Genomic DNA, 140,234 nt, shown 5'->3' with positions numbered 1-140,234 from the left:
TGGAGCCATCATCTCAACCCCACATCTCCTGCAAGGGTTCATTGCCATAGTTTTGCTGTAACTCCCCCTTCTGACCAGTGTGTCCAGGGGATTGATCTGGTGGTACTCCGTAGATGTTCGCTGACATAAATGCACTCGCGCTATAAGAGGAATATTTACCAATAGCATATTTTTAATATCACATGATCACCCCCCCAGCAACTTATCTTAGGACTGAATGATCCCATCCTGGTAAGATATGCTATTAACAAGAAAAGCCCATATGGGAAGTGAAGTCCATCCCACTGCATTAGTGCCTCAGTGGGAGGGGCTGACGTGGCCCAGTGCAGAATAAACAAATGCTTCCTGGACCTGGAGCCTGTGGGCTTTCACCTACCTCCTCTTCTGCTGTCCTGCAGGCCCCAGCGTCTGCCCTAAGAGCTGTTGCAAGTAACACTTTGACGTTCCCCAGGGGGGCATTGGAGGCCACAGGTCTGATGACATGTAATGTTATCTTATCTGCCTCTGCACATTCCATATGTTAGGATCACATGTCTTACTGACCACCTTTAAGTGATGCTTAATGTAAATTTAATTTTTTTTTAAATCCGTAGTTGTCTTCCAGTATCCATCTGCCTTGTGCATCTTGCATGGTTATTAATTAGCTGTTAAATATTATTCCACCTATTGGATTAAAATTTTATGTATTACCTTCTTTTTAATTGCTCCTTTCCCCCCCACTGTTAGTGCTGTAAGGTAATGGGGGTAGAGGTATTGTTGGTGGTATAGGATGAAGGGGGGTGTAGCTGGTGTAGAATATTGCTGGAAATTTAAACTGGAACGCTCCCTGAAGTTGTAATTCCGACTTGCGAACTCAGAGGAATCGACACAACCCTGAGCTCAGAATTCAAGATGGCTGTGCGCTTTACAACAGAAGTTAAAGCTGTGGTTTTATACTGTTTAGTAGCACTTGCGTCTTATTTGTGGCTCATTAAATTGCTTGTACACTCAATACTGTCCAACCACTATCTGTGGATGTGGTGTTATGCAAAATCTCACGTAATGTGTTGTCATCCACGGATTTTGCTAACAATTAACCAGGCTAGAACTGGGGCTCATTTCATTAGGTAGGATTTCTTGCTGACAACTTGTTGGATTTAAGGTAGTCTGGGCTAAATGTAAATGAATGACAATGTAAATTTAAATTGGGTTAAATTAAATCTGACAAGTTATTCAGGCAAGCAAGAAATCTTGCTTTTTGAAGCAGGTCCCTGGACTGCTAAAAGGCGTTCGGACTTTCTGTACTGGAACACCGTTAACTTGTGTGTGACGTCATTCCCAGTTCCGAATTCTGACCTTCGAGGTAAATGGAACGTAGTTTAACTATAGGCTGATTTATACCTCTGTGTCGATTTGGGCTTTTGTTCCAGTCCCGGAGGGCAATTTGCGACTCCTGGAATCATCCTGGCTTAATGGCCAGTGTCACTGGCTCCAGTGTGCCAGTGGAGGGTTTGGACCGCTCTTGTTACAGTAGGAGAGAGGCCATTTTTGGTTTTAAGACTGTTTGCTGCTGTTTTGTAAAGTGAGAACCAAATGATATTTTCCCCTATTACAATCAGGAACCTGCATTGGGTTCTACTGGTGGTTCTAGGGTTAAAAAACAAAAGGTGACTGTATACTTTACACAATGTCCGGAGTAACACATGCACATGGCAAATAAACACATTGTAATAAAGGAGATGACTGGTCTTTTAACATGGAAGTTGCTGTTTTTAACAGCCACAACTTGCCTAATACTAGCTGAGGCACAGACAGGAAAGCCAAAAAGTTGCATGACATTTTACACGCTAACAAAATGGATGCATTCCATGGCAAGCATTACATAGTTACGGCATTTACTATTGACAGCATGAATACACAAATGCAGACACATTCATTTACACTATTTACAGACAGGTGGGGTGCAGAGCATCCAGGTAACTGCATAATTAGTCCTTCTGACCAACCCTGCCATGTCACATTATGTCAGCCAATTCATCTGGGTGCGATCAAAGTTCACAGCTGGGACGTTGCACAGGTGGTCCGTCGAACGGTGATCGGCACAGTGATTACAGCCCATCTGACGTTTTATTTTTAAAGTGATGTTGATTTTGTTTGAAGTATATGGCCACTTTAAGGGTAGACTAGAGCAGTGTTTTTCAACCTGTCCCCGGGGATCCCTAGACTGTCCACGTTTATGCTCTCTCACAGTTGGTCCCCAAGGACTGGTTTGTGAAACACTGGACGAGGGGATCAGTCCTTAGTTGCTGTAGTGCTGATTAGAGGTCGACCTCTAGTGCTGATCTTGCGTCACAACATACTAATGCCATCAGACGGCAATGTGCAGGCCAGCCTGATTTCGCTTCAGTAGAAGTGTTCAGTCCAGTGGGCTGCAGGGGTGTTCCGCTTGTGCTCGTGCCCGTTTTAGGTTGTGTGTTCCCGCACAGCTGGGCCCATTCCTCTGCTCTTCTTGGCACGTCGAGCCGCTCTGTGTGGCCCCAGGGGTCTCCAATCACCCTCAGTATGTTGATCAGCTTGGAGGCTTGGGGTTCAGCCCTCATGCTTGTCCCGACAGGGTGGTCAAACTGCATGTCGAAGCCTCGCCCCTCCCTCACAGCCGGCCTCTTTGACGTGTCTGTTGATTTTTCAGAGATATCTACAGAGATATCAGTTTAAATGATGAGGATTCATTCATATTGTATTCAAATCAAATGTTAGCAGGATATCTGCTGTTACTTCCCATCTGTGTGTAACTGTAATGCCATAAAAGGCCTTTGATTTAGCCTAATTAAATTAGTGTTGAATTTAAGTAACAATATTTAAGCCTTTAATAGTCCTTGATGCATCAGTCTTTTTATTAATTTATCTAGTTATACTAGACAACATTTATTTTTGTTAGTTTTAAAAAGGTAAGTTAAAGAAGTAGCTGTTCATGCAAGTCCCTGAGTAACAGATTCTTGGTATCTTAAGCCAGCCTAATTAATCAAGTTCCGCTAGATGGGAGACCTGTGGGCTCAGTGTGCCGAAAAGGCCCAGGAATGGCAAATGATGTACTGGGGGCCACAGCAGACGAAAGCCAAGAGTCTGAAAAGGCTGTACAAGGCTGTTGTGTTAACATGTTTAGGGAGACTTTTCCTGAGAGTCCTGAGAGGTTTGGCTAATGGAAAACATCCCAGACAGCCGCTACTGTGTGTTAATGGAGTTCCAGCTCTCTTGGCAGCCTGATTTATAGGGAGAATACCGGAGTACTGGTGTTAAGCCGCAAATCGATACAGCACTGAAGTGGAGCTTACCGCCTTGGCGCTGCAGGGGTCATCCCTATCCTCCCTGCTTCATTCTCACGTTTCTGACACAAACAGGGCTTAATAAATTGCTCTTTATCTGGACATTGTTTCTGACTGGACATTGTTTCTGATCCTTAGTGGTGGGAGGCCGCTACGACCTCATCTCTTTGTAGGTGGGTCTCCCTTGCTCTGCTGGACATCCACATCCTGCCCGTGGCTGCAGGTAGTAACACTGGTCCCTGTGTCCATCCTGTGTAGATTGAGGAATCTTAGCAGTGGAGGGATTTAAATGGTCCACTCTGTGAGAACAGGGTGTGGCATCCTGTTTGTTTATGGAGATACGGCTCAGGATGGAGTGACTGAGTGGTGGAACTGGTGGGTTGGATGGTTCTGCATCTATCCTGTCTGCAATTGTATAATTGTTTTTTTGACCGCCTTCTGCTGGTGATATGGTGTAAATGCTGTTTTATATTGGCATCGCAGAAGATTATTCCTTTTGGGGTCCTTTTAGGTTCCTATGCTTTGTTCCTCTCTTAAGCTCTGTGATTGTGCCTCCTCCCTCCCCCTGGGGCTTTTCCCTGTGCTCTGCTCCTCTCTTGAGCTGTGTTATTGGTCTGCTTTGTTACCCCCACCATGCCCCCTCCACCAGGACATAGCCGGGCAGTTCTTAAGGATGCTCCACACAGCTCTGTGCTGGAAGTGATTACCCAGCAGTTCATTATGTGCTTCAGCGGGGGGAGGAGTGGCCCCCGCTGCCTTTTAGTGGTCAGCCCCCACCCTGCCCCCTAGTTTCCGGGAAGCTGTGCAGTACCAGTACTCTGCTCCTCTGTCACAGAGAGAGGATTCAGAAACAGATGCTGACAGCCCTGCCTGGGGTGTCAGAGCAGCGTGGGTGGGAGTGGGGGTGGGAGTGGGGGGGGGGGGGGGGAGCGTGCCCCCCAGGTCTGGATGTGTGATTAGTGACCGTTTGCTTTTCTTGCTGGGACCAGACAGGGGATCAGTCTATATATGGTTTCCTCTCTGGTAACGGCCAACCCCCATTATACTTTTGGGGTGTAAAGTGGTTGAAATTTGTTTGGTGGGTCTGTTTTAAACAAAGTTTGAAGAGGGGCTTTGCAGTGTTGGATGGATTGCCTTTGGCAGCCCTCTAAAGTGGGAAAAATAGAGACAAACCTGTTTTGTTTTTTTAAATTTTTATTTTAGGAAATGTCAGATGTAAGACCCAGCTCTTCCTGAGAGTGTGCCTCTCCCCTGGCAGGTTCCCCCCGTGGGTTCTCCGCTAGGTGTGGACGGGCTCCCCCTCGCCACGGCCCCCATGGATACTGGCAGCTGGAGTGGCAGTGAGAGCCCAGCTGAAGACACAGAGCTCCCGGGCGAGCCCGGGGACAAGCCTGGGGACAACGATGCAGAGGGCGTGTGGAGCCCCGACATTGAACAGAGCTTCCAGGAGGCGCTGGCCATCTACCCACCCTGCGGCCGGCGCAAGATCATTCTCTCCGATGAGGGCAAGATGTATGGTGAGAGCGCCCCCTGGGGGCAGGGCACTATGCTGATACCAGATGACAAATTGCACATGGGTGAGCGTCCCATTCCTAAAGCAGGGTGGTGAATGTGTGTTATACCCCCTGCACCTGGTTCTTGGGGGTGTGTGGGGTTGAGGAGGACGTTCTGTACCACAGAGCCGTAGGTTTAATCTCTCAAGGACGGGCTGCGCACACACACACAGACCTGTACTCGTATCTTTGTGGGGACCGTCCATTCATTTCTGTGGGCAAAACCCTAAACCCAACAATGATGACCTTAACCCCTACCCAGCCCTAAGCTTAACCATAAGTAGCCAAACAAAAGACTTTTTTTTTGGCATTTTTAGTTTTTCGATTGCAGTCACAGATTTTTATAAAATTGAAAACGTCAAAATAACACGATTTTATCACATTGCGGGAACATCTGGTTCCCACAATGTAAAGTATATCTGATGCGCGCACACACACACACACACACACACACACACCCCTCACCATGTAATGACTTCCTTTCACACACATTAGGGCTTCCCCGTTGTGGCCAGTGACCTGCCATGCACACTCAATGCCCTTAATGCCCTTAATGCCCCTGCACAGGTACTACCTGACTCCTTCCTTCACCCTGTACAAGATCCTGGCATCTGCAGGAAACAGCAGAGAGAACAGATGGTGGAGCAGCTCCCCCACCCCCCCCCCCCATCAGCTGATGTCATGGAAAAAGGGACTGTTTTGTGTATTGGTGCAGGGGGAGCAGTGTGCATTAACGGTGTGTGTTTGCACCCTCATCGACTTGTTTAGAGGTGTAGGAGTAACACTGCAGCCTTTGTAGCTGGCATCCCCCCCCCCCACACACACACACACACACACACACACACACACACACACACACACACGGTTCTCCCATGATGCCACTTACTCCGCCTGGCTTTAAAAACCATCACTGCCAACCTCACATACAAAGAGCAGAGGCTGCATTCGAACCCTGGAGCTGGGAGGAGGCACCGTGCCGATAGCGGGTCTCATAGTTGTATATAAAGGGTATATAAAACTGGGGCTGAGCAGCGCAACATGTCTGACACCCCTGACTGCCAATTGGATGGAACTCTTACTTTAATCAGTAATCATTTTTGTTTTTTTGTGACAGTATCTGGTGACCGCCCCACCAGGTGAAGGCTAATTCAGTGGGGTGGGGGGGGCATTTAGGGTGATGGGAAGTCTGTTGGGGGATAGAGAGCGGAATCAGCTCCTTAGGATGTGGGGCTGCTGTAATGGCACATCGTCACTTGTAGTACATTTATCATGATGCCTGATTAGCCTCCATGGTCGCCTTCAGGGCTTGCGGTGGGGGGAGGGACACTGGCTCCTGGGGGTGTCTCCATCGCATGGTGTCCTGGATACCCTTCGGCCCCATAGCTGCATGCTGCTAATTAGCGAATGCCTCCATGGCAACTACCTCTGGGCATCAAACAGGCCTGCAATTGCTACGGATGAGCCCGTCGTTCTGTTTACCTGGAGGGCTTTGTTGCTGCTCTTGGTGTGTTTGGGGGATCGATAGCTGGTAGGCATCCTTAAGCTGATGGAGCTGGGGTGGGATTGGATGGAGCCTGTCCGCCTGCCTCCTGTGAGCCTGGGGCTTATGAGGGCAGGCTGTGCTTACTCGATCCCTACCAGCCCCCTTGTTCCGTCTGGGATTGGGATACTAAGCTGGTAACGGTGTTGCCATCAGAAGCTCAAAGTACATAGGTCTTACACCCAGTGCATTTCTGCAGCATCACTGGCTGGATTTCATTGGCTGCCTGGCACAGCATTTAAGTTTTTGTGAACTCGATACCACTCCCCCCACCCTCTTAGCTGGCCAGGGAAACACCTGTCCCAGACCAGCAGATCTTATCAGTGGAACAGGGCGGACCAGAATGGGTCACTCTGGGGGGGCTGGGCGGGTACTGCAGGAAATGGGCCGCTGTGAGTTTGAGCTCATGTCCAGAGATTGCGGCTTTTCCCGAATCTGAGCAGGAATTAATGACTTTGGTTTGTCCCATCAAACTGATCTCTGATGGAGTCTGGAAACCAATGTTATAGTGTAAAGCTTTGTCAGAAAAGACACAAAGTGCTCTGTGTCTTTCAGGCGTTCCCCCACCTCTCCATATACACCAGCCAGACTGGCATTATCAGCCAGATTATAGCGGGGGCTCTTAGGGTTGAGGATAAGGTCAACTGATCTCGGATCAGTACTTTGCTTGTTTCGTCCTCCCTCAGACTTGTTCTGCTGTAAAAGCTCCTGTACCAGCCCCCATGCCCCCCATCAGCTCGCAGCCTGCCTGTGAAGCCCAGTATTGTATCTCTGCAGTATTATCATGCAGATGAGGGCCCCGGCCTCACTGTTGTCAGTTTTGCTTGGTGGGGTAGCCCAGCTATTGTCCAGGCTTGCCAGCTATTCTCGCTCTGGGGGGGGGGGGGGGGGGTAGGAACTTTCTGTCCAGCCCAGAAGGACTCCAATTCAGACACTGTGTCTGTGTTTGTGATGTCAGTACTGGATGTGTGGTACCTGAGGACGTTAAGGCACTGGGGGTGTCATTGCATTTGAATTTTAATGTTCAGATATTACTGCGGGGCTTCCAGCCTTAGTGTCATGCTAGGATGGGTAGGAGGTTACACAACGCGTCAGTGTCGGTTTAATTAGCTCTGCCTCCAATACCTAATATAAAACACAACTCCCCGACATTACATTATTATGATACGTTAAGTTTATAATGTACTGTTTATGAAAACTGAGCAGTGATGCATTAAGGAATGAGTATCAATGTGTCCTTGAAAGTAAACGGTCTCCTCCAGGTTGACTGGTAGTACTTTAGCACCCTGGTTGTTTCCTCGGTTAGGGACTCACTTTTACACTGACCTAGGTCTGGATCAGCTGTCACACTAGGGGTGACGCTTAGACAGAGTTACTGCTTCCTTAGGGGTGGTTTGAGAAATGCAGTGAGAGAGAGAGAGAGAGAGAGAGAGAGACTGATTTCACAGAAGCTCTTAGCTGGGTCACATGACACTTAACTGTGCATCTGCTGAGAGCTGGAGGGATTCTCTGGAAGTGTGTGTTCATGCGACGTAACATGGAGTCAGATTGTAAACATCAAGGCATTGTGTTCTCCTCAGTGCCCATGTCCTGTTGCCCATAGAGTAGATCTGACATCTTCGTGATTGACTGAAACCCTCTGCCCCTGCCCACTCATGTGATTTAGCCCACCCCCTGCACACTCCTCCCAGCACAGTGTAGCTGAAGGCCTAGGATGAATGAGTGGGCTACACCAGAGCAGTCCCCGACATACAGCAACTTAAAACACAACTGTACAGTACAGCAAGCTCCTTCAAAATACTGCAGTCAGGTGTGCTGATGTTGCCTTTCCTCTAAGGGGTATAGTCTGGATTTGATCAGGTTTACTGTGATTACTTAAATGGCATAGGTGAGGAAATGATGGCATGGAGTGAAGCTGAAGACCCAGACCTCTTCAGAGAGACGGGAAGTTTTCTCACTGTCTTAATCCACCAAGAGGAGCATCAGGTTGATTAGTGTGTTAGTGCACCATTTAGAGGTTCTTTCGGTTTAAAGAGAAGAAGGGCTTTTTTTTTTGAGGATTTCAGCTTCTGAATGTAGCACAATGTTGTCACTCGGAACATGCTGGAATGCGCGTGTCTGCCAGTGCGTACTTGCCGAGTCCTGCGGGCGTCTTTGCCGCCTGGTGTAGAGGATGAATGGCAGAGTGCTGAGCATGCTCACTGCAGCCCTGCATGCTCACTGCAGCCCTGCATGCTCACTGCAGCCCTGCATGCTCACTGCAGCCCGCGCCAGTGGGAGCTCTGATCTGGGCGCCAGGCGTCTGCTTCAATGGCCTTATTGTTCCACTGTGTGTACACGGCAAGCCCCAGCCTCATCTGGCACTGATTATAGCACAGGCATGCTGGGTAATATCCTGGGAGGAAACCCCTCCCCCATGTTTGTTTTACCATGGTCACATGATCTCTCTAAACCACAATCCCTGCTAAGGCTGACTGCCTTACACCTGTGGGGAGTAGAGTTGTCAGGTTGGATATATTAGGGGCTGACATCACTGGGTTTTTTGTGTGTGTATGTGTGTGTGGGGGGGTGGGGGTGTGCGTGTGCGCACACGTGTCCATGCTTGTACTCGTACTGGGTGGGGTGTGTGGTAATGAGTGTCCAAGTGCTTGTGGGGCACATAAAAGGAGCTGAAGAAGCCTGAAAAACTGCCCATCCCCCTCTGGTCTGCACACCTGATCTCATGCCCCCCCCCCTCAGTGTGGAGCAGGTGGACTGTTCCGCCTGGTTGCCACGGTGCTATGACTGCTTAGCTTTGTCAGCCCGGCTCTGTTGTGAGATGAAGGGTCAGAATGTTCCATCCTCTGTGGCCAGATGGGGATGTTGTTTCAGTTTGTGCAAACAGAGTTGGAGGACCTCCATTGTCTTAGTGTTGACCTTATTAACTATTTCTGGCATCTAGGAGTTCCTTGCACTCCCTGGATCATTTTGTGTGCTTGTTTTGTAGGACCCCTAGGGTCACTGTGCAGAGATACGATGATCTGCAGGAAGTTAGCTGGCCAGAGTGGATTTGGCTGCTGCTACCTTGGTTTAGTGTTTGTGGTGACTTGTGTGGAGAATGACTCTGGTTTAAATCACACCCTTAATAGTGCTGCTTCAATGACTATGTTTTTTTTTTTAAAATTAAGAATTCAGCAGGCCCCCCTGTGCCCCTGACCAGGATACGTGATTAGAGGAGGGATGGATGGATGGATGGCTTCTGCAGAGTGTTGCATTAAAGTCTCTTATTAGTTATGTAAATGTGATGAGGGGATAATATACCTATTGATATGTGATGTCTTCTGGCCTGGTCATGTTCCCGCAGTTTCCCACACCTCCTCTGACAGGGGACTAGAGGTCTGTGCCTTGGATTCTCAGACTCGCTTGCACTGGGGGAAGGGGGTGTTTCCTGGTTTTGATCCTTCATAATGACAAGTTTTTTGTTTGTTTTTTTCCCTCCACATTTTACATATTATATTCCTGGTTTGTGTATTAGGTTTTGTTATGCAGACCCACACTTTGTAACAGATCCTTATCTGCATATTGTAAACAAACATGTAAAATAATCCAAAATATAACATCAAAACAATCATAATGAACCAACTGCCATCCAAACCCCATGTTATGTCCTGCCGATTATTGCATATCTGTAGCAATAGATCTCTATAGCCATGATTGTTTTTAACCCGGTCAGAATTTCCTGCTGAAACCACCTTAACTGCTATGGGGAGACTCTTTTGCTGTGGCTCTGGTAGTACGCACAAACCCGGTTGATTGTCTCAGACGAGTTGGCACATTGGATGTATGTGCAGCAACACTTTGGTATAGGCCTATCAGAACCGCAATTAGTGTAATGTTTTCCGTGTTGAATGTCTACTTGAGTTCCGCCCATGTCAATAACTGTATTCGTTTCATTGTGCGTACAGAGCCGAAATGATGTACTGAAAGAGTACACAACAAATTCATGTAGTTACAGCCCCAGGGTTGACTGATCTAGGTACTCTCTGGAAATTTCCTTCTGTGGGTCATTCCCTTGCAGTGGATAGCAGGTGGCAGGTCAGAGGGGAGACTGGTGGGGGTTTCAAGCACTTCGGACACGTTTGCTACTCGGAGAAGCTCTGTGATGCCAGCCTGGCTATCAGTATCAGATACAAATGATTGACTGACTCTGGTTTCCGTTCTCCTGTTCTGGAAGGTCGCAATGAGTTGATCGCCCGATACATCAAGCTGAGGACAGGCAAGACAAGGACGCGGAAGCAGGTAAGGCCACGTGGCTCAGCCTTGGCATGGCAAGGGGCCGCTTTTATGTCCTCATCATCCAGCACCGTGACGATGTCCGTGTCGTTCTTACATGTTGGTTTTCCTCTGTCTTGTTCTCCCCTCTTGTCCTCCTGCATAAATAAAAACGGAGGTGTCTAGTCACATACAGGTCTTAGTGAAAAAGAAAGTTCGAGAAATCCAGGCCACCATCAAGGTACGTGTGGCCTGCCCACTGGTGGGCCTCCCCCGTTGCCATGGTTACAGGCTCTCTCTCTCTCTCTCTCTCTCTCTCTCTCTCTCTCTCTCTCTGTCTCCCTCACCCCGCTCCACAGGTGTCTAGCCACATTCAGGTTCTTGCCAGAAGGAAATCTCGTGAGTTACATTCCAAGCTGAAGGTATGCACTCCTCTGCTCTTGGGCTCATGGTCGCTAAGCGCTTCACTCTGTCACCCCTCTCTCCCCCAAATTCATTTTCAGCTTTGCTTCTCCTATGTGTCTGCTGGGTACGTTTTTGCTTTGAGCAAAGGGGACTGGATCTACTTTGGTTCTGGGGTTGGATGTGGGTGCTTGAAGGATCCTGTGATCTTCAGAGCTGAACCACAGCTTCTTGTGTGGGGCTGTATCCCGTCCTGCTCATAGGCGTTTAGTGTTCTCTGCCGGACCCCGTTGAGGTCCCGCCACAGCCTCAGAACCTCGGGAAGGGACTCTCCCCCTTTGGTGCTCTCTGCTTGATAGCCTACGGCTGCGTCTGTGTATGGCTCTGCTCAAGGCAAACGGTGTCCAGCGCTGAGCGTGTGGCCGCTTGGCTCTGCCTGTGAGTGGGCTGTGCTGACCCCTCGTGGGGCTCCCTGGCCGGAGATCGCTTTCCATGCCGGCGGTGAGCCAGGGGCCCTCTGCTCTCCCCTCTCTCTCCCTCCTCTCCCCATACTCGGTCTCCTTTGCCACTTCGGTGCCGTTTGGGCTGTCTTCTCTCCGTCCTTTAACTAATCGTTCAGCTGTCGTTGGTCTCTAGCTGCATCTTCTGAGCTCCTAAACAATCACATGCTGGCCAAGTGTGGTGTGTTGCCCCCCCGTGAGCCAAGGTGACCTGGGCTGTGCCTCCCATGCCTGACTGAAGGTGTGCGGCCTGTGTAGTTGCTCGCCTGGCTCCCCCGCCTCTGCTGTGCATGTGTGCTGGGTGGTGTGTGGCGCCCCCCGGTGGTGCGGGTGGTTCTTGTACACGCTGCCACTCCTGTCTGCTTGCTTGGGCCCAGCAAAGCCTTGTAGTGTCACATTTTAGGTCATTTTCTCCCTAGAGGAATAGTCCATATGACTAAACATTAGCACACTGAAAAAGAGAAGTGTGTCTGTAACAGCGTTCATGCCTGCAGAGTGGTGGTGGCCCCCAGCGTCAGGGCTATCAAAGTCCATTCTCCTGTTTAAAATGACCTGATGACTGACTGCCAGGAGCCCTAAGCTTCCCTCTGCACACGTTTCCCCTGAAGGCAAAGCCCGGTGGAGCTCAGCTGCACTTTGTGGGCAGGTCTCCTTCGTGTTCCTGCCATTGTCTACATTGTAAGGAGCCTGCAATGTGGTTTCGTCGCCCGTGTGCGTCGTGCGCATGTAAACGGAGATGCTGCGGTTTCCAGAGGGCAACCGCGTTGTGTGCAGTCTGCAATTACAGTTTATGGGTTGTAAAATGACAGCCAGCCTGTTCTGTTTGCTTTTAGGTGACCAGCATGGTAAGTCCACACTCGTTGTGGCACCCCCCCCACCCCCCCACCGTGCTTTTGCCTTTACCTCTGCCTGGCTGCCCCTTCCTCCATCATGCTAACTCTGATCAGCAGGACTGATCTGTGTGCTCGGCTTCTGGGCTCCCTGGTCATGTCAGGCTACTGCGCGTAAAATGGCAAAAGGGGCCGACTTAAGTTATGGTCATGGTCAGATTAACTGGGTGCTGAAGTCGTCCGAGCTGCTGGTTTTATCTGTTGGCCGTCCTTCACTGCTTGGTCCGCACACACCTGCCCAGCTGGCTCTTTGTGGGATCCTGTATATGTGTACGCAGGCATGCACGCTCTGTGTCTGCATGTGTGTGTGTGGGAATGCATGCTCTGTGTGCGTGCTCACGGTCTGTCTGCACGCTGAGCTTCTTCCCGCTGTGGCAGGACCAGACAGCCAAAGACAAGGCCCTGCAGAGCATGGCCTCCATGTCCTCGGCACAGATCGTCTCCGCCACCACGGTCCACAGCAAGATGGGCCTCCCCCTTGCCCCGCAGGCCTCCTTCCCGACAACCCCTACGGTAAGTGGCCTGACCCAGGCCTATTCACTAGGTGAGGCTGAGAACATTGGTCTCTTATTCGGGATGGCTGAGGAGAGATGTGGGTTTCGTCTGTCAAACGAACACTGGAAGATGGTCGTTTGTAAATAAAGTTTTTGTTTTTTTCTTTTGAACCATTTTGCCAAGTTAACACTACAGAACTCTGGGCTTCTGGCCATCAGTGTGTGGGTTGGACGGATTATATTTTCGTTATCTGCTGACTAAGCTTTTCTCTAGTTTTGGCAGGGCATGGTTACGCCAGGCCTGGCTGGATCGTCACAGGAGTGAGTAGAGTGCTCTGCGTTTGTCCCACCTGTGTGCTCACGCTGACAGGCCTCAGTAACCGACTGGCTGTCTCACTACTGCTTCCCATTTCAGCATCAAGCCATTCACCCAGCAAGACTCCTCAATCCAGGCCCTGCCAGCTACGCCCATTGCAGGTGGGCTATTTGTGTGGTTCTCTCCAGCGATTCACTATCCTTTAAGGAAGAACCCTGTCTGGCTAATTGTATTCCGGCCATTGATTGGTCCACAGACATGTCAGCTCTTATCGGATTGGGTGCTTTTGTGTCGCAGGCTACGAGCCCGCGGTGCCTGCAGCCCCTGCTTGGCAGGGCCGCTCCATCGGCACCTCCAGGCTGCGGCTGGTGGAGTTCTCCGCCTTCATGGAGCAGCAGCAGGACCCGGACTCGGTGGGTAGCTGCGTTTATGACCTTGCACCCTGTCGTGAGGAGGAGGTGACACACCAGCACCTCCTCAGTGTATACACTCAACCCTACACCGATGCCCTCCTGCTTCTTTTGAACTCTTACAGAGTATTTGTGCCAATTGTGTGAGGCACAAAACCCTCTTCATAAGCCATTCCCTTAATGAACATGTTCCCCTTCAGGTTTTTAAATCTCTGTGGTGCCTCATTCTTGTTCCTGGTTCAACCAGGAGTTGGTCCTCCATGCTTCATCTAGCGACTGTTCCTGTTACAGGAGCATTGTTTGTTTCCTCTCCGTTCTCTTAGCGGTACGGAATTGGCCTGCACACGTTTAGTTCAGGGCATCAGAGGTGGTCGGGCAGATACAGCCCGTTCATTGGCTGTTTGTTGAGATGACGGAACGGCGTGTCGGTGGCCTGATTCGCGGCGTCTGTCTTGCTCTTCCAGTACAAGCACCTCTTTGTGCACATCAGCCAGACGAACCACTCGCACAGCGATGCCCTACTGGAATCGGTGGACATACGTGAGATTTACGACAAATTCCCAGAGAAGAAGGGTGGCCTGAAAGAGCTCTTCACCAACGGGCAGCAGAACTCTTTCTTCCTTGTCAAATTCTGGGTGAGTCCCGGTCACGAGGCAGACGCCTGTCGTTGGGGTTTGGCCTGCTCCACGGCTCATGCTGCTTCTGTCCTGCAGGGGCACAAACAGCTGTAGGTGTGATTGTGGTTTTTAATCACCCTGGAGCATGTTGTCAGCATTATCATGGGTGGAGTGCTTGTGATCAGAAAGTCTCTGGTTCACATCCTAGGGTTGGCAGTGATTTCACTGCTCAGCCCTTGAGCAAAGCCCTTAAACTCCAGTTGCTTCAGGAACTGTTTTCTCAGCTCAGTCACACATCACTTTGAATACGAGCGCCTGCTGAATAACATGTAAATGTATTATGTCCAAATAATGTCTTGCAGAGTCCTTCCTGGAAGGTTTTTTTCTTTCCTCTGTTAATTATTCTTTTTTTTTTTTATATATGAAATGTTGCATTGAGGGCCTAGCAGTCACCCTCTTTATACATCCTACTGTCTGTGGCTCCATGTCGTAACATGGTCGCAGTCTTGTCCCTAGGCAGACGGTATTCCAGTCTTCCTTAAACAACTTCCCCCTGTCACCCGCAGGCGGACCTGAACTGCAACGTCCAGGAAGAGGCGGGGGCCTTCTATGGCGTCACCAGCCAGTACGAGAGTCCCGACAACATGACCATCACCTGCTCAACCAAGGTGTGCTCCTTCGGGAAGCAGGTTGTGGAGAAGGTGGAGGTAAGAGGAGCTGCCCTGCTGGCTCCCACGAGGATTTGTCTGGCAGAGGGCTTCATGAATCAGCCTTCATTTTCCCTGTTCTGTACATCCCGCTAAACGTGACTGGTCACACCTAATCACACACTAGTATTGCACCCCTGCACTTACTTTGCTTTACTAATCATTTGCACATCTGTTTTCCCCCCACGCATATTTATTTGTTCTCATTCTTATATTGTACTGTTGTCGGTCCTATTGTCCCCTCCCCTGTAACTGTGGCATAAGAATTTCTCAGTGTTCCTCTGAACACGTTACAATGAAACCTGAAACATGAACTTAATGTTTCTGCTGAGATCCCAGAGCCACACCTGAGACGATGGCTGTGGCCCTTTTGTGTTCCCAAGCACATTATCCTGCTGTCCACCCTGAGATGCCAGAAGGCCTGAGCATCTCCCATTTCTCTCCCCCCCCTCCCCCCAGACGGAGTACTCGCGCTTTGAGAACGGACGCTTTGTCTACAGGATAAGCCGCTCCCCCATGTGTGAATACATGATCAACTTCATCCATAAGCTCAAGCACCTCCCCGAGAAGTACATGATGAATAGTGTTCTGGAGAATTTCACCATTCTACTGGTAAGCCCAGCCGCCCGTCACACCTGCCGGCCCAATCCCCAGCAGCCGCGATGACGGCGTGCCCTCTGCCTCGTGTGCTGCAGGTCGTCTCGAACCGTGAGACGCAGGAGACACTGCTGTGCATCGCCTGTGTGTTTGAGGTGTCCAATAGTGAGCATGGTGCCCAACATCACATCTACCGGCTGGTGAAAGAGTGAGTCATCCTTTGGGGTGGGCCGCCCGCAGCCGAGCTGTACCCAGTACGCCTTGAGCTCACAAGTGGAGCCCCACCCCCTGGCGCGCACATGTATGACAGAGACTGTAAATTGTGGTACAGTTGTGATTTGAGATGGGAGTTGCTGGTCCCATGGTATGTTGCAGTGACATGACCACTGGGCGTTTGGAGAGATGACCTCACCATTCCTGCTCTGTCACCGTATTCATGACAAAATGGAAAGCTTTCTTATGTGGCTTATGTAAAGTTCTTTATCTGTATATATGTATGGTTTTAACTGTGTGTGTTTGTGTATGTGTGTGTCTGAACACAAATGTACATGCACACACATTTCCAAAGAAAATCTTTTGAATCGTGTAAGTATGAATTGTTTATAAACTCTTTAGAAGGCAAATCGTCATGACTTACCTGCCTACGGGGACTTTTTCCAAACTTCCAATCACGACAAACTTACCTGTGATCGACGTGCAACAGCTCTCTCAAAGACTGGAGCACTTGGCTGTCATGCCCTGGAAAGGCGGTGCCTTCTATTTATGCAAGTGCGAGGCTGTCGGGAAAAGTCCCGTAAACTCATCTCAGACTCTGTGACTTCGCTCATGGAGGTCAAGCGAGGTTTTCATGGTGGTCTCTTTCTCCAGAGTGGCCGCATTTCGGCTTTTTGTTGGAGTCCTGTTACAGCGCAAGTCTGTGGCCTCAGCTCTCAAAATCTCTCCATGAACCCTTGACTGTGAGCTCCTTCCCACGTGGGAAGCTTGCCAAAGTGTAATAGTACACAGTGCCTTAGTTTAATACTGACTGGACTGTACTGTACTGAGTGGCACTAAGACCAGATCCCAGGGAGCCGTCTGGGCACTGGGAACACGAAGGCTCATCCGGTGGGGCTCAGGCCTACGTCTGAAGATGGGGACTTTAACACATCACCACCGCGCCCACAACACCAAATATGTACCAGCCTGTGGAGAGCGCCTGCACTGTCAGTGTTAAAGTGCCTTATGTTCATGTGGCTGAGCTGGGAGACGATAGAACATTCCGTAATGGGAGTGAAACGGAGACGGCGGGTCGCCACAGTGCGCTTTAGACACTGATGATACGGCAGGACTGAAGAGGGCTGCAATCAGTCACCACACCCCCCCCACCGAGGAGTCTGCATTCACTGACGAGAGGGAGCCACTCTCAAGTCACTCCTTTTTTTTTTGGGGGGGGGGGGATGAGAAAAAGCCTTAAAAGTTTAAAGACTTGGAGTGGAAAGGGGGTTGGTTGCCTGTAAACCATTTGCAGTGGCTGAGGTTGGACCACTGGGATAGTAAGTGTGTAGTTCCCATTATTTCTTAAATACTGGTACTGTTGCTGACGTAAAAATTTTGTCTTTAAAGAAATGAGAATGAAGAGTATATTTAAAAGCTGCTTTGTATAGGAAAACTTTGTTACTGGTAGTTTTTTTTTTTTTTTTTTAAGTGTTTGAGCCGGGAGTGATGTCAAGTAAAAGACGATCATGTGCATTTTTCTGACTGCATACTGTTCTGTATTTGTTCAGACTTTATGCCTTTGAGAAACTGATAGGTTTTGTAGCTTTCCAGGGATTTCTTTATATGCATAAAATAAAACTACTTCCTTCCTCATCCGTCTCTTTAGCACGAACAGACCCTGTAAGACCTCGCCCTCGCAGGCAGTCACCCACACGGGGCTCAGTTTGCGCATCGCTGTGTCTGTGATTCACCACAGTGCCGCAGGCGCTCGACGGTATTTGGGACTGCGCACGAGGACGCGTTCGAAAGCTACAGATGACACCACACAGCAGAATGAGCGCTGTAGTTCTCTGGGGGGGGGGCAACAGCAGACCACCACCTACACTCCAGTCACTTGTCAACATAATACAGGTGATTTTAATATTTTACTGTCAAACTGAAACCATATGTGAGCCTGTAATGCACTGAAGGGTTTTACTGCAGTTACTGGTACTTATGCCAAACCATTTTGGGGGGGGGGTCTTGCAGATTCCTACAATTTAACTTTAAATGATCTTTTATAGGACCTTGGGCATCTATGATAATTGTTTCACTCAGACTGCCAGAATTAATCAGAAACACTTCCTGCCTGCAAAAGTAAATTATCCCTGAAAAAATCATGTACTGTGATTTGGCTTTTTTTAAATAAAATTTAATAAAAGTGTGGGGGGGGGGGTCTATACATTTGAATGAATGAATGTTATATTTATACAGCACTGTTCAAGGCACCCAGAGTACTTAGAAGCAATGGGGAGCCTCTTCAACCACCACCCCTGTGTAGCCCCCACCTGGATGATGTGACAGCAGCCATTCTGCACCAGTATGCACATCACACAGTAGCTAAGGTGGTGAGGGGGCAATTTGATATAGGGGATGATTAGAGGCCATTTCTGATAGGGCCACAATGGGCAATTTTAGCCAGGACATTAGGGAACCACCCCTATTCTTTCAAAAGATGCCTAGGGATCTTTTATGAGAGTCAGGGCCTCAATTTTATATTTCATACAAAGGACTTGATTTTTATAGCAGTGTCCCCATCACTGTGCACTGGAATCCACACAGACCACAGGATGGGCTAACCTGGCCACAACACCACCTCTTCCAGCAGCAACCCAGCTTTCCTTGGTCTGGCATCCAGGTACTGACCAGGCCCAAACCTGCTTAGCTTCAGATGGATTACCTATGCTAAACTGCAGCTGGTATGTCTCCTGACATTTGTTCCTTTTAACTGAAGTATCTTATCAAATGCAGGAATAAGTAATTTCAGTGTTCAGCCACAAGATGGCAGCTCAGTCTGTCAATACCAATAAACAAACCAAAACAGACCTGCAACGTGTCACAAGTGGGGTGGGGGGTGGGCAGAGACTGCTATTCCAGAATAGAGCTGCACATCTGTACATGAATTTGCTGTAGTCTCCCCCTATTAACTGCATTTCCTGTTATACTTTTGCCAAACTAATCAGACCAACCCAACATGATACAAAAACTGTTCACTCCTAAAGCCTGTGTAGTCGATCTAAAGCCAGTCTGGTACATAATGACCAAAGAAACAGTACAAGTATAACAGGCAGAAAAGGATATAGGTTATGAATGAATGTTACATTTGTATAGTGCTTTTCAACACACCTAGAACGCTTTTCAGAAGCAATGTAAACCCACTTCGACCACCACCCCTGTGTAGCCCCCCACCTGGATGATGTGGCGGCAGCCATTCTGCACCAGTACGCTCACCACACTGCAGCTAAGGTGGTGAAGGGGCAGGAGAGAATTCATCAGACACGGGATAATTAGGTCGTCAGAAGTGATAGGGCCACAGTAAACAATTTTAGCCAGGACATTGGGGTACCAACCCTACTCTTTGCAAGGGTGCCCAGGGATCTTTTATGACCTGAGTCAGGACCTCCGTTTTATGTGTCATCTGAAAGACGGCACCATTTTTACAGCAGAGTGTCTGTCACTGCACTAGGGCACTGTGACCCACTCAGACCACAGGTGGGCTAACCTGGTGGCCACATTAACCTCTTCCAGGAGCAACCCAGCTTTCCTAGTTGGCCTCCGATCTAAGGACTGTCCAGGTTGAAACCTGCTAAGCTGAATCCAGTCAGCACCGGCCCAACCTGGACACTCACCTCTCAGTGACAAAGCCACTCTGTAGGACAGGTGTGATTGTCTCATAAAAAGATTTATTTTTTTTGCCTAAATGTACAAAGGCAAGTTACAGTATTGTATAAAAAAGAAAACTCAAAATGTACACTTTACATAAGAACTCTGATGGGGTTGGTGGGGGTTTTGATGAACCTGAAGAACAAAATGAAACACAGCAACTACAAACAAAAAACCTAAATAACTGTAAACATCTTTATTTCAAGTACCGACTGATACTGAACCACTGTCCACTGGAAATGAACGACACGGGGGAACGGTGGAGGAGGAGGGTGGGGGTGTCACTGCAGGAAGAGCGGGACAGCCCACCCCAACCCGCCCTGCATCCAGCACCATTTAAGATGAGTGCCTCAGCAATGGCCGTGTTGTGGTAAAAGACTGACAGATCAATCCCATGATTGGTAAAAGTAACAGGGGAAAAATACTCAAATAAATTAAAGACTCAAGAGCCCCCCCCCCACCCCCCCACAAAAACCCCTTTAGCCTTTAACCACCTCCATTTAAAAACATCCAGAAGAGCAGAAACCTACAGAAGGTGTTGGAAAGTTAAGCACATGAACTGCTTCAAACCGGAAGCTTCTGTCTTGGGCAGGTGTCTGAACGTCACAAATCCATGAACTGGGCCATCCGGACTTCAAAACTGCAACTTCTTTGAATTTAAGAACATCTTTAAAACAGGTCTGAGAAGTGACTGGACTGGACCACCCCCGCAGGAAGCTAGGCCTGCTTCCTGTCCCTTCCAGCCCCACCTGGTGCAGGTTCCCCCTGACCCCATGGGTTAAGAAGCAAGACCTACAAACCCGAGTTACTGTCTCCCTGGCAGGCAGTATTTTGTAGTCTCCATGGAAACACCTGCTCGCAAATGGACCAAGACCAAGGAGAGCCTCACCCCTCCTGGAGAGGGTCTAAGAACAGACACAGGCACGAACGCCTTGAGGTCCCTCATTTCCCGATGGGGGAATAATCAGGTAGGGGGTTAGTGGTGCAGACCAGGGCTACTGGGACAGGAGGGACACTTCAAATACATCATTAGCTACCGTTTCCATATCATATCAACAATAGTACAAAAAAAGATAAAGGCTAAGAGAAGAAAGGGTAGCAAATTCGTCCGACTGCCTTTTTAAAATAATTCCTCTGTACACTATATACAGAAAGCAGACGGGAACCTCATGGCGTGGACAGGAGGCGTGGCTCGGCGCGGGTTAATGCTTTTCAGTGCTAATTTACACCATGCGGGGGAGGCTGTGTTCTGGGAGAGAATGGGATGCGTTCGACTTGGAGGGAGGGGGACACCCTGAGAAAGACCCCCCCAAAGCTTGCCATGGCGTCCCATCCAGGGACCAAACACGGTCTCCTGAACTGTGAGAGGAATGCACTGCAGCCAGCTCCTCATCCTCGTCCCTGCCCACACTCATCACACCCTGCAGGTAGGAGCCAGAGGCAGATGGCATTCTCATATTCTGCAGCACCCAATAGAAACTAGAAGGGGGCAGGTCACATGACGCACTGGGGGGCCCAGCAGCGTGAGGAGCCTCCCTGCTCTGTTTCTTCAGGGTGATGTTCACGCCCCGGCGGAGATAGATGGAAGGGCTCTGCTGGTGAGCTGTGTTGCCGTGGTTACCTCTGCACCTACATCCACTGGCCCAGTGGGGATGTCTCCCCACCCCTTCTCAGATAGTAGTGTGCTAGAGGCAGCATTAAAACCCTCTCAAATTGTAGTGATTTCATTTCTCTTCAGGGATTTGCTCCCCCCCCTCAAATATTACTGCAAAAGAGAAACTGACTGGATGAAGGTCCTTCAGGTAGCATCTCTTCCGTCTAGCAAGTCCGCCACAGTGCAAAACAGAGCTCTGGGGCCAGCTGCGTGTTGAGAGGGCAGGGCTCGGGGGCCCGGGGGCCCATGCGCAAGCCCATTGGGAGGAGGACAGCCTGCTGAACATCCAGGCGGAAAGCCGAAAAAATAAAAAAATACAAAATGAACACCATTTAACTGATGTCTAAACAAACTCTGCACGCTTCGTCATGTGATCCAGTCACATGACTCCTGTAAGGTTGAGGTAGCCAATCAGGTCTCCCTGTGGAATAAACAAGACATTTCAAAGTACAGTGCGCAACAAGTAATTTAAGGATTTCCAAGGAATAAATAAATGCTGACTTTCTCTGGTAGGTGTGTGTGTTTGCGCGCGTGCCTGTGTGTGTGTGTGTGTGTGTGTGTGCGCGCACATGCGTGCTCCCAGCCAGGGTCTTACCGGTCTCACCTCCTCGCGGGAGGGTACAGGGAGGGTGTGGAGGCTTGCTGACTGGCAACAATGGCTGATGAGGAGAGACCTGTGGGAGTGGGAGTAATGTCATGCCACGGCAGGGTAATCTGGGCAAGCTCACGCCCTCAGACAATCTACATGTCCTGGTGTAGTGACAATGCCCCAGGCTTGGCAGAAAGCGGGTGATTCTAGCTGCTCACCTGTGGCATAGGAGAGGTCGTACTGCCCTGAGAGCAGCGGGTAGCCCAGGTGGTGGTGGTGGGGGTGGGGGGGCATGATGCGCTGGGAGGGGGAGGAGCGCGGCCGCTCCCCATCCCTGTCGCGCTCCGGCACGCCCCCCCGCTCTCGCTCCCGCTCGTGGCCTGCCTTGTCAGCCGCCGTTGGTGACTTGCTCTTGTAGTAACTAGCGTGTTGGTGCAGGATGTCCAGAGCTTTGGCGTCCGGGGCCCCCTTGGCACTCACCGTGGGGCTGCCGCGGGCCTTCTCTCCCTCCTCTGCGGCCGCCACCTTGCCACCGTACGGCGGGAATGAGTAACCTGCCGATAGGTAAGACCCTGTGGGGACCACAAGGCCCAGGAGGGAGGAAAACGGACATCAGCAATAATGGCATGTGGCCTTTGACAGGCGCGTCAGGCGGCAGACACTGTACAAGGGCCAGATACCCATCTTCTTTACAGACTAACTGAAACTGATCTGTTCCTTAACTACATCTGCAACCCTTTCAGTCATTGCTACATCACACCCGCATATACACACACACATTCTGTATTTTGTGTCGGGATATGAGTATATCGGTATATTGATAATTATATCAGCCATGGAGGGTAATAATCTGGGAAACTTTACTTGCATTGAGGATACCCCCTAAATATTAAGTAATTTTGATTCTTTTTGTCCCCACGTTATTAATTCTGGTGGTAGATCACACAGACAGGCTGCCTCCACCAAGAACATGCTTTGTCACCCCCTTGGTGAAAGTACGACTGACCCCCAACCCCCCAATTCCAAAGTCCTGTCTGAAAAGCCCCGCCTCTCACCGGGGTAGTTCTGCATCATGACGGAGGGCATGCCGCGGTAGCCGGGGTGCCCGGGGTCGTAGCCCTGTCCATAGGGGTAGCTGTGCACGTAGGGCATGTAGGACTGGTGCTGTGCCAGCGAGGAGGAGAAGGCCATGTGAGCAGCCGCCCGGGGATCCTTGGCGATGCTCCGGTGCTCTTCTGACGGGGTGGCCACCGAACGAGGGTCAGAGCTCTCCTTACTTTCCTCCTTAGTCATGGCCTCCTTGGGTCGTGGCCGTTCCTCCTTGCCCTTTCTATCCCGCTCCCGCTCCCTCTCCCTCTCCTCCCGCCAGCGTTGCTCCTCTTCCTGCTGCTGCTTCTGAGCCTCAGGGTACTTGCTGGGGTACACGTAGGGCCAGAGGCGTGCCTCCGTCTCCTGAGGAGCAGAGGAGTCAGTCAGCGGCTTTACAGGGACAGCAGGATGTGCGTGACTCAGGCTCTTGGAGCTGGAGCTCTGGTCGCAGCTCAAACCAGCTTTTAATCTCTCAGACACTTCAGTGCACTGCCACTGGAGCTAATGAGCCAAAACTGTCAGATGGTTTCAGCTGAGGCTTTTAAAGAACCAAAGGTTTACTTGCTATCACAGCAGTCTATTTCAGGAGCACAAGTCCAGGTTACATGCTCTGACTCACTGGCTCAATCTGGGTTCAGTCTTCTACTCAGCAAGTCAGTGACTCACAAACCACTTGGCAGCAACTTCCCTAAAGCAGCATTAGAAAATTATTTTCTGGTTTATTCTCAGCCAAACCACTGCTAGCATTATTTGCTTGACAAAAACTGGTTTAGTGGATGAACCCAAACTGGCCCAGGCAGTTCTTCAAACATACAGATATCACTATGATGCACTGAAGTCTCTGCTTTCACACCCTGGGGTCACACACAGCCCAAGGCCAGTGTATCATATTCACAACAGGAAGGCCAACACTCCAACGCAGTTCCACATGTCTATATGGGACCTCAACATCAGTACAAAGGCTGCTAGCATCACATCTTGCTGGTAAAGTGGATGGGTAGTGCTGGGTGAGGCTGAATGATTTCATGAGAATAGTGATGAGGATTATTTCTCTACAGAGGAGGGAGAAAGGTGGATGAGGAGCAGAGAGGGCTATGCTTACCTGTCTGTACCACATGGCGTGGTCCCCTCCCGGCTTGGGCTCCTCCTTGCCGTGGTGCGCCCCTTCGCCCAGCTTTGCCTTCAGACCCTCTGACGGCTGGGCCTGTGCCTTTGCATCCTCGCCTTTCGGGATGATGACGGATTTCACGGCATCCGACGAAGAGTCTTTGGACTTACTGGGGTGGTGGGCCTTGCCAAGGTCCGAGAGACTGGGTGCCTTGGACAGAGTCGGGGGGATGGAGGCCTTCTGCTTCCACTCCTCCTTCATGGAGGCCTCCCGCTCCTTCAGGGCCGCCTCAGTCTTCTTGTCGGCTGCCGCCTGCCGCTGCCGCTCCTCCTGCTGCTGTCGATAGGCCGGGCTGGTGCTCATCAGATGGTTGTGGTAGGCCTGATCAGGGTAGCCGTAAGGAGATACGTAGGCATATTGGTTGTAGTAGAGCGGCTGCATGTAGACGCTGGAGCGCTGCTGGATGACCGAGGGTTGCTGCTGGCTGGGGGCACTCAGCTCGGGCTTCCGCTCATCCTGTGGCTCTGGCTTCACCTTCACCTCCCGAGGCTCCGGCTCCTCTTCCTTCTTGACCTTCACAGGCTGTCCTCCCTCGGTCAGAGGAGCGGCTCCTGCAGCAGCACTGGAGCCCCCCGGGCTGGGGTTGGCGTAGCCAGGGGAGTAGTAGGTATCATAATTGGCATAGTACGGTGAATCCTTGCTGGGAGTCTGAGAGGGGAATAAGGCCTTCTTGGCTCCTTCCCTCACAGCCTGCTCCTCTGACTTGGCCTTCATGGCCTCCATTTTGCTCTCACCGTCCTCCCCGGCATCAGATATATCTGAGTAAGCAGGACTGTTGGTCTTCACGGAGGCGTTGTCAGCGCCGTTCTGAGCGGCGACGTGAAGCGGTGTCAGCGGTTGGCCCATAGTGCTGCTCTCCATGCGACTGGCCACGCCTATAGAAGGGCTAGGAGCGTTGTCGGTGAAGCTGTAGATTTTGTCCGCTTCAGCTTTGATGCTGGCCAGGCGGCTCTGAAGGGGGTCTGAGGAGCCATTAAGGAGTCCCTCACTCTTGGCCCCTGGGTCAGAGGACTCTGAATATGGACTCTTGCCCTCCTCAGGTTTTCCGCCCTTTCCCTGAGGCCTGGGGCTTTCTGCATCTTTGCATGCCTCCTTCTTCCTCTTGTCCTTCTTTTTCTTATCCTTGGAGCTGCCCAGGGCTGGGTTGGCTGTCGATGGGTCACTCATCACAGTGGGCTTGGGCTGAATGGCTTTCAGCTGTGGGCTCTTGGGAATGGCCTGCACAACAGTGGTCATGGCAGGACCAGAGACTGGGCCCCCAGCTGTATAGGGTGTGACTGGAAGAGGGTAGAGTTGCTGGCCGGGCATGGCTGGAGCTATCGGCCGAGCAGATTTTATGCTCTTCTGCGGCAACTTGTCTGATTTGGCACCTCCTGGTTTCCTGGATTTATCCTTGTCGGAAGCCTTCTTGTCATCCATGCCATCATTGCTGGCCTCGTCGGTGAGACACGGCCCATCCTCACAGCCGTCCATGGGCATCGCCCCAGTTTCCTGATCGCCATCTCCAGGCTTCTTCTTGCTTGGCTGTTTGGAGCCAAACTTGCCAGCAGAAGGAGAAGGACTTTGAGCATCAAAGCCTCTGCCTTTAGGGGTGACTGAGCGAGCGGGGGAAAGGCAGCCCTTCTGCAAGATGGAGGCACCATTACAGCCGCCAGGCTCCGGGTGTAACGTCGAGTCCTCCCCGTACTCACTGTCACCGTCCAGATCAAGCTTGACGTCGTCATCATTATGGGCACGTGCCTGGTGGTACTTCAGACCGTTGATGTGCTTGTACTTCTTGTTGCAGTTGGGGTGGGGGCAGTCGATGAGGACAGGCGAGGGGCAGCTCCGGTCTAGTGGGGGTGGCAGGGGCTCTGGCTTGATCGTGGAAACTGGCAGGCCGGGGGGTTGAGCACCACTGCCACTGGAGTTGGTGCGCATTCGCTTGCTGCCCTTGGTGTCTTCCGAGCTTGAGTTGGGTTCCATGTCTGACGGGGGCTTGTTCTTGCGCTTGCTGGCAGAAGACGGGCTAGCCTTGATGTCCTCTGCATTGCTGTTGGGTGGTGTGCGGCCCTCAGAGGAGTTCTGGCTTCCCCGTCTGCCCTTGCTGTTGGAGCCGGCTCGTGTCTTGCTGTTGTTGCTGCCCTTGTTGTCGGAGGAATTGCTGTTCTCATGAACGGGGGTGTTGCTGTTGGGTCTCATGCGCTTGCCTCGACCTCGGCCGTTCCGCATCTCCAAGTCGCTGGTAGGAGACTCGCAGAACCTGAGCAGGAAGATGGAGATAGCTAACTCCCCTGGTCCCCCCCTCACATAGCTAAAAATAAGGGAATTAAACAGACAACCACTCTTAGCTGGGGGGGAGAATCTCTCATAGGACTGCCACCCAGCTTGCTGGGCAATACATGCGGACAGATAAATCTGATCTGCTTTCTGCTCATTAGCTCAAATGGTAAAAAGAACATAATCTGACTGCTAAAGAATAGACAGCATTTATTAAACTACAGTCTGCTCTCAGCAGATACCATCAACCATGTACAAAAAAGGAAGCTCGAGTAACCATGTAAGGTAGGGTTACATATCTATAGTGAATATTCAGTGCCATGTAATTATATTAAGAAATATGAAATCAATGAAGGCAATTATACTTAAATTAGTAAATTAGCATTCCCTCAGTAATGAGATTTGTCTGCTTACCTTGGGGGGGCCCAGTCATGCCTGGTGCAGTCCAGGAGGGTGCCAACATAAGTCTTATTTCTCCAGGTGACGTTCACCACCAACATTCCTACAAGAACAAGGAAGCAGGCTTGAGAATAGAAGTTACCACAACCTGGCTCTGCAGGTACTCAGCAGCACCCCCCCACACTGACTGGCGACACGCAGCACTGAGCATAACGCATCCATGGGGCAAGTGAGAGGGAATCCTGACAGCGTTTTGTTTATCCCCTGAAGAACCATGGCTCAGCCAATCGCCTGCATCTCTACCCACTGCCACTAGGGGGCAATAGACAACAGATGCTGCGGAGGAACAGACGTGTGGGTTCACTAAAGCTGGTCTCAAACAACCAATATTCTGCTAATTGGAGTTAGTCAAAGGAGTGAAGTATGGTCAGGGGTTCCAGGCCAACCAGCTGGGAAACCCTCAACATGTAGAGCAGCGTCTCACAAACAGCCAACCCATGACAGAGCTGTAATCCTATCAGGCATGACGGCAACATAACGATTTTAGCGGATGTGTTTGCATGCGCTTTGCAATTTGGCATGCAGTAAAGGGCAATAAGCCGATAACGAAGGAAATGGAAATCAAATGGTTAACATCACAGACATGCATTCTGGGAGGACTGGATACAAGTACAAGCTCCGTTCCAAGACGGCGGCTGTCACTCCGGAAAGCAGAGGCAAGGCAGCTGAGCTGAAGCTCTAGACCGCGGCATCATTCAGGGTCTCCAGTGAGCACAATGTTGGCAAGATGCTCCTCATTTGGTTTGGATTTTCAAGAAGATGGATCAATAGAAGCAGCCAGCAGCTTTCCAGAATAATTACCATTACATCTGTAAGCAATTTTCATTACAATTGTTAGCAAAATGGCAAATAAGACTAAGAAAGCAGGTCTGTGCCCGATGGGCCAAATCGTGAGACAATTGGATCAGGCTGCCGGCCGTTTCCTGCAGAACCCTAAATACGATTCCCCTGTGGTGAGAGGCTGCCAAACGCAAAGCCATGTTCCCAAGCCCAAGCCGGATTAGGATGAGGTGTAAATACAGGTGTGACAAACACAGGCTGTATCCCCAAAGGTGTGAGACAGTCCCACAATGCGGGCCCAGCGTTGGGGGTGGCCGGAACCCTCACCCGAGCACTGACCCTCAGGTCCAGCTCAGCCCCCCCGAAATAACCGGAGCCAGCAGCGGGTATCACGCGTAACGCTGTAGGAATGCTGGACGGCATCACACTTTACTGGCCCAAGAAACGCTGCTCTCCTGGCCACCCCATCCCAAACATCTGCATGCTCTGCAGTGTGATGCCCCTGGAGCTCACAGGGCTGGTACGCCAGTCCAGGTCTGGTTTGCATTTTGGGTCGGCATGCACAGATGCAGGCAGCAATGCATGCGTACAGATACACAAGCACACATGCAGCTATGTATTTCAAGTGTGACACGTCAGAAGGCTCCTCTAGTACCGTGGTACGTGAGGAGGACGGGCGGATCACACCCTCAGACTAGCATGCATTGCATACCACACTGGCCACCCCAGGGCCAAAATCAGGGTGTAGATAAGGAGACCCATGCGGGGCAGGGTGTGGCTCAGTGGGCTAAGCCTCTGTGTCAGTGATCAGAAGGTCGGCGGTTCAAGCCCAGCCTCGGCATATCTGTGGATCCTTGAGCAAGGCCCTTAACCCCCGCAATGGGGGCTGCCCTTCATGGCCAAACTTAGGGGAGGTGAAAAGAGAATTTCCCAATGGGGAACAATGAAGTATCAATTATTATTATTATACATGGTGCATTGGGATAATGGGTGGGTCTGTTTGCCTAGTTGATCGCAGATTTCATGTCCATCCTAAGCAGAATAGGCGGTGTGGGAAGGACGGCTGCTCAGACCCCCAGCATCACTCACACCTCTATAAGCGTGTGTCTAAGAACAAGAGAATATGTGAACACCAAAGTTAAATATCCCAATGCATTTGATTATCAACACTGCAGAGAAATTAAAATCCTGAGCACCGCACCCCTCCAGCAGCCCTGGCTAGCGAGGGGCTTCCTGCCAACAGCTGTGTGTAGCAACTCACTAATGACACCGAATAACAAAGAAGTCACCAACCCCCCGTGGGTCAAGCAGGACACCAAAGAGCAGCTCCATTAGTTAGGTACAACCACCCCCCGCATGCTCCCACTCCCAGCCCTAAATCGAGGACAAGCCTGCAGAGAATGATCTCTGACCCTTCCCCCACCTGCCAGTCAAAGCACCATGGGCCCTTATGGCCCAAGGGGGACACTGGCAGTCTCAGAGTGCTTCTGTGAAGAGGTAGGGACACCCCCCCCCCCTCTCCAGATAACCCTGAGGTCTGCTGCAGGGCTTGGCGAGTGCGCCTGACTTACTGGGAGAGGAACCAGGGAGGTGATAGAGAATCGCCATGGCGACGGTGCAGCGGTGCAACCACACCCATGTACATGGTCAGAAAAATCCAGCCACTTCACAGGAGCAACATGAACGGGTGAAAAGAGGTAGAAAATGAAACCGGGGGCAACTGTACCTGCGGCATGTGGGGGCTTAGCGGTGCTGCGAAGATTAACTACAGCCCTGCTGGGGTTACAGGAAACTGGCAGTTTGATCTGTATTCCTGTCTGATGCACAGCACCAGGGTAATGATTCCTCCGGCTGACAACGCAGATGCAGCATATCGGAGGCGGAGGGATGCGGATTTCTCTAAATGACAGTGCCGGTCTCTTTCGGAGAGCACTTGGCATACGATAGTGTGAGAGAGTATGAGAAAGGAAGTGAGAGTGTGAGAGAGAGTGTGAGAGAGTGGTTTACACAGCCGTCCGCAGGAATAAGCCTTCTCAAAGCACAGCTATTCAACAAGCGAGCTAACTCTGTCCAGGCAGAGAGGACAGACCCTAGTTAAGGAGTGCCAAGCACACGCCAGCAAGGGAGGAGGGCTGAAGGCTGCTCTCTTGTCCAGCCGGACATGTCAGGCGACCAGCTGCAGCAATGGCTGCCCTCCTGGCCCAGGAGCGGTCTGGGCACAGCCTCAGGGAGCACTGCGAAAACCTGAGAGAATGAACTACACGTGCTGTGAGATGCAGGCTGTTCGTGCACCGGACAATGATGACGTCTGAGGCTGAAGATCACACTGATATTAAAGGGAAGCCGTTACTATGGCCTACTGGTACACGGCAGCGTGACGGCGGGGCAGTGACTGCGTCACTGCAGAGAGCTTCTCACGGTGCTCCACCATATCACGGGTTTTATATCTGTCACAATCTACTAGTGCCGTTAGCTGTTATTAGCATATAATTAGTTGTCAGTGTATGTGTTATTTAATGTGTAGATTACGCTTTCTATATTTCAGTTTACAGAAACCACAGACAACTGTAAATAACTTGTGTATAGTTGCTGAACACAATAGTTAATGAGTAGCATGGGTGTGTATCTGCACATAAATTTCAACTGGATGTCATCATCGCAGGTTCCTACCAGACAACCTGTGCAGGCTATAAAGGGAGTAAAGAGCTGCCTCTAAGCCGTCATCAGTGAGGTCACATGACCTGGGCACCCTCCTCCTCCCCGCTCCCGTGGGCCCTTACCGTCCTCAGTCTCCTGCCACACGATGCCCTCCAGGTTGACGCTGGTGCCCGGCTCACACGGGCCCAGGCACTCCGGCTCGGTGGCCAGGCCCACGTCGGCCGTGTTGACTGCCACGGAGCGCGTGCGCACCATGATCTGCTCACACGGGGAGGCGATGTCGCCGTGGGACACCGGAGCCAGCAGCTGCAGTGGGGGAGGGGCGGGGGTGGAGACCGGAGACTCCATCTGTGGGGAGAAAGGGAGTAGAGAGATCAGGTTAAAGCCTTGCAGATACGAGTCGCTCTGTTTGCGTTCTGGTCGAGCAACGGGAACACACGGACGCAGCCTGAGGCTGTCGATGGATGGACGGAGCAGATCTCACTGCGATCACCCTACACAAAGCAACTCTGCTCCCAGGCACTAATGATGACACAGAGCGTAAGGTAACCCTGCGACAGCTGGCGAGATCCCCCCAACCCTGCTACTAAAGGAGGATGGATCCCACTGCCCCCATCACCCAGCTAAAATAAACTCATAGCCCAACTGACCCGGCTGCATCACACTTTATCCACCATGCGGATACAGTCCTGGTTTGTAGGCAGGTGGAGGACAGCTGCTACAGGTCGATCATATGCTTGTGAATATGATTTTGTGCGTGTGCATGTGTGTGTGTGTTTTTGCATGTCTATGTGCGCGTGTGAGAGTGTGTGAGAGAGAGAGAGAAACATCCAGCCACTTCCACAGCACACAGATGACTGCTGGATTCTTAGCACCCATAAGGTTCATCCACCCTCACAAGGCTGAACCCTGTCGCTCAGGCTTTAACGCCCTCCTCACAGCTGCGGCCTTCCAAACCACACCGTTAGCGTGGATTACGGAGTCGTTTGGGCTGTTAGCTTCCTGGCTAAGGGAAGACGGCATGGCGCCCTTCCTGTGGTGGGCCTGGGGGCAGGGACGTTATGGGAGTGGTGGGGTACACTTCCCGTCTGTGGATTCGAGACTGGAATTAAGCGGTTTGTGTCCGACAGGGAAAAATCCACAGAAATTTTGATTAAGGCGGCAGCCCTTTGCTTCACGCCCAGAGCCGTGCTTCAGATTGGTTCTCTGAAGTCATGACATCTGCCAGGATGGTTTCAGCCGAGCACCAAAGCTCTCCGAGGCAAATCCCGACTGAGAAGATGAAAGGGCGCGGCAGAGCCGGGTGCCGCAGGGCGGCTCAGAGGGGCTGACGCTGGCTGCCCTCTCCTTTCCGCACGAGCAGGCAGGGGGAATACAGCGAATCATTAGGGACCAGTGGCACATGGTGTCATTTTCCACCCATCTTATCCCCCTAATGGCTGCACGTGTTTGTTTTTGGACACCCCCTGCCAAGTTAGCAGCTCTGCTAAGCAGAGCGACGCCGACTGCCTCCTCAAGGAATGAGCAATCCACTCAGTCCGACCTTCACCCTGAGGAGAGCTTTACACCGCGTTGGATCTGCTAAAGTTGGAATAGCGCTGGTCCCTGGAGTGACAAAGGCCCAGGGGTAACTCCCAATGCCTGTTCTCGACGAGCCCGGGGACGCAAACCTAGACAGGACAAGCACGGATGCAGCTGCACACTGCTCCAGTGAAAGACATCTTCAAACAAATGGCTGTTCCTCTGCAGAGCATGTCACTAAATTAGGGCCCAGGGGAATCTGCTGAGGAAGACTCAATGGGCCGATCAAATCTACATGAGGAAGGAAACGCAGAAACCAGGGAGAGAGGGACAATAGGGTGGGGAGGGCCCCAAGGAAATGGTTTAAAAGTCAATGAAGTACAGGTACTGAGCATGCGGGAAACATCCATGCGACACTCAGAGACCGTGCTCAATGTTTACCGCACCCTAAGTCGATCAGAAACCAGCATTTACTGCTCAATCCCATCGGCTGACAGGAGGACAAAACAGCCTTCATCAGAAGGTCTGTCACGCCTATCAAGTACAGGGCAAGGACTTTACGTCACTCAGGTCAATTCTGCGGTTTTACAACATAACATTTCCGGCATTATTACAGCCACCAGCTGCATTGAACTTCAAAACAAATGTACAGCAGTCAGTCACAGAACTTACACCAAAAGTCTGAACTCTGAACTTTAAGCCATCCAATATCAAGCATTTCACTGAGTTTGTACAACACAAATGCCACCACCATAAGCAGAATGTCTCACCCAAAAAGGAAAAAAAATGCCTTTGAAATATCTTCCTCAGATGAGTGAGCACCATTTAACCTTAAATACCACACTCTGATAAGAGGAATAACAAATAATAAAACAAAAGCATGAGCCTACCTTTCCAGTAAGGGCATGGAGAGAACAGAAATGCTACAGGTCTAAACTGCTCCCTTTACAACTGTATACATCATATTCACAAGGTTACCACTGCAGTGTAAGGATTTCCTGTTTAGTGTTACAAACCAGGTTAAAAAAAAAAAAAAAACAGAAAAACGGCTCTGGCAGCTTGAAAACACCTCCACCATTAGTCACATATCACCCTGCAAGTCGCCACGATGCACACGTCTCCCCACCCTCACGGTATTAAATCACCATCAGTGACGATTCCAACCCCAACTGTGTAAACAAGCCAATGAAACCGGTGCGAAAGTTTCAATAAAGACACACGCTGGCTTGTAATTATGTGTCATTTTAATGTCGCTACGGAGGAACCGCTGGTGGCAAAAGACTGGTTATTCGAGTCTGCTGCTCTGTCCTGTCACTGGCCAATAGGACACGGCCTGTGTCACCATGATAAATGCGACCTATTGTGTGCGAGGGAACAGAGGAGCACTTCAGCCTGACTCTTGCACGGTTTCTGCCACTGGCCACTCTTTTCAGGGCAGGGATCTATGGACTATTAAATTCCTAGCCAATGCCAAGTAGTTCAGGGTAACCATGCACCGTTGGACGGTGGTTGCTAGGTTAAATGCCAACACCCCATCATTAAACAAAAGGCTTTGTATCGGAGCCAAGCCGGGCAGAAGCCACGAGTAGAACCTGTTAACGATTACAACACTTACGGTTTAATGACCCTAAACCGGGAGCGCTCGGCACCTTGGGGGACACTGCACCACCTGTTCTCAAAACCCGGAAAGGGGCTCCGAAGACAATGCCACTCACTCAGCATCGATTCTCCTGTGTAACAGGACTATGGAAGAAAACCACTGGGACCCAAACATCACGACGAGTGACCGTCCCTGACGAGCAGCAGAAGGAATGGGGAATCGAGATAAACATTAGCAGTTTATCAGTAGATCCTTGGCAGATATGGCTAAGTATGTTACGCTGCCTTATCTCGGCTATGACTCATGAGCTCAGCCAGTCATACCGGTTAGAACAGGTTTGAGTGGGTTTCTGAAGACGCCCAGTGCCATTTCCCCCATCCACCTTCAGTAAGAGCACCTCCATGGCTAACTTTCCTTTTCAGAGCACAGCCTTCCTCCACTGGGCACCAGGGGTGGCTTTGGCGGCAGACGGGGGAGGAACTCGGCCTATGACCTGAGCATTACTCAGGGCAGCCTTGTGTTGCTGAAGACTCTGCTCCGTCAAAGAAAATACTGCGTGTAATTTAGCTTTACATGGTTTAAGGAAACCACCGCTGGCCAGTACCAGAACCATCAAATGGCAGATGCAGATGGATTAGAGTCACAACCGATCATTTTCAGTCGAGGCTTGGCTTGCCTGCAAACAGCTCGTGTGCGAGCGATTCCCTCCCGAGACGGGGCTGACTAGATGGTGGTTTCGATCCACATGTGACCTTTGCACTGGCTTCTGAGAGCACATACACCTTTGTATCTGAACATTGCCGAAAAGGGCGAGTGGGAAATCTCACTCGCCATGTGTGAATGTGACAAGTTCAATCCTGCTTGCTGCTGGAAACAACCAGAGAACAGACGACAGAAGCAGCCTCCTCCTAACTTACATCAGTGGGAAGATCTCAGCAGATGTAGGTGCCATGTCCACCTAATGGTGTCTAGAGGAGAATTTCCTCGATGGCAGAGACCCACCACATCGCTTGTGTTTCTGAGGAGTTGCGTTGGTGTAGTGTTTGCCACCGTGTCTTGGGAGACCCTTAAATCAGCCAGACAGGCTGCATTCATGCCAGCCATTAAAGCCCCTTAATTTAAGACCATGCAGCATCTATAATGCATGAGAACAGACAGCACTTTCAGCATCGCTCTTCCACTGCACTGCTGTGGGTGGCGCTCTAGTCAGAAATCTATGAACAGAATGTTCTCATGTAAGATTACTGATGGTGTGAAGGAGTTTGACACCTATCCGCCCACCAGCTCACGCAGTAATTCTACATGCACTGAACAGCGTCAGATATGCAGACCTGACAACCCATCTTCTGCGAATCGTTCATGCTGGTATCACAACCAAAAATGTGCCTACAACACTTTCTTAGCAATATTAAAATATGAAATAACAGAAATAAATCCATATCTGCCCTTTACAAACTGTTCTCGCACTTCCTCCAAAGCGCTTCCACAGAAAACCACACACTTCCTTGTTTACTTTTCACGGCTGACCACCTGCCAGTCAGATCTCTTCCTGTTGATGCTGAGCGCCTGGGCTCCTCAAGTCGCTGGGGGAGGGGGGGCTGACGAGGAGACCGCTTCAGAGCTCACAGATTCCTCCTATTCGGGCCCTTAGCAACAGCTTCAGCCAACCGTCCACTTGTTGCTACAAGGCCCCCACCCCCCACCCCCTCTTAGCCTAACCATTCTCACGCTGTAGGAACATCAACCGGAAAGAACAGGTATATAATCAGCTCTTCTAAGCATTCAAAAGCACAGACAGCTCCGATTTATGGAAATCCGGCCAACAATCGCTGCAGGAATAATCGGATATTCAGACTGAAAGCAGGAGAGGAGCAATGCGATGGCATGAATTAAACAGGAAATTTTTACCTGGAGATGCGCTATTGGATTTCAGGGATGATGATGAGTCAGGAAACACACTCCACAGCAAAACCTACGTCTGGCTTGAGCGTTAAAGGGAACATAAGCCTGAGGGAGAACGGGAGACGGGGGGGGTGGCATGCCAACACCTATAATTTGCTGCCAGGCAACAGGTCTGCATTTAAAGGGAAGGCAATGGAGAAAACGACCCGAGGGGCTAACTGGACAAGGCAAGATGCTACAGGAGTCACCTGCAGGAAATCACTGGAGCTTGTACCTCTGGTTTTCGGCTTGAGGTTACATCAGATGCATCGTTAAGATGTGAAGGAGAAATTATAACCACCAGCTAGCCACCAGTACATAAACAAAAAAAAGGCAGATTTTATAAATGAACATAAAACACCCTGCTAAAACTCACCAGTGGTGCTGAGATCTTGCAAATAGCAGACGTCACAGAACAGAATTCTGGGTAACGTGCTGTTCTCAGGCTTCACACTGTCACCTTCCTCCCTCCACTGCGTTGGAGGCTGTAAATCATTAAGTTCTGAAGTGCATATGTAGACACATGCATGTACTCGTTAGGCCATTGTGGCATCTTAGTCACACGATATGTTACAACACTGCTTGACGACAGCGCCCAACCTAAGGGCCGATCCTCGGTACAGCTCTGTAAGCACAAGGTAGCAGTCCGTCATCTGCATTTATTGCTAGACACAGCTCGGCGTATGGGCTGCTCGTGCTACCTGACGGCAAGCGGACATTTGACGCCCATCTTTGCTCATATGGTGAGCTTCATGGGAGAACATGGGGGAAGGTCAGAGGCAGGAAGGGGCCACTAAACTGTGGCAGAGGAACTGAGGAACCAGCAAACCAGTCATGCTGAGTGTAAGTGGTGGTGCGGTTTGTGCTCTTTGGGCCACAGAGGAAGGCAGTCGTTTTGCCAAAACCTTTAGTCTTGCTGGTAGACCTCTGGGCTTAGGGTTTCCTGCAATGCTTTCTTAGAAGCTGCAGCCCAACTTCTCCCTCCGACAGGAACGTGGCAGAGAGAAGGTTTAATAGATGAAGCAGTCACTCGTCCTGGGAGAAGACGGCCTTGCGGCATTATGTAATATGACCTTGGTCAGCGATAAACGAGGGTGAGAAGTTCCACATGGAGGACGTGGCATTGAGCCAAGTGATTGACAGCGCCTGGGGCTTATCAAACCAGCCCGGTGAATCCAGAGGACAGGCAGAGACACGAGGCGTCCCATGGAAAACCAAGCTGGGGACTGGGAGGACTAGCAGCGACTACACAAACAAGTCTGCACCTTGTGACCCATAAACAGGAAGTGCGCCCACTCAGCCTGCCAGCATCTGTCACTCAAGTGTGTGAACACGCTATGATGTGTGAAAAGATGACTATTCCGAGCAGACACGATGTTGCCCTCGAACAGTCCCAGCCGCCCACCCGAGGGACAGGACGAGTGTCCCTGACAAAGCTGAGGAACAGCCTACCTTGAGGGTGCTCCAACACGGAGCCTGGGGGCTGTGTAGCGGCCTGGAGCGGGCAGGTGTTTGCCGTGTGATTTGGGATGGGGGCAATCCCTGACCCCCTTCACGCAGCTGGCTGGGGGCTGACCCCTGGGAACCTTGTCAATAGTGAACACAGTGTCTCACTTTCACCCCCTGCCACCCCACATTCACCTAGCTATAACCCTGACCCCCTCCCCCCACCGCCTGTGGCTTGCTGAGGAATCCGTGCAGCAGTGAGTGAACAGCCCCCGCACTCGCAGCTGTTTTTGAGGCTATTAGAAGCATGGTACTCTGCACATTCCCAAAGCAATTCTGCCTGCTTATTCTACATGCTGCCATTTGGCTTAAGTCTCCTAACAAATCCTTCCTGTCACGGGCTGCACAGAAAAAGAAAAAGAGAGATAAAGCAAATAGAAGAAACAATGTGGGGGGGCTTTCCCAGACTCAGAGAGGACAGCGTGTTTCGTCTAGGAAGTGCAGGATGACCTCTGTTCCGCTATCCCAAAGAACACCAGTCGTTACATTATAGAATCAACGTGTCACCCACAAATCCTAGCAGCAATGGCCATGCAGACTATACGATTTACTATTTCCCAGAAGTCCCCATTGGTTTACTCACAACTACCCATGATTTATTGCATTTGTGAAAGAAAAACCTGACTAAACACCATCAACCACGCTACTGCAATATAAAAGAATTTGCATATTTTGATTGATAAAAGGCAGTAAAAATCATTCTGCGAAAGTAAATGCATATTTACACCAAAATGAGTATTGATGCATCCAAAAACAGTACTTCACTGACATCTTTCAGCAGAAATGCACAGCTGACGCAATGTGAATCGTATACTTTCAGCTTTCTGGAGACCCCGAACAATAATAGCACGAGTCCAGCTTCATACATCTGAGCTGACCTTTCCACTTGCGGTCTGTCAGCATTCATCATACTGGGACCCAAACCCCGGAGGTTAGACTCCACCAGCCTGCATGAACTGTCATCATACAACCCTAAGTTCTGCTGAGGTGACAGTGTTCCTGCCAGACTCTGACCACAATATGCAGTAATCATCCTGCTTTTAAGCTGACAGATCATGATTAGATTGCAGCAGTTCACTAAATGATCTAGCCTGACAACTACACTATGTAACACAACCCGTAGCTGCAGAGGTCATTCGGGTGACCCTGAACAGTGGAGTCAGCAGTGTTGCTCGTTAACGCTTTCAGATCAATGGAAGGATGGAGTCATGAAAAGCATTTAGTGACAGTGCAGACAGACAGCTGTGGTCTTGGTAAATGAGGGACTGGAGCAAGAACACCAAAAACTCTGAAGGAGAAAAACACCACGAAAGGCAAAACTGCTAGAAGTTACCATCACGCGACAAAATCGCTGAAGAAAATCAGAGAATATGTGGCTGCTGAGCTGACAGCCATCCGCAAGAATCCTATGGAGACATCCCCAATCAAGCAGCTCTCCTGCCTACTTAGAGAGGAGACAGCGTTCGGCAGACATCCTCCAAGGGAAAACCCCCCTTCGGGTTACTTTCGCCCTGCACAAGCTGGTATTTCTTCAGTTCCATTTCCTGCTCCAGTCCCCCAGCCAAGCTTATTAATAATAAGATTGTGTTAGCGCCCAAGTCTCCCGTTGCTCAGTAGCTGTGAGGCCTTTGGGACGTGGTGGCTCTTCTGCTCATGCCCAAACGCTCCACCCTCCGCCATTCCAGCACCACCTTTCAGGCATCCATGTGTAGCCTAACCTCTGACATACAACATTCCACGTGCTTTCCGACATACAACATTCCACGTGCTTTCCGACATACAACATTCCACGTGCTTTCCGACATACAACATTCCACGTGCTTTCCGACATACTTAAGACTACATATTTAAGAAAAGCTAGGTTAGTGCTAATCTACAGCACAACAGGTAAATTCAGTGCACCAAAGAACAATACTTCCACTCATTTAGGGACACTCTACTCGAACTTCACCCATTACCCTTGAACCCGCCTATATGCTCCATGTCCTGAACCTCTAAATCCACAGAAACCCCCCCAACACTTAGCACGGCTGACCCCTCTGCCCACAACTCACTAAATTGAGGGAAAGCCAGACATTAGCCTCAGCAGCCATGTTACACAACTGCATAGCAGGAATTCACTCAGAAGTAAAATCAGCTGTATGTACCTACAACGGAACTCTGATGTGACCTAAATGAGTAACACCGAGGATGTTCAAAAATCATCTGTCAGGCTGTCTAGTCTGGGCAAGGACACAATCCTGTTGTTCCATCAAAAGGGCACAACACAGTCTGCAGCTGGAGCTAAAGTATGAAACCCTCAGTGCGTTCTTCAATGAGCCAGCTGGGAGGGAACACTGCCCGGTGGCACAGGGCCTTCCCATGCAAGCTACCAAGTACTCCATCTCCTAGCAGAATGACCTTGTTAGCTCATGCCAGTAATCTGCTAACGTTCCGGTATAAATAGAGTGCCTTCTGCCCACACACAGCTGCAGTGCCCAGAAAACACAATCATGCACAGCAACACAAATAACTGTGAGAACAGAGTCTAGTCACATTCAGTAAAAATGCAGCCAATTGCCCAAGAGGATGCAACATAGGGCTAGCTAATTCAGCCAATCACTTAAAAGGATCTAGCATGGAGCTAGCAAATGGAACACAGGGTAAGGCAATCCAGCCAAATGCCCAGAGGTATCTGGCACAGGCGTTAAAAAAAGGATCTCTCTGACAAGAGCAGCACACAGGCTTGGTTAGCTAGCCAGTAGCCAATTAGGCATCACGTTCCACATAGCAACGTCTGCAAACTAACCAGCCAGGTTAGTTCAGAGAACTTGAGCAATAGTAAAAATTGGTTTCACGGCCGGTACAACGACCCACTGACGCATTTCCCTGTGAGTCCGTTGAGAGGGACCAGAGTGAACATACCCTAATCCTAACCCTAACCCTAATCCTAAACAAAAAGCAGACTGATAGAAATTAAACTCATGGAAATGCTGTGGGAGATGAAGACCAAGGGTCAGGGCTGGGTTTAACCCTCTGCAGCTGGATTTTCTTAAGATACTTCATGCATTTGCACTTTGTTGTTGTTTTCATCAGTCAAAGAATTTGGGTCTGGCTGCTGGCAAGCACCCAAAGCATAACCACGTAAACACAGCGAGGATTACACTATCCTTGTCTGACCGTTTGATCACCTCACTTCAGGAGAACAAACTTCATAGGAGTCTAGTGGGATCATTATTTAGTCACAGACCCAAAACCAAGCCAACAAGAACTTCTTCAGCTGTTCGAAAATGAAGAATAGCAAACCGGCGCCATTGTGGACAGAACGTCCGAAGCCAAAGGCACACAGTGGCGAAACACCAAGTAAGACCAAAAGCAATCAAGTCTAATTCAGGACATGGTTATGGGAAAGCCAACAGCTCACACAAGGTACATTAACACAGATGAAACCTTTTCACGAGGACATTTATTAGAATGAACAAGCAAAACCAATGGAGTTGGGGAGTTTCACTATGGGAAAATGTCATATTTAACCAGATGGACACATTTATTGGCTAGAAATAAAACAGCAAAGTGCTTTTCTACAAAAGGTGCACATTTATTTTAACATATAGTTAGTCCTGCTACAATGTGAGATATCACATTGCAAATATGTTCTTATGTAACTGATATTAGTAGCTAACTCCAATACACAGAATTGCATTTGTGTTTGTGTGATGTGCTGTGGTGTGTTAACAATGACCACTGATGACATATACACACATACACATATACATATACACTCACCTAAAGGATTATTAGGAACACCATACTAATACGGTGTTTGACCCCCTTTCGCCTTCAGAACTGCCTTAATTCTACGTGGCATTGATTCAACAAGGTGCTGAAAGCATTCTTTAGAAATGTTGGCCCATATTGATAGGATAGCATCTTGCAGTTGATGGAGATTTGTGGGATGCACATCCAGAGCACGAAGCTCCCGTTCCACCACATCCCAAAGATGCTCTATTGGGTTGAGATCTGGTGACTGTGGGGGCCATTTTAGTACAGTGAACTCATTGTCATGTTCAAGAAACCAATTTGAAATGATTCGAGCTTTGTGACATGGTGCATTATCTGCTGGAAGTAGCTATCAGAGGATGGGTACATGGTGGTCATAAAGGGATGGACATGGTCAGAAACAATGCTCAGGTAGACCGTGGCATTTAAACGATGCCCAATTGGCACTAAGGGGCCTAAAGTATGCCAAGAAAACATCCCCCACACCATTACACCACCACCACCAGCCTGCACAGTGGTAACAAGGCATGATGGATCCATGTTCTCATTCTGTTTACGCCAAATTCTGACTCTACCATTTGAATGTCTCAAGAGAAATCGAGACTCATCAGACCAGGCAACATTTTTCCAGTCTTCAACTGTCCAATTTTGGTGAGCTCGTGCAAATTGTAGCCTCTTTTTCCTATTTGTAGTGGAGATGAGTGGTACCCGGTGGGGTCTTCTGCTGTTGTAGCCCATCCACCTCAAGGTTGTGCGTGTTGTGGCTTCACAAATGCTTTGCTGCATACCTCGGTTGTAACGAGTGGTTATTTCAGTCAAAGTTGCTCTTCTATCAGCTTGAATCAGTCGGCCCATTCTCCTCTGACCTCTAGCATCAACAAGGCATTTTCGCCCACAGGACTGCCGCATACTGGATGTTTTTCCCTTTGCACACCATTCTTTGTGAACCCTAGAAATGGTTGTGCGTGAAAATCCCAGTAACTGAGCAGATTGTGAAATACTCAGACCGGCCCGTCTGGCACCAACAACCATGCCACGCTCAAAATTGCTTAAATAACCTTTCTTTCCCATTCTGACATTCAGTTTGGAGTTCAGGAGATTGTCTTGACCAGGACCACACCCCTAAATGCATTGAAGCAACTGCCATGTGATTGGTTGATTAGATAACTGCATTAATGAGAAATTGAACAGGTGTTCCTAATAATCCTTTAGGTATACATATATATATACACACACACACACATAACCCAAGAACCATAAAACAAGATGCACTACTTGCACGCAAAAACAGCTATCCAAGTGAACGATAGTGATGTCTGATTTGTGAACAAAGATCTGGTTTTCAAATCTAACCAAATCAAACACACACAGAGCTCCATTTAAAGTCTTAAATGCTAAAAATGTAAACCATATTTGACAAATTATCATATAAAAACACAAAGCAAATTTCTTTAATTGGCTTGCATTTGCTTTCCGTAGACTGTCCTTAGCCATGCTGCCTTCGGGCCCCTCTGCATACTGCAGTCTGCTGTATTTGTGCGGAGAACTTGCCCGGCCGCATGGCGACTGGCTCACTACTCCTGACTCTATTCTACTCTCGTTAAATCGACAGGTTAGCGAGTTCGGCACGTTCGGCTACAGTGGTTCCTAAGCAATTCTGGTGAGACTCATAAGACCCATTTGGAGATGTTTATGATGTCATTTATTAATGTATTATTATTCTCTTATTGAACATGCATAGACCTACACTACTAACCACTGGCAGCACCGTTTTTATTATTGAATTTATTAGTTTTGGTGTAAGCTACAACGTTTTGGAGTCTCACTCCCATAACCCTTTTTCTCGTTGGATATGTGCATTTTAGTGTGTGATTTTTTTTCCAGGAATGTAGTAGTCGCGTTGTAGTAGGACTGACTTAACTCAGACCAAATTCACTAGAAAAGTGACAGATTGACGCAAACCTTGTGTTGGGATACTCCATAAATAACCTGGACACTTTACACCTCAGACTTGCTCTGGATAGCCACTGCTTAACCATCCTCAGAAAATGGCAAGAATCTGGTTAAACATCATAATCTGGGGGGGAAAACATTCCCTAAGGAACAAGGATGTGAGGAATGGTAAACATACCGTCACCTGAAGTGGGCCCACACCTGACCTCAGGTTAATCTCACACGCATGATTTCCTCCCCCATGGCAACTAATCTCTTCGTAAGGACACAGAACAAAAATAGTGCTTGAGCACTTGTCGCCCATCCCTTCCCCCAGTTAAATTAAAAAGATCTGTCACTGTACCACTCTACAGTTCGGGTAATGACTCACCATGCATCGGTCCCTAATGGTTACCATAGTAACAGCCTGTGAATAGGCCCTCTTACAACGGGGCCATTCCATCAGTGTGCCCCTGAGCCCTGCCATCTTGTCATCTGTTAAATTCCCAAACCAGCATTTCATCTTGGCACCTATCAGCGGCGAGTGTGTCCCCAGCAGCCCTCTTTGCCTCCAAAGGTCCTTCCCAACTCATTCTCACAGTTGCCTGATAGAGGGACTAATTCATTTGATCAAGTGACATTCCCAATCAGCTTCTAACAAATTGGATTCCATGGTGCTGCACAAAGCCAAAAGGCACCCATTCCAATCAGCACAGAATGTCCAAGCCAACTTCAAAGACATTTACACATAATGAGTGCTGGACACGGCTCCTTCCAAGAACACCCATGTTCTCTACACATAATCCAGCTTCTCAGGCTCTTTTTAGGATGAATTAGAGGATCCCTAATGAAATTCACAAGGGCCAAGCCATGTATGTAGATTAGCACTGGAGAGAAGGTCCTTTCATCTTTCTTAGGTTGGCGCTCAAGTCTAGACAGACTATAAACGACCCAAAACTTATCCCTACCCTTAGGGAGCTTTGATTTTTTTAATTTTTAAACTTTCCACTTCACCTCATGTAAAGAGGATTAATGCTCATGTATCAATTTGGTTTTTAAAAACAAATGCAAACCTGTTTGGCACAGCTCACAAAAACATAATCTGACCTTTCAGCTCAAAGCCAATTGGTCACTCCAGGGCAGAATGAGGGCATATCTGCCATTGGCAGGCCTGCGTCACATGCTAAGTGGGGAAGGAGCCAGTGAGAAGTGCACAGGACTGCTATTCTGTCTGGAAGTGTCCTCTGAGGATGTCCCACCAAAACATTAAAGACTTGCATTAAGTTCACTCCTTTCTATTTGAGACCTTGGTCTCTTTTGGGATGGCAACGGCACCTGGGAAAAGGAACATCTGCTGGGATGGTGAAAGGAGAAAGCTGATCAAGCTAAAGTGTTTGAGAGGAAGAAATAATGAAGCTACATCATAAGGCCTCCGTCCCATTGCTTTCGATGGAGAAATCTCTGATTACATCCAACTCCATCATGTGCCTGCCAGAATATGGAAACCTGACACCAAACAGTCATGGGGGTTTGGCAGCGGGTAGGGGCACAAGGACAGCAGGACCCGACTTTGATACCAAACTGGAACACATCGGCTGGAAAGGACAACTACAAAAGCACGCCTGGAAGAGAACCAATGCACTGGAGCTCTGCTCAAGAACAGAACCAGGGTTGTGGCAGGGCTAGTCCATGTCAACACACAGAGCCATGAGCTGCAGTCCTAGTGCTAACAGAGAATATCTAGCTCAAAAATACAGGACATGTAAATCTCTACCATGGTGACTATTATACCCCCAAATTCCCCTCAAATGTAATTATTAAGCTTGCATTAGGAACACTTTCACCCGTGAAACTCACGATTCTAAGTCCTGTCAAGGATGAGGTGAAAGCCATTTATATACTCATTAGTAGGATGCTTTTACGCTTCCAATTCAACATAAATCGCTGACCGATCTGCCATTCTGCTGGAAAGGATGCACACTTGTGATCATTACGGCTGGTGTGATTTTTACCGCGAATGTCAAATAAATACTAGCCGCTGTTTTCCTCTTTACTGAACCTGTCCAAATCCATCACAAGAATTACAGCAGAGAGGACATGCTCTTTGTCGACAGAGGATGGATTTTAAAGCTTTTGGGCTTGCCTGGCCTGGGGCTCACCTCTAGGGATTCATTTTTATCAAAGAACATTTCCCAGTAAAAATTAGTCTGACTGGTAGAACACAAGCTTGGAGTTTATAGTTGTTTTCCGCCAAGCGTAGGACATCGTACCTGCCGTACACGACCACAGGACATCTCCGCAGGGCTACCTCCTGCCTGTCACAGGCCAGCAGAGCAGATAAAAGCCACCCTGATGGAGCAAGCAGCGAACGCTAATGTAGCATCCACTAAAGATGAGGGCGAGGTCAAAGGAGTACAGGCAGGGGGAGTAACACAGCAGGGAAAGAAACAGCAGCTTCTTCACAAACATCTCCTGCATGGCCACAACTGACCCAGATGTCATGCAGTTCCTCACCCTACTCAGATTCCAGAAAGTAACGAGGAGACATTTGGGACTGGATCTGTAGCTATGGAGACGAAGGGGTGGGGGGGTGGGGAGGTCATTCATAGCTTGACCTCTTTTCTCTCCCTGCACTGAGGCTCAAAGAGGAGAGTCCATCCCTCTTGCAGCAAGAAATTGCACAAACCAGCATTCTCCTTCACCAGGGACAAGGGGTGAATTTCTCCCTCCCTTACATACAGAACACAAGCCTAATCTGCTGGCTGCACTGATAGGCCTCTTGCCAACATGGTTGTTACAAATTAACCCCTTCATCATATCAGCTGCTATTCGCCACTCGTCATCCATCAGGAAGCTTCAAGAGTCACCTGGAAACAGGCTTCCAGCTACTGGCAGGTTCCCCAACCCATCATGCGTGCAGTTTCTCACGTATCATTAACACTTGTGGATAAACTGAAGATAAAATGAGTGGAAACCCAAGAGGGACTGAAGAAGCAGCTGGAGATAAAAGTCCAGCTGGCTAACTCACTTGAGTCAGAAACACAGCCAGCTTACTTAAGGAGGGAAAGCACCCCAGGCTGACTCACCAAACCAAGTTATAGAAATATTGAAATCTCAAGAATTCACTCGGTTAAACCAAGAACTCACTTTCTTTAAAGTACTCAACTTCCACAAAAGGATGTGTATTAAGCAACTTTATTTTCCTAAGCAGATAAAGTTGTTTTGCTGGACAATTCTTTACATTACCAAAAAAGATCATCCTAGCTTGATAGGGTCAAAGGACAGAATCATTTTGTCATCTGGGTCACAACTCTGCTTTCAGGAGGGACATCTGCCAGAGGAATCCCATCTCAGCATTGCTGTCCACTCTGGAAAGCTCTCTTCAAATTTCTCCCACAGTTTCTCATACTGCCAACACCTGACACCACAGGTTACTGTGGGTACAGAAGGGGATCAGAGCCAACCGATGCATCCGTGTGCAAAAAAAAAAATAAATGTGGGGGAAGGGGAGCTTGACCATCTCATCAGTCACCTAGTGGTGCTACACCAAACAGAGCCACCTCCCAAACTCCCTGTTTTGCCTGGAACTCTCCGGGGAACATACTGCCTGTTCCTGTCCAGCAAAACCACAGGACACAGAACATCTCCGGGCCAGCTGAATGCTGACGATCCGTCCTATATCATGGTTGCTCACCCTCACCGCACCAACCAGCTTCTTTCTCCCATCCTCGTGTGACCCAGCTGACCACTGCCAGGCAGGGTTTTAAAATAAATAAATACAATCACTATCTGGTTCAAACTCAGCCCCTCCCCTGCCCTCTAGTCAAGTGCCCTTCCTCTTCCAGAAGCAGCCCCCCCTCCCACCCCCCACTACAAGCACAGCTCAACTGGGACAGCCAAGAGGGCATTCTCACCGAGCTGACCATTTCTGGCCAACCCCTGCTACCAACGTAAACCCCAGCAAATCACCCCCCACCCCCCCCATCGAACACTCCGCCCTTTACTCATTTTACTGCCCACCCCCCCCCCCGCTTTCTTGCTACTCACGCACAGAGAAACGAAATGAAGCAGAGGAAAAGCCCGGGCTGACAATGGCAGACAGCTGCTCTCGTCGAATAAGCCTTTCATGAGCTGAATTAACGTTGCGAGTCCCTCCGCCCAGCCCCCGCCTTCCCCGAGCAGAGCCAGGCACACACGACTCACACAAAGCACCAAGACAGCGTGGGGAGGGGAGGCACTGCCATTAAAGGGCTTTGTCTCCTGCTTCTCCTGGCTCTTTCAGCCACGCTGGCTGTTGAAAGCTCCTGGACCGCTTCTTAGCTGCTGCTGTGAGGTCTACCACCTTACCGCGGGAGGTCAAACCGCCGCGAGGAGAAAGGCAGCACTGACGCCTCTGTCCGCTCACCGGAGGGAGCGTATGCGCAAAGAGCCCGGCAGCTTTAGACTCTGACACAGAGGGCACTTCTAGGAACAAATCAGCTGGGGTTTGAACATTTCCCATAATCCACTGCAGCAGGTAATTAGGCATGAACACAAAATGCGATCACACATGTAGTACGACATCCTGACAAAACAGCTCCGAGATATGATCTTCACTGCAGTACAGTGATCAGGGATAAGACAACATGCAGAGTAAAAAAAAATAAAATACTCAGATCACAATAACTGGAAACAAATCATCATGAAGCTATGGGAGGGACGGCAAGGCATCTGTTAAGAAACACGACCCATGGCAGCCTTTTGTCTGCAAGACAGATGGGAGTCCAGGTGACAATGAGAGCCTCCCATGTGGACGATTGCAGCACATCAAAGTGGCGTCTGGGTGAAACTCAAGGCAGATCCACTTGACACGGCAGGGAGAAACAGCAGAGCTCTGTTATTATCAGAATAAATCACGTTACAGTGGAGCAAGCCACCACCCAGTGAAAGAAACGCCTGCTTCAGCGTACCACAGGAGTGTGAAAGCCTGAGATTACAGGTCTGAAGCGAGGAACGCCCACTCTTGGCCAACAATGACCGAACTTAACCTGATGTGACTCAACCTTCCAAATGCCCCAGGTGACACTTACCTCACTGAGCCAATCGTTAACATTGATTTTTCCAAATAACATAAGCTCATGATACTGGCCATAGCTAGTTCTTCAAAAGCACAACAGCTGGACTGACCTTACAGGAGAGACCAAAAGATTCTGCAGTCTACATGGATGACACCACTGCCAGCAAACCGGCTGTGTCATTGTACCATTTGTCTTGTACTTTTTGGCACTATAGTTTTAGGGAAGTGAGTGCATAAAGATTTCGTTGTACTATGTACACACAATATAACCACAAAACAGTACATTAGGAGATTAGGGTCTTTCACTTCAGGACGTTTTCACACCTGCACTTTTCATTCCGGTATAATTGGACTCTGGTTCATTTTCCCCCTCGATGTGATTTGTTTGGGCAGGTGTGAACACAGCAGTCGCATGCGGGTGCAGACCAAAACAACCACACAGAGACCCTAGAGAGGAGGTGGTCTCAGTCCGGTCCCAAACGAACTCTGGAGCGGTTTGCTTGTGGTGGGAACATCATCCGACCTCGATCTGACCAAACCAGCATGTTGTACATGCTCAATATTAGCTCCCCCAGTCATCGGAAGGCAAGTGGACTCAGCATTCTGCTGGTGTAGTGTAGCCTGATACAGTGCCCAGAAACTTACCACAGCTATGAATATTTGCCAGCTATGCTGTTGATCCATGTTCAACTGCACAGAAATATGCAATATAGTCTAGGACACAGGACCTTCTTCCTGCATTTACTTTCCCATTCCTGCCACAGACCATCTGACCAAAGAAGCATTCGGAATATTCTCACGTGGATTGAAATGGTGCATTTTGATTCACTTGGATATTCCTGTCAGAAAACAAACTAAACCAAGTGGACAACAGTCCAAGTTTACAAACTTATGAAGCGATTCGGACAAGAGCAAAAGAATCATAAGTGTGAAAACGCCCTTAAATTGGTTTAACGACAAAAGCTGTCTGCCCACTGACTATTTACATCTTCTCTGAAGGTTTACATCCAATGCAAATATTCCAGAGAAAGGGGGGATGGGGGAGAGGCTTATGCTGTGCGGTTAATAACATCCCAAGGCCTCCATTTTGGGTATGGCTGAGCACTGAAGAGCAGCGTCTGTCTGCTTGGGGAGCAGAGTTGTGCTAACCAACATGGCTGCCGGGGAGTTCACCCATAACCACCTGCAGCCAATCAGGGCCAGCATTCCCAGGGCCTCCAGGACGGGGGGGGGGGGCTAATCAGGAGCAGCAGACCGCGGGCTGAGCGGATGGCCAGATGTACAAAAAGAAGCTAGTTTACAGCCGGAGAGGAAGCACGGTGTCCCGACTCCACATACTTCCCGCTGGTTCCACGGCAGCAGCTGACAGGATCCTCTTGACCCAGGTCCGGGAGGATCAGCTCAAGGGACCACGTTGGTCCAGAACCAGACCGACTCACCGGCAGAGCGTGGGGCCCGTACGGAGAACAGGGCCCGGCCACTAATCCTTCTGGGGTAAATTACCTGGCCTCTGTCCGTCTCTGCCTTGGACAGGACACGGTTCTACTGGACCAGCCAGCTGCAACCCTCTGGACCTGGAACCCGCCTGCTCGGTGCGCTAATAAACCATGCCAAGGGGGGGGCTTAAAGCACGGAAAAGCCATTAACCAGGCTGAATAAATACAGGTGGTGAAGCCCAGTGCTGGCCCTGCACTCAGAGAGCAGAATGAGTCACTGTTCCAGCAGAGCTCCAGGTCAGAAGAAACCGGACCATCTGGAGAGCAGCACCGGCCCCGGCGGGACGTGACCAGCCTCGGCGTTTCCGCTACACGGCGCTTCTGGTGCCGCTCTCAGGCTGACGGAGGATCCCTGCTGGCATTCACTTCGGAAGGAAAATGCCAGCCTCAGACGAAGTCTTCATTCCCAGAAACCCCACATGTTCACAAGCTTCCTCTCATTATCTATCCAGTAAAGTTGATGAATTTTATATTTAACGCCAATTAGTCGCCAATTATGTCTTCAAATCCCGCGACAGAAATGCTACCTTTCAACACCTATAATTCAGCACTGAAAGTGCAAATGCAAGCTGAGGACCTGTCCTTATTTGATCATGCTCCTTATACATATACACACCCAGGAGTAGAGTGAGGATGATGACAGGGACTGATCTTCACCTCAGCCTGCTCAAGCACTGAACGCTGGGTCTCAGCCAGACCGGCAGGGTCGCTATGAGCCTAAGCGCCGCTAACATAGGAACGTCAGCAAGCCACTTTCCAGAACAATCTCACAAAAATAGGCGAGCGCTTAGACGGAGCTCTAGAGGGCGTAATGTTACCTTTAAGCAGGAGCAAATCCCCGATGGACCGAGCAATTTGTGTTCGCAAGGAACCACACGGCTATAGCCCCCCCCCTCCCCCCCCTTACTCATCAGAAACACAGTGGGCAGGTGGGGGGTGCATCTTCTCCATTCCAGTTCTCATAGCAGGTTTTACAACATGGATTCCCAACAAATGAAGAGACTCACACACACAGGATGGGAATTTCAATCAGGTTCTGGGGCGAATCTCACATCTGTGGGTCAGGAGCAGATTCCTCCAGTGCTTCATGGATCAGAAAATACCAGTTTCCCTCACTCTCCATGTGTATTCAGGTGGTAAATCTATTGCAAAGATTTTTTATTTATTCCCAGGTTTGTTTTAAAATTCTAGAACTACTTTTTGCATGTACTTGACCCTAGGATGCCAAAATGTGCTGGTTAAACAGTTCAGTTTATGGAAAAGGTTTTTACCCGGCTGAGCTGCAGGAACTGAGTAAATGCAGAAAACCCAGAGGGACCCTCATCTGAAGCAGGAGGAAGCAGAGACGGCAGTCACAGCACTGAGCATCCAGGCCTCGGGCAGGAAGGAGATCATGTCCATGAACGGGGATCAGCAGTGATGTTCAGAGAGGAACCAGTCCCCAGAACCCGGCACTACAGCTGGGATCTAACCTCAACTGCGCAGTAAACATTCACGCGATTACAGAATTCATTTCAATTCCAATTTATATTTATGTAGTGGCTTACACAATAGTTGCCCCTCCACACTTAAGAGTGTGTGGTGATTATTACTTCATTGCTACAAAACGGTACAACAGGGAAAAAGGAAAAAAAAAATGAATACCAGAAGAATGTCAGGGTCATTCCATGTCAAATCATTAGACTTTATGACCTCATCGTCACGGATTATAACGAAATTTGGCATGCTGATTTGGTCACATGAGTCACTCATGGTCACATGAGTATCTCATGAAACTGAAATTGGGCGTGTCTTGGATCAATATTGAGGGAGATTTAAACGGACAAAGTTTTACCTTTTTTGGGGGGTACTATGACTTTGGCTATATTTACCTTAATATAAGCTGCACAGAAATGGTCCTCATATATTGTTTTAAAGCTATTGCCCAGCTCTATAGATTAAATAAATAAAATGCCACCCCATATAATTACTATGTAATAACTGATTAAAATATTTAAAATCCAATAACAAAGAAACCTATATTTTAAAATTGATCAATTTTTTACTAAAGCTAGCTCATAATGTCATGAACATCTCCAGAAAATTTGTTGTTGCTGAGATATCATTACTTATGTGAAATGTGTATCAAAACCACAGTTCCTTACAATGCAGTTAGCAGAATAGCAGTTATTCTGGAGATGGTATATTATTTGTTCAATGCCAAGTTTCATGCAAAGTTTCGTTAAAATCCGTGACGATGAGGTCCGAAAGTGTGATGATTTGACATGGAATGACCCGTCAGTTAAAAATAAACACTGAAAATGCGCTTAGGCTAAAATCGGTCTGTTTTAGGCATGGGGACCGACTGCAACGGCCCTCGCCAACCAGACCCCGGCCAATGCCCTGCATTCCCATTTTGAGTTTTGGACTAATTCCTGGACACTGACGATGGATGCACTTGACCCCTGAGATTTCTAGAGGGAGGTAGTGGAGAACCAGGCAGTGCTCTCAGCAAATCTGAGTAGGAAAGATACCAACCGAGTGACATTTCTGCAGCCAGAAAGCGTTAAACCCAGAGCACATGGCAAGGCTGCAGCCTCACCCCCCCTCCCCATCTGACAGCTGCTGGGGCAGCACGGATAAATCAGCTTCCCCTACTGTGACACAGCTTCCCAGGAAGGCCTTACTGAAAGCTGCTGTTCTCCACATAAACGTTTCATTTGTTATGCGGTAACAGCCTAGCTGAGGTCACGGGGAGGAACAGAACGCTTCCCGCTGCTGATGAGTTGGCCGTCGCTGCTGTACGCGTCATGGGACTCAGACCAATCGTCTGCCAGCGGTTCACATCTTAACACCCCCACAAGGACATGCAGCACAGTAAGAGAACAGCAAATTTAAGAATAAAACAGAACCACACACACACACACACACACACACACACACACCGCAATGAGGAAACACTAAGTTTGTGGACCTTCCCATCTTCCAGTCCAAGCCAATGCGGTAATGCAAGTTTACTACACCGTAAATAAATCTCATAACCTTGCCGTCTTTGCGCAACATTAGTTCAGTGTCGAACCATAATGCTTTTATGAACAGTGATTATAACCAAACGGAAAATGTAATAAATTGCCCCAGAGCCACATCAGATCCAGTCTCATATTACTGCAGTGCCACAGTGTTTAATACGAAACCTTTACCAGCATTATTCCTCACAGCAATGAAAAGCATTTAAATATACAATTCTAACGTTGATCGGCGAATAGCTTTTCACCCTGAAACACAAAGGTAGGAGGGAACTGCAGTAAACCACTCAGGGCTTCAGCGTGAGGCTTCGTGAAAGCAAACGTAGTCTGATAGACAGTCAGCATTAGTGAGATCTACATCAAACCAGAGAAATCTGAGCAGGAGAGGGGATTTGACCAAACGGCGCCAAATCATCCAATCATGAGCTACTCTGAGCTTCCCGAAACAGGAAGTTCACTGAGAGGATGGCGGCCAGGACACGGGCGGGCCGTGGGGAGTCAGCTGACCCCTGGCAGTCAGAGAGGGCTGTATCTCAGGCAGTAAATTAAGGACGGCGTGTACAGGGAGACTCTCGGCACCTGGGGCTACTTCAAGTCTCAGGAAAAGCTATTGGGGGGGGGGGGTCTAACCCTGAAACACCCCAGAATGACCTCCAGCTCAGTCAGGGAGAATGACTGGAAATGAGAAAAATGCAGACGAACAAACAGCCACCAGCACAACGACAGTGACCTCAACACAGACGCGGTATAAACCACACGACTCAGCTCGACCTTACAGCCGCCCTGCCTTTGTGTACTACATCCTCGACGAAGCCAAAGCGTTGTCTTCAAGGCTCTGATGGTCAGACACTAAATTCAGTGACATTCAAAAAAGGCCCCAAACAACAAAATCGATTCAACAATAACATGCGACAGCCAATGCTTGTTGTCGTCAAGCATAAGTGCCCCTTTCATACAGCCATCAGTTAGCCGGCTGCATATTTACACTGACATCACTCAATTAGGGTTTAATAACCCTTTGATTTCACGATTCCAATCAGATATTTATGCAGAAAAAGCTCATGGTACCATTAAACAAGCTCCGTGCTGGACTTCAGGAAGGACGTCCAGTTCACTTCTTTAAACGCCACGTTTTTGTCATTTGTACAGTGTCATTAGCACTGCCAAACTCCTCGCACATTGCTTCACCGCTCAGAGAAAGGCAAAGGGTTGTTTAGTGTTTTTGCGACATCCACTCACACGGTCTTGAGTCTCTGCCTTCAGCGGTGTGGTTCTCCTGGACCTCTGACAACACAGCACTTCCTAGTTTGGCGTGAGGCACTAGCAGGAACACGCAAATCGAGAATCCTGCAAGTTGATCTTTGTATTTGGTAATGGTGCAAGTCCCCCAACACTGATATCAAACTGTTAATGAAGCACTGCCTAATATTTAATCTTACGTCCAGGCTCTGAGGATCAGATTGTCAACGAGAAGCTTATGGAGGGACCAATCTGTGGAAAACAGGAACCCCAACGCCTGGGAATGGAATCCCCGCCTCAGGGGTGGCTCAAGACTGCATTTCAAAAGACCACAGGCTGTTATTTTTCTCCTCAACATTTGTGCAGAGCTACATTAAAGCGGGGCTGAAGCTTCAGGATCTGTACTTGGAAGTGACTCGTAACTTAATATAGGTGAGGTAAGGTACACAGGAATTAGAAATCTGATGCCTCTCAGATTTAATTAATATCCTGCCAAACGCTGCTAGGCTTACTCAGGCCTCTCCCTGTATGAACGCAAACCAAGGGAGGAAGTGAGTGAGCAAGGGAGCGAGTGAGGGACAGATGCCTCTTATTGTTCTTTACAGCCCAGGACATAAATCACGCGAGTCACCTTAACGGCACGTTGGTAACCTCCAGTTAAATAACCATTTAAATATTTGTGACAATGAGGTGAATTGGGGATTTAGGTGTGTCATAGCAACAGAGATTAATGCAAATGATTAACAGGATTAAAGCATTTTTTTCTGTTTGCAAATCTGGGTGGCTTTAGTGGCTGACTACAATCTCACGTCTCCAGAATCAGGGGTTCAGATCCAGTATGACTTTCCTCAAGCTGCACCAGTTTCCACCTGCAGTCAGTCCAAAAACGTCCATCTAGGTGAATCAGTCTCTCTGAATTTCCCATAGCATGTGCTGTTCTCCCTCGGACCCTGACCTTGTACTGGGTAAGCAGTCCAGAGGATGGAAGGATTTGTAGACACCGTAATAGAAATACTTTGTGTTGAGTTTACACTTAATGTCAAACCTTTCCAAAATGCACAGCTGAGTATATAAAATGGACTGAAACAGTCAGGGGGAGTGTGACTGGAGACGTGCTACCTCAAACGCACATGTTCCAGCAGGCTTCTGCAAGCCAGGAACACCGACAGGAAAGTGATATGCTATCTAGACGTGTTCCTCCCGTCAGGTGGAGCATTCTGCCCGTGTGACCTCTCGGTCTTTAAACAGCAGCCAGGGAAGGCAGGAGATGACACGGATGCCTGCCAAACGTCAACGGAAAGCATTTAAATCTAAGACTCCAACATTTATTGGCGAATGGCCTTTCGCCCTGAAGCAGGAGTGAACTGCTGTGAACCACTCTGGGCTTGAGCGTGAGGCTCTGCGGTGGCAAACACTGAACGGCACACGGCCAGCACCAATGGAGCCATCAAACACGAGATCCGAGCGAGAGAGGAGACATCATCGATTTCGCCAAACGCCCCCAAATCATCAGCCACCCTGAGTTTCCCAAAACAGGAAGTTCACCGAGAGGGTGGTGGCCAGGGCTGGGGCGTGCCGCGAGTCAGGTGACCCTGAAGGGCTGGCAGCCAGAGAGGGCTGGATCTCAAGCAGCAAATTAAGGGCAACACGTAAAGGGAGAAGCTGAGCCTGGTAGTCAGAGCGTGGGGTGCCGGGCCTGATGGAATGCAGAACCTGCTGGGCCACATGCAAACCCCACTGAGCGTGTGCGAAAAGCCACCTGAGGAACGGGGGGGGCTCGGAACTCTCGCATATGCAGCCGAAGCCGTCAGCAGGGACAGCTGCAGTCTATATAGGGAAAATGCGGATCGGTAAATAAACGAACCGCAAACGGCAGACACCCGGGGCACGAGTCCATTCCAAACGCTTCAGCTTCTTTGCTTGCTGCCTTTGAGATGCAGTCAAGCTCAATTAAAAGCTCCCTTCGGCCTCGATGACAACACAATCCAAACGTCACTCATCTATATTTGGACTCCCCCCGCCCCCCACCCCTTTCACACAGTCTCCATATTTTCTGTTGCTATACAAGTTGTGGAGATTTCTTCTTGCTATTATATTATACTTTGTGCTAAATGTAAAAAAAAATAATAATAATAAAAATAAATAAATAAAGCTTACTGACTGTTGGAACATTTAGTCATCCAATAAAAGCCCTTTGACAGGACGCCCATATAAGGGATGGTAAAGGGTGATTCTTGAGGTGCAGCACGGGGCTAGCCTTGAGCCAAACACAGCATTTAGTGCCGAGATCAAGGTTTAGTCCCATCAGACCATAAAAACCTCCCACATGCCGCAGGGCAAGATAAGCAAGCTCGACCCAACCAATGAAGGCTTTCCTTTCACAACCTTTCCACAAAGCCCATGTTTATGATACACAGTTGTGTCATCTTAGCCATGGAAGACCAGCTCTGCTCCGTCAGAAGGAGTGGAAGCCTGCCAGCAACCTCCCTGAGAAACGACCTTCTTGCATGAAAGCGCAGTTCGAGGACAATGCGCTGCAGGCAGATTCAGCTGTGCTATATTCTCCCTGCAACCACGGAGGCGCATTAAGGGTCTTGAAAATAACTGTGGGATCTCCAAGGAGAGGTGGATTTATTCTGTCACACCAGATCCCTCGACTATAGAGGTAGAATATTTGGTTGACATCCAAAGACTGTCAGAGACTCTCCTGTTAGCTCACGCTAGGGGACTAATGCTGTAAATTATTTTTCGTTCATGGACTCCAACCACCTTCACATTATAAACTCTGCACACGATTTGAGAGAAGGGACGCTGACAACTGATACTCAACGATGTAGCCGTGCTACATGATGCAAGCACGGCGTGACTGAAGCCAGCAGGAATGAACACAGCGGTCCCGGAACACTGGGCTGGGTCTTACCTTCTCGCTCTTCACCTTCTTCACGGCCCTACACTCCCCGTTGTCCAGATCCTCCGGCTCTGTCTTGATGGCCAGCAGAGGCACTGGCCCGACAGGCTCCAGAACGGCATTCCCGAGCGGCTCGGCCGCAGCCAAGTCCGTGCAGGGTGTCGCCTCGAAGGGCGCGCTGCGCGCAGCCCCCAGGGTGAGCGGTGGCGCCCCAGTGTCCTTTTCCCCGGTGACTCCGCTCTGCACCCCTTCAGCTTTCTCCTTCTTGCTCTTTGCAGAACCTGCCTCTTTGTCCTTCTTCCCCGCAGGGGTACTGCGGGAGGCCTTCCCGCTCTTTTCTGAGCCCTTCCCGGCCCCCGGAACGCCAGCAGAGGCCATTCCCGCCGTGGTGGCTGTTCCCTGGGGCTCCTTCTTGGCCCCGTCGGCGGCTGATGCCTTGGAGCCATCTTTAGAGTTCTTGCTGCGCTTCGATTTTGACTTGCTCTCCTTACCCTGGGGGGTGGGCACGGGGCTCACAAATTTAATATTGTCGGGCAAAGCCGCCACGGCACTGGGGGGCGCCGCCATGCCCCCGGCTTCCTTGGTGCCAGACATTTCAAGCTTGTCCTTTTCGAGGTCGGCGTCGAGATCGATGATCAGATTGCCCACGCCGATGTCCCATTCATCGCCGCTGTCGTAAGCGTCCACCGCGTTCGAGTCCACACCTTTCCCGCCTGCAGGGCCACTGTTCAGGGACATCTTAGTGCCAGTGGCCCAGGTTTTGCCGCAGCGTGGTCCGACACTTTCTCAGACTTCTGGGGGGCAGCGGGAGAAGGGTTACGATCAGCCTCACAGTTTCTGTACCCCCTTCCCAGCTAACCACATTTTGCCCTGGGGAAAGAAGGGGGGGGAGAGAGAGAGAGAGAGAAAATGATTACACATATAACAGTAGCTATGAGCATCCGGCACCTGACAAGCAGAGCGAGTCACCGAGACAAGTCCTTGACCAGAATGAAAAGCAGCCAGAAGCTCAGCCGACAGATTAAATCAGCCCAGGGATAAACAGCCCCCAGCGGAGACACAATAAGGAGTCAGACAGCTCTCCTGCACACAAACAGCCCCCACTTAGAGCCAAAGCTGCCAAAACGGCCGGAAAGACAGGACAAGACGGGCAAGCGGGCTGAGGGCGCCCGGATCGGGTGCCAATCAAACGGCGAGCATCTGAGGGCCCAAACAAAGGCGTCTCTGTGCGAGGGGGGGGGGACCTGAGCAGGCTCCAAGCACGTCTTTAGTCGAGCAGGTCAGGGCAGTCCCCAAGCACGATGCCCGAGTGGGCAGACGGATGAGCGGACGAGAGGGCCGGCGGGCACTCTTCCGTACGGAAAGACAGGAAGCCTTTAGGGACTCCTTCACTAATGCCAGCGATCCCTTCACTGCCAGCAGTTGTTCTTTACATCCCACATTTAAACCTTCTAGTCCATAATTAAAATACACCTTACAGCAAAATACATGCCAATTTGCAAACCACATTTTCGCGCATTAAAATAAATCTACAGCTGAGTTCTGCATCAGCTCCTAGAAATTTCCATTTTCCCCTTATCACTCAAATTTAGGCTGTAAACGAGAACAATTTTGAGCTTCCGTCCTGATAAATGCTAATTCCCTGTGCGTAACCCTAATGCATTCGCAGGGTTTAGGGGAAAAGACTCCTGGTAGCATATCACCAAACACCTGAAATCCCATTCTGAGCTGCCGCAAGCAGGACTCTGATGGTTAAATGTGGAGCCACCAGGGGTTTCTCTGGCCTGGGTCAGGGGGGGGTCGGGTCGGGTCAGCGGCACCAGGCACTATGCCTTTCTGTGCCAGGTAGAGGGAGACGCCCCCTGAAATCGCTACGCGTAGGACATGTCTACCGAGGACCCAATGGGGAGCCCCATCTCCAATCACCACGGCGACCGTCAGAACCAGATGTCCCGCCAATACGGAGCCAGAAACATGCCTAAAGTAGATGGCAAGCTGCGGGTCATGGATTGGCTGGGCAGGAGGAGAAACCCACACCAAACAGAGCATCACTGCAACCCCCCCCCCCCCCCTCCCCCGCCACATGTCAGTCGATGTGACCATCAGCTAGGACAGATGCATGGCCCCTTTATTATAAAGGGTGGCTTAGAGACAGAAGCGGGATTTGTGTGTGGGGGGTGGGGTGTTAGCGAAGGGCGAGATGTCACAGCGTCCTGGTCTGGGGACTCTAGCAGTTCTGTAGTGATGACAGGCCGTGCTCAAACTGCTACAGTCCACAGGCACGGGGTTCTGATGGAAACTGACTCAAAATGAACAGAAAGGTGTGGGAGGGACAAAGGGCTCATTGACAGAGAACAGGCGAATTACTGGGTTTTGCTTTGCTGACACAGACACAAAAACAATCCACTGAGGACACGGGAAGGGCTCAGGTTATCGTGCGAAAATAATGGTGGGGGCAGGGCTGCACGCATGACCACAATCAGGGCGTTAATGGGGGGTGAAGGAATCGGATTCCACAAAGCGATCCAACAAGCCTCTAGCCTTCTCACACCGTCAGCAGGGCTAATAACAGCAGCAGCAGCAAAAACCCTGGTAAAGTGAGATCCTTCCTCAAAGTGAGATCAACACACTCCACACCATTATACACAGGAGAACCACAGATCTCTACAAGTTCAAACAGAACAGAGCAGGTTTCTATGCCAAAGTCTCAAACCCTGATTCACACCAATGCCCCCACCTAAGTCAATGCAGAGTGGGGAGGCATGGAGTCTGTCTTCACCGAGAGCTTTGGGCTGGCCGAGTACAGCCCAGTCATCAATCAGGGCTTGTGTCAAAAGAAAGGAAAGTACCCATGACAGCATAGCACTTGGCTACGAAAACAGAGCGGTATATTTGGTAGAGGCCACAACGTTAAATGAGAGGCTCATCCGGGATATCCCTTAGGTGAAGCCAAAGTCAACATGGACCATTAACCCAACATCAAAATGCACTCAGCTCAACCCACAGCCCGTCAGTGACTCATTGAGATGGAGGTTACGATGGGGAAAAACGTGGAGGAATTCTGAGGAGTTGCGGTATTTCCCAAGATCTCTGATTCTCTCTCCACCTTCAAGAAATGCCAAGACCCGTCTGTTCCAGGAATTCCTTTACTAGCCTAAACCACTCTGCGGTCCCCAAATGCTCGTGGTGTTGTACTTTCTGATAGTTAAAGTTGTATTAGGTTCTTTTTTTGGGAGATGCTGAGCAGCTCCTGCTCCAATACTGCTTAGACTCATTCATCGGAAGCTCAGCCTAGCTGGACTCATGCTTGGACTCATTCATCGGAAGCTCAGCCTAGCTGGACTCATGCTTGGACTCATTCATCGGAAGCTCAGCCTAGCTGGACTCATGCTTAGACTCATTCATCTTTAACCGAGCTGTACTCGTGCCCAGCCGACTCCTTGACAGCATTTATGCCCGAAATGTATTATTTGCCTGTTATTTGGTTATTTGTACACCACTCTTAACAAATGCATCTGCAAAATAAAATGAATGTTATGCTTATAATTGCTGGGTAAAACCGTGTGGGAATGGATATCGTGCAAGAAACCCCAAAGGCTGGACTGAGCACAGATGCCGAATCCAGTGCAGGAAGCCTCTAAATGGAAACAGGACAAGCTTGGGGTCGCACCGGCAATCTGAGGCTGGAGACGCGGGCAGCTGTGGGGTGAGGTTCTTCCACGTCCCCCCCCCCCTGCAATCAGCCCAGCCTCCCTTGCTACGTCACAACGTGTGCTAATCAAATACACTCAGGGCCTTGCTGCTAACATGCGGCGCACACATGCAGCAACGACACCACATCAAACGATGACGCGGGACATTCCTGCAGCACTCATGCGCCTGCAGACATACTCGCATTAAAGAGGCCAAGTAAAGCCCCCACATTCAAAGGTGCAGTCACAAGTGCGCAATAAAAAGAGAGGATTTTTCCAGATTCAGAGGGATTTATGTTACGGGATTACACATACTGCACACATACCCAAGCTTACAACACCTTCACTTTTACATTCTCCGAAACGGTCAATGTTGACACTACATAATAAAAGGTTACTACCTCCACAGATGTTTAACAAGAAGACCAGCAAAGCATATCAAAATCAAGACCAAAGTGAGGTGTTTTTGCTCTTCTTTACAGATACGTGTCTCCTGGGGTCTATCAAACGCAGGCGAGCCTGTTCCGGCACTGACTCATTTCCAGGCATGCATCACCTGCTCCTGTGCAAGTGTGTCCTTTGCAGAAATGGTAGGCATGTACGCTATGTCACCTTGTAATTAGACGCATTAAGGAAAAAATCTGAGCGAGCCTGCAATGTCACACCCAGCCAATCACAGCCAGGGTCAGAGCGGCTTATTTTCAAGCCCCTCCAACCAGAAAATGCCACACGTGGTCACCTCCCCTCTGTCCGGCACCATCACCATCCGACACCCCCCATAATCCTAGTCCATAGCCAAAAAGTACAGCACTTTCATCACGGCAAAGAAAAGCTGATTCTCTTTCATGGAGATTCAAGCATATATATTTCAAACTGCATACGAATAACGAACAAATACTTGCAGTTTATAGTCCTAGTTCCACATTTCACTATAAACCCAAAGTGAGAGAGGCCCTCTGCACAGACTCTGCATGAACCAATGAATGATTAACACCCACCCCTGCAGCACTTGCCTGCCTGCAATAATGGGCACACCGGGGACCCTTGAACCACACTCCTGAGAATGCAGACCAGCTCAGAGCGGCACGAGCTTTCCTTCAAATACCTGCCGGCCCGTACAGCCGCCACCAGCTGCGGCTCCGGCGCAACCACAATGAGAGCCAGAACCGCAACTGAGGCCCTCAGTTTCAGAGCGTTTCCTCAAAGCTTAAAAGCGACTAGTGAAAGCCAGCGGCTGCCCAGGAGCCTCCTAACTGCTACCTGGGATGAGAAGCAAGGCATTGGTCACAGTCAGCATCGTGAGATAAAGTTCTCTTCGAAGCTATAGGTGGAAGAATTGACTTCAGCCTCCTGGAGCTGCCAAAGTGGAGGCAGGAACATCTTGACCAGCACCATCAGAATCAGCTCCAAGCTATCCTGTGCTCTCCATTGTTCCCTCGCCGGTCAGGCCCTCCTCCATCAAATATGTCAACATCGAAACACAGGAGTCCCGGCACTCGGGTGGCATTATCGTGAAGTGTTCTGAGGGGAGGTACTGGTCTATTTCCCATGTCTATCTGACCACACACAGCTCCAGGAGATATCCTTCAAAAAGACGCACGAGAACATTAGCTCTCTGCTAATCTAGGCCATTCTCAACCCTCTCCTAAATTCCTCAAGCCTAAACGGTGATTCTGCACCATACTATTCCACGTTCAATCACTGCCACTCTTTATTCTGACCCAGTACCAGAACAGCATCAAACCGTTCCAGCTGACACCGCCCGAAAATGAAAATGCTGCAGAACATGCACCCAAACAGGAAAGAGCGAGCGAGATCCATAACCCATCCGTGGATGGGCGCCGCCTCACAAACGGCACCCTATCTAATCACCTCATCCACAGGGGCTCCAGAAAGCCTACCCGTTCCTCGCCCTCCTGCTCCTCTTATTGGAATCGATCTGTTCTGTACGCGAGCAGAGCAGAGCAGCGCAACCGCAGCCTAGGAGCGTGACGGGAATTTCAATCAGCCCCCGCGCCGGCATTTGCAGGGAGAGGTTGCCACCGGCGCCCACACGCCGACAAGCCGTCCGCTCTGCTCTTCGCTCTTCAAGTATTGATGGAAAACGAGAGAAGAATTAAGATGGCAGCTGCCAGCAGAATGTGGAGCATGCCAGCATGTAAATACCCAGGCATGGGCGGGTAATAACGTTGGCATAAAAATTCATCGATTCTAATCGATTTATTTACGATTGATGATTTGAAATTGACTCAATTAACAAATATTGACTAAATCATTAAAATCAAGACGATACGCCAAAACGCTGCTGAAAAACAATCTGTGAAAAACTATCACACAAAGCAATTCAGAGACTGACCTTAGTAGAGAGTAGACAAACACATGGTAAAAATGAACTGGTACTAACCACCGATACTATTCCTTAAAATGGTGACTCAATGCTCTGCACACCTGCTTACTAAAGACTTAGAAAAATGTCTGCTGTTTGGAATTATTTTAACATCATTAGAAAAACATTGTTTTGCTAAAAAGTTCATGAGGAGGATCTACTAATAAACATTAACACAACAAATTTGATTGGTCACCTTAAGGCGAGACAGTGAGGAATATGAAGTGTTTCTCAAAAGACAAATACGTTCCAATAAAGACGGCCGCAGTATTGTCAAATAACGCTAGTCTGTCAGTAACAAGCGTCGGATAGCAAAAGGAAATTCAGTCAAAAGATATTACTCAGAAAATTGCAGAGGGTAAATCACAGTAATGATCAGCCCTTGTCTCTTATAAATATGATAAATAAGGTTATAAAATATAGTGCTCTGGGACTGTTGCTGTATGCCAGGCATTTTCTTACAAATCAGTTATCCAAATTATCAGCTATTGGTATTGGCCAGAAATGTCTTTATCGGTGCATTACTAAAAAGGACAGGAAAATAAAAATTGGCAAGTCTAAAACTCACGTCATGTTTCAGAAAAACTAACTTAAAGATATATGCCAAAAGTAATTATACTTAGTGATGTATTTCTTCACGAAGAGAAGGTCCACGTGCATGCCTTTGCAGGACGGCTGGCACCAGCATAAATTTAATAATAAATTGTTGGGGATGGAAAAATATGTGGCATTCCCTGGGAACAGCGTCTACACTGAATCACATGACCCCAAATATGCGTAACCATGAGCTGCTAGCGACCTGAGGTATGTACATGAGGGTTAAATACATACATTTATATAAATACAAAATACTGAAATTGCCATGTCAGAATCCCTTCAAGTGAAATACAGGCACACTTCAGACAGTTACGTTTTGGACATTTTAACCGCGTTTAATGCAGCTACTAGCTAACGTTCCACGTCTGCTGACATTAAGGCAGCGTAATGTTAAGCGATGGCATGTGTGATGCAGTGAAGCTCCTGTTGCCTGAACACCAGAGGGAAAATATTTCAAAAGACTAAATGCTCAGGCATTTAGTAGCATCGAGATTACAGTACAGCATTACAGTACGGTCCAGTAAAACCATGTGTTTAACTATTATAGAAATTAACCTAAACACACATTTAAAAAGCATATTGCTCTAAAAGACTGATCCATAAATTTTACGCATCGATATCAAATCATACTTAAAACGATTAGTGTAAAAATCTATTTTTACACGACCCCTCGTTATGTTTTCAGAGTAAGCAATACATATTCAGAAACCGTTTGTTGTAGCTAAAGTACAAATACAAAACAGAATGTTTCTTGAGCAAATATTCTTCGTGTTTGAAATATGTAGTTTTTTTCAGCATATGCTGCTAAAATGAAAAATTTAGCATTTATTGTCGTCTTTTTGAATTCAAATAAATTCCACTAAAGCTTATGCTGTACTGAAAATACTGATCATGTAATTACTTAACGCAGAAATATTCTAAATCTCACCAGATACAGAATCACTCTGTTGCATTGAATTGAATCGATCAAATTGTATTATTACAAAGCTTAGGTTTTAAGTGCAAAAATGCACAAAATACCTGCTCAGAGACACAAGGGAGTCGCCATCCAAAGCTTTTCAGTGTAACCGCTGCCGCTGACACACCCAGTGCTACAGAAACTCAGACACTGCTCAATCCCCAGCAGGAGGGCACCTTGACAGCACCTGTACTGGTTGACCGGACCACACTGTACCAGATAAGCAGCGGCATGTTAAATTAAAGCATTTTCTAGGACTTGTGCCCCCCCCCCCCCAAGAAATCCATGCTCAAAAACCTGGACCAGGATTCAGCACGAAGAACATGAGCAGGCAGAGACGCGACTCCATGTCGCCCATGTCAGACAGACTGTCAGATAGCTTCCAGAACCAGCTATGGATCAAACCTGCGGATGGAAATATCTACAGCTGTCTGACGGGCAGCCCATCCCAAGGTCAGCTGCACGTTACATCTGAGAGGATCAAATGTACCTTCTGGACTTCAAACCAGAAGCTTTTACCTACACATAAGGCAGACTATTAAAACAGGAACACAGAGACTAAGAAACGATCGCTCAGCAGTGATCGCCTATGCGAATCCGGCAGCAATCAGTTACGGTCACTTGGTACTGATCATCATGTGACCGCAAGTGGTGGTTCTGGAAATCAAATGACCGGCGTAATGGGGTACAAATGCCGAGGAACTGCTGACACCCAAACCACTTCTGTGGTCAGAGCAGAGAGGGGTCAGTCTGGTGGACGGGCTTAAAATTAGATCAGTCCCCCCGGCCCAAAAACACCACCGGGAGTCTAACAAAAGGAGCAAGGGGGCGGGGCAGCAGCTGTGTGGTGAGCATCCCTCGGAGGGCAGGAAGGTGTCATTCACGGCTGTTTGTTTTATTAGCTGGAAAGAAAAAGCTCTTAGTGATAATCAGGCCAGGAATTAACAGGCAGCCACGTGTCCGGAGTGGGGCTGGGGGGCCCGGTGCCCTTTGGCTGGCCCAGGATGACCCAGGGGGTAATGGGGCAGGCTCATACTTGGGGTCATGCATCTGACACAAAAGAAGCTGTTTTTTTGCTATTTCGTTTCTAATTTTTCTGTTCAAAGATACATATACGGTCACAATGCACCAAAACATTAAAAATCAACAGCGGGTCAGCAGGGGCCATGATCTGAGCCTAGACTAACAACAAACACTGGCCCAAAACGAATAAGGGGCAGCAATGGAGGCCATAACCTGCTTAGAGAGCAACGCAGAATCTAGCACAGTTCAGCCAGGTGACGGCGGGCAGGCTCCCGGAACCCGCAAGGAGGGCGACAGCTTACTTTTGGTTCTCGTGACTTGCTGAGCCTTTTCACGTGGCGTTCAGTACAGAACGGGGAGGAGGGTCTGGGCTGAACAGAACTGAACACATTAAGGGAATGTAGGTCGCCCGTCACCTGGTAACTTCCTGTCCTTCTATTCGCGGCGCTGGTCGTCAAATCAGGTCGCTATGCAGGTTCCACGTGAGGTTTTTAGAAATTACGATCAAAACAAAAAAGTGCCACCACTGCCCCTTAATGTCAACGTCTTTGAGGTGTACATGCAGTGCGTCATATTTGTCATATAAAGTCCCTTTAAAGAATGCTACGCAGCAGTAAGGAAGCATATCAGGAAGTACTTCACACACACCAAGAAAAACAAAAATGTAGCCTTAGTGCCCCATAAAACCAAGCCCTGACAAAGGCTAGTGTGCTGATGACCTTAAAAAAATGAAATTACATACCTGGAAAGACCAGAGTATTGCAAAACAGGTTTTAACATAGTAAATCAAATGACACCAAGCGGATGTAGCATAAACAGCCTACTGTATGCAGCAGGCAGCAGATGCACATTTCAGGGTATGGCGTGACAACAGACAGTGGCGGCAGGTCGACCACGTTTCCGGCGCGGCTTCCGCTCCACCTAACACCAAAACCACACCGCGCACAGCGATCACAGCAGCGATGACTCATCAAGCACAAACCAAACAAAAACATGCAACGCATTCAAAGTGCAGCCTCTTGCAGCAGCTCGACACTGGATGTGACTATTCCATAAGCCACACCTTCACGTGGCCTCACTTCCTTTGGAAGAAAAACTAGAGTTTTCTGCTAGGCCTCGGTCTTAAGCACAATAAAAGATACAGCCTGTCAGATTTCCAAGAGAAAAAAAAAACAGATTATGAGATGCTATTGTCCAGTGTGAAGACAAAGAATAGGAAACGACACTTAGGACAATTCCAAGTCCGTCATTATAGAGAAAGACTCTCACAAATGAGGGACTACAAGTCCCATGGATTCAGGGGTCTCCAAAAAGCTGAGTGAGCCCCATCTGGGCACCACTGCCCCCATCCCCCCACTGACACCAAAACGGGGGCCCTGAACCAGCTACAAGGAGCCACTCATGCTGCAAGAATGCGATTTGGTTCCGAGGTCACACCCAGGGGTTAGCATTAAGCGAAGACGCGGTTAGAAGGAATGCCAGGTATTCGCAAACAAAGAGGGAAAGAAAGACAGCCTGCCCGCCCACCCGGCAGGCAGAGACGGCCTTGGCACGTGGGAACGAAGCTGCAGAGCCGCAGAGATTTGATACCACATGTCGAGGCGGGATATAGGCCTCCGTACAATGGTCTGTCAGAAAGGGCCGAGGATGTGGTCCTCAGCAGACAGGACATCGATCTCTGGTCGATGGGCACGTGGGCAGCCAGCGGGCATAGCATCTCACACAGGAAGAGACCTTTCAACCTGGAGAAAGTGGGAAGAGCACTGGCCCACTGGGGGCCTCGCTGGAGCCTGGCTTTAGTTCGAGGCGGGGGGACTGCCCAAAAGCGTACCAGGTAAACCAGGAATTAAGAGGCAGGATACGACCCCCCCCACTGACAGCCCTCAGTGCCTCCTCTAACCCAGGCGAAAAGGGAGGCAGCCCCCCCCCCCCCCAATCCACGAGGCTCCCATCAGCCCCCAGCCACACTACACGGAGTCCATCTCCATCGAGGCACTTAAGGAAGTCGTTACGGTGCACGGCCGCGCGGCACAGGAGAGCGGACAGCTCTGCTGATTAATACTAGGAGCACGGTGACGAGGTCTCCAGCGGCACCCAGCCGAGGTATTAATAAATCAGCCGTGACCGCGAGCTCCAGCATACAGATGGATCTTAAGGTGAAATGAGCTTCCCATCACTGCAGGCTATTTAAGTATCAGTCAGTCCCACCAGATGATGGAGCCTCAGGCAGCCAGAGCGAGACCTGGGCAGCCCACTGGCCTGTGCACAATGCGGTGTGGAGCTCCTTAACGCCAGCAAGCTCACCCGCGAGATTCGACATGCCAAATAAGAGAGAACAGTACTTCATCACGCAGGACAGCCTGTGACAGCCTGTCTGCGGCCTGCCAGCGTCAAAGCACCATCATCTGATTCCTGAAGAACCCAGGCTTAGGAGGATGGGTGACCGTGACAGAGACGTGGCGCTGAACGCGGAGCCAAGCTCTGGCAGAAAGTCAGGGGCGCTGTGCAGAAATACCGGCACTCATGACAGAACCACGACGACACATTAAGGGGCATGCAAGTCATCTGTGCCACTCAGAAGCAGCCAGTCCACGGTGGCTTCTCTCCCACCTTCTCACCAGTATGCCGCCCCTCAAGTTCAAATCACATAAGGACCAATAATAAAAAAAAAAAATATCTGACAGGTGAGCAAACATGACAGGTCCTCAGAGGCTCCATATCCGACCAGAGACAGAAGCACAGTCCATGGAGGAGCTTTACCACCAGGGCCAAACTAAAGTCAACCGGCCCCCACCTAGTGGCTTGTTCTCCCCCCGGGGAGCTCACACCCTCCCCTCTGGACAGAGTGAGCCTGGGTCACCTTACTGACGAGACTGGCTGGCACAAAGCCCCAGGTCACTCCCCAGCCCTGGAAGCCCCCATGCTGGGGCTCCTCCTCACTAAAATGCATCCAGTCCGGCACAGCTCGTTTCTGCCGGGAGACTGGGCTGGCATCCGCGCTTGGGCGATCTCCCAGTTGGACGCTCCCTGCCTTTGTGAAGCCAGGCCTCCTGATTGGCTGGCAGCCGTGAGGCGTGCTTACGGGTCCCGGCTCCCCCCCCCCCCCCCCGGCTTCACAGCAGGACCCTGAACTACCCACGCTGCTGCCCGCGTTACCACGGCGTCTGAAGGTTTCTAGCAGGAAGGATTTGGCTGTGGCCAACGGCCAGATGCATTCAAAGTGTTTCAAAATCAATATTTCAAAACCCAAGCACCTCAACATGGCTGAGCGCGCCGATTTCAAAACTGTGTAAATCTACCCGGACAGCTGGGGAGGTGCTGGAACTCGCAGGCCACTGGGGGTCTGGCCCAACGCGTGGTGGTGGCAGGCGGCAAACAGCCTCCCCAACAAGCTGTAAAAACAGACTGTAAAAACGTACAAAGCTGTAGGGTCTCGTGAAACTGTGTGCAAAGAGTGCACATTTCCTTCTAAACCACAGAGGACTGTACCACCCCCCCAGATTGGGGGAAAAAAGAATTGAGTTGTGGAGGAGAAGTGGCACAGACACCAGGTCAAGCACAGCACAGCACAGCCCAGCAGAGCCAAAGCCCAGGTCCACTGGCTCCTCCCAACCTGCACAGTGAATTCTTGATTCTGCTGTAGTCAACAGCTTCAAATGCAATTTTCACAGCAATGTGTTGTTCACTGCATCCCGCCCCTCACACCAGGCAGAAAAACGACAGACAACAATAACAGGATACGATAGAACGACACAGGGCCAGCCAAGACGCCCCCAGACGGCTGTGCCAGGTTCCAGTGAAACATAAGTGCGTACTACACTGGCCGGCCTGAAAAGGGGGAAAGTGCATCACGGTGCCGGGTCAGGCTTCCAGCTGGCAGCAGCGAGCGGGGAAAGATCAGCGTGAGACGGCATGGAGGAGCAGCCAAGGGTGCAGTATGTTACAGAGGAGGAACACCAGGAGCGGAGCTAAGGGCCGACGCGAACACAACCGATGATAACCACACGCTTGCGCTTTATTACATATAGACCAGCGTTTCTCAATCCGGGCCTCGGGGATCCGCAGACAGGCGACGTTCTTGCAAAAACGTGGACGGTCTGGCAGGGAGCTGGGAGGAAGCAAAAACGTGGGCGGTCTGGCAGGGAGCTGGGAGGAAGCAAAAACGTGGACGGTCTGGCAGGGAGCTGGGAGGAAGCAAAAACGTGGACGGTCTGGCAGGGAGCTGGGAGGAAGCAAAAACGTGGACATTCTGGCAGGGAGCTGGGAGGAAGCAAAAATGTGGACATTCTGGCAGGGAGCTGGGAGGAAGCAAAAATGTGGACATTCTGGCAGGGAGCTGGGAGGAAGCAAAAATGTGGACGGACTGGCAGGGAGCTGGGAGGAAGCAAAAACGTGGACGTTTTGTGGGTTCCCAAGGACCAGGATGGGGAAAACACTGATATAGACAATAGATTCTATATGGTGACGGAGAGCAAAACCAGGCAATGGCAGGGGTAGTTAGTGCAGATCCCATTCCAGGGGCTTGGCGACACACAAACAGCGGCACCATTCCCAGAAGCTGCCTGGCCAGCTCTGCCTCACTGCCTGGATAAAAGCACTCAGCGCTAATCTTCTCACAGACCAGCGGGTGCCCCCTCATTGGCACGGCCTGCCACCCAACGCCCTCATTCTGATCGCCTCTGCCGGCGACCGGCAGGTGGCTGGGATGGAGGTCAATCCCCCCCCCCACCTCCCCCTGCACTGTTAGCAGAATGCTAATTGCTCGCCGGCAGCGCTACACTAAGAATAAACAAAATGGAGTCAAGAGTGTTTATCCAAGTCATCATTAGAGTGTTAATCAGCAGCCAGTCTGTTAGGCAGGCGCATGCCTAGTGAATGAGGAAATGATGGGATAAGAAGATTGAGGCTAGAAAAAACATGGTTCAGGTTCTGACCAGTGAAACATGAGTAGACAGAATGATATCTAGTAAGAGATACCAAAGCCTCTCGACTTCACAGTCAGTAACTCCAGCCCAGCTTGACCTTATCAGTGACCAAACAACTGCAAAGGCTCACGAAAAAAAAGGTACGCCACTGTTTTCAGGGAACCGAAGTAAAGAGAGCTTTAGGAAAACCTGAGTGATGGTCTACATGACTGTGCGCAAATAACCGCTTCAAGGTAGCCAGCCAACGATCTTCAACCAATGGGACTCCACTGCCTGGACAAACGAGCCAATCGGGGAAGCCTGTTGCATGCTGAATCCTCCCACCTGATTAAACATGAAGGAGGGAAAAAGAGGGAGGCGGAGAGAGGACAAGTAGACAGCCAGGCCTCAGAGGGGGGAAGAAGCGCACAGCCTGGCTTATCAAACAAAGGCATCTTAAACAGGCAGCGGACAGCCAGGTCACCCTCTGCCAGGTCACCCTCTGCCAGGTCACCCTCTGCCAGGTCACCCTCTGCCAGGTCACCTGCTCACAAATCAGGTAGAGAGAGGCAGGCCTCCAGAAAACGGTCCCGGAAGGTGCAGCCAGGGGAGCAGGGCGAGACCCGCACTGGCAGTGCTGACAGTGTTTCTTCAGTGATTAGAATCAGCTCTGCACTGACAGCAGGAGCAACCACACTAATCGTGGCAGGTTTACTGAAGCCAGCAGACCTACGCATCCTGCTCTGTAAGCAGTGTGTGCGAACAGGCCGGGAAAAACAGTGTGGGTGGTCACTGTCTAGGAGAACAGCTCAGCAGCTCCGTCGGTGGAGGTGACCGGCCGCTTGGGCTCCTAACACTCACGCTGACACAGAACCTCACAGCAACCCGGCCGACGGCTCATTTCCCGCTGCCACATTGCCGTGAAGATGAATCGAGCAACATATTACAAATAGTTAAAACAATTTTAGTCACCACCGGTCCACATGTTTTTCAGCACACATACGATCTGTGACAACATCCTTTCTGTAAATACAGGGAAACGGACATTAGCGATGGGGCAAGGACCCCAGATCGCCTACCAAGCCGGAGCCCAAGCGGGTGCTACATTTATGGCTCACCAAGGAAACCGGAGATGATGTAAGCAGGGCCGGTCCCGGGGCTAAGGGTCTTGCTCAAGGGGCCCAGCGGTGACGTCGCTCTGCCGACCGCAGGATTTGAACTGGCGACCTTCCAATCACAGAACCCACTGAGCCGCATACTCACGATCACTCAGAGACAAAGTGAGAGAAACAGCTACATAAGCAGCTCCATTTCCAAGGAAACAGCTTTGAACGGGTGGCTGTAATGGGCCCTAGACCTGCCCAGAGATGCAACTCAGCCAACACACGTCAACACAGTGTTGACGTGCGCAGCATCAAGCACTGGCTCCTTTTAAATGGCATCTATTTTCACCTTATTTTTCATTTTACAAGAGGACACGTAGCAGCTCAGCGTGACCAATGGGAGATTCCCGAAGCGCAGGCAGTCTGCCGTAGATGCGTGGGGGTCATTTCTGATGCCGGGGTGCGAGAGCACGGCTTATCGCAGGCGACAAACAGGCAGGTGACAGCAGCTGCTGAGCAGGTGACAGAGCAGACCAATGACAGTTTGAAGGAAAGGAGTCGGCAGACGATATCAGGGTCGCTCTCCGCTCTGATAAACGCTTCATGGATTTAAGTCAACAGGCTTGGAGAGACGTCAAGATAAGACAAGCTGCCCCGTTTCAGCTAGAAGAGTCAGTAAATAGTGATGTGTTTGATATTACCCAGCGGCGCCGCGCTCTCAGCTGCTCCCTTTCCAGGAAAACGCCAGACAAACGAAAGGTATTATTACTGCTTGGACAAAGTGGCGTAACGACCTTCAGACACACTGAAATCAGCGGAGTCTGCATTACAGGTCCGGCTCATTCGCCCCCTCCCCCCCAGAGCACAATCTCTGACCCTCAGGTTTCCACAGGGGGCAGCAGCAGCAGATCATTGCCCCCACCCGACCCCCCCCCCCCCCCCCCGGCAGTGACCTGGCCATTTCATATAAAGCATGCACAGACACAAACGGACAAGTTGCGGTATCTCCGTAACCATGACAAGCCCCCCTGTTCCTCTTTCTCAGGCTGATATCCGCCCCGGAGGAGACACTTGGGTTTCGAGCAGGAAGCCGCAAGTGGCCGATAAGACTGCTCTCAGCTACTGCTGGGACTCGCCGTGATCACTGAGGACGGGCTGCTGAGAGTCACCACAGAGCCCCCAGTGCAGATACAGCTGGGGCACAGAGAAGCTCAGCGCGACCTGCGCAGTATCAAGCACTGGCAGTTATCTCCACTTACATATTTCAGACTCAGGCTGCCAGCACACTAACAATGCTCTCACATTCATGCAGTGGCTACTCCATAACCGATCATTACAATATGAACATGTATTAAAACATTAATGGGTGCGGCTTTGTGCATTAGGACTCTCTGCCTATGATCAGAAGGTTGCCAGTTCAAATCCCAGGGTCAGCAGAGGGGCCCCAGAGTAAAGTCCTTATCTGTAATAGTCCTGACCCCACTCTTTCAAAAATGCATGTCACTTCGGAGGTGTCTGCATTAAAAAAAAAAAAAAAAGTAAACATTCTAGCAGCATTACATTTTTACTATTGTAATTATATTATGTTTTCAGGCAGATGTTGGACAGATGGGGCCTCCTGCTAGACACTGCCTCTGCTCCATGCCCCAGGGCTGCTACTGGCATTCCTGCCTGCACACTGGACCTGGAATGGATGCACTGGTAAGAGAGCGACGCCCAGGAATGTTGGTCGAGTGGCACAGGGCTAAAACACCCCTTGAGGTCTTCAAAGAACATGATCAAAGGACAAGACCACCTGAAAAGCCTAAGTACAGAGAGCGGACATGGGCACCTGAAAGCTGGGGGGGGGGGGGGGCGCTGACCCATCACCGCCTGTGTGTGTGTGTGGCTCCGTCCTGGTGTCTGCAGCACCACCCTCATGCTGTGCTGCCATTTCAAACCTGTACCCCCCCCCCCAGGCCCGCGCTCTGAAACAAACCTTTCAGAAAGCGAGACTCCTTCCCTCTGTTAAAGTTAAGCTCCTTGTGTTTTCTTCCACTCCCCCAGCAGCAAAGGCTCTCAGAAGCCACTATGAAACTCTCCCCCAATCCCCCACCCCAGGAGAAACAGAAAGCCACATAGCTGTCAAACACACACACAGGCCTTAAATCCCAAACCCCTCCCTCAGCTCGCCTCACTGACCAGCCGATTAGCGATACAGAGCGGAATTGACACGGAAAGCCCAGGCTGCAATAACGCAAAGTCGGCTGTAATGAAACATGGGGGTCAGCGGATCCCCCCCCCCCCCCCCCCAAGCACACTACCAGCAATTAAAGCCGTAAACATAGTGGATCCCCAGAGTACAGATCACAGTAGATAGCCTTGGTGCTAGAGACTCACCAGAATGCTTCAGAGAGAGGGAGAGGGAGACAGAGACAGATTTTCTATTTCGAAATTTCTTTTATTTATTTCAATTTCATACAATTATGCTTTAACCACATCTTTTGTTTCAGCCATTTCTTCTGTTTATTTCATATTTATCCCAGTCATATGTCCACCTTGATATTTCGTCAGGCCTTTGTTTTGTGTCGTCTAATCCGGTTACATGTTACTGATTGGATCTTATGAGTAAAAATTCCTATGTGCTGATGCACAAAAGGCACATAAAGGATCTGGGCTCTAGGTCCCCTCAGCGTGACGCCACAGGGAGGCTCTCGCACGGACCGCACGTGTTTGCCCAGAATCGCACTGCGCCCCCAGTGGCCGAGGTAACTCTCAGCTGCTGGTCTGTTTTTTAACTACCCCCCCTTCCCAGTATATACTGTACATGCAGCTGTAAACGAGCTGCTGTTCTCCACTGATCCAAAACACCCAGAGACACTTGAGGCCAGTGCTGGTATTATCTGTTGTTTTTTTTTGGTTTTTTCTAAATGCCATCCTCTCTCTGCCGGATCTTTGATCTCGGCCCAGCAGCCTTTGACAACAAAAAGGAAAGGTTATATCAAATCCATCAGCCAGAACACAGCCAAAGGAAAAGGCATATAGGAAACAGCCATTTTTGCCTCATTAAACCACACAGTGTGCAGAGCTCGGGTTAAATAGCTGTGACTCCAGTGGCACTTTAATGTCATCGACCGGGGTGTGAAATTGTCCCTAAGGCTGCAATGACATGCCAAGGCTCCAGCTTGGGAATGGTCACACACGCCATTTCAGGGTACCGCTTCATGGCCCTGATAAGGTGGCTGTTACATGCAACTTCAAGCAGCGTGACACATGATGTTTGCATGTTGGGATTACCAGGTGTGATGGGATGGAAACAGAGGCCCCTCACAGGAAATTGGCTCACAGATGAGACAAAGATCTTTGTCAGGAGAAAAAAAAAAAAAAAAAAAAAAAGGAAATCCAGCACTGACTCTTGCTCATTTCTGAAGTAGCAGAGGTCATCAAGCTGCAGGGGGCGCTGTGGCCAGCAACAGAGGGGAAAGCAGGCTGGTTGTTAGCAGACTCCATGTGCTGTCACTGCGATGGTTTACGGCCCGCTGGCGAGCAGAGCCCTCTTAAGCGGTGAGATAAATCCTCCGGGATAGCAACGACTTCCCCTGAGCAGGAGGGAGCCCTTGCTGAGCTGGGGGGGGGGGGGGGGGGGGGGTTTACACTGCGGCCATTTACTCCCTGAGACGGAGTGGAGAGGCTAATCGATGCTCAAGATGCAGCTCAAGATCACCATCACCGTCTAACCAGCAGAGGGGTGCGGGAAGATCGTAGCCTATTCCAGGAAGTACTGGCTGGGCGGCACCCAACGTCCAAGGCCAGCCCATCAAAGGGCTCAAACATGGTGAGTAGCTCAAAGACACTCATCCACCTAAACTCTGTGTTTCAGACAAAGGGTGGAAATCATACATTTCTTAATCACCCACTGTAAGAATTTCATAGCCTTAGGCTTCATAAGCCTTTTTTGCACATACTTCTAAGCTGAAGACTACATCTGCTTGTCTCACCTTTACTTACACATGTTTATTGTTGCAACATCTTTATATTCCCATATCTATTATATTTTTATTCAATTTACTGTTGTGCATAATTGTATGTTTAATTGTACACGTCATACCAGCAGCTGCTTATCCAAGGGAGACTCCACACACCAAGCTGGAAGAAGGAGTTGACTCCCAGTCCCACAGCTTTGAGGAAACAGAGCATCCCACTGAGAGCTCAAGACCCCATATCAATACACCCACAAATGACCTCACGTGAGGTTTGGGGACGTTGCTCCAGGAACGGCGTTCTACAGTAACAACAAAAACAGGCCGTCTATCAAATAGTGACTTCCAAATATTTAAACAGAGCCCTGGGGGCAGGCTCTCCTTTTCAAACCCCCCCCCCCCCCATTCAGGGAAGGCCTATAATTTAAAATGGACATACGAAAGAGGACAGACACTAGGGGGGGGGTCCTTTACTGGAAATCAGGAACCTCTACTGACAAGAACATCTAAAGGGGGGGGGGGAAAGAGTAGGCAAAAAAAGAAAGAAAAATCTCTAGATAGCAATCTGCCCGGCAGTTCAACCCGGCTGCAGGTGAAACTGCTTTCTGTGCTCTATTCCAGCCACAGGCCTAACCCTGGTAAGCCCCTGCTGACAACCAAAGTGCAGCATTTACGAAGACCGAAACCCCCTCGAGATGAAGAAGGCAGCAGCCTCCATGTGTCGCCTTTCTGGAGCTGGTGAGCAACAGACGGGGGTCTCACTTTCTCTCTCTCTCACACACACCGAGCAAGATAGGAGGGTGGCGCCGATTGGCTGAAAGAGCGATGGGACCATGAAGACCACAGCATTTCACACGAAACCCGTTTCAGGCTGAGCCAAGCACGTTCTCCAAAACCATACACACTGCGGTCCCCAGAGGCCTTAAATATAAGCAGAAACATCAATGCTGAAATACTAATCCTATAAAAAGGGTGCCTTCTAGGTCAGAGGGGCTGAAGAACAGCAGAGTCAGAGCTACAATCTGCACAAAGGAGCATCACAGGGAAGTCACGTATGCCAGGCCCTTATCTCTGCTCCCTGGGGGAGCACGACATTTATCAGCTGCCAAAGAAGCAGGCCAAATCACAGGCAACGTTTACCCCCGCCATTCCTGAAGAGCGCCGTGACAGACTCATGGTTTCACAGGGCTAACGATGTAATCCCCAGATTGTAACCTGCCAGATTTAAGCTCCCTTTAGCCAATCACAGTTAGATCTGGGGAACCTGAGTGCTACTGCCAGTTAAACCAAGACTATGCGTTTCTGGAATCTCGATAGCAGAAACGGAAGCCTTCTACAAACCCCACCTCCTCAAAACGTGGCACCCAGAATTTGCCACTTCAAAGCATGTGCTTCTGATAGGCCGTCCAGGTCTTGAGAAAAATGTTTAGAAAAACTCACAGAAGTCAGGGAACCCCATAGGGGAGAAACCACACTTCAGAAATGCATTAAGATCACACCTGGAAAGCACTAGAACAACTACCCAGCAGCACCGCCCGCCATCCATTAGCAAGACAAAGGCAGCAAATTCATGCTTGCAATGTTAATCAGAAAAGGTAAACACGAAGAGCATTGTTTACTAGCTCTATCACACCTAATTACCTTCTGCCCGGCTGAGTGGCTGTTTTTAGATGCTGAATAAATGTGATCCACATCACCTTCAGGAATGACTGAGCAGTCATTTTTACAGGACTTATTTATTTTTTACAGGTTTACCAAAAGCATTATAGCAAGAATATCTATAAGAAAATCACAAACATCAGCAACAAATTTAGCCATGAGACAAAGTGAAACACTAACTACTGAAACCACATTATGCAAATATAATTTCTGTTCAACTGTCCTTATTCCATCTGGTCGACGATTTACAGGCACTGATGTGGGTTTTCATCTGTCCTGTAAAACGGGTAAGCTTTGGGCAGATCGGGCTGGGGAAACTTCTGCTGATGGAGCATCAGCTCACGTGTCACTTACTGCCTCTGGATCACACGTGAGCAGCTCAAACAGGTCATGGTGCCAATTACATGGAGAGCCAGTATTTATGGGGCTGTCAAGCCTCAATCACGTCCAGATGTCTCGGATGGGTGAGACGGTCCACGGATTATGTATTTTTTTTTTGTTAACAATTACGTTTTCAGATGTGGGATTACAGGTTGATGGAACAATAACATTTAAGTCACACTTGGACTGAAAACGTATTATGGGAGGTTGTGGATTTAACTGTATTTAAAAACACAGCGACGGAGTTTTGGCACAAATGCATCCACATATATAGCAAAGAGGCCAAAATCAGGGTACTGAACAGAGCCCGTTAAACAGGGATCACCATAATCATTCCAAAATAAAAGCGTCCTTCACGGTCGTCCAGGACGGGGGTGGGGGGGCAGACCTGCCACTGACCCCGCGAGGCTGCAGGTGGAACGCAGACACTTACCGGGCCGGAGGATTTATTTTGGACATCCATATTAATAATATTAATAATAATAATATAGCAAGCGGGTCATTGACAGTATTTAACCCCTCTGCGGTCGGTATGGGAATGCAAACTCCTCCTCCAAAAGAGGCCGTTTAACCGTAATTTATCACCCATAAATCCATGATTGGTTTAACCGCGGTCCACCAGCTCGGTGCTATGGACTGACACGGAGGTCGAGTGGACCTAGCAGGACAGAGACTGCGAGCTTTTGATTTCAATGCGCAAATTATAATAGAAAATACATCCCCACACGGGTATTTACTAAAATACACTGACACACACGGACATCCGTAAACAAACTTCAACGGTCCATCGCATATTCAGCCTCAAAGGCTCCGGATGCCGAGGTGCCTTCACGGGCACGTTGTTCGCTGGACAGACTCCCAGCTAGAATGCTAACGTGCTAGCGCGCTAAGCTAAGCTAGCCGAGCCGCACGTCCTCCGGGAGCGACCGTGAAGGAGGCGGCGAGCTCGGCCCCCTCCTCCGCGGCTCCTCACAAGCCTCAAGAAAACCGCGTGGGTCCCAGAAAACCCGGAGAGGGGCTAACCGGGCCGAACCGCGAAGGCTGAGCTCGGTTTCCCACAGACAAAGGGCTCCACGGCTCGGCTTGGCGTGCGGACGCCGGCTAACCCGCTTAGCCTGCTAACCCGCTTAGCCGCCTAGCCTCCCCCCGCAGTAGAGAGAAAGACATTCCTGCAGTAGCTCCTCCACTTACCTCACTCGCGCCGCCCGGTCCGGTCCGGCGAGCCGTTAAGTGCACTCCATAGATCCGGGAGCGGCGAAAGAAACGGGCCGTACCGCTCGGCGTCGATTTACTCCCTCCTTCCTTCGGAATAAATACGAATGAACCCGCTCCTGAGGTACCTTATCCAGCGGCGGGGGAGGAGGAGGAGGAGGAGGCCGCCTCACTGGGCTGCAGCCATCGCACGCCGGAGATCCCGTCCAAAAAATGCCGGTTAAAAGGGGAATAATGCGCGCTGGGCTTCCGAGCCAGCCTCTGCGGCCTCCCGGCCCAAGATAGTTAAGTCCCCCCCGGGTTCAGAAATGGACCCCAAACCCGTGACTCCGTTCGTCCGGCCACGGCGCCGAATCTATCCCGATGGCTGTTTGTGTAGCTCGGTGTCGGGAGCCTGATACAATGTAACCAGCCAGCAGCAGGGCGCCGACAAACCCCGGAGCGGAGTAAACTGAAAGCTGGAGCGGAGCCCGGCGTGGCGCACAACACGGACTGGATCCCTGTGTGGGATTCCAGATACTGCCAATGTCCAGATCTCTTGTATTGTAAGTATAACGCGTACGCAGCATTTCCACATGTAAGAATATTAACCAGGAGCAGTGCCAAACAGCACCTTTAAAAGCTGATAAATACGCATAAGGTTAACTAAACGAATATATTACCTAATGTATCAGTCAGCTACTACAAAGCCAGCTGTATTCACTGCAGTTTCATTTTCCTCAGGGGACATTTGAAGTGTTTAAAATGTCGAGAGGAATTTGGAGGAAAATATTTTATGTTTGATTCTGACCATAAAATTCTGAATTATTTTACAATGTCTGGTAATAGTTAAGTGGAGTATTATTTCAGTATAAACAGTGTCCTGACATAGCATAATGCATATATATTAAGTGCAGTGGTCAGATTTCACGTCGGCCTACGTGGAGGATACATCGGCTCACACCGGGAGGGGAAACCTCTCACCTCTGTCTCTGCCAGAATCTCCACCCACATGCTTACCTCCATTAAAGCCCACCAGATCATCAAAAAGGAAGATGGACAAAATCGGCGCGGCGAGATCCGAGAAATCTTTGGATTATCAGGCTATAGAGATTTATTTACGTTGACCACTCCCTATAACTAACCTTTAAAGTCAACAGTGTTCATAAAATTTAGGTAATTTATTTGCTGATAAGGATTTTATTTAATTGTAGGGCGGAGCAAGCTAGCATATCTTTCAAGAGCTGTAACATTAATTTAACTTCTTATCGCTGAGCTGTGTGGTTTATCTACACGCGCGATGTCACATGACATATATTTTACTATGGAATCTGCTTTCTGACACAGTGACTGTGAGCTTCCGGGAATGTTGGCAGCCAGCTGCACAGGAATGACAAATATTTAGAGATATCAACAGAGCGAGCGATGAATCAATAGAGCGGCCAGCAGGGTAGGCGCACTTGGCCGGACACCACGGAAGGTTGTTTGACCCTGGAGGGCGGGGCTCAGGACATTAACATTAGGGAAGTAGCAGGAAAGAAGGTATATGAGCAGTCGGCCAAAGCGGGGGAGGGGGGTTCGGGCCATTCACGGCATGGACAGGATTATACTTGATAGCTTATTACTTGCGTGCACAGGGAGCCCATCCACCTGTACATGTCAGCAGGCTAGACTGTGGCTTTATTTCGTTGATCTATGCGTCAATCGATATGTCACTCAATCAGTCTCTAATTTCATCTAACACAGTTTCACATCGTCACAAGAATGAGACACATCGCCAATTGTTTTACAGCTGATCAAGAAAAAAAACAACAGAAGGTCACAGATGGTCAATATAGGGAAAGTGAAAATAATTCCGTGAGCTCCCTCAGGAAGTGCCAGCTGTGGCTCACCCTAGAGGCCAGGGGTGTTACTGCCCCCTCCGTCACCAATAGAGCGACATCACATCTAACATGGCAAGTCATTGACTAACCGCAAACAAGGCACCAAGGTAAACAGGGGGGTGAGTCACCAACCCCCAGCCCCCACTGTGATGATATGACAGGCAATACACACCTTTTACTTCTCTAATTTCAATTTTTTGTTTTAATGTGACCTTTTGTTGTTCAGTATTGTGGTTTGCAGGAAACAGAAATAATGCTTTATATATTTAAGCATCTCCCCAGACGGACTGGCAGGTGCGATCAGGTGGCCAGTTTGGGAATGACATCAGCAGGGTGTCTGCAGCATGATGGGGAGCCATGGGCAGCCAATAGCACAGTCAGCTTGTGGGCTCTGGAGCTGACTGTCTGTTTTTGGACTTGGCGTGTCTTGGCCCAGGCAAAAGCACTTAGCGTGGAAAGAAAATAAAAATAGCCAGAACTTAAACCTAGCTTAGATGTATACATAGTCGAAATAAGTCACTTTGCTTGCAAAAGGAATAAATATGAACGCAAACAACCTGCTTTCTGATGGGACATCGCACCACTCGAAGCCAGACGAAAGACCACCTCTGAACACTGCACTATCCAATCACAGGACACTAAGGGCAGCCTGAGCCACACCCACAGGCCTACAGACTGCCAATCAGTGTGAGGAGATAGAGGTTCTTGAATGGAGCATCCAGGAGCGACAGAGCCTTCAAGACGGAGATGAACAGCTAAGGATGTGATCTTATGATGACCTTATTACTTTTTGAAGGGGGGCGGGTGGGCACAGGACTTATTGTGTGCAGCACAGAGTGGAGCTCTCTACCATCTGTAGAGGTCGGCAGCCCTAGAACAAGAAGGGGAACTCCTGTAGTGGGACTGTACACCTCGGACACCGCTGAGCGTATATCGATACACCACGGAACAGAGCACCTCCTACTGACGGAACAAACAGCATGGAGCAAGGAAAGAAGGATCAAAGACAGTTCAATGAAAACACACACACACTGTTTTCAAATATACAGATATATGTGTGCCAATTTAATTTCATACTACACAAGTTTCCAGAATACCGAGTCACCGGCGTAACCAGCGAGTCACCAGCGAGTCACAGAACACTAAGATGGGCTTCCTCCTGGAATAAACTCCCCTGCATAAGAGAGTGGTTGGTACAGCCCAGCTCGGTGCAAAATCCCAAAGGGGATGTGACCAATGCTGGTATATTCTGGTCCGGTGGCAGTCCTGCCCCCCTCCTGTAATGCAGCAGGCTGGAACGATTCTGGTGGTCGTCCCTGCAGTGACCCCTGACCCTACCCCCCTCAGGGTCACACGGCTGCTCAGCTCTTCATTAACCCCTTCTTCGCTCCTTGGTGATACTGGCTGTCGAGCTTCCCTGTGAGAGAGAGATGTGGGGGAGGGGGGCGTTATTAAACAGATCACCTGTCAGCCTGATACCTCTGCGGTCCAGCAGGTTCAGCACTGCTCAGTGGGGGGGGCTAAGTGAGAAGAGCCCACCCACGCAGTTTGCTATCACATGGATCATGATAAAGTTAAACTGCCATGTTTTACAGACATAAGGGCTCAAGTGTCCCAATTCTAATCTGTTCATCTGCAACTCTGGACAACAAAGCATCTGACAGCCGGCTGGGGTGTCTCTTTCCCCTGCGGGGGCCCCCGCCGTCATCCCCGGAGCCTTTGGCATTCCTGCACCCTGACATCATAGCCATCAGTCCCACAGAGATGTAGGCAGGCTGTAAATCATTCAGCGCCCGAGGCAGATAAATCAGGATTAAACCAACACAGATCGCCTGGACTCTCAAAGGATCGATAAAGAAACTAGCTGACATCTCCCTAAACCGTCTTCTGAGGCGTTTAGAATGAAAACCGAGATGCAGAGCAAGTTTAAGACATGTACACTCTATGTTGAGCAAAGTACACAGGATTCTCTTGCCAAGAAGACAGTCCGGCCTAAAACAGCAGTCTAGCCGCACTGGGTCATGTGATCAGACGTTCAGGCAGGTCCAACCGGCCCAGCGCCAGCTGAACATTATACTTATTTTTAGCTGACACTTATCCCTAGCGACATACATTCATTTTTTTTTGTGAGAAAGCAGGATTAGCCAGTCCCTGGGGCAATTTAGGGGGTTAAGGGCCTTGCTTAGGGGCACCAATGGTGACATCACTCTGCTGATCCCAGGCCTGAAACCCCACACCACCCAGGAAAGACAGAGCGTAGTGGCATCCAGGCACATCACAGTGGATTGTGAGCCAGTGGCTCAGAGCCCAGAAGGGAGCTGCTGCTGTGGCAGTCAAAGGGACCCAAGTTGGAGGTCCAGCTGTGTCCTGCTGCGGGTAAGACTCAGCTAACAGCTCAAGCAGTAACGGCAGAGGACAGGACAGCCCTGCACCATGCTCTTCCTGCAGGAGACCTTTCCAGAAGGAAGTGCTGTGAGGAGCCACGGGAGACGTCCTGCAGAAGCTGGGATGGAGATCCATCTTCCTCCAGCGTGCCAGGAGGCTGCAGGCGACAGAGCTGCTGACGGTGCAGGCTGTGTGGGCGGGTTCGGCTGCTGAGTCAGGGTCCTTCTGACTGGCCAGTGAGGCGGTGCCGGGATGCCCACACAATCATCCAATTGGCTGGCAAGATGGATCTCAAGAGCCCTGGGGTTCAGCGCGATTGGCTGAGAGCCTTGCACACATTGCTCCACCACCAATGTTTTGGCACCTTTTCACACCCAGACCCCACCTGCCACACAGATCTGAGGACTGGGGGCCTGGGGGGATTTTCGCAGGCTTCACTGAAACTGCATCTTTTTACCCGTCTAAAGGAAAATACCTGAAATAAAACCTGCCCCCCCCCATCTCAAACTCCCCATTGTCCTTGAGACTAATTGTTTTTTTCCTACAGATGCTTGCACCTAAAGGACAGATGTGGTGCACGTGTCTCTCTCTCACACACACACACACACACACACACACACACACACACACACACACACACAAACACACACACACACACACACACACACAGGCTTAGCTGCTGCTGAAACATGGCACTTTCTTTTACATTTTATATTTTTAGTTACTTAAGACACTTTAATCCAAAATGACACACATTTCACAAAGCAGAGTCAGACAAACCCTGGAGCAATTGGGCTCAAGGGTCCAATAGTGAAATCACTGCTGACCCTGGGATTTGGTGCCAACTTTCCGATCACAGGCACAGTGCCCCAACCCGCTGAGCCATCCGTGACCGAGGGCGATCGCCTGCCCCTCACGTTCCAGCTCTGCCATCTGCTGGAGAGCTGCTGACAAACGCTCTGACCGCAGAGACCATGGGGTCAAGGTGGGGTAGGGGGCTCAGCAATTCGGCGTTCCCTAGTTCCCGTTTGAGGCATCAGAAAAGACAGAATGTGGGGCTGCTTTACTGTGCTGGAGCAGGCTGACCCTGTCTCTGCAACACTGGGCCACACTGTGACACTGCCAGTGACCCTTCAAGGTCAGGGAGGGTCAGCATGGATTGAGATGGACAGTAAAACACTCATTACAATATTCAGCAGCAGGCTGAGGAAAATCCATAATTCTATAACAGGTTCTCAAAAGGCACCAAGTGAGAACCAGCCCAGCACTGGCAACACATCGGTGGAAATGAGACACTAGTTAACTGGTTTCTGCCTGTCTGGTGATAGATTTAACCACACAGACATGACCGGCTTAAACTGGAGCAGACAGCGTTGCTTTTTAAAACCACGTGTGCGTGCGTGTATGTGTGAGTGAGTGGTTGGGACTCACAGATCTTGTGCCTCCCTTTCATGGGAAATTTGACCAGCAGCTCCTGGGGGCTGGTGCAGATGAAGACGAACGGTGATGCCGACTCCTCACAGGTGTCAGGGAACTGAGGGGATAGAAAGAGAGGCGTGAGCAAGAGGAGGGCAGGGGAGCAGAAGTGACAGTAGCACACTGACAGACAGACAGGCAGAGAGAGAGACAACCCAATGGCACTTCTTGCAAATCCACCTGCAATTATTGGCTCTAATTTATAAAAGCCAGAGTCCTACTTCATGTCCAAGACCCTTTGAACGAGGCTTCTGATGACATCACTGTCATCCTGCCCCTGACTCTATGGTGAGTGCTGCCATTTTCAGAGGACATGTGTCACGCATCTCCAAAGCACACCTTCCAGCACCCCCACACTGCCCTCCTGTCCTTGTGTTCTGGCACCCGGGACAAGACACGGCTCAGCTCCAGTCCGCCCAGGCGTGCAAACAGCACTGTTACACCTCCATGCAGACACCCCCCACTTCACCTCCTTCACCTCGCCTGAACCGCAGGTGACAATGGCAGAGAATGAGAGCATCTCCCGAGGAACCGAAAGAGAGATGGAGACAGTGAGTGGCTTCCAGAAGCCGGCCTCTCCCTGACAGACAATTAGGGTGTCAGCTTTCAGACACTTAACGTGCTTCAGGGAGGCCACAGCAAGGTCGCTCCCTGGAACGCCACATCATCAGGACCTCAAACGCAGACGGCACTGCTCCATGGACCTCAGCACACGCTCAGCAGAGTGATGTCACTGTCAGGCCCCTGAATAAGGCCCTTAACCGTAATTGCTGCAGGGATTGCATGACAGTGAAGCAATGTTAAACCAGGAAATGACATCCAGGAAATGAGGTCACTGGATACAGCCAGACGAGCTTTGACAGCCGGCAGACGCAGGTTTGCAGCCACATACTGATGCAGTAGCACTGCTGGTGACTACTCAAGGTTTCTGAGGGGGGGGGGGGGGCTATTCGGAGCCTCGATCTGTGCAGCCACCTAAATGGCCCTTGTCAACCGACACAGTTCAGAATTTCAGCCTGGCATCGTTTTATTCCACAGAGACGCGCTATTCTGTGAAGGTCACGCAGGGGAAAGGCTGACCGTTACCCTCAATGCCAATCCAGCAGCAATGCCTTGGGGGCACCATGAAACCCTTGCGGGAGGTCTGTGTCATGTGACCTGATTTGGGGGTGGGGGGGGGCGTGCAGGGCTACAGAATGGCTGAGAACAGCACTCACACCTGCAGAACATGGCTGCCTGCTACAGGACTAATATGGTTGACAGCTCCCTCTGCTGGTGAAAGAGTAGAACCAGCAAAAGTACCTCCATTTGTAATATACTGTATTTTTGACGATGATCAAACCGTCTTTATTTGGCAAAACTGAATGGTTATTATTAACTATTACAGAATTCTATAGAAGTCCTGGCCTCGTGTTCGTAAGCAACCTCAGGGGGGCGCTCTCACCTGTTCTCTGTACTGCTCCTGTGCCAGGCAGTCCACTAGGCTGACACAGCCTAGCAGGCAGCCGGTGGGGTAGTCCTGGGGGAACGGGACATCTGCAAGACAGCATGGGCCCCGATGGGACGACGGCCGGGTGAGTGGGGGCCTGTGCGGGGGTGTGTGTGTGTGTCTGTACATGCGTGTGGCCACACCTGCTCCGTACAACTGACGGTACTGGGCCTCCACCTGGGAGATTTCCTGGGGGGTCGGTTTCTTGGCGGCCGCCGCAATCCAAAGACGCCCACGGTGGGGGGTGTACCACGTCCGGCCCTCCACCCTGCACAGAGATACCGGCTACCGTCAGTACACCGTGTGGACACCAGGGGGCAGCCCTCCCCCACTGCCAGGCTCTGACAGCACCATAACCTGAAAAATGGTGGTTATAGGGCCCATCTGTCCTGGAAGCGTATTTACTGTAAAAACCTTTATTCAGGAGGAAACTCTTGCTGCACGATAGTAAACTACCTCTAAACTCAGAATTAAACTAAACAGTGAATTTAACCCAATTTAAAAACTCAAGATTTTAGTCCATGATTTAATCAAATCTTGAATACTGGTCAAAATTTTACTCTTCTGTGTTTTTCTGGTTTATTTTATGGACCTGCACTCATGTGTCTCTCACTAAGGGTGGTCACAACTTTAGTGGGTGATGGGACATTTCCCCACTGATTTCCTTACCACTACAACCCCTGCTGGCCCACATGATCATAATCTCAATACCTCTTGATGCCCTTCGCGAGCAGCGAGGCCCACGGCTGGTGCATGGAGAGGCACCAACCATCATCCGCCATCTCCTTCAGCTCGGGGTCCTGCAGCCTCAGCATGGCTCGTGACTCCTCCTTGGCCTGACCCTCTCTGATTGGCTTCCTGTGGGCCTCACGAGCCCCCACCTCCACCCACTGCCGGCGTGGGATAAGGAGAGGCGTGGTCAGGAGGAAGGGGGGGGGGGGCAGGTAAAGGGGGAGAGTGAGGGGGTCAGGTCAGGTGACTCACCACGGGAGGCGTCTGCGTGATGTTGGGGTTCACCAGATCTCGCAGGGGATGCTGGGTCTGTTCCTGCCTGGAGGTCTGAGTCAGACCACCGCTTTTTATAGCCTGAACGGCCTCATCGAACCTGTTTGCGGGGAGGGCAGTCTGACTTGTCAGGAGCTGCAGCCCTTAGCATTAGCAAAGACACTTAAAACTACACATATATGCACACCAACGTGACATTTACGTATTTAGCAGATACATTTATGATGTGATGTACTATTGTACTAAAACAGGGTCAGCCAGTCCCTGGAGCAATTATGGGTTAAGGTGAAATCACGCTGACCCTGCTAACCTTGGGATTTGAACCAGCAACCTTCTGGTCACAAGAATAGCAACCCAACCCACTGAGTCACACACTGCCAGACACACACACACACACACACAGAATTCTCATCTGAGCCCCCCAGCGCTGCCATGCTCTGCCCCCCCAGATCTTACTTGGTGTAGTAGTGCCCAAGGTCATCCCCCTCCTCTAGCACCTGGCGACCAGCAAAGTCCAGCGTGATCTTCCTGTCTCTGCGGGTGGCGTGACGGAGCTGCTGGAGCTCCTCCTCGCGCTTCCGTAGTGCCTCCCGCTCCCCCGGGGACAGCCACTGGTTGGAGTCCGTGGAAAAGTAGTCGGCCTCGTCGTCGAGAACCTGGGTCCGTCGCACGCTGCGGCAAACAGCCCCATGAGCGCTGGCGTGCTGTTAGCATGATGCTAACAGCAGCGTGATCGCGGCACGGCCGACCTACCTGTGCCTGTCAAACTCCAGCAGCTTCTCCTTGTGCTGGATAGCCTTCTCCAGCCCGGCCTTCATCTTGGCTTCCTGTGAGGACAGACAATCCCTCTCTGTCCCATCGGCCATCAGCCCGCGATCTGCCACCCGAGCACAGGACACACACAGCCATGATGTCACCATGACGTCGCTACTGACCGCGCTAACGGGCCCGTCTCTTCCGCCACTTACCGCCCATGAGTTTCCGCAGCAGCTTCTGGCTTTTGTTCGAGTCCCTCTGCAGAACCTCCTGCTCCTCTTTGGTGCAGACCTGGAAGAGAGACAGCTTCATGGAGACCTTGCAGACATTACCTGGGCCCTGCTGGCAAATCTCAGGAGGTAAGAGCTAATTGTGTTGCACCATAAAAAATGAGGAAGGAGCTCTTTGTCAGAATTCCTGAAGCACAGAGATTAGACTACATGATATTTACTCCCTTGGCAGATGCTTTTACCTAAAGCAACATGCAATCACAAAAGTAAGAGCAGCCAAAGGTTATGGGCCTTTCTCATTGGTGAAATCACTCCGTTTACCCTGGGATTCGAAACAACAACCTTCTGATCACAGACACAGAGTCCCGACCCCCAATGCCACACATTACCCCATGATATATGACAGCAAAAACACAAGGGATTCTTGGAATGGTCGCATCAGGTAAGGTGCTTACCCCAGGCCCCTTCATGCCCCATATCTGCCCCACGTAACCCCGCAGGCCTCACCAAGCTGCCACAGAAGAGGCAGGAGCCCGAGCCTTCCTGCTGGCACACAATGCGCCCACAGCTCAGGCAGTTGTTGATCAGTCGGTGCTTCTGGGCCAGACACTCGCAGGGATGCCGGCCAGGCAGCAGGATGGCAAGCCCATCTTCACCCTCCTTGGCGTATAGGTTCACAAACTTTGTCTTCTTCCTCCCTTGGGAAAGGCTGCCGCTCTCCTGTGCCTGCTTTGCCTGGTGTAGTGTCAACACAGCGAGCTCAGCTGCCTTCAGAAGTTGCTAGGAGCATTTTCCAGAATGTTCTCCTCCCCCCGGCACCTAACCTTCATCAGGTCGATGGGCGTTTTCACCTCCTCTGGCTCAGGCTGCTGCTCGGTGACCATCACCACCTCCTGCTTGTTTCTTCCTTTTCTCTTCGACTTCTTCAGTGAGTCTTTGGCCATACCTGAAGGCTCTGTATTGGACAAGTGCCAGTGATAATGAATAATCTACTTTCTTTTACATGGCTCTCGGACACACCTCTGCTCCTGAACATCTGCTCCTCACCATCGTGCACCTTCTTCTTGTGCAGGAATCCTCCACCATCAGCCGCATTTCCCTGTAACTGGCGCCACCTCCGCAGTAACTCATCTATGAACTCCTTCTTCCTACCGTCTGTTCCCTGCAGCAGGTCCCCCACGTACTCGGCGATCTCCTCCGCGGTCTCAATGGACAGGATGTACCTGCAAGGCGTCGGCAGTTCAATTAACGCTGTGCCGGTGTTCTGTCGATATATGCTGCCTTGTCGAAAAATGCTACCTTAGTGCTAATCGATAGCCCTAACCCTAACCCCCAAAACCCTTACCTTAACCCTAACCCTAATCCCAAGACGGTGGAACTGCACATGCGCAGAAAGGCTAGATAGCACGTCTCGATAGGTAGTATTTTATGACAGAACACCGGTACTAACAAGATCAGTGCCATCTAAACCTAAAGAATGCCGTTTATAACTCCCATATATCAATAAATACTAAATTCAGAAAATAGCGTTCAGAGTGAAGGGAAACGTGTTCATTTTCACATAAGCGGTGTACTTAAGACAACGAACCGGTACTCTGAAGACAAAAATAACATCTTTATTTACAATCTAGTAAAGTCTGATTATCTAGTTGTCAGTGTCATTTTCTAGTCTTCTCTTCCTCATTTAGTTTGTCAATAACCACCGGTACAAATACACAATTAGTAGATTATCGGTACGTCAAAACACATCACATAACAACAAAAAGCAATCCCGAATACTGAACCTACTAAATCAAAGTCTAACTGACCAGCCAATCGACAGAATAGCCCCATTTACAGAAGTGACATGGCTAAAATAACAAGTGGTAACCAACGATCACTTACTGGACTATGTCGTCGCTGGCCTCCAAGCCAAAATTACTGTTAAGCTGATCCACACTCCAACGAAGTAGCGATTCTGACATTTTGAAAAATGTACGATTTTCATAGGCCTGTAACGACAAGAAGAGAAACCGTCGTATCTGCAGCGCTCCGTCAGTATATTAAGCTCGTTGGGAAAACGGTTACACGTGATATTCGTTCCGACATGTCATTAGGGGCCGTTTCTGTAATACACCATGACATTAGCATCTGGAAAATACTGGAGAATCCCAAGGTTTGTTGCGAACATATTTCACATAAAGAGTGGTCGGTGCATATAGCTTTTGGTGCATGTGTTTTTCCTTAAGCCTTAATGTCATAATAATGCCGAAATAAAGTTTTAAAGTAGTTAACGCAGCCAGCTTGCCCTGCAAAGAGCAAGTTGGGGGAAGCGATCAAATAAAGTAGGGGATCAATGAAGTAGTAGCGGCATCGTAGGGCAATGAGAACTATTTATATTCGTTGCCTTTCACGAGAAAACGGTTTTAATATATAGGCAAACCACGAACACCCCGGTATAATTTTTATCCCGGTGTGGGCATTCGTCTTTAACGTAATGGCGTAAGAACCAATGAAAACGATGAGGGGCGCTGCTGCTATTACCGAAACGCCCCTCAGTTAAATCCTCCCCTTCTCCATTATTCTGACATGGGATGTTTTTTATATGCGTGTATGAATCTACGTCAAACTGAAAACATCGTGGAACCGTTCATAAAAAATCTAAAATATTATAAATTTAGTTAACCCTGCAGTTATAGTAATACGAGACGCTGCTCTTGATAAGCGGCTGGAAGAGAAATGGATACATGTTTGTAATATGTCGATTTTCATCAGGTTAATAATGTTATAACCTTATATTGTTTGTTGAAACATGTTATGGTCCGTTTAATAATACACCCGTGAATTCGTTATCAGTACAGGCGACCCTTCTGCACTATTCCCGTCGCGGACGACACAAAAAGTTTAGTAACTCATAAATGCATGAATATATGTTAGTGCTGGTTTGGAGGACGACCAGCGTGTTTACATGTGACATCTCGCAGTTATTATCTCCCGATTATCTTAAAATTGTTCACTTGGGTTTTTCATATCTGCCGGCGCCCTTAACCACACACTTCTCATAAGTTGATCGATGTTCTATCCAAGCCCATGAAGAAGTACATATATGTCTTTAAAATCATTAATAATTCACTGTCACTCGATACAACTAACAGCAACAGGCGGGCAGGGACACCGCCATGGTAACGGCCACCAGCGCGGTCCCCCGCAGACCAGACCTCCCGCCGGGAGGCTGCGATATTGACTGTCCTGCCGGATCAGGGAGAAATAGCTCCGCAGTTCATCATGCACAGAGCCTACCAGCCCCTGAAGCCTTCCACCAACAAATATATACAGCAGAAGTGGGACCAGAGCAACTATGAACAGCACAGGAGAAAGGTGGGAAAACACAAGTTTATTACTTCCATAGAGTTTGCGAACAGGCGGAAAGTCATTGAAGTACATGGCTACATGTGCCTAAATTTGTGTTATTAGTTTTGGGGTCCAGAGTTTGTGTCTGTGTTTTTTAGCAGGGGGAACCATATATTCTATCCTTAAGGTAATGTTCCCGCTACATATCTATGCACAAACGTATGATTAATGGCTGAAATGTCATTCAGATATCTGTTTGCATGTAAAGAGATTTGTATCACCAGTTTGGTGTCCTGCAGTTTCTGTATGTGCGTTAACATAAAAAAATCACGCTCAGTGTTTTAATAGAACAGGATTATGTTTCAATGGGTACAAAGACATCGTTAGACGTGAAGAGTAAGTTTGTCTACAATTAAATTAGAATTAGAATAAACAATATCACATCGAGCATCAGAAACACTACCATTTTTTGTATTTTACCAACAAACTCTATTACCAGCGATGTAAATAGTTTGTTACCTTTAACGAATAAGGAAATATCGGAAAGACAGGCAATGTTGTTGCATAAATGGATTGTCTACCTCAGCATATTAAAGAAATTAAGAGAGACATTAAAACGACAGCGAAGCCGTCTAACTGCGAAGTAGCGGGTGACAGTCATATATCAGAGGTAGGTTAGTCGAGTAGGTTAGTTATTTAGTTAGCTTCCTTTGAGGTGACAGGGCTGTTTCGCTCCCCAGGTCAGCACGGCTGTGCCTGTTGTGGACACCAAAGGCATCCGGACTCCGGCTCACATGGCGCTGAAACTAAAAAAGCGGCAGGTGCGTGTGGGCGTGGCCCCGGTCACGTGACCCGGTCATTGTCCCCTACTGCGTGACGATAACAACACCTTATCATTTTACATGGTGGTCATCCATCCGGATGCATTTCCTCTGAGGAGGAATTGTCTGTCACACATGTATTCAGCTGAATGTTGACTGAGGCTACTGGGGTTAAGTAGCTGCACTCGGGAGGACTGAATATGAAACCATTCTCCTACATGTCCTGGTCACTGGAAGTAGATTTCAGCATGTTAATGATTTAAATGCACTAGTTACCTGTTTCATCCCATGAAACAGAGCAATGCTTAATGTCCCATGTAGAAAGAATGCAACAAAATTTCTATATGACATATATGACATTTTCTTGCTAATAAATACTGTATTTACTGAAAATACTGTACATTTATTTTTTAGCAAAGAAGATTTAATGTATTTTTAGTAAATGTTAAGTGAGTAACATGCAAATGTAGAAAATCTGTGTGTGCAAAACCTTTTGATTTGAAATGTACATCCTGAATTATATCACATATCTTATCAGTACTTATATTAAGTACTTACTAAGTAACTGACACTTTCATCTCTGTGCATTGGTCCTGGTCACTGTGGACCAGTTGGAGCAGGAGAGGCTGACCATCATCGAGAGGGACAATCAGCTTCTGTCCTCCAAGCTGGCGGACATCATGTGCTCTAAGGGATACGTGGATGACAGGAACGACTATCCTGAGCGCAGGTGAGGAGGCGCCTTTCGTATGCCGAGCTCCGGTGAAGATGAGCCTTTTGGAGTCATGTGGCTTTCAGGGGGGGTTCCCCAATCACCAAGGCTCTCTTATCACGGTAACACCAGAGCATCAGGTGCAGTTTGCTGTTAATACACTGTGGTAACAAGGAAAGAAAATAAATACTGCACATGTAAGTCTTTCGTGCATAAATTCCATGGTCGGTGCTAAAATGTACAAAATCAATAACAAAAATAGACAATATAAATGTGATTCGATGGACCAGTTTTTCTTTATTTTACCGGCCCATATAAACTCTAAGCTGGTTGGCAGAGGTGGACATTTCAGGTCCAGAATGTAAAAATCCAGACAAGATTTCGTTTCAGTCAACCAGCTAGTATAAAGGCTGTGTCCGAATTCAGGGGCTGCATCCCAAGAAGGATGCATTCCTGGGGGCTCTGGACCACCCCCCCCCCCCCCCCGCCCCGACCCTAAATATAATATGCAGTTACAGGAAGTGGATGGATGGTTGGTGGAAACTAAATCTTGGTCTGGATTTTTACTTTCTGGTTCTGAAACGCCCATCTCTGCTGGTTTGTTGCAGTCAGGAGGTTAATATTAAGCGGCATTCTGAAGCCACAGGCACTACAGTGACAGCCACTCTGCAAAATCAGGGAGTCCCCAACAAAATACGGTGACCAGTAGACACTCTCCTCATACCTACTTAATGTGTGCATCTCACTCCCGAACCCTAACCCCACAGCAGCTCATTCAGTAAGAAGATGCAGAAGGTTGTGTCAGTGCAGCTGTGAGCCTGAGATGGGGGGTGTCCAGTGCTGATGTTTGACATGTAACGTCTCCTACGTGGGGCTCCACCTGACCAGCCTCAATGCGGCCAGACGGATGGAGCAGATGCGGCTGGTGACCCATCAGAACCAGGCCATCCTGCAGCGCATCAGGAGCCAGCAATCTGAGTACCGGCGCCGGAACTGGGAGGAGCACTGGGAGCAGGCAGAGTGCCGGCGGGATGACATCGCCCGCTACCCTCGCGGCCTGACCAATCAGCAGGTGCCGTCCTCCGGTGTCTGGAAAGAAAACATCCATGTCAAATGCCTTAAAGGGAAAGCTGGGAGGTTTGGCTATTTACAATAAAAAGATAAATTCTGTGACTGGTGAGGCCTCTGCTTACCGAATGTGACAGATGTAAATCCTGTACAATGTCTATTTCCATCCAGTGTCCAGCACCAAACTGATATCCTCACACTTTAGCTTTCTGTATCATTGCACTTATCTCCAGTAAATGGTTTAATATTGTAATTCAAAGCCCTCATTACACCATGACCACTGTCCGGCACTATTCGCTAAGTCTAACCTTTATATCGAGGCATGTACTCCCAGCGCATCACGGATCATGCGGGCGCCAGTCTCAGCCTGTCTGCTGGTAACTCTGTCCCTGCTTTCGACCCCCTCCCAGAGACCCAGGAGGAAGGTGCTTCTGGGGGCCAGAGAGAGACGGGATACAAGCACCGAGTCTGCTTCTCGTCAGCTGTCCTCAGAGACCAGCGGTGGCATGTCTAGCCGGACCCAGTCGGAACTAGCAGAATCTCCATCACCATGACAATGGGTGACAGTCGTCTCTGAGGCAGCCATGATGAATTAATAATGATCCGTCACTTATTGATTAAGTTTTTGATTCTCTCAGCATTTTCTTTTTACAATAAATTTACTGTGTCATATAAATGACTGGCATCTTTTCCAGTTGTCCCCTGCCTTGTGCCCTCCATTTCCGAGGTTCGACACCCCGGCTACCTACCTTAGTCTGGGACAAGCGTTTGAAAGCTGGATGGATGGCCTCGAATTTTACAGTTACCCTACAGTGAACAAACGTTTGTAGAAGTCAGAGTGAAAACCTGTATGTGATGTCACTCTGAGCCACTAGATGGCAGCACAGTACCATGATTTACAACTGGGCCCCATATTTGAAAATCATTATTGGAAAAAAAGATGAGCCAGAGGATGCAGGGGGGGCATCCATATTAAGATAAGTGCATAGCCGGTTTAGTACGGGCCCCTGTGAAGGATTTGTAGATTTTACTAGAGCTGAGTTGTGTATTAATTCAGGACAAATCTGGCAAATGTCCTTGAAAACAAAGTAGGCTGTAGTACAGATGGTAATATGATTTTTTTTCTGCTGCTGATACACTGCATTTTAAATGCCCCCAGTGTTAGCAGTGTTTCCCCGGCTGCCCCGTGTCCAAACTCCTGGCAAGAGCGCCACTCTCTGCTGAACACAGATCAGGGAGTCCGGTGTCGTCCGTGGCACTTTGACGCCCCAACAGACGAGGGTTTGGTGCCGGTATGAGAGGCAGAATCATTATGTTACTTAGGAAAAGACATTTTAAACTTTTTTGAGAAAGTAAGGTGCTGATTGGCTGGCTTGTAACACATATGCATTAGTGTTTCAACGATGCATTTAGTTTTACAAAAAGTTACTGTTAAACCCCTGTTGAGGATGGTTCTCATGAGACAGATATCAGATCTGGCTTTTTGGAAAAAATCCCTGCTGGATATTTCTCTCCAACGTGCAAGTAACTTAAGGAGGTAAATACTGAATGGCGAGAAGGTTTACGAATAAACGTCAATATCATACTGGCACTGATGAATTTTAAGTATGGGATTAAAATGATGTATTAGCATGAATCAGTAGTGTATCAATATGAATCACCGTGCTCTATTTGTGGCGTGTATGATGGGTTAACGCTGTGTGCCCTGACCCCAGGGGTTCATCCTGCCCCCATCACCTGTGGCTATTGCCGTTTGAAGGCGTGATCAAACACACAGACCCAATGCCATCCACAGGTCTTCACTCTGCTTGCTAACAGCTAACAGAACTGCTACATCAGCAGCTTCGACCAGGGGTGGGCAATCTTACCCACAAAGGGCCGGTGTGTGTGCAGGTTTGTGGGATAACCTGTAGGCCAGCTGTTCAAACCCAGGTGTGAGGACTCTTCAGCAAATCAGTCCTCTAATTAGTAAACTAATTAAGGAGTTGCAACAAAAACCCCAATACCCATGGCCCTATCTTGATGTGATTGGCCACCCCTGGCTATGCAAATTTACTGTTACAAACATCCTACCCTTGATTATGTTTGCATATGATGTTAATGTTAGTTGGCATGTAGAGCCAGAATGTAGCTGGCTAGCGCAACATGCTGCTTCTGTATCTCCTAAATAGGGAACACATTTATTTAATAGTGTAGTGACTATTTGTGGCCAACAGGGGGCCCCTATGGAAATGCATAGTTGGAGTGGTGGAAACGCTGCTGCTGTTCTCACTGAATCAGCCTCTGTGTCTCTCACACTGTGTGTGACTATGTGTGTTACCAGCATGGTTAAAGCAGCTGGACCTTCCCCTTTCCTTTGGTGCAGCAACTGAAGAACAACAAGGTACCAGTTAAGTCTGACATTTAGAAAAATACATTTATTTGGGGGGTCCAGAAAACCACCAGTCAGGAATCAGTCTGAAGGGGAAGTCACTCTCCCAAATCATCACTATGGATGGGAGGAGTCTGCAACCTCCAGACTGTCCAAACAGGGCAGTCGGTGGAGATGAACATGACAGAGAGTCTCGCATGAGATACAGTGAAGTGGGGGATGCATTAACACACAGGCACAGTTACTGCGTCAAAGATGTATTCATGAATACTTCATGTGGTGAGAACAGTCCTACGAAACCAGTGCTCACAGGAACTCACAGGAATGTGGGCAACCTTATCAGTTTAGCAAGGAAGGGAGCTTTTCCCGCAAAGAAGGAAACAGAGGGGAGATCCACACGTCACACTGCCGACTGCAGGAACACAGTCGGAAGGTTAGAGAGTCTTAACATCACTTGGACCAACAGAGACGGCTTTTCCTTTGTCAGCGAGGCTTCCAACAGCACGGAAATCCACGTGACACCATACAGACCTCCTGACGGCTCACTGTCATTCTTGCTTCATGTTCTCAATTTTGGTGGGAATGTAGCGATTTCACTGAACCAGAAGTAGCACTGTCGCGTGCACTGTTACTGGGGGTCATTTCACAGGGGAGGAGTTAACGAGGGATAAATCACTGATGCAGACAAGCATCTGGAGGCTGTAGGGCAGGACTGTGCTGAGCCAGGTGTGAAATCTCTGGCGATCAGAATCGGTAAGTATTAAACTAAGTACCTGGGAGAACTGAAAAGAAGGCCTGGGTTTGGAATCGAGAGCCCGATTTGAATACGGGGGCTGTAGGGAGTAATGCAGCATTCCATTTACCTTGGAGCTGGGAATGACGTCACACCCAAGTTAACCTCGTTTCAGTACAGCAAGTTAGAAAGCCATTTAGCAGTACCAGGGACTTGTTTCAAAAAGCAAGATTTCTTGTCTTTCTTAGCTGGGTAACGTGTCCGATTTAATTTACCCCAGTTTAAATGGCCTCTATCTTCATTCACTTACATTTAGCCCCGACTATCTTAAATCAGACAAATTGTCCAGCTAAGCAAGAAATCCTGTTTTCTGAAACAGGCCCCAGTTCTGGCTCAGTTAATTGTTAGCCATTGTTAGCAATATTAGCTGATAGCAACACATTACACTGTATTTTGTGCACAAAAATAGCATAGCAACACATCCACAGATAGCGATTGGACAGTATTGTGTGTACAACCGATTTAATGAGTCACAAATAAGACGCAAGTGCTATTAAACAGTATAAAACTACAGCTTTACTGCTGTTGATAAAGGGCGCAGCCATCTTGAATTCTGAGGTCGTGGTTGTGTAGATCCCTCTGACTTTCCGATTAGGAATTCCGACTACAAGGGCATTCCAGTTGAAATTTCCGACTGGGAACTTGGAATTTACAAGTTACGAGTTCAAATGGAATGCAACATAAAGACAGAGAGGTTAGGGGAGGGGGGGTGTTTCACAGGGCGGCCTAGGTGAAGAAGTCCTTAGAGATGGCCTCCACGAAGTTAGGCGCGGACATGAGGATGCCGATGGTGCAGAGGACAGTGAAGAGCGAGAAGGCCATGAGGCAGAGGCGGTCGATGACGGCGGCGGCGAACTTCCACTCGCTGCAGATGGACTCGTCCTCGTCCTGATCGCGGAAGCGCTTGGCGATGTAGCGCACCTCCTCCAGGATCCTGGCTAGGTCGTGGTCACCAACGAGGACGAAGCCCGGTGCCCTGGGCGGGAGCCCATCCTCCTCCGACCCCGGCCCCAGGAGCGGGCCGCAGGCCCCCCCCGAGTCGGGTGCGGCCGCATAGCGGGGGCCCTTCACGCCACGGAATCCCGCATACAGCATGTTGACGGCTGGCTCCAGGGCGGCGCTGCCGAGCTCCACGCTGGACACGCTGCTACGCTGCCGCCCGCTGGGGCAGGCGAGGCGCACTCTCCCCTCACCGGGCCGCCGCATCCGCAGGAACCAGGCACACCAGTTCAGCAGGACTACACGCGTCTGTCCCAGGGGGCCCCAGAGACGCCTGTTAGCGTTAGCGCTCAGAGCAGCCATGTCAGCGCTCAAGAGACGCCTATTAGCATTAGTACTCAAGGGCAGCCTGTTAGCATTAGAGCTCAGCTCATCTTCTTAATGTTACTCCTCAAAGCAGCCCCTTAGTATCAGTGCTCAAGGGCAGCCTGTTAGCATTAGAGCTCAGTTGAGCTTCTTAATGTTACTGCTCAAAGCAGCCCCTTAGCATCAGTGCTCATGGGGAGCCAGTTAGCGTTAGCACTCAGAGCAGCCCATTAGCATTAGCGTTCAGAGCACCTCATTAGCTAGCAATAATCCGCTCCCGGAAATCTGTCCACACCACACAGCGGCACCTTGAAAAGCCGCGCGATTTTGGTTGCTAAGCTGATAAACCAGCCTAAATATTGGATTTTAATACATTTTAAACTTTTTTTTTTATGTAACACCCTATTTAAACTTTAAAGTTTAAAAATACCATAAATAACTTATAGCAAAACAGATCAAATGGTTATTTATTCCAGGGTTGCCAAGTCTGCCAAATCTGGCGTGACTCATGCTTTCAGACTCTCACGCTTGTGCACGAAATCTTACAGCAAATATATATATTATTCAAGTACAAACCTAAAATTAGCTACATTAAAAGCATTGGGGCAGTGTGCAAACCCTACAGACTATTTACAAGGTATTAAAACTGTTACATACATGTGAATGCTTGTGCGAATTGTGAATTGAATATCTCACACCAGCCAGCTGACCAAATTTAGCAGCACTGTTATTATAACAATTTCCCAACTGGGTATTTCACAGAGGGCCCTGGCGGGACTTGAACCAGCAACATTCAGGTTCCACAAACTCCACCACTAACCTAACTGTCTGTACCTATTAATATATCTCAGCAGCTTTGGCACAAGTGACATTCTTGATCTCCCTTTCTCAGATTTACAGCCTGCTTTACGTGCACTCTACCGATGTCCCAAAATGCTAAACCGGTGAACTCAAACCCCAAGCTCTCTAAAATCACAGCTGCTGAAGGTTCAAAGGACATGCTGCTGTGTGTGTGTGTTCAGAGGCAGGAGGAACAGAACTCACCCATTTTGGCATCTTACCCCCGTCGGGGTCATGGTAGTGGTACTGCAGGACCAGGACGGTGGCGATCACGGACAGGCCGACGATGACCATAGTAGTGGCGAAGTACTGTGCTGGAGAGTAGAGAGGATGGTGGTGTGTCAGCTAGGGGGCGCCAGAGGCCAGTAACAGCACTGAGCGTCAGCCTCATATCCCTCAATGAATGTCGGAGGCCTTTGGCCGCCTCCTGCTGTTACTGTAGCAATGGGGCATCCCGGCTATACGCCACAGGCTGCGGTCCCCCGGAAAGCAGCTCACCGATCAGTGGCACGGAGTCAGAGGTCGCCGGCATGATTTCAGCAACCAGGAGCATGAAGACGGTGAGGGACAGCAGCACCGTGATTCCTGGGGAAACAGAGACCCGGGGCTGGGAATCAGCACTGTGATGTCAAGAGCACAGCACCACCAGCAGCGTCCAGCAGGTGGCGTGGTGATTAAGGGCAGAGACCCAGGCCATAGTAGCATGACCAGCAGCACTTTACCCAAATGGCTTCTGTAAAAAATGGTCAAATCATCAGTGAAGTAACAGAATGTAAAGTAAATATTATACTTGAGCAGGAAAGCAGGGTGTTGGAGCGACCTTTAATATCCACGGACAGTATATATGTGAATGTCTGGAAATTAACTGACCGTGATTTTGTAATCTGGGTGGGTGTTTCTTGTAAGAAAGCCAAGGTTTGCATTACTCTTGTTTTGTTTTATGATTATGAGATGCTTTCACAGCCTCTGCTTTTACCCTCTGCGTTCACAGTGCAATAGGGTAGCCCTTCGCTAACTGCCCCCTGCTGGCCAGCCTGCACGCCCTCCCACTGGGGCCTCACCCAGCGAGATCTTCTCGCCGGAGTCGGCGGGCAGCAGGAACACCAGCAGGGCCAGCGTGGAGATCAGCACGCACGGGATGAGCAGGTTCAGGCCGTAGTACAGGGTCCGGCGGCGCATCACCACCGTGAACGTCACGTCCGGGTACGGCTCCTTGCAGCAGTCGTAGAAACGCTCGTTCCTGCGGCCGGGAACCTCTGTGTCGTGGGGACAGGGTGAGAGAGGGAATGGGGGTGGAGGGGAGAGAGAGGGGGACAGGGTGAGAGAGGGAATGGGGGTGGAGGGGAGATAGCGAGGGAGAGTGAGGTAGAGAGAAAGTGAAATAGAGGTAAGGAGAGAGTGGGAAAAGGAGGAATGGAGAGAAGGAGAAATGGAGGAAGGTAAAGGGACATGGCTGAAAGTATGGCCCCCACCCTCAGAAACACACAGAACACCCTCCCCCGAATTTCATACACTCATAAACACTCAGGGTAAGCCCCCCCAACACAAGGGCCCTGCTTGCACAGACAAGAGCAACAGGACGGTGCTAAACTACTCCAGCGTCAGGTTAAGGAGCCACCCAAAGGACCCCTTGCCTATGTGATGCAGGAAATGCGACGCTGAAGCTCATTCTGCGGCTTCTCACACCCAGGCATCATCCAGACCACCCACTGTGGCTCCACTAACCAGCGCTGTGGGAACAGGGTGCATCCCACTGTCAGCTTTTGGGATGTTTTAAGCTGTTTCCCACATCCTGTATCAGGGCGGTGGTGGGGATGGCGAGGAATGGGGTCTGGGGGAGGGGCACACTGAATTTGTGACTGCTGAGGTCAGAGATTATAAGCAAAATTATTAATCGCCTGGTTGAGAATCATTCCTACCCTCACCTGCAGACCTAGATCAAGGGGGTGCAAGCAGAAAGTGGCCCTTTACGCAGGGCTGAGGGTGGAGGCCTACGTACCCACGAGGTCCCACTCCCCATTGGCGATGTAGCCTGTCACGTCGGCATCCACCATCTGCAGGTCCAGGGACCAGCCGCCGTACGTCCACGAGCCGAACTTGAGCTCGCAGCGCTGCACGTCGAAGGGGAACCAACGCACGTCGATGTAGCACGTGCTTCTGAAGATCCCTGAGAAAGGGCGTGGCCAAGGGCGAGGGGTGCGGTGAGTCACACGGAAAGAGGGCGGAGCCAGCGGTGGGACAGGGGTTAGCCACAGGAGAAAAGGGTGGAGCCAGTAGCTCCAGCAGGCTTCACAGAGTAACAGCATCTCCATTAAGTCAGCACATGGCCTGTTACCTCACAAAATTCAACTGTGATCTAATGAATCCCACGACAGGTCAGCTCTTGGATCTATAGGTGAAGGTGCTTAACGCTGAACAGCCACAATGAAACATCCAGCTGATTAAGCAAGTATAATTCTACTCTGCTTTTCATAACTGAACGCAAAGAGACACTAGCAGAAGGAAGTAACTGATACAGAAAACTTGCCATGTGGTTTAGTTTTTAGGGGTGGGGCCTTTGAGGGTGGGGCCTCTGGGGGTGGGGCCTATCCCAGAGCGATGTGCCCACCTTCCCAAACGACGACACTGATTGGCATGCACTCAGCAACTACCAACAGTGCCCATATTCACACACGCCCATCTCCAGCGGACATGCTGTTTCCTACAAGACGAGGCTCAGGGGGCCCTCAAATTCATCTCCCATGGCGACCCTGGTACTGTATGCCAGACTGCTGAGTCCGGAACGCTGTGACATTCCTGGTCTGGCATTTCTCACTGAGATCCCATTCCTCACCTACCGCAATAATTCCTACACCAATCAATGGGATCCCCTCCAGCCTTCAGAAATCCCATTAACACAGGGACGCCTCATTCCATGACAGCCCCCCTTGTCCCCCGTTACAGCCCGGAGATGCATCATCACGAATACAGAATTTGGTCGACCTGGAAATTATTTTTGAATGCCTTTACAACTCACATATCTGTAATCACCAAATCACCAGAACTTGGAACACAAGCAATAAAAATCTGTGAAAAAATGTGTTTCCTGCAATAAAAATATATATTTATGTATATTTATGTATATTTATGCAACTGATCACCAGCAGGGGCGCCGTGACGATGCTCTTCAGAAATAGATCAGCAAATCCCATCCTGCACAGAATCCAGTGAACTCTGGCTCTATGTGTTCACCTAAAAACAGACCATAATTCTCCAGTTTCAGCCTCTTTGATGGAGGAATTGGGAAAGGTTGCGCGCCTGGGTTCGAGTGTGTCATGTGACCAAGCCTGTTTGCAGCAGGCTTACCTGGAGGCATGTACTGGCAGTACCCCGAGGAGTTCACCAGGATGTTGGTGTGAAAGGTGGCGTCAAACCGCTCATCCGCGCTGCAGGAGACAGGAGACGGGCTTTAGGGACGGGACATAAGGCAGGGCTCCGTGGGCTCAGGGGCACACAGCCACGACCTGATCACATGACTGCGCACACACATATGCAGGGGGGGGCGACATCCACACATTAGCATCCAGCTGACAGGGTACAGCTCCCACAGTGATATGGGTACGAGAGCTTGTTTCACAGAAAGCAGAACAGAAACCTGAGCATTACGCCTGCATGGATCATCGAAGGTCACGGTCTCCACTGAGGAGGGAGGGACACCTGCATGTCCAGATCTTACGGGGTGGGTGGGCAGGGCCGGTAAGTTCCTTCTGGTCTGGCTAGCTGGTTAGCAGAAGATACTGCTTGACCATCTCCTAAATAAGGAACATGTTTATTTACTATTTAGTGTAGTAATTGTTTGTAGCCTATAGGGGCCCCCAAACCTTAGGTGTCCCATACAAATGCGAGGTTTATGTGGTATTAAACACCATTTGCTGTGGACGGGGTAGTCTCTCTCCAGTGTTAACGAGCTAAACGATGCAATCATGAGCCAACAGCTGTGAGCAGAAACAGGCTGCTTCCAGCACTCGGTCTTTGGTAAATGTCATTCATGCATACCGGTGCAGCCTGTATAGCTATATAAATGAACTCTGTGCTTTCGAAGCTCCTCGTTTCCCAGGATACTTTGTAATGGTCATGGGACATTGTTCACGGAGAGGGCATCTTAACAACATCTGTGAATACATCAGTGAGAAGCTGCGAGGGAGCAGATTGGGGGGTGCTGTTCTGGGCCTTCATCTCTGCAATGGATGCCCCTCTCTAAGTGAGTCTCTAATCCAATTCCCTGCCTGGGGAGGGTCATTAATCAGGCAGGCTTCGCTCTCCAGTGTCGAAGTGAATTTCCAAGCATTTAAATACAAATTGGAGCTTGGCCGGCAGGCTCGGGGTGACAGGATGGTGCAGTAATCCACTCAGGGGCCAGGCTGGAGCCGCAGGACACCATGCGTCTCATGGAGTAATTTTACCCATAATCCTCCACCATGGTTCAGCAGACAGCGCAAGGTGTAAGGACTTGAAAGCAGATCATAAAGGATACTGGGTAAATTTCCAGAATGGTAAGTTGTTGTTGGTGCACTGATGAAGAAATTTTGGCCGATACTGATAACTGATATGTTTTTGTTTAATGTCACCGATGCCGATAACTAGCTAATCAATGAGCTCCATAGATTTGTGGTGAAGGTCAGTGACATCCCCGTGAATGTGTGCAGCAGCCACGTCATATAATACAGGCGAGGCCTCAGTGAAGCAGTAGTGACTTGGGAGCCTGTAGTGAGGTTATAAGTGGCAAATGAGCCAAAGAAATCCCTCTTCTTCCACTACGGAAAATGGCCGATGGTCCAGTACTATTTTCTCCATTGTTTTAGTAATTACTGTATGTCTTAGAACTATGAATACTGACTGAAGTCTAAATATCGGCTAGAAATATTGGCCAAGACTGTCACATCAGACCAATGCCAATATCTTGATTGTTAACGAATATCAGCTGATACCGATATGTTAACCAATATATTGAGCATCTCTACACTTAACCTAAGTTACTCTAGTAAAATACCCAGGTGAACTGGTGACTAATTGTACGGTGCTCTGGATAAGAGAAGATAACGGAAGCGGCAGGAAGGCTCCAGGTTTGGCACCTGTTGTAGAGCAGGATGTCCGGCCTCCAGATGAGGCTGTCGGGGAAGCGGACGGTGGCCACGCCGGGGTACTCCGAGGTGTTCCACTGCAGGTAGTGATCGGTCCAGTACTGGCAGGGACACAGACAGACAGATCAGCAGCCCAACAGTGGACAGGGGCCAGGATCGCGACGAGGGCACCGCTGGTCTCAGGGGTAATGATGGTGAGAACGTCTGGTGAAATGAGTGTGCAACTATGGTGAGTGCAGAAGAAGCCGTTCTTCATCCTCCAACCGGATATCCTGGTCAGGGTCATGAGGGCCTGGAGCCCATCCCAGGCTGGGGTACACCTTGGATAGGATGCCAGTCCATCACAAGGCTGGGGTACACCCTGGATGGGATGCCAGTCCATCACGAGGCTGGGGTACACCCTGGATGGGATGCCAGTCCATCACGAGGCTGGGGTACACCCTGGATGGGATGCCAGTCCACCTCAGTCCACATTCACACATTTACACATGATGGGCAATTTAGAGACACCGATTAGCCTAACTTTGGGTTTGGACTGCAGATGGAAACTGAGACAACACGGAAAAGACATGCAAACTGCCCACTCAGAGCAAAGATCTGAGCCCCCGGCCCCACCACAACGCCACCCAGACACCTTTTCATGCTAATAACTTTCTGTCAGTGAGAAAAAAAATCTAATAACTGAGAATATTTCTATTTCACAGGACATTATAAATGGCTAACGCAGAGAAGGCTTCGGTAACCTGGGAAACCAGCGATGAGCAGAAGAAATGGCTCTTCTGAACCCAGAGGAACCCACAGAGGTCCTTCAAGCGAGCTGGTACCTGTTAAAACTCAGCAGTTAACTGCTATATTAAGCTAATTATTTGGATCTTAAGTCACATGTCACGCAAGTGGCTCTTTAAAATGCACGACGAGATGTCCTGCAAGGCACCTCAATGCTGCGGGAACCTGCACCATCACAAACAATATTTTACCACAAAGGGTTAACATTTGTGCTTTACTTGAAACCCACAGGCAAATATAAACACTCTCCCCCTGCATGAGGTTATTAAAAGGCCGCAGTAGCGAATGTTGACATTAAAAAGCACAGAAGCTATTCGGGAGCAGAATTGATTCGGCCGTGGAGGGAGTGTATCCAGCACAGTGACGCTGAACGGATCAATGACCAGACTCTTAGCAAAGAAGGTCAGCTGACAAAGAGCGGAAACAAAAGAGAAAGATGAAAAGGAGCTGGGAGTGTTTGTGGAAAGGCAAGGATGGTGTCGTGGGGCAAAGCGGGGCAAATAAACATTAAGGCAGAGAACAAAACCATTCCAGAGGCTAAAGAGGAACATCTGTGGTTCTCTCATGCACAGCTTCCAAGAGGAGCTGCCGTAGCCAGGAACGCTGAAGGTGACCTGCTCTGCTGGGAACAGCTTTGGCCTGACCGGTCAGTCGTGAGAGACAGACCCCATGAACACGGCCACCGCGTGTAAGACTGTCAAGTGAAGTCAAGTGGGCTTTCCTGTCATCCACATACATATACAGGTATACAGGGACACGAAATAATGCTCCCCCAAGACCACAGTGTGACATATAGACAGCGAGTGACAGGGGGACTGTGTGCAAAACACAAGAGAGTGCAAAACAGGGGGGGCTGGACACATTGGGGATGTGCATTTCCATCTCTGAGGACAATGTGAAACATATCGTGATGCATTGCTAACGATCCAATATTTTAAAGATACACATGAAGCAACAAATTTTACCATAGCGGGGACCATGACTTGTTGAGATGTATTTAATTTTGAAAACTGCGAAACATGTTACATTTAATCTAAATCTTTTAAGTGAACCAAATAAACTTCCACCCGACTCATTACCAAACATGCTTCAACATATAAAGGTTCAGACGGCTCAGTTTTATCCTCCTAAAAGTCGGATGAGACAGGAGCTATATTTTAGATTCCCAAACACAGACACGTGAGGATTCTTGCTTTGCGCGTAGTATCGCCGAATAATTATCAGGGGAAGATTCTAGAGACAGGTCAATTTGTTCCTAAAGGATATCATGATGTCATTATGCAATGATGCAAAATCGCATCATTATATAGATTACTCAATGACATTACTGAAATTGATTGGTCATCTTGATGAAAAATATGATTAGAAACTTGTTAGTTTTGATTTCTATGTTTCTCATATTTTTAAGTAATATAAATACGACTTATTTGTATGATTAGATATCTTTATTTTTAAACGACACATTGAATTATTGAACATTACACATTATTGAACAAATTTCATTTTTTTCTTATGAACTAGTAAAACTACACATTCTGACCAATTATAGTTCTATTATGTGTATTGGTAGCTGGGCAACATGCTACCTAACTGATCAACAATTATGGATATAAGCTAATTACTAAGTATATCATATATGCTATGTTATTGAGCAATTGCAACTAGCAACATAACAATGGTACCTCTCTGCAGGCTGTTGTGCTGCTTGGCTGGCTGCTGCTGAATGGTATTTTTCCAAATACAGGCACTGTTCTCGCTCACCCTGCAGTGCACAGCTAATTAGCAGTCATTCATTATAACAAGCATAATAACCAGGCAGACAGACCGTGTGTCGTGACTGAGTGTGACAGAGAAAATCGTTTGTGTGTCATTTAGAGGGAAAATGCTTGCATTTTACTGTTTGTGTGACATCAGAAGTTCTTAAAAGTTGCAAGATAAGTTTTAAAAGTAGTTAAATTTGTTGGTAGTTGCTTTTTGGAACAAAAAAGTTGCCTGGGGAGTCTGAAAGGTTGCTAAGTCTAGCGACAAAATTGCTAAATTGGCAAAGCGGTCTGGAAGCATAATGATCCCTGACAACATCAATAACACTAGTTGTGAACTAAGTAAATAATATGAAATTACGCAAAATAATTAAGCTCACTACTCTACATTAATAAATTGGATTTTATTGATGCAAAGATGCTGGAAACGAAGCATCCTGAGTTCATCCCCAACTGTATCCAGTGCACATTTTTTTTATCGTATGGTGAACATTTATGCCGGTGCATAGATGCCAATCGGTGAATCTTGTCATCCCTAATATACATACATAAGGGGTTACAGACATACATAAGGGTTTATAAACATAGTGCATTGTGTAGAAAAATAATAATAAATCATATATATAATAAATAGAGCAGCATAACAGGATGGAGTAAATATATTGATATAAATATGCTTGAGGGCCGAAAACAAAGTTAATATCAGGAGCATGTTGTTGACAGCTGGCACCCAATATTCATGATAAAGGGTATGTTTGGCGGGGGGGTTATACGTAGATTATGTCTTCTTCTGACAGGAGGTACAGTAATCGCAGTGAAAACCACTGTGATAGTGATAAATTCACTAGCCCTGGAGAAAGTGATGCCCTAAGAGTGATCTCAGTTTAGTATTTGAAGATTTCACAAGGAGCACTGAGGTATAAGAACTTCTTCCCCACTGTGAGGTCTGTTTCTACCTAGAAAATCTGACACGTCAAACCCATTTGTACGGCTGGACACTTACTGAAGCAATTCGGGTTCGGTGCCCAGACTGAAGGTCTAACAAATGATTGATCTACTGAGTCGATGGCAGGGAAGGGAATTCCTCATGTAAGACCCTGAGTACCGATGGACCTCAGTGATATCTCATCACGGACATCTGCAGAGTCAACGAAGACAAACGACTCACCAGCTGCAGCCATATGTTGGTGGTCAGAACCTGATTCTTCTCATCCTGAAACACGGAGATAAATCACCTTTGGTTAGAGAGAAAGCAGGTGGAAGACACAGTGAGAGCAAGACCCTCTTTTACACAGGTAACTGCCTGGCCAGCTTAAAGACCAGCTGTACATGTTGAAAAGGTGAGAACAGGGAGACAAAGACGCAATGAGCCAAGTCAGCGGCAATGTGGCTGCCTACCTAAGGGTTTTACATTCACCTTTACATTTACTCTTATTTAGTCGACTCTGTTGTCCAAAGCGACACAAACTTCAGGCAAATAGCACATTACTAACATACACTACCAGTTTAAAGTTTTTGCACACACTGAGATTTTCTACATTTTAATGTTACTCACTTAACATTTACCAAAAATACACTCTTTGCTAACAAATAAATTTACAGCATGTTCACCATTTGAGTATGTTTTTAGCAAAGAAATGTCATATCCTTGATTCATCAGAGTAACCTCCTCTAGCAGTTTTAACAGCAGAGCCTAGAATTTGACCGTGCCATCACCACACAGCATGAACCTTGAATGCACCATTAAATAAATAAATGGAAATGTGGCAAAGGACAGCAGCATGCAAAAACTAGTAGTGTACATGCTATCACGGAGTCGAGTAGATGTTAGGGTTGGACTGAGCTTCTAATAAAGGTACAAGGTACAAGAGTAAGCAGGATTAGAGCAGGACGCTGATGAAAAAAACCAGTCTGACCAGCTTAAGCTGGATAGCCAATGTACGATAGTTGACCAGCTTAAAGTATGTTTTCGCAAGATGGTTTGATGGTTTAGCTGGTCAGAACAGCTTAAGGTCATTTTAGCTGGTTTAGCAACAGCATAAACTGGTTTTTAGCTGTTTTTTTCAGCAGTTCAACATCCAAACAAAGCAAGATAAATCTATTCACTGATCACAAAGTGCAACATTAAGTGATGCAGGCTATCATTATTGAGTTATCAATTATTGTTATCGTTATTACTTGGATTAGACATGGGGTTTACCTAAAGGCACCTTCTCTATATGATTCTGAGAAATGTGCTTTTACTTTTCCTTGGGAAACTTTAATCAGGGATCAAAAAGCTTTATTGCTCTGCTTGTGGACTTAATGAAAGGGCACCTCCCAGGGCTCGCATGGGTAATTCTGTGTTTTAAGCTCCCCACTGCCCCAAGTCAGGAATGGTGCAGTCAGATTAGGGTGGGCAGGACTGGGTAAATACCACAGGCTGCTAACATGAGCCTCCGGAGCTCTTCACATCAGGCTGGCCAGGAACAGTGAAATGCAGACGCCACACGCAGGCTTGTGATTGGACAGCCTGTCGATTGGGCAAATCAGGTGACCAGAACGGTCACAGGTGGACAGCAGGTCAGAAAGAAGCCAGCTGAGGTACTGACCAGGTGCTGCTCTTTTTCTCCTCAAACGTGACTCCCATTCCCTGCCTGCAGTCCCTTGGTCACCCAGAATGTCATTCCCTGCTCACCTATAAATCAGCGCTGTTTTACTGGGAACAGAAGGCTTCCAAAGCGCTCTGGGGATGAAGCCGGGAATCTGACTGGCAGCGTATTTCCTGCCAGATTTCAGCTGGCATTTATTACATTTTATTTTTTCAGCAGACTCATTTCCCCACCAGCGATTTTTACGTCAGTGCAAACAAGCGAATGAAACCTCACATGGAAAGCACAGACACACACATCCAGTGCAGTGCTGCTCTCTGTATCAAACAGGACACAAAAATATTACTCTATAACATCAATCCACTTGTCCTCAATGAGTGCTGGCAGAGGGCTGGGGTGTGGCAAGCCTGGAGCCTGGAGCCTGGAGCCTGGAACCTGGAACCTGGAGCCTGAAACCTGGAGCCTGGAGCCTGGAACCTGGAACCTGGAGCCCATCCCGGGAAGCTTCCTCTCTAACAGACCTTTACTAAGCTGCCCCATATATTTTACTCACTCCTCCAATAGACAACCTTATTAAACTAACCCACAAATCATCAGGCCCCTAATTAGTTGAATACGACGTGTTCAGTATTGAAATATGACAAATGTATGGACAGGTTGGTTGGTCTGAAAAGAAGGGTGGGTCCAAATTGTGCAGAAATGCAGGAGGAGAGACTGTAGAACAGAGAGATAGGCAACCAGCCAATGGGATCTCAGAAGAGAGCTGTCACATGGGCAGAGCAGCACAGTCTGGCCAATGAGAGCCTGGAACAGAGCTGGCACACGGGCAGAGCAGCACTGTCTGGCCAATGAGAGCTCGGAACAGAGCTGGCACATGGGAAGAGCAGCACAGTCTGGCCAATGAGAGCTTGGAACAGAGCTGGCACATGGGCAGAGCAGCACGGTCTAGCCAATGAGAGTTCGGAACAGGGCTGTCACATGGGCAGAGCAGCACAGTCTGGCCAATGAGCGCTTAGATGGGAGCTGTCACATGGGCAGAGCAGCACAGGTTGGTCAATGAGAGCTCAGACAGAGCTGTCACATGGGCAGAGCAGAGCAGTTCATACTTACAAGGAGTTGGACATCGTACCTGAGTCATTAACTCTGATGTGCAGTTTTTCAGCCTCTCCTTTCTTGAGAACAAGCTCTGTATCCCTGATACATTTACATTTATTTATTTAACAGATGCTTTTATCCAGAGCAATGTACATTTCCGAAAGCAGGGTCAGACAGTCCCTGGAGCATTTGGGGTTTAGAGCCACTGGAAGGACATGCTACTGTATGTGGAAAGATAGCACAGCTAAAGCGCTAACAGGCATGACAGTTGGCTGATTCACTAACATGCGTTGTAACTGACTAGCGCAGCCATGCTAACTGGCTAACTCACCACGTCCATGATCTGCATGAGGCTCAAGCTGAAGTGGACGGTGAGGGAGTGCGAGTCATTGAAGACCGGCCTCTCCAGGGGGTTGTAGTTGGTCAAAAGGTCCTTGTAAAGCCTCCGTTGGTGTTCCCCTTGGAGGGAAGCTGCAGGTCGAGGGAGAAAATGTTACAGGAGTCACAGTTATGACTTAAACCTCTTACTGCCTAAGCAGGGGGGCCAAAGAGGCTCCCTATCGCTTTATTTTGACTGAAATACATTTCTATTTATTTAGCCGACACTTTTCTCTAAAGTGATATACAAGTGAGGCAAATAGCACTTTACAGACATATGGGTGTCGAGGAGTTGACTGGGTATAAATGCAGCTAGACTGAGCTTCCAGTCAATGCCCAGTTACAAGTGTAAACAGTATTGGAGCAGGTGCTACACAACATCTCCCAAACAAAGAAACAACCAACTATTCAAACCCAACAGATAGTACAGCATTCAGAGCATTCAGGGAACATGGATGGTATCAAGCTAGTATAGAGGAATACTACTATAGATGGTATAGAAGTACAGAGGAATACTACTTTGGTGTAGTTTAGTTTCTTTGTCATAAAATTCAAGCACCCATAATATTTTGCACCAAACCTCCATGGAGTAAATTCTCAGTCACACCAAACATCAACACTTGTATCTTCTGTTCTTTACATAACAACCACTGGGAGGTGCTACAGGTTAGGGGGTGAATGGGAAAGTATTAAGGAGAACATCCAAGTTGCACGGCATGTGCAGTCCAACTCATTCCTGTAATAGCTTATTGATCTGAGCTGGCGATCATGCTCCTCTCACAAATGCCCCCCCCCCCCCACCATCCTGAATCCCAAGGCTCCCCTTAGTGCTCTTCTGGGGTTTACTCTACTGTGAGGCCAGGTCTGACTTGGCTATCATCACGGAAACATCCAGAAGTCCTGGTGGGAAGCGTGCGGGTCCACGATCACCTCGGACTTTGAAGAAAATCCAAACCTCACATCACATCAGTTGATCTATGGAGAATCTTTTGCAGGACTGGATCGGGATTTTGGACGGTAGTCATTTATTTTCCTGTCTCAGATGGGGGGAGGGGGGGGGGTCACATTATCAAGTTCCATGAGCCTGGGCTAAATGAAGACCTGCACCAGAGACATGCTGAGTGGAGAGAGCGCTACCAGTGAACAACAGCTGGAACAGACCTAAACTGTATGGAGTGGACCAGACCAAAACTGTTTGGAGTGGACTGGACCAGACCAAAACCGTCTGGAGTGGACCAGACTGGACCAAAACCATTTGGAGTGGACCAGACTGGACCAAAACCATTTGGAGTGGACCAGACCAGACCAAAACTGTTTGGAGTGGACCAGACCTAAACTGTATGGACCGGACCAGATCAAAACCAAATGGAGTGGTACTGTTTTAAGTATACTGAACCAGACCAAAACCATTTGGACCAGACCATACCAAACCATATAGAGTGGACCAGACCTTAATAAAACTGAATTAATGACCCGTTGCTCCTTTCTTGTTAACTACTATAGTTGAACTCGGAGCAAAATTTAAAAAGGCAACTTTTTCTTCCAGAATGACCTATGTCCGAGTCAGGACATCTCATAATTAAATTCCAGGGAGATTCTCCATGAGATATGACTGTCTGTGGTCCCATCATTCATTCTGATTAGCAGATCTGGCTGATTTGCCATTGATCACTGCAGAGGATCAACATCCATTTCCTGACAATGTCAAACATCGACTGTGTTGCACGGGAAGTACGGCTCGGCATCTAATTCAAAATTAAATTTACTTAACGAGGCCCAAAGATAGATGAGGCCTCTGACAAAGATGGTAATAGAGATGGTCAGAACTCCCCATCAATGGCGAATCGATTGCTCCGTGGACAATGACGAAACGAGGCACGACGGGGCGGTTTCAGACACCGTCATACTTGAATGATGGCAGCAGGGGTGTTGTGGCTGGGGAACCCCTTTGCACTCTTGTCATTAACAAAGAGAATGCAGCACCTATAAGAATGCTCATCCAATTATGGGGAACAAGACAGATAGAAAGAAAGATAGCTTTTTAATGGCTTCTGTTTTGCATGATGGCTGAGGTTTTGTATGTTGCAGATCTTAAAATAGAGTAGGCTATAGACAGTCCTTGAAATCCTTAAGGTGTAATATGCATGTCTATGACTGTTTTCACAGTAGACCTGACAGACCAACCCAAGAAAAGCTTCTCGTCACAATCCTCCCATAACCCCATGCTTGACATGTCATTAAAAGCGACGCCTGCTTCTTAAACGCTCACAATAAGAAATACCCGTAGATATTTTATTCATCTCATATTAGTATTTTAAATCCCAAATCCCAAATCTCCCGAATACGGTAGATTTTTAAAAGGTTTTGAAACTATCAGTCTTAATGAGTAATTGCTGCTTCCGCCGATACCTTCAGTAATTAGTGGAGGTCGCATGTTTGAAAGGTGATTCTGTCAATACCGGCAAGATACGGATATTTATGCCAGAAACAAAAAATCAATATCAAGTATTTAATGGAGCGACAAGACAGTAATGTTTAACTAACTGAGATCTACAAACTATCGCTTTATAACACAAGAGCAGGAGAAATGCGATACTCATTTACAGTGTCCGCGTAAAGTGCAGCGTTTTAACTGGAATAAACACAGTAGATCGCGATTTAAGTAGCATAATAAACCGAAAATCACGTCACTGTAGAAGTATAAACATAAAATAAAACATTTTCCTCATAAATGACACATAAACACATACGAGTCTGTTAAATAAAGTAAATGTAATGCACGACCTACCTTTTAATAAACTTCCACAGAGAAGAAAGTAGAAGGGGAAATCGCGACGCTGCATTCCGCCGGAGAGCGATCAAACTCCGCCGACAGTATTAATTTATGATTATAATTAGTGACGGTCTTATGAAGCAGTGAGACTCTGCTGTCGTACGGCCGGACACACAGAGGAGCGGAGCGGCCGTGGGGAGCGCAGGAGACGCCTGACGATCCGCGCCGCCCCGCCCCGCAGCCGCTCGGTGACGGTCGGGCCGGACCTGTCAGATTTGCATCTGAGGGGGACACTGAATTAGTAAATCTGACCATACTGTATACAGCCAGAAAAAAAACTTTTCATACTGTCAATTTCTTTTCCTCCAACAATTGATCCCAGTTGTTTTGAGACAATGATCTACTGTTATTGGGATATAGTAAGAAACGCATTGGGCAATATAATTAGCCTATACATTTCAGATAGGCTAACCTACAGATTAGCCTAATATTGCCTACACTTACATTTCGAAAAGTCTACCCATTCCATTTGATTAGGCTGCCTTGCAGGGATTAAACAAGGGAGGACTTTGCCAACAGTAGAAACCTTCCTGGCACAACATGAAAATGACTGGAGTCTGTTAAACTGATTTATTGCAACAGATTCGGAGTAGAAAGTAAAATTAATTTACAGTCAGTGTTGGAAACATGACAGGAACATGCCCAAACTCAGGTGTATTTGGGGTTAGACAGTAAATCAGGTGCAAGCACTCAGGAGGACATTGGCAGTGTGTGGATTGCATTACAGGGGCCACGGGGCAGAGAACAGCAGCTGCTGTTTGGCCTCGCCAAACATCCACGGCGCACAGTCAGGGGGTGAAACTGCGAGACGAGAATTTTCCATACGCCTATGCATAGTTATCGGTGGATGCAAACGGAGACTTTAACGTTTGAGTAAAAATATAAAATAGCTGCAGCGGAGGGGTAAATTTGCATTATTCATTCACGTTACAGCATCCTACACAGAGACGCAAATTAAGCCTTTTATAGATATTAAAACAAAGGAAATAAAGGTTTTGTTCTCTTTGGATATCTCGGGGGGAAGAGAGTATATATGTGTTTGAAAATAGACCTAGCCAAGTGGTAATTTCGATAAGAGCATATTGCTTTGCTTATTGCTTCCCCCCCCCCCCCCCCCACACACACACACACACACACACACACCTTTGTGTATTACATTGGTGCATTTATGGTGAAATAATCATTTAAGGAAAGAAAAAAAGCAGAATGAGCTAATAAATCCTACAGCCTGTTTAGACCGTGAGTCTACACGACAACAAATAAATCACTGGGCGCCGCTTCGTTGTCATCCAAGGTCTCTCCAGAAACCGGCGTAGTAGATCTCAGCTTCAGCCCACAGACCGAGTTCCCGCCCACTGGAGAAGCCGTCTCAGATCGCTGCTCTGTGGACAGGCTTCTTTTTTGCTTACAGGTCGTCAGTTACCTTTGTGTTCCTCTTGTAACATGCAAAAGCGCTCGTTAGTTTAAAAAAATATATATAATAAATCACAGGGCAACCAATAACATGGTAGTTAAGGACTTCGACTTGTAGCCAATGAATGTCACCCATCTTCTGTACCCACAGTTACTGACAAGTAAAATAGACTAGGTAGGCAATCAGCATAAAGGGAATAATATTGCACCACAGTACCATCCATCCATCCATAATCATGTTAACGAAAAGGCCACCTCCGGACCTGCTCTCGCTAACCACGTTAACGATAAGGTCATTTCCAGACCCGTTCTAAAGGATCTAAAGTGCTAACTGACTGCAGCAGTTAGGACATCAAACCTGTTCTTGAGGGCAGTTTGAGAGGAACTGTATTCAATGAGAAGACTCAAGTCCCCATGATGTTTCAGAGATTAAAAAAAAAAAAGGCCATTTCCCCAAGTCACTGTCACATATGAACGGACCCTATGGACCCCAAAACACTGGTTTTAGAGAAAAAGGATTTACAACCTGCACAAAAAATAAAGACACAGAACACAGCTTATTCAGGGGGTTATAAATAATTAAGGACAAATAAGGCAAATTATGGCGGATTTATTCTGTAATGGTTACAAATCAGAGTCTGTACAGTAATCTAACATGGTTTCTCCATGAATGATCAGCAGGACTTTGTGAAGGTTTCTCTGGTCATGTGACTGCTCCCGATATGGTCAGCTGGCCAAGCGGTCATTCAAGTAGCTGCTAGTGTTGGACTTCTGGAGCAGCAAATTGGCCACATCGAAGAACTTGTGCTCGTAGGCCAACTTGTAGTAGGTGTAGATGTCCTCACAGTGCTCCAGCAGCTTCTTCAGGTTCTGGCTGACCTCAGTTGGAGACTTGGAATGGGAGACCCTGCGGGAGAAAGGGGCACAATTTTAGGACTCAATCCAAAAAACGACACACTCAGCTCTGGGTTTCATGCCCACAAGACACTCCTGCCTTTATTGTGGCCTTTGAAGGCCTGGAATCACGTGACCCTAGAACACCCAATCGGACAGACGTACTTCTTAGATATCTCCTCAAAGAGACTGGCCTGCAGCTGCTGGTGGCGCTTGAACTCTTCCAGGTAGGCAAAGTCTCCCTTGCGCACAACCTTCTGGTACAGAACCTCAGCCCAGTCTGGAGCGAAGTCATAGGCCTCAGCAAGTACAAAGGCCTAGCAGGGGGACAAATGGCACTGATCTCCATGGTATGAGCAAATGTGTACATGCATGGCACACGAATAGCTCATGCATGACACAAGTACGACACACGAATGGCGAGGAGGTACCTGGTAGCAGCGGGGTAGAGCAGCAATGGCACCCGGCAGCTCGGAGGTCCGCAGGTTGATGACCTGCTGCTCTTGGCCCTGATTCAGAATGTGCAGCTGCAGCGTCACCAGCTTGGCCAGCTTCACACATCGGACGCCCTGGCGCACACACGAGTCCTGGGGCGGGGCGGACGGGCACAGAGACGCAGACACACAATCATCTCAAATGCTGAAACGGTAGCTGTGTTGCCATTGAAATTTTGAACAAATTATACGTGAATTTTCTACAAGCCTACAAAGTAAAATTGCAAATAGGTGCCACGTGAAGAATATTTGCCATTTTTCATCCTGCAAGATTAAGGTTCATGTCTCATACATCAGTGTGGAGTGGGCTCTCCACTGGTTAGTAGCCCTAGAAGAACTAATTATCGTGTCCTACACATCTACTCATCCGCAAATTCTGTTTCCAATGCATTTTTGCAAGATGATTCTTTTTTTTCCACCAAAACCACCCCAAGGGAACATAAAAACTGTTCTGTAATATTTGAGGGTTCTTTCAGAATCTGACTATTTCCATTAATGGATTCTGCAGCTGGCGTTTTCAAAATGTGTGAGATCTAGGCTGACAGGAATGCCACTGGGGGTACCTTGGAGTAGCTCTCAGCTGCGTCCTTCAGGAGAGTCAGCACCTTCACCAGGGCACTCTTAAGCTCCGGGGTCACCGCTGTGTCGAGAAAATAAAACCTCACTGAAGAGTTCCTCCTCTCAATGCTCTTTCAGCATCAAGCCAGGAAGCCCCAGGGCCCTCAAACCAGCAGAAAAGGGGCCCTCAAGCTTTCTTTACTTTTTGGCCCTCAGAAGCCAGGAGGATCATGTGTTCTATAAGCTAGAAGGGCTCCTCACCCCAGGGCTGGGACTCGATGAGTTTGAGCTGCGTGCGGGCGGCCGCCTCGTGGTTCTCCCCGATCTCCCGCCGCATGCTGAAGCAGAGAGCCACCATGTTGTGCTTCTCACTGTCCCCAGGCAGGCAGCGCCGCAGGTAATCCAGCAGGGCCGTCTTCAGCATGCTGTTCTGGAAGGAGGGCGGGGTGCACATGGTTTGCTGGCCTCTGACATAGGGACCCGCGGGTTCGGCACCGCCCCCAAACAGAACCCCGCCCACTTACTGACTCCTCCTTCTTCCTGAGCAGCATTTCGAAGCGGTGGCTCTGGTTCAGCAGGTCGAAGATGTAGGTCATCTCGTTGTACCTTCCGATGCCGGTCAGGAGGCGAACCTGGGCACAGGGACACACAGAATGTCCGTGGACTGGTGATGATGGTACAGGGAAAGGGGGTGGGGGACTCAGAAGGGGCGGGGCTCACCAGCAGGCTGTAGCGGTCGCTGTGGGCCAGGTGGGCGTGGCTAAGGTGCCGGGCAGCCTGGAGGACTCGCACGATACCTTCCATGTTACAGGTGATGCTGAAGCAGTCGTGCGCAAGGATGAGCAACTCCACAGCTACGGGGAAGGGTAACAAATGCTAGGATCACAACTGCAAAATCTTCAGTGTCGTCCAGGGCGAGGACTGGACTGGACTGGCTACACCTCCCCAGACAGCCCTCTGCTCCAGAACGAGCCAATCCCCACCCAAGGATGCAGAGGCTAGCTGATCACCTTCCGGTCTGACCAAGTATCGTCTCTGGCCTCCCAGTGAGTGCCAGCCGTATTTTTTCAGCCACTGCATGTAGCACAGAAAACATACTCACTGCACGCCAGCTCCACCAGTGGCATGGAGGGGATGTGGTCCAGCAGCATGGTGCCCACGAGGTTGGGGTCTCCACACAGCCTGGCCAGCTGCAGGAAGGCCTCCCTTCCCTCAGTGGGGCTGTAGATCTGCTTCTCTCCTGCACAAACACATTTGTTCTTGAAAGCATTTTTCACCACAGCCCTTCCTCCAGCCTGAGTGCATAGCAAACGAACCAGCAGAGGTCCAGAGAGCAAAAACCCAGACCAAGATTTAGTTTCAACCAACCAGTTGAGTACTCTGTGACTGTAACTCTTTATACTCAACTGATTGGTTGAAACAAAATCTTAGTTTGGATTTTTACTTTCGGAATCAGCCCCTTATGCGTTTTTCCGTAGTCTAGCCATGGATGCAATTGAATTTTGTCAAAATGTCACCCCAAACACCAAGGTGTGCTCATTTGCGTGGGGCAGCATGTGACTCAGTGGGCTACGGCCTCTGTGCCTGTGATCACAAGGTTGCCGGTTCGAGCCCGGCCTCTCGCCATGTCTGCAGGTCCTTCAATAAGACCCTTAACCCTTAGCTCCCGCAACAGATGGCTTGCTCTCACCTACAGAGTACGGGTTGGGGGAGGCATAAAGAGAATTTCCCCATGGGGTTCAATAAAAAGTATCTATTACTATTATTTTTTTTTCTTTATCGTTTCGGTGTAAATAACAGGTGATGTGACGGGGCCTCACCGCTTCCGACCTCCTCCGAGGCCAGCAGACCCTGAATGACGGCCTTGGAGACCAGCTCTGCCACCACCTCAGCTCCCAGGCTCTGCACGGCAATGAAGGCCTGCGCCTTCTTATAGCGGTCCGGCTGCTGGGACAGAAGGACCTTGCAGAGCACCGACTGCGGCTCCTCGGCCGATATCTGGCTGTAGGGGACCTTCAGCTCCTGGGGCAAAGCACAGGCTGGTCACTGAAGGCGGGGGAAACAGAGCCGGGCTAAGGGAGACGGGGCAGGACGTGCACCTTGGATAGCTCGTAGAGGCTGAGGACTTGCTTGCAGTAGCTCTTTCCATGGAGGCATTCGTCGGCGATCTTCTGGAGCTGCATGGAGATGTGGTCCTCAGGCTGGGACACGACCACGAAGGAGCACAGGCTACTGAAACTGGATGCTGCAGGAGAAGTAGTAAGAGCGCCATGAAACCAGCGAATCAATCACGCGGCGACGCTAAGAGATAGGGGGGGGGGGGAAGCGATGGCACTGACAGCTGGCGAAGCTCCTCTTGGGGTCGCCGTTGGCATCCGGGGAATCAGCTGTGGGAGGCAGCTCCTGGAGAGGCGGGCCCTCCCCGCTGGCGAGGCAACGGCATCGCAACACCAAGGCCACGTCATGCTGGTAGTAGCCAAAGTAGCGGCACACGCGGCTCGCCTCGTTGATGCTGCCCTCATCCAGAAGCCGACCCACCAGTGCAGCCAAAGCGGCCCGTCCCTCTGGCCCCAGGCGGGGCCCCGGGCTCTCGGCCGCGGGCAGGCCCTCAGGATCAAGGTTCTCAGGCCGGTTCAGGGCCGTTGCCTTGGAGAAGGAGAACTCCTTCATGACATCTTCAAAGGAGCCATCGCCTGCAGCCACGACAGGCAGCGCGAACAGGCTCTCCTGCTCCATGGCGGTAACCAACTCCTGCTGCCGTACACGACACTCCCACATCTGCCTCTCCAATGCCTGCAGCTCCTCCAAGGGCGCGGGCTCCAGCCGGCATAGCCAGTGACCTGCCAGGGCCAGGAGCAGCAGCCTCTCTTGAACGCAGTGCAGCTCCTCTTCCGCCGGACTCTGCGGTGCTGGCTCCGAGGGCCGGGCCTGGTCCTGGAAGAAGGCGGAGGCCACCTGCTCCCCCATGGTGTTGCTGCTGAACTGCTCGTGGCACCTCCTCCAGAAGGCGATCCTCGTCTCCTTTCTGGACCACTGTCGTTTCGTCTTCAGGTTCTGCAGTTCCTGCTGCAGCTTCACGGCCCAGGATGGAGGAGGAAGATCTCAATTAATGTTCTAGAAGGTTATGGTAGAACATCCTTATCACTGCAGTTGGGTGTTGGGTCAAGAAGACTCCCAGGGGTGGAGGTACTGGTTAGGATTTCTGCTTCCTCTCTACTTCCACCCCCACCCGCAAATAAGTACAGTCACAGCAGAATTCTGAAATTCCAGGACTTCCCACCTAAACCATTAGTTCTCTAAACTACACTCAGCTGATAAAGGCTGTTGAGACACCTAGGAGTTGAGCAATCCAAGCCTAGGAGTTACCTATGCCCTCCACCCCCCACAACCAAACAACAGCCAAAGACCGCACCTCACTGACGAGCAGGCTGTCGATGGGCAAGTCGGCCAGCTCAGACACCCTCCTGGCCTGCGAGAAGAGCCCGTGTGCCTGCAGCTGCTCCACCAAGCGCAGGCACTCCCCCTGCAGGGCATCGGGGGAATAGTCCTCCAGCAGTGTCTGGCTGAGGGGCACAGGTGTGTCCAACAGGATGTCACTGAGGAGACTGAGCTTCTTAAAGTCCGGACCTGTGGGCAGAGGTCTGATTCACATGCTGTGCTGAGGTCTCCAGCAGAAACCGTAGGAAGCCGGGTAAAGCACAGCATCCCAGTGTTCTGGGTCCATCTGAACTTCATGGGAAACGCAGGAGAGTCCACTCAAATATTCAATTCAATTCAAAGTAACTATTAGAGTAGGGCTGGAGAAACGGCAAACTGGCCCTTGCATACTGTAGACCTGTAAAGTCCCCAGCACCCTGGTGGTGGAAGCCCGGTATTGCAGGCCCTTACCGTTGGACTTGAGCAGGTGGTCGACGTCGGCCAGCAGGCGGAGCAGCTGGTGCAGCTCATAGCGCATGGAGCTCTGCTGCAGCATGGAGAGCAGCAGCACGGAGGCCTGGCTCTCGGACCACTGCGTGGGGATGCTGCCAGAGGGCTGAGTGCAGCTTCCCTTCAGCTGCACGGGGGGGGGGGCGGGGGGAACAAGAGGTGACCTCACTCAATCAAGAGCTGATAAAGTGCACATTTAAACCAGATTCAGCTTCGATTATGTGAAGCCACAAGCCTCAAAAAGCACCAGAGGTGGAGATTTCAGGCCCAGAGAGAAGATTTTGTTTCAATCAACCAGTTCAGTATAAAGAGTCAGTCAACTGGTTGGTTCAAACAAAATCTTGGTCTGGATTTGTACTCTCTGGACCTGAAATCTCCACCTCTAAAAATCACAAATAAAAGTGGAGGGTGTCTCATGAAAGCCCAGAAGCAAAACCTCAGTCCTTAATTGGTCTATTACTCAGGTTTTATTAAGTCCTTATTTAATCGTTGCCGGTCATCAGCCTCGAAAACAGATGGTAACAGAAAAAGAAAAATCCTGGGAAGGGAAAAATAAATCCAGTGGCAGCTGTTTATGGAGGAGAGATCATCTACCTCCCCAGGATGATTAGCGGCTGGTCTGCTTTCACGCCCTCCCCAACCCCCTGCTAGGCCGTTATGAAGGCGTGACCCCCTTCTACGGGCCAGTCTATACTCACGTTCATGAGGCATTTCTGGAACTCCAGGAGCTTCTGCTTGGCCACCTGGTAGTTCTTGTAGTCACAGCACATCTCATACATCTGCAGCATGTGGCCCAGGGGACAGTCCTGGGGGAGGAAGCGACTGGGGTACATAAAGGCCCATGCCACCCACCCTCCCACCCCACCACCTCAAGGGCACACGCCAGGAGGTACCTTCTGGAAAAGCTGGAAGCCGCGGATGAGGGGCCGGACCTTGCGGTTCCGCAGCAGGGTCCTCCAGATGATGGAAAGGTCGTGGAGGCCCCAGCTGTGGTGCCTGACGCTCTCTCGGAGGTGAGCGGTGGCTTCGAGGGTGATGCCATCATCCACGGAGGTCAGGATCCACACGCACAGGCTGTGGATCAAGTCAGCATCCTGGGGGCGGGGCGGGGCGGGAGAAGGGGAGGGGCTCAGTGTGAACACCTTCAGAACCTCACAGACCATCAAACCCAGTTTCTCAGAGCCACTCCATCGAAAGTCACAAGGATTTATTTGCAATTTTGTAGTTAGAAATGGGGCATAACCAAATTATCAGTGCCCAAAGCCACAACACAGTGTTCACAACCTGTCTGTAAGTAATGGGTAACCATGGTAACCGTGACCTGAGTGATTGGGGGGGGGGGGGGGGGTATTTACCTTGTGACAGGCCGCCAGCACCGCCAGAAGGGGGCAGTGCAGCCGTAGTCCCTCAGACAGCAGGTGGCGCCAGGGGCTGCGCTGCTCTCGGCTACGTAGCAGCACCTGGAAGAGCTCGGGGGGGCACTCGGCAGGGGGCTCAGGCTCCGCCCCTCCCAGGCAGTCATCCTGCTCCGGCTGCAGGCGCTGGAAGGCCAGTGAGAGGTGGGCCTGCAGGGTGGGGTCAAACTGGGCCACCAGTGCGCGAGCCTGCCAGACAGGGGCAGAGGGGAGAGCTGTACCAACCAGAACACATGAAGCTGTACCACCCTAACCCTCACCCTGTACCCGGAGCCCTAACCTGGGGGGCTTGGGTACACCCCGGACAGGATGCCAGTCAATCAAAGGGTACACACAAGCGCACACACTCTTACTCTATGGGAAATTTAATGATGCCAATCAGGAAAACGGCATGTCAGGGGTCTGTAGTAGGAAATCAGAGAACCTGGAGGAAGTCTGCGTGAAATGGGGAGAATATGCCAACTCCATACACACGCACAGGTGGGATGTGAGAGGCACTCTGCCGCCCTCTGCTGGAACAGAACTGAACTTAAACTGCAGTCATACCATTCGGCATCTTTTGCTGTGTCAAGGTACCATGAAGAACTTTGAGTCCCTTCGATTCCTTTGGCTTCAGCTCCCTGACTGTATAAGGGAGAGCGTGATGGTATACAGACCTGCTGGGGGGGGTAGCTGTGAAGCTGTATGAAGACCAGAAAATTTAGCCACTGGGCGTCAGCAGCACAGTCACTCAGGTAGGCGGGGGTCAGCGGAAGGTGGTGCAGCTGGCAGAACTGGACTGCCAGGGCCCATTCTTTCCCAGCCTCATACGACGACCTGTGGGCACACAGAGACTGCATGAGCTATGTCCACCTGGCCCTCTCCCCTTGCCCTCCTTCCCCCCTAACCTGCTCTGGTGTCCTCTTCCTGCCCCATCCTTCCCCCTTAACCCACCCGGTTATCCTCTCCCTGTGCCATCCTTTTCCTCTAACCCGCCTGGGCATCCTCTCCCTGTCCCCTCCCTCCCCTTTATCCTGCCCCGGTATCCTCTCCCCTCACCCTCCTTAACCCTTAACCTGCCCGGGTATCCTCTCCCCTCTCCCTCCTTCCCTCTTAACCCGCCCGGGTGTCCACTCCCCACACCCTCCTTCACCCTTAACCTGCCCGGGTATCCTCTCCCCTCTCCCTCCTTCCCTCTTAACCCGCCCGGGTGTCCACTCCCCACACCCTCCTTCACCCTTAACCCGCCCGGGTGTCCACTCCCCACACCCTCCTTCACCTTTAACCCGCCCGGGTATCCACTCCCCACACCCTCCTTCACCCTTAACCCGCCCGGGTATCCTCTCCCCTCACCCTCCTTCCCCCTTAACCCGCCCGGGTATCCTCTCCCCTCACCCTCCTTCCCCCTTAACCCACCCAGGTATCCTCTCCCTGCTCCCTAACCCACCCGGGTATCCTCTCCCTGCTCCCTAACCCACCTGGGTATCCTCTCCCTGCTCCCTAACCCACCTGGGTATCCTCTCCCTGCCCCCTCGTTTATCCCGCCCGGGTATCCTCTCCATGCACCCTCTTTCCCCACCTGAGTATCCTTTCCCTGCCCCCTCCCTCTTCTTTAACCCACCTGGGGAATCTTCTCCCTGCCCCCTCCCACTCCCTTAACCCGCCTGGGTATCCTCTCTCACACACCCACCTCCCAAGGCTCTTCCTCTCCACACTGTCCCTCACTGCAGCCTCCAGGTGAACCAGCAGCTGTTGCGCCGACTCCCCCTCACGCTCCTGCAGACCACTGGCTCTGTCCACTGGGAACATGGGGACACACAGCCTTTTACTGTCACTATCAGCCGTGAGGAAAAACACTCTAATCTGTTTATTTCGTCCTTATTATGTGGAGAATGAAATGATTTGACACAGAAAATGTGCATATTATTGTGGGTCACCATCACAGTAAATAAGAGATAAACAAAGAAACGCAACTGAGGCACATCTCTAGGTACAAACATATTAGCTTTGGATTATCGAACATGAGATAAGATGCCAAAGCCAGAAGCAAACAAACGTCCCCCTCCCAGGACAGCGTGCCGGGCCCTCACCTAGTGAGTCCCTGAGGGCCCCGCTTGCCTCCTCCTGGCCCTCACCTAGTGAGTCCCTGAGGGCCCCGCTTGCCTCCTCCTGGCCCTCACCTAGTGAGTCCCTGAGGGCCCCGCTTGCCTCCTCCTGGCCCTCATCTAGTGAGTCCCTGAGGGCCCCGCTTGCCTCCTCCTGGCCTTCACCTAGTGAGTCCCTGAGGGCCCCGCTTGCCTCCTCCTGGCCCTCACCTAGTGAGTCCCTGAGGGCCCCGCTTGCCTCCTCCTGGCCCTCACCTAGTGAGTCCCTGAGGGCCCCGTTTGCCCCCTCCTGGCCCTCACCTAGTGAGTCCCTGAGGGCCCCGCTTGCCTCCTCCTGGCCCTCACCTAGTGAGTCCCTGAGGGCCCCGCTTGCCTCCTCCTGGCCCTCACCTAGTGAGTCCCTGAGGGCCCCGCTTGCCTCCTCCTGGCCCTCACCTAGTGAGTCCCTGAGGGCCCCGCTTGCCTCCTCCTGGCCCTCACCTAGTGAGTCCCTGAGGGCCCCGCTTGCCTCCTCCTGGCCCTCACCTAGTGAGTCCCTGAGGGCCCCGCTTGCCTCCTCCTGGCCCTCACCTAGTGAGTCCCTGAGGGCCCCGCTTGCCTCCTCCTGGCCCTCACCTAGTGAGTCCCTGAGGGCCCCGTTTGCCTCCTCCTGGCCCTCACCTAGTGAGTCCCTGAGGGCCCCGCTTGCCTCCTCCTGGCCCTCACCTAGTGAGTCCCTGAGGGCCCCGCTTGCCTCCTCCTGGCCCTCACCTAGTGAGTCCCTGAGGGCCCCGTTTGCCCCCTCCTGGCCCTCACCTAGTGAGTCCCTGAGGGCCCCGCTTGCCTCCTCCTGGCCCTCACCTAGTGAGTCCCTGAGGGCCCCGCTTGCCTCCTCCTGGCCCTGGCTCTGGCTCCGCAGCACCAGGCTGAGCGCGGCCACATCCACACGCAGCTTCAAGCTGCCGACGCCCAGCATCTCGCAGAAGCAGGCGCAGGCCGAGGCGACGGGCGGTGCGTGGAAATGGCGCAGGGCCAGGGCGTAGGCCTGCTGTGCGCCGAGGGCCACCCTGTCACACACACAGACGCAAAGCGGGGTCACGACCCCCGTGTCACAGCGCTGTATCACCATGGCTGGCAGGGATCTTCGAAAAGTGAAAGAGCGAGTTTTATCCAGCTGATGGTCACAGATCAAAGGGAAGCAATATCACATGTACACACAAAGACAGACAAAGCTCCCTTTCATCCTAAATTCCCCATTCCAATTTTTAACACGTGAAATGCACCTTCTACGCCTGCATTTGAGTGCGGTGCCTCGGATTAATTGATTAATTTAATTTACTCAGCATTGTCTGCTCACTAAACAGCTTTCCAAAAGTTCACTTCTTTGTTACCACGATCCAGTGTTCCAGTGTAACGTTTTTCCAGAGCGATACGAAATTTTCTTTTGACTTCAATGTATCAGTTTTCCAGCCATTGTTAAAGCCACAACCAGCTCTGGACCTGGACCTTAGGGTTCGAGCTGTTCTCTACAGACCGAAGCGGTGATGGAGTAAAGCGGCACGGGGCCCGATCTGCCACTCACTGCAGCTGGGGGTCACTGGAAGCGGCGAGCTGCTGCAGCAGGAAGGTGCCGAACGCAGAGGCCGGCCGCCCATGCCGTAGATAGTACAGGAAGTCCAGGCGCTCCACCAGGGCATGCTGGGCCACCAGCTGTGGGCTGGAGAAGTGTGGCAGCTCCAAGGCATCTGCGGGACAGAGAATGGGCCGCACCGCCCAGTGAACACAGCGCCCCCTATGTGCAGGCTCCCGCTAACCACTGTCTGTCCTCTAGCAACATCGGGCTCCTCCCTTATTGGACAGCAGGGTTGCCCCGCCTGACGCACGCCTCCCCTCCACTCCCCCTACTTGGCTCCCTGCACCCCAGGTGCCTGGTGAAGACGACCTACCGCCGTTGCCTAACGTGTTGGCTGACTGCCAATGGAACAGTCTGGAAGGATCCAAGGGGTGCAGGGACTGAAAGACAGAGAACGGGAATTAAAGGGGGGGGTGGTGCTTTAACCAACAGCTGGCACTCCACAGAAAGGCAGTCCTGCCCCACCCAACCAGGTACGCCTTGTGCTGGGTCGGCACGTTTCTGGGCCAGCCTGTACGCTTTATTAACCTCCATGATAAAAAATGAGCTGAACAAAAGAGAGCAGTAAGGGGGGGGGCAGGCATTTCATTACCTAAGAGCCCCTAAATGCTCACAGCTTGAAGCTGACAGGACTGGGCCCCCCGGGGAAACGTGCTGTGGTTCCACAGGGATCTGACACCCCATAATGTTGGCTTAATTAATGCTGTGTCTGTGTCCATTTGCAGAAGTTCTCCATCTTCCCTGAGAATCGGCAAGGCCTTCAGAACAGTGAGTCACACAGCTCCCACGGGTTTCTCTACCAGGCACGGCTCCACAGGGGGGCAGGGCAGGCCGGATTGCCCCCCCCCCAAAACTAAAAATGGACAGACTCTGCTTCCCCCGGCAACATTTCAAAGCCGGAACCAAGCTATACCTGTGTGTGTGTTAGTGTACGAGGCCATACCTGCATGAGCTGGTACAGAGTGATGTCAGATGGGGGTGTTCCCCGCAGGCCGCTGGGGGGGAACAGGGCTGACTTCAGCTTAGGGTACGGGGTCAGAGCCATCTTCAGGAGCTGGAGGTCTACCTTCCCTGGGGAGTCACCTGAGCCCCGCCCTGCGCTCACCACCTGTTGGGGGGGGGCAGCATCCTCACATGGGCGTTACGGAAAAGGCACTCGGAGGCTGACACCCACAACGCTGCCCAGCTCTAACTCGCTCCACTGGGCAGGTTAGTGAATAAAGGAGCCGGTTAGTCCAGCGTTAAAGTACCGACGTTGCCAAACCGGACTGGTAACCAGTGGTACGCACCTTTATCTGTGCCATTTTCGTATGTTCGAGTCTTAAAACTAAAATCTTAATTCATCAAAAGCAAAAATGTCTGCTATATGGAATAAAGGGTGGCGGATACCAATCGCTTCTGTCAGTTTCAACTTTTTTCATGGAAAATGATTATTTTTTAGAATGTGGAAGAAGGCCAGTATTTGTTTGTATTCATCAGATGTTTAAATGGCTCTATATACTGTTATGCTTATCAGCAGCTGCTGCATGTATACAAATAAAAGGTTAAATCCAGGGCTTCAGAGGTGAAGGACTCACTTCCAGCAGGAGAGACCCCTAGTGGCCACTCTGAGACGGTGATCCGCTCACCTGGTCAATGCCCCCAGGGGCAAACATGATGGTGGAGAGTGCGAGGAGGCTGTGGCCCTCCAGCAGCATGCTGCTGACGCTAGCCGGGCTGCCCGGGGTCAGGATCTGCGCGTTGGTCAGGCTGGCCTGGAACACGGCCTCGGGCTCTGGAAGGAGGATCCGTTCACCATGGCAACCCGCTTTCCAGCATCTCTCTGTGCGGGGCATGTCAAATGCGTCTCACTTACCGTTCAGGTTCCTGGTGATCTCCTGCACCTTCACCATCATCTCAAACCAGGGGTAGCTCTCATGCAGGCTGGTGTCTGCCAGGGCTGCACAGTTTTCTGGAGTCAAGCTAAAGAAAGAGCAATTCTGGGGATGAGGAAAAGTGCACAGGAGCAATACACCTAACTGACCAGAAGGGGGCGTCCTCACCGGTAATGCTGCGTGTAGCTGTACAGCAGGTATCTCAGGCCGTTCTCCAGGCAGTGCCTGATGAAGCAAGCATGGAAGTCAAGGCCCTGGGGGGAGCGGAAGTGTGGCACAGGGGAGCGGTCCTGCATCACGCCGCCTGCCTGGCCGAGGCGCCACAGCAGCTGCTCAAAGTCCAACAGCTCAGCCTGGGTGAAGATTCCCTTCCTGGCGGGGAGGGAGGGAGTCAGGGCAGATGTAGAGCAGGAGGGACCGGGGGGGGTGGCGGAGGGGCCGGCTTACCTGGCCAGCATGTCCAGCACCTCGTCCCGCAGGTACCCGCAGCAGGCCGTGTGCTCGTTCACAATGTCAGCGGTGAGCGCCGGCCACTCGTCCGCCTCTGGGAGGCGCTCCAGCCAGCGCGTGATCCGTTCCCGGTCGTGGAGGGAGGTCAGGTAGAGCCACAGCACCGCAGGGTCGCAGGACCTCAGGGCTGTTAATATGCACACACACGCATGAAAACACGCAGAAACACGCATGAAAACACAGGAACACATGCAAACACACACATGCACACATGTAAACACACACAAGCATGTAAACACACACATGCACACAAACACACACGCTAGTAAACACACACACATAAACACGCACAGTTCATGTATTCCTCTAGTGCCTCTCCTCAGAACAATCTGGCACTGAATGAGGAGAAGCAGGTTCTCTCTGGTTCTCCCGACTTGTCCGTTATTTTAAGTAGTACGGTACACAAGCACAGACTTCAGGCTTCACGGTTCACACAGGCATGCTGTGCAGCACAGCAGCTGGCTGGCTGTTGCAGTGATTCACTGTTTGCCCTCTCAGCAACACTCTAACCCCCACTTGCTCCAGGGACTGGATGACCCTGCTTTCTAAAATATCTGTCACTCTGGATAAAAATGCCTGCTAAACATAATGTAAAATGAGTCATTAATTGCTATGAACCCTCAAGGACGTATAATGAGCTACGTCATTAAATGCCTAATGTCTTGTTAGGAAAAAAAAAATAAAAAATCAAAGCTGTTCTATAAAAAGGTCTGTATGTATCCTGGTGTCACCGGAGTTGAAATACCTAGTGTGTTTCCACCTGACATGAGTCACATGCTTAACAGAGGTTAACTGCAGTTAGTCAGGTGATGGGTCATGTGACTTGAACGGTACTCCAGGTTAAATGCCTTTAAAGGGCCGGTGTGTATGCGGGTTTTCGCTGCAACTCCCTAATTAGAAGACTGATTAGAGAACAGACTGGCTGAAGTGTCCTCACACCCGGGTTTGAACAGCTGACCTAAAAGTTATCCCAAAAACCCGCATACACACCGGCCCTTTGTGGATAAGATTGCCCACCCCTGCTTTAAGTGAAGCACGGACAGCTTCCTTAAGATCCGTCAGCAGCCTACGCTCACCGTGGTCCTGCACTCGTGACATCAGGATGGATCTCCGCGTGTTCTGGTCCCAGTGCCTCACCCAGTCCATCCTGACAGAGGTCCACATAGCCTGGGAGGCCCGTGGACCCGGCGCCACGCCCAACGCCTCCAGCAGCCGCCTGGACTCTGGGCTGATCTGCTCCATCTGGAGAGTGCTGGGCATGGAGAGATGGCTTGACATACAGGACGCAGCACTGGGGGAAGCATGCGACTCAGTGGGCTAAGCCTTTGTGTCTGACTGGGAGGTCAGCATTTCAAGCCTGGCCTCAACCAAACAGTCACATGTCTGTAGGCCCTTGAGTAAGGCCCTTAACCCCAAACTCCATGGGCTTCATGGCAGGTAGCTGCCCTTCGCTACCAAGCTCGCTCTCACCTACATATGTGTATGTGCGTCATGGAGAGAGCAAGATGGTGTAGGCAAGAGGAGAACTTCCCTACGGGGATCAATAAAGTCTCATTATTATTTACACTGCTCAAAAAATTAAAGGAACACTTTTTGGTATAGCATCAAGTCAATTAAACTACTGGGATATTGATCTGGTCAGTTAAGTAGCGGAGGGGGTTGTTAATCAGTTTCAGCTGCTTTTGTCTTAATGAAATTATCAACAGGAGCACTAGAGAGGCAACAGGGAGACGACCCCCAAACAGGAATGGTTTAACAGGTGGAGGCCACTGACATTTTTCCCTCCTCATATTTTCTGACTGTTTTTTCACTAGTTTTGCATTTGGCTACGGTCAGTGTCACTACTGGTAGCATGGGGTGATACCTGGACCCTACAGAGGTTGCACAGGTAGCCCAACTCCTCCAGGATGGTGCATCAATACGTGCCATTTCCAGAAGGTTTGTTGTGTCTCTCAACACAATTTCAAGGGCATGGAGGACATTCCAGGAAACAGGCAGTTACTCTAGGAGAGCTGGACTGGGCCGTAGAAGGTCCTTAACCCATCAGCAGGACTGGTATCTGCTCCTTTGTGTAAGGAGGGACAGGATGAGCACTGCCAGAGCCCTACAAAATGACCTCCAGCAGGCCACTGGTGTGAATGTCTCTGACCAAGCAATTAGAAACAGACTTCATGAAGGTGGCCTGAGGGCCCGATGTCCTATAGTGCTCACTGCCCGGCACTGTGGAGCTTGACTGGGATTTGCCATAGAATACCAGGATTGGCAGGTCCGCCACTGGTGCTCTGTGCTTTTTCACAGATGAGAGCAGGTTCACCCTGAGCACATGTGACAGACATGAAAGGGTCTGGAGAAGCTGCAGAGAACGTTATGCTGCCTGTAACATTGTTCAGCATGACCGGCTTGGTGGTGGGTCAGTGATGGTCTGGGGAGGCATATCCATGGATAGATGCACCTTGACTGCCATTAGGTATCAGGATGAAACTCTTGGACCCATTGTCAATCCCTATGCTGGTGCAAGACAATACCCGGCCTCATATAGCAAGAGTATGCAGTCAGTTCCTGGAGAACGAAGGAATTCATACCATTGACTGGCCACCTCGCTCGCCTGACTTAAATCTAATAGAACACCTCTGGGACATTATGTTTCGGTCCATCCGACGCTGCCAGGTTGTACCTCAGACTGTCCAGGAGCTCTGTGATGCCCTGGTCCAGATCTGGGAGGAGATCCCCCAGGACACCATCCGTCATCTCATTATGAGCAGCCCCGAAGTTGTCAGGCATGCATAGATGCACGTGGGGGCCATACAAACTACTGAGTACGATTTTGAGTTGCTGCAATGAAATTTCGGCGGAATGGACCAGCTTGCCGCATCATTTTTTCACTTGGATTTTTGGGGTGTTTTTGAATTCAGCCCTCTGTAGGTTGACAATTTTCATTTCCATCAAACGAAGTGGCATCCTTTCATTCCTAACACGTTACCCAGTCCATATCAGTACACATATCCAGCTTGATTTTTTTCCCCATTGAGATCTGATGTGTTTTCAAAGTGTTCCTTTAGTTTTTCGAGCAGTGTATATTAGACAGATGCTTATTGGTCAGCTTGCTCTTTCTGGGGTCCTCAGGGGCCCCACACAAATGTGTGGTTTAAGTGGCGGCAAACAGCACCACTGTAGATGCTCCAGCCACAAGTCAGAATGCATCAGAAGATCAATTTCAAGGCAGAACAGACTGTACAGCCACCCAGATCCCCTACCTTTTCCTCACAGAGCTTCTGTAACGCGTCGCAGGCATCAAACGCAGGCCTTCCAGCTGTTTGATGAAATGCACCACCCCTTCCTCCTCATCCGACAGAAAGTTCAGCCTCCGTAACTCTTCCACCTGTGGGAGTTGACCGTAGTTACAAAGGGGCAGGTAGGTGTGGTAGGAAGATGCGGATGGTCAGGCAGATGCTCACCACGAAGTCCCTCAGCTCTACATCGTCAGTGTGAAGGCAGACCTTCCGGAGCTGTTCTTTGACACTGAAGCCCTGCCAGAAAGAAAGTCTATCAGATCTTGTTTCAGGTAGAAAAGCACAGCACTGACAGTGAGGACAGTGAGGACAGGCCCTACCATGTTACGCAGCAGACATTTGGCCTGGTCCAGATCCCGCCGCTCCAAGCACTGGAAGGCCAGCTGCAGCCCCGTGGCCCTGAGCTCTGAGAGGTTCTGCTCGGCACAGTTGCGGGTCTTCAGGTACGCCTGGGCGCGTGGGATCTCGTTGGCCATCACGGCCTGCAGGACCACCTCCTGAAACAGAGAGAAATGTTAGAAGCACCATCCACTGCGGTGGGGTGCAACAGTCTCAGAGCCCCCACATCAGTACAGCGGAAACTCAATATCACCTCCTGAGCTGATGAAGAATGAGAATCAATGAAGAATCAGTGTGAGCCAATAAAAAAACCAATCAGCCAATAAGAAACCAGTGAGAGCCAATGAGGAACCAAGAAGAGTCAAAGAACCAATTAACAACTAATGGGTGTCAATGAAGTGCAAATGAAATGACAGATTGTGCGACAGCCAACGGCAGTAAATAAGAGACATGGAAAACATCACCGTAGATAACAATAAACACTGGCTGTGACACATTAAAACCATGGGCCATTTTGCCTTCGTGCCGATGGGCTGCCTTGTGACACCTCATTGGAAATCAGTACCTCTGTGGACAGGGAATGCCAGATCTGCTCAGGCCCAGAGTCAGGAACCACAGCCGGTCCAGCGTCAACTTCCTGTATAGCAGGTTCCTGTGGACCGGCACCCCCTACAGGCCAGGGGAACCTCTTCATGAAGACACGAAGGTCACAGATGTACTTGTTGAGAATCACCAGGCACTGCTGCAGGTTCTCGTCTGGTTCTGATGACCCAGATGGGAGGAGGGAGAAAGAAGACTCAAGGAAGGTTCTGGATGGGTTCAGAGACCCCATCATAACCCAGGGTCACTCATGCCATTTAAAGGTGGAATTTCCACAGCACAGCACATTTAACTGGAACAATGTTTCAGGAGTTTTCAAACCCACTGGATACCAAACTCTCACCTTCTGAGTCAGACAGGATCTCCTGCACACGCGTGTTAAGGAACGTCAGCGTGATGTTCAGCAGTTGCTCCGAAAACTGCTTGCTCTGGGACTCAGAGTGGGTGTCCCTGATGGCTGAGCTGAGAAGGTCCAAAGCAGGACACAGAGCCTGCACATCTGCAGAAGGAAATCACACACGCATCATAGAGCACGCCAGGAATGGCTCAAGATGGCCTGCTTCAGTGGACCACAAAACTCAGAGAAACACCATTCAGCCAATGGGCTATGCCAGAAACAGCAGGTACCTGTGCGTGTTGTGAATAGTCATTTGTGTCAGGCCTTCCCAAGGTCTGGCCCCCTGTTGGCCACTAACAGTCACTACACGAAATATACATATTGCTTATTTAGAAGATACTGAAGCAGCATGTTCTGCTAATCAGCTAGTTAGCTATTTATTTAGCTTTTGAAACACAGACATACACAGATACACTCTCTCTGTCAGTGGTATCTGTTTGCGGGTTTGTTATATGGGACATTTTTATAACAAAATGACTAAATCGCTTAGGGAGGATCACCACACAAAATGGAGAAATACTCCTACTCTTCAGCTGGTTCAGGGTGGAGACGGTGGCTGGATGCTCTGGGAGGCCGAATCCCACGCGTGGACACAGGAAGTTCTCCTTGCTCTTCAGGAAGAAGTCCACGGTGTCCAGCTGATGATTCTTCAGACCAGCCTGGGGGAAAGAGAACACATAGCAGTGGATCTCGCCTTCTGGATCCAACCAACAGCTGAGCTAGCCAGCCCCAGTGCCAAAGCACACCCCCCCCCCAACCTGCAGGGCATGGATGGGGATGGAGCAGCGGTCCCAGGCGTTGAGATGACAGAGGGAGTCCGCCGTCCCAGCACTGCCAAACACCATCAGCCTATTGAGCAGCTCCTCCTGAGAGACTCCGAAGAGGAGCAGGGACAGGCCGCTGTCTGTAACGCAAAGTGAAACATCTTAGCGCGCTGCCGACGTGCTAACAGACTAAGACACACTAATCCAGATAGAGAGAGAGAGCTCTAACAAAGACGAATGACAAACGGACCAGGTACCCCTGCGTCACATGCTAATCAGACAGTGTCTACTGCATTATACGCTGATGTGATGGCATGCAATTGCCTTGAGTGCTGGTGACATCTCACCTTTGAGAAGCAGGCTGGCATGTTCCCCGGCGCCCTGCCTGACTGGCACGAACCAGCCCGAGGGCCGACAGTAGGACACCCTCTGGCTCTCCGGGTCCCAGAAGGCGACGGCCGACCCGTGGCCGTCAGGGGTCGTGAAGGTCACGACAGCCGAGAACTCTGTCACGGCCAGCGCAACGGGGGCTGCCCCATCCTCCAGCTCAAACTGCACAGTGGCGCCTCCGGCTGGAGCGGCACTGCGAAACAGCCCAGCTCCCACGGCCGCTTGCTGGCACTCCACGTGGAGGATGTCTTTGAACCAGGGGTGCTTTGTTTTCTGGGGCGGGGCCCCTGGGGTACGAGCCTTGTTGTATAGAATCGCCAGCTGAGCCTCCCAGGAGCTACAGTGCAGGACGACAGGAGGATACATCACTATTCGCTTATTAGACATTCATCCATCTTCAGCAGATACTGTTATCCAGGAGAAAGCGGGGGCAGACAGTCCCTGGAGCACTTGTGGGTTAAGGGCCTTGCGCAGGGGCCCAATGGTGACATCACTCTGCTGACCCTGGGATTTGATCCAGTGACCCAAAGAGCCACACACCTCCCCCTAATTAATCAATAACATGGGACTGAAGCTCAGGATTTTGTGCTAAATGCCACCACATCTCAATCCTTGCTGGACAAGGCTCCTGGGATAGAGGGAGTGGAAACAGTCACCCTGACAGCTGGGGGGTCACTCACCGGTCTATACGAAGGGAAACCCCCAGGGCGGCGACACTGTGCTGGGCACTGGAGAGTCCGTCCTGGTCAAGCGCCCCCAAGGCCTGAAGTGGGAGGTGGGTGGGAGGGGCGCGGTGCAGCAGGTGTTCAGGGTGTGACCTGCAACGGGACGGACTGAGCGTTCAAGCGGGGACACATATGCCAAGGAAGGAGAAAGTGTCAGAACATGGAAGAAACAGTGAACGAACGTGGAACCGCAGACTGCAGACAGAAAGAAATATAACGTCAAAGTGCAGATTTGTCATCATTATCAATGACAGCAGAGGAGGTTTCTCTGCTCACCTAAAATAGTCACTCAGATCGATGGCCCAGGCGCAGTCGGCACAAGCCACCACCAGGGTGCTCAGATCCTGCGACACCCGGAAGAGGCGGAACGAGGGGGCATCCTGGGCCGGGTCTGCCTCCCCCGAGCCCCCACCTGCCTGGCACAGAGTGAGGTCCACGCTGGCGAGCAGGGCACCGCTGGCACAGCAGAGCACATCTGGGACACGGGGTTAAGGCCTGACACCTGAGAGCTGCAGGTAAATCATCTGGCATTCAAGGCTGTGCATGTGTGTGGGGGTGTGGGGACGCCCCCTGCACGGAGGAAGACCCACTGTCTTTGTCACCCACTCTAAGAGATAGACAGACATAAATAAAGAAAACTAATACATTTTATATATTTACTTTTCAGAGGTGGAAATATCAGGTTCAGAAAGTGAAAATCCATGCCAAGATTTTGTTTCAACCAATCAGTTGAGTACTCTGTGACTGTGATTCTTTATACACACACACACACACACACACACACACACACACACAAAACATTCTAGAAAATCAGGTCAGGAGAGAGGCTTAACACAGTCAGCTTATTCTTATATTGCACTGTCCTGTCCTACACTGTCTTGTTTGTCTTATTGCCCTTCTGACTCCTGCAACTTTCCTGCACAAGAATTTCAGTGTGTCTCTGAACACACGCGACAATAAAATGTGTAACTTGAAAACTTGACGATAGCTGGCAGTTAAGACCCCAAGTAGTGAACAGCTAGAGAATATCTACAGTGTGTGAATTATGCAGTGACTTCATACACACTCCGTTGCGCAGTGGCTGGCTTTCAAGGATACACAGCTGTCCCGCGTCAGCCAGAATGAAGAGGACCCCTCTGCACATCTGGAAGTCCACGCTTCGGTCCAGGGCTTCTGCAGGCAGTGCTAAGATGCAGCCGGGGACCTTCTCGGGCTCTGGGGCCCCGTCTGGCCACAACAGCTGCAGGAGGACGGCGCCATTCACCAACACACAGCAGCGTCCCTCCGTGAAAGAGAGCACCCTCAGGCTGAGCAGCTCAGAGATCCCTGCGGACACAGAGCCAGGACCCTGGGCTCATGCAGCTGCTCTATTCCTGCCGATCCTCATAGCGATAAACTCAGTGAACTCACTCTGGTCCGTCTCCTTGGCGACCTGCAGTAAGGCACCCGCGGAGCAGCCGGCTGCGCAGACAGGGGGCTCGAGCTCCGTGCCCTGTAGCCCCATCACATAAAGCCAGAGCTCATTCTTGGGACCCACCGTTAGCAGCCGGTGGCTGGCTTGCCCAAGCACTTGAGGAGGCTCTGACTCCCACACAAAGCTGCAATTACGCAGGAGGGATGAGTGAAAATGAAGAGAGACATTGCACACCACACTGAGGTTAGAAAGAGAGTGCCCGTGGTAACGTTTCATATCTTTGTTTAAACGACATTCTTGGCTAAAAACTCCTGGCTGCTGTTTAAATTGTACCACGAAGTTTGACCATTAAAAACAGGAATATGGTATATTACTCAGTGCCTGTTGATTCCAGTATATACACCTTCACCGTCAAGTCTGTAACATCCGATAAAGTTTAAATAGGACTACGTAAAAACAACAAAAAGGAAAAGTATTTTATGACAAATGTTCCACCTTTTTCAAGCAGTCTTAAGTACAAACTCGGTAAACATTACCCCTAGGTTTAGACAGATTTCATAAACGGAGACAGCATGTCGTTTCGGACAGAGGGGGCTTCCTTACTCCGTGTGTGTGCCGTCGATCTTCGTCTCGGGGGGGTTGCTCTCTGATACATCGGCCAGGACTATGCGGCCGCCGGCGGTCAGGCAGCACAGCAGGGAGGACCTCCTGGCCATCTCAGCCTTAACCGTGTCACGGACATTCCGAGAAAACTGGCCGTCGGGTAGCAGCGCGACCTCCAGAGCGCTGTACTGACGTCCGTCAGATTTGTTCAGCATTTTGACGCGCCGCTTTGCTACTCAGTGTTACATTTAAACACATGTGCCTTCAACCCATAGACAAGCAGCTGCCAAAATATACTTTTCAAAGTTACATAATAACTGTCAGCGCCCATGCACTCACATAAGGCTAAACTTCTGCATTATTTTTGCGTCATTCCCGTCTCCTCCAGAAATAATGTTGTCTTTTTGAACTGATTGCAACATTACATTTTCTGAAGATAACAAGAAACAAGAACAAAATGTTTACTTCCCCATTACTGACTTCCTCTGTTGCCAGCGTTGGATATTTGATTGACATCTAGTTCGTACAATCAGAGCCCAGATTTTTAAGTCACGTGATCATCGTCCTCCAATAGAAATGTTAAGACAAGACATTGTATATATTAAGACCAGATAAATCAACCACGGTAGATTAGTGTATGAAAACTACATTAATAGAAAAAGTTATAAATGTATAACACAAATATAATAAGCATTCATGAATACAAATGCATATATAAATACAAATCATTTTACGTATGTTCTGACAGTGCTCTATCAATGTGATCCGGCATCGATTTGTTTGGCGTAATAAGAAGGATATTTTTTCATGATAGGAAAGTAGCTCCGAAATCCGGAGTGTCAAAGTCACAGCGAAGTTGAGTATGGCGTGCCGTGAAAGATGGGAATAGTGTCTTATCTCCTGTCTTTCACTGTCGACAGGCTGTTGCGGATTTCTGGGTTTTCTGAAAACAAGAATGTACTGAGTGCTAGGAAGATGGACGAAAAGGCATTAGAGGTTTATGGTAAACGTATGCCATGATCTGTTATAATAGGACTCTAGGTTGAGTGCCTTTATTATAAGGGCACCTTTAATCACTGTTGATCATCCAGTAAATCTCTGCATTCCCAGCACTCTTCCATTTACATTTCCGTAATGCCTATTCTCCTTTTCTGCTTGCCTGCTTCTCCTTCAGACGTGATCCGCACTATCCGCGACCCGGAAAAGCCCAACACCCTGGAGGAGCTGGACGTGGTGTCCGAGAAGTGCGTCCAGGTGCAGGAGCTGGGGGAAGACGAGTACCTCATTGTGATCCGCTTCTCCCCCACGGTGCCACACTGCTCCCTGGCCACCCTCATCGGTATGAGCGTCCCGCCGTCCGGAGCCAGTTTCACTTTAGGCATCGGAGTGACTGGATAAAATTACATCCCGATAACATTACAGTATTTAATTACCGAATTAAGCTTGGGCACGAGCCAATTCCGTTCCCCTTTTTTGATGAAGTGGATGGAATAAAGTTGAAGATGTAACTATCGAAAAGATAACGTGGCTGTGGGCGATCAAATGCTATCATAAACATGGATAGAGAAACGTGTCGTTCTGCCGTGGTGTTTGTGGACTGGGGCAGAGCTGATTGGTTCATGATCAGGACCGAACTAAACAGAGGATTTGTTCAAAGCGTATTGCTAACATCTGATGAGTTACTTTTGGATGGTTACCAATAGCCTCGTCAGTGTTACTTTGTCACAGCTTGTCAGAGAGTTAACTATACCTATACAAACTATACCTTTCTTACATCTTCAAGTGCGAAAGTAACATTTGTTATCTTCTGCCAGACTCGACATTTCTCGGCTCATTTAAAGTGCTAAATTCAAAGGTGCCGTTAAACTCCTGGGGTGTGGAGTCTTATCTTGTAAATCCAGGACCCCAAATATGTATTATCCTTAGACCATATAGCTATCTGGGTCACACAGTTACATTTCTGATGATCAATGCCTTTGCCATTGTGTATAATGGCCAGCTGTTAGTGCTGATCCCAATTAGATTCTCAGGCCTGGAAATACAGTCACTTTCCAAAAGGTGGGAGATAAACTGGGGGAATTAAAGGCTGGTTCTTCTCTTCTTGTCATTTCTCACAAACAATACTGTTTTCCTGCAGATCCTATTTCAGTCCCCGAAAAAATGTCCTCTGTGTTAATGCTCAAGAAGAAATGGTCTTGTTTAAAAGTCTTTCTGTATTTTGACAGGTCTTTGTTTGCAAGTCAAACTGCAGAGGTGTTTGCCATTCAAACACAAGGTGAGTGGGCCAGGAATGAAGATGTCATCAATTATTTTTTCTCTTCAGCTTATTTTTGAGAAGTAATCTTTGTCTTTTGTCAGTACCTTATACATGACATTCACTGAGTTTAATTCTTAGTAGAAATTGCTACACAAACAGTGATATTGTTTTGACAGATGGTCCTTTACATCAAACAATTTTACTGTTTAAAATTTAAGCGCCGAATTCAGTTTAATATGCCTTTTTTTTTTTAATGCATTCCAGTTGGAAATTTACATCTCGGAAGGGACCCATTCCACAGAGGAAGACAGTGAGTTTGTAAACATTACTTCTGTTTCTGTTGTGATAAGACAAGTGCATTATGGGAATTAGCCTGCTTGGTGGCTAATGGCCGCACTCAGCATAGTGTGGCCTGTGATGGCTTACCTTTTTGTCGTCAACAGTTAACAAGCAGATCAACGACAAGGAGCGGGTGGCTGCTGCGATGGAGAACCCCACCCTGTGTGAGATGGTGGAGCAATGCATCATGGAGCCCGATGACTGAACAGCACCTGGCAGCTGTGGGTGTGGGGGGGCCACCTCCTTCATCAGGGACTCTCTGGTCAAAAACCCATGAGCCAAGGACCACTTGGGAGGGTGTGGGGGCATTATTTGGGCCACAAATCCCAAAAATTAAAATCTGGAGTAGCCTAGTGAGGTGTGGATGTAGTAATCCCTAAATAGTACCCTGATACTGCTGTTAGCTACACTGCAGAGGGTCACAGGGTCAGTCTGTGGCCTCAGAGGGTGCAGGGAATGGACTTCAACAACTTTTCAGATACATAAACCCAGCAGGGACACACCCACATGTAAGAAAGGTAACAGCATTATTATTACTGTAACTGTTATTGTTGGCAATAATCAAAATAATAATTATATTAGAATAGAACAAATGGCAGGCCAGGAGGAGGGTCTTTCTGGGAAAACGTGAACCTCCAACACATAGAACCTGCCCTGGTTCTGTGGATAAGTAAGGAAGGAACGTGCCGTCCTGTTATGACTTACCGCTGTGATATTTACCTACGTTTTTAAACAGTTACATTGAGCAGGCAGTGATTTTTCATCACCCTGCATGATGGAAACATTGTTTCCATGAATCTCCAGTCCAGTCAAAGTAATTTTTTTTCAATGTGGGGTGGGGAGTTTTATAGAATTGAATACACAGTAAATAATTTGATGTACAGTGTCTGGTTTTCTGTGTCCTGTGATGAGATCGAGGCTGACTGTTGGAGCCTTACTGTGTGTGATGATGCCATGCTGGGCCATGCTGTCTGTTTTATCACAGATGATGGATTACATGTCAGGCAGCATTCACAGCACAACACAGGAAAGGTGCATCATAATAAATCACCAGCCCTTTTGTGATAAAGTCGATACTGCTGACTCTGGAATGACTACAGTGCCTGAGCTTATAGAGATGGCAGGGGGAGACAGGCTACACACAAACCTCACTGGACAGCAGTCCTCTCCATTCTGGGATTTGAAGGTGTGATCATCTGAAATCTCCCCAAGCCTGTTTAAAGTGAGTGACAGCATCACAGAGCAGAATGTGAAGCTTTAATGAATTCAGTATTGCTCTGCCGAAGATCATTATTAGCATTCTCTTATATTAAGGCTTAAGTCGCGGCCTCCTGTCATTCAAGCATTTATGAGAAATCAA

The 140,234-nt window shown here is 49.7% G+C and overlaps 7 protein-coding genes across 16 annotated transcripts in view; 3 read left to right on the top strand and 4 right to left on the bottom strand.

The window, feature by feature from the left end:
- LOC111857413 (transcriptional enhancer factor TEF-1-like) overlaps positions 1-17,427 on the top strand; it is a 24,528-nt gene extending 7,101 nt beyond the window's left edge. Inside the window, exons 3-14 of one of the 4 annotated variants that reach the window (XM_023838260.2) lie at positions 4,561-4,819; positions 10,609-10,673; positions 11,006-11,068; positions 12,382-12,393; positions 12,817-12,951; positions 13,207-13,253; positions 13,348-13,409; positions 13,546-13,661; positions 14,123-14,293; positions 14,842-14,943; positions 15,442-15,594; positions 15,678-17,427. In XM_023838260.2, coding sequence (XP_023694028.1) covers positions 4,618-4,819; positions 10,609-10,673; positions 11,006-11,068; positions 12,382-12,393; positions 12,817-12,951; positions 13,207-13,253; positions 13,348-13,409; positions 13,546-13,661; positions 14,123-14,293; positions 14,842-14,943; positions 15,442-15,594; positions 15,678-15,791 — 1,242 coding nt within the window. In that variant the 5' untranslated portion in view covers positions 4,561-4,617 and the 3' untranslated portion in view covers positions 15,792-17,427. Of the gene's footprint in view, positions 1-4,560; positions 4,820-10,608; positions 10,674-10,824; positions 10,888-11,005; positions 11,069-12,381; positions 12,394-12,816; positions 12,952-13,206; positions 13,254-13,347; positions 13,410-13,545; positions 13,662-14,122; positions 14,294-14,841; positions 14,983-15,441; positions 15,595-15,677 lie in introns of all 4 variants that reach the window. The other 3 variants (XM_023838257.2, XM_072698477.1, XM_023838259.2) reach the window with 3 other exon arrangements.
- A 2,049-nt stretch (positions 17,428-19,476) lies between these two features.
- On the bottom strand, positions 19,477-78,367 carry LOC111857395 (zinc finger protein 609-like). 2 transcript variants are annotated; one of them, XM_023838207.2, is made up of 9 exons: positions 77,949-78,367; positions 56,108-56,965; positions 30,255-30,480; positions 26,650-26,737; positions 23,911-26,218; positions 22,775-23,171; positions 21,938-22,291; positions 21,726-21,804; positions 19,477-21,551 (listed from the first exon to the last, which is right to left on the bottom strand). In XM_023838207.2, the coding sequence occupies exons 2-8, from the start codon at positions 56,831-56,833 to the stop codon at positions 21,731-21,733; spliced, it is 4,173 nt and encodes a 1,390-aa protein (XP_023693975.2). In that variant the 5' UTR covers positions 56,834-56,965; positions 77,949-78,367; the 3' UTR covers positions 19,477-21,551; positions 21,726-21,730. The 2 variants fall into 2 exon arrangements, with proteins under 2 accessions (XP_023693975.2, XP_023693976.2); XM_023838208.2 differs by lacking the exons at positions 56,108-56,965; positions 77,949-78,367 and adding an exon at positions 32,544-32,677.
- Positions 78,368-80,865: 2,498 nt separating this feature from the next.
- On the bottom strand, positions 80,866-89,188 carry trip4 (thyroid hormone receptor interactor 4). Its single transcript, XM_023838210.2, has 13 exons — positions 89,057-89,188; positions 88,220-88,395; positions 87,997-88,127; positions 87,680-87,907; positions 87,155-87,233; positions 86,940-87,063; positions 86,643-86,858; positions 86,166-86,286; positions 85,893-86,071; positions 85,325-85,449; positions 85,137-85,228; positions 83,648-83,750; positions 80,866-81,248 (listed from the first exon to the last, which is right to left on the bottom strand). Exons 1-13 carry the CDS (start codon positions 89,134-89,136, stop codon positions 81,193-81,195), a joined length of 1,710 nt encoding a protein of 569 aa, XP_023693978.2. The 5' UTR covers positions 89,137-89,188; the 3' UTR covers positions 80,866-81,192.
- Positions 89,189-89,251: 63 nt separating this feature from the next.
- LOC111836041 (sperm axonemal maintenance protein CFAP97D1) lies at positions 89,252-93,857 on the top strand. Of its 3 annotated transcripts, none has more exons than XM_023796951.2 (6): positions 89,252-89,327; positions 90,307-90,529; positions 91,243-91,323; positions 91,935-92,053; positions 92,924-93,107; positions 93,514-93,854. In XM_023796951.2, exons 2-6 carry the CDS (start codon positions 90,437-90,439, stop codon positions 93,655-93,657), a joined length of 621 nt encoding a protein of 206 aa, XP_023652719.2. In that variant the 5' UTR covers positions 89,252-89,327; positions 90,307-90,436; the 3' UTR covers positions 93,658-93,854. The 3 variants fall into 3 exon arrangements, with proteins under 3 accessions (XP_023652719.2, XP_023652720.2, XP_023652722.2); XM_023796952.2 differs by lacking the exon at positions 89,252-89,327 and adding an exon at positions 89,754-89,926; XM_023796954.2 differs by lacking the exon at positions 89,252-89,327 and having other exon boundaries at positions 89,754-90,529; positions 92,939-93,107; positions 93,514-93,857.
- Positions 93,858-95,500: 1,643 nt separating this feature from the next.
- LOC111836040 (neuronal acetylcholine receptor subunit alpha-7-like) lies at positions 95,501-113,458 on the bottom strand. 2 transcript variants are annotated; one of them, XM_023796949.1, is made up of 11 exons: positions 113,420-113,458; positions 112,931-113,196; positions 110,096-110,235; positions 107,247-107,291; positions 103,524-103,633; positions 101,758-101,837; positions 100,412-100,579; positions 99,474-99,668; positions 98,911-98,997; positions 98,617-98,726; positions 95,501-97,515 (listed from the first exon to the last, which is right to left on the bottom strand). In XM_023796949.1, exons 2-11 carry the CDS (start codon positions 112,983-112,985, stop codon positions 96,994-96,996), a joined length of 1,512 nt encoding a protein of 503 aa, XP_023652717.1. In that variant the 5' UTR covers positions 112,986-113,196; positions 113,420-113,458; the 3' UTR covers positions 95,501-96,993. The 2 variants fall into 2 exon arrangements, with proteins under 2 accessions (XP_023652717.1, XP_072554576.1); XM_072698475.1 differs by lacking the exons at positions 103,524-103,633; positions 112,931-113,196; positions 113,420-113,458 and having other exon boundaries at positions 110,096-110,140.
- Positions 113,459-114,978: 1,520 nt separating this feature from the next.
- On the bottom strand, positions 114,979-136,984 carry spg11 (SPG11 vesicle trafficking associated, spatacsin). 2 transcript variants are annotated; one of them, XM_072698473.1, is made up of 40 exons: positions 136,279-136,984; positions 135,672-135,859; positions 135,360-135,587; positions 134,538-134,736; positions 134,217-134,369; positions 133,494-133,873; positions 133,141-133,286; positions 132,909-133,041; positions 132,329-132,484; positions 131,951-132,147; positions 131,367-131,543; positions 131,212-131,283; positions 131,011-131,135; positions 128,833-129,008; positions 127,694-127,883; positions 127,415-127,618; positions 127,228-127,334; positions 127,001-127,146; positions 126,316-126,480; positions 125,686-125,752; positions 125,322-125,484; positions 124,601-124,806; positions 123,346-123,454; positions 122,333-122,492; positions 121,617-121,865; positions 121,155-121,355; positions 120,960-121,067; positions 120,223-120,388; positions 119,747-119,961; positions 118,674-119,406; positions 118,434-118,579; positions 118,155-118,356; positions 117,437-117,574; positions 117,055-117,188; positions 116,859-116,966; positions 116,596-116,764; positions 116,340-116,416; positions 115,714-115,869; positions 115,448-115,599; positions 114,979-115,295 (listed from the first exon to the last, which is right to left on the bottom strand). In XM_072698473.1, exons 1-40 carry the CDS (start codon positions 136,491-136,493, stop codon positions 115,115-115,117), a joined length of 7,197 nt encoding a protein of 2,398 aa, XP_072554574.1. In that variant the 5' UTR covers positions 136,494-136,984; the 3' UTR covers positions 114,979-115,114. The 2 variants fall into 2 exon arrangements, with proteins under 2 accessions (XP_072554574.1, XP_072554575.1); XM_072698474.1 differs by having other exon boundaries at positions 134,217-134,354; positions 136,279-136,982.
- An 82-nt stretch (positions 136,985-137,066) lies between these two features.
- ciao2a (cytosolic iron-sulfur assembly component 2A) lies at positions 137,067-139,757 on the top strand. Of its 2 annotated transcripts, none has more exons than XM_023796936.2 (5): positions 137,067-137,287; positions 137,453-137,617; positions 138,504-138,553; positions 138,800-138,845; positions 138,979-139,757. In XM_023796936.2, exons 1-5 carry the CDS (start codon positions 137,158-137,160, stop codon positions 139,077-139,079), a joined length of 492 nt encoding a protein of 163 aa, XP_023652704.1. In that variant the 5' UTR covers positions 137,067-137,157; the 3' UTR covers positions 139,080-139,757. The 2 variants fall into 2 exon arrangements, with proteins under 2 accessions (XP_023652704.1, XP_023652705.1); XM_023796937.2 differs by having other exon boundaries at positions 137,070-137,281.
- Positions 139,758-140,234: the final 477 nt, after the last annotated feature.

The sequence above is a fragment of the Paramormyrops kingsleyae genome, chromosome 13, assembly GCF_048594095.1.
Source record: "Paramormyrops kingsleyae isolate MSU_618 chromosome 13, PKINGS_0.4, whole genome shotgun sequence".
In the NCBI taxonomy this organism is placed as follows: Eukaryota; Metazoa; Chordata; class Actinopteri; order Osteoglossiformes; family Mormyridae; genus Paramormyrops; species Paramormyrops kingsleyae.
Note: the sequence above shows the minus strand (reverse complement) of the source record. Positions and strands in the feature narration are given on the sequence as shown.

Excerpts from the sequence above, each read along its gene's own strand:
- LOC111836040 (XM_023796949.1), bottom strand. The coding sequence starts at position 112,985 with ATGCAGCGTCGCGATTTCCCCTTCTACTTTCTTCTCTGTGGAAGTTTA. Across the intron at positions 103,634-107,246 it reads CCAACATATGGCTGCAGCTG|TACTGGACCGATCACTACCT; the intron begins GTGAGTCGTTTG and ends TGTCCCTGCCAG. Across the intron at positions 100,580-101,757 it reads CTGCCAGTACATGCCTCCAG|GGATCTTCAGAAGCACGTGC; the intron begins GTAAGCCTGCTG and ends GCCCTTTCTCAG.
- spg11 (XM_072698473.1), bottom strand. The coding sequence starts at position 136,493 with ATGCTGAACAAATCTGACGGACGTCAGTACAGCGCTCTGGAGGTCGCG. Across the intron at positions 126,481-127,000 it reads CCCCTGGGGGCATTGACCAG|GTGGTGAGCGCAGGGCGGGG; the intron begins GTGAGCGGATCA and ends CCCCCCCAACAG. Across the intron at positions 116,765-116,858 it reads TCAGGAAGAAGGAGGAGTCA|AACAGCATGCTGAAGACGGC; the intron begins GTAAGTGGGCGG and ends CCCTCCTTCCAG.
- LOC111836041 (XM_023796951.2), top strand. The coding sequence starts at position 90,437 with ATGCACAGAGCCTACCAGCCCCTGAAGCCTTCCACCAACAAATATATA. Across the intron at positions 92,054-92,923 it reads AACGACTATCCTGAGCGCAG|CCTCAATGCGGCCAGACGGA; the intron begins GTGAGGAGGCGC and ends CCACCTGACCAG. Across the intron at positions 93,108-93,513 it reads GCGGCCTGACCAATCAGCAG|AGACCCAGGAGGAAGGTGCT; the intron begins GTGCCGTCCTCC and ends ACCCCCTCCCAG.
- LOC111857395 (XM_023838207.2), bottom strand. The coding sequence starts at position 56,833 with ATGTCCCTGAACAGTGGCCCTGCAGGCGGGAAAGGTGTGGACTCGAAC. Across the intron at positions 26,219-26,649 it reads CATGACTGGGCCCCCCCAAG|GTTCTGCGAGTCTCCTACCA; the intron begins GTAAGCAGACAA and ends CTTCCTGCTCAG. Across the intron at positions 21,805-21,937 it reads CGACCTCTCCTATGCCACAG|GTCTCTCCTCATCAGCCATT; the intron begins GTGAGCAGCTAG and ends CCACTCCCACAG.
- trip4 (XM_023838210.2), bottom strand. The coding sequence starts at position 89,136 with ATGTCAGAATCGCTACTTCGTTGGAGTGTGGATCAGCTTAACAGTAAT. Across the intron at positions 88,396-89,056 it reads GCCAGCGACGACATAGTCCA|GTACATCCTGTCCATTGAGA; the intron begins GTAAGTGATCGT and ends GACGCCTTGCAG. Across the intron at positions 88,128-88,219 it reads CAAGAAGAAGGTGCACGATG|AGCCTTCAGGTATGGCCAAA; the intron begins GTGAGGAGCAGA and ends TGTCCAATACAG.
- ciao2a (XM_023796936.2), top strand. The coding sequence starts at position 137,158 with ATGGGAATAGTGTCTTATCTCCTGTCTTTCACTGTCGACAGGCTGTTG. Across the intron at positions 137,618-138,503 it reads CTCCCTGGCCACCCTCATCG|GTCTTTGTTTGCAAGTCAAA; the intron begins GTATGAGCGTCC and ends GTATTTTGACAG. Across the intron at positions 138,554-138,799 it reads GTTTGCCATTCAAACACAAG|TTGGAAATTTACATCTCGGA; the intron begins GTGAGTGGGCCA and ends AATGCATTCCAG.